The 144,179-nt window shown below is 41.0% G+C and overlaps 1 non-coding gene across 1 annotated transcript; it reads right to left on the reverse strand.

Annotated features, from left to right (window-relative positions):
* Positions 1 to 109,946: 109,946 nt before the first annotated feature.
* Positions 109,947 to 110,053, reverse strand: LOC148293802 (small nucleolar RNA R71). The gene has a single exon (XR_015836847.1). It is a non-coding gene; the product is annotated as a small nucleolar RNA R71 (small nucleolar RNA).
* Positions 110,054 to 144,179: the final 34,126 nt, after the last annotated feature.

Here is a 144,179-nt window from a genome sequence, read left to right on the forward strand (position 1 = left end):
AATGACTCCTCCCACCATATTATTATGTTGCCGATGTTTTGGGCTCGATCTGAAATCAATAGGTGTGAGAAATTGAACAATTCAAGTTCAACGGCAGTTCGTTCCAAATTGGAGTGTATTCTATATTTCTAGCGGTTGGATTTCACTCAAAACTCACCAAATGCCTCTTAACACCATATTATCCTGTTGCCCAAGTTTTGGGCTTGATCCAAAATCAATAGGTGTGGGAAATTGGACAATTCAAGTTCAACGGCAGTTCGTTCCTAATTGGAGTGGTTGGTGTATTCCATACTTCTAGCGATTGGATTTCACTCAAAACTCACCAAATGACTCCTCCCACCATATTATGATGTTGCATAAGTTTTGGGCTCAATCCGATATCAATAGGTGTGAGAAATTGGACAATTCAAGTTCAACGGCATTTCGTTCCTAATGGGAGTGGTTGGTGTATTCCATACTTCTAGCGATTGGATTTCACTCAAAACTCACCAAATGACTCCTGACACCATATTATTATGTTGCCCAAGTTTTGGGCTCGATCCGAAATCAATAGTTGTGAGAAATTGGACAATTCAAGTTCAATGGCAGTTCGTTCCTAATTGGGGTGGTTGGTGTATTCCAAACTTCTAGCGACTGGATTTCACCCAAAACTCACCAAATGACTCCTCCCACCATATTATCATGTTGCCCAAGTTTTGGGCTCGATTCGAAATCAATAGGTGACAGAAATTGGACAATTTAAGTTCAACGGCAGTTCGTTCCTAATTGGAGTGGTTGGTGTATTCCATACTTCTTGCAATTGGATTTCACTCAAAACTCACCAAATGACTTCTCCCACCAGATTATCATGTTGCCCAAGTTTTGGGCTTGATCCAAAATCGATAGGTGACAGAAATTGGACAATTCAAGTTCAACGGCAGTTCGTTCCTAATTGGAGTGGTTGGTGTATTCCATACTTCTAGCAATTGGATTGCACTCAAAACTCACCAAATGACTTCTCCCAAAAGATTATCATGTTGCCCAAGTTTTGGGCTTGATCAGAAATCAATAGGTGACAGAAATTGGACAATTCAAGTTCAACGGCAGATCGTTCCCAATTGGAGTGGTTGGTGTATTCCATACTTCTAGCGATTGGATTTCACCAAAAACTCACCAAATGACTCGTACCACCATATTATGATGTTGCCCAAGTTTGGGGCTCAATCCGAAATCAATAGGTGTGAGAAATTGGACAATTTAAGTTCAACGGCAGTTCGTTCCTAATTGGAGTGGTTGGTGTATTCCATACTTCTAGCGATTGGATTTCACTCAAAACTCACCAAATGACTCCTCCCACCATATTATGATGTTGCCCAAGTTTTGGGCTCGATCCGAAATCAATAGGTTTTCCAAATTGGACAATTCAAGTTCAACGGCAGTTCGTTCCTAACTGGAGTGGTTGGTGTATTCCATACTTCTACCGATTGGATTTCACTCAAAACTCACCAAATGCTTCCTCCCACCATATTTATATGTTGCCCAAGTTTTGGGCTCGATCTGAAATCAATAGGTGTGAGAAATTGGAAAATTCAAGTTCAATGGCAGTTCGTTCCTAATTGGAGTGGTTGGTGTATTCCATACTTCTAGCGATTGGATTTCACTCAAAACTCACCAAATGACTCCTCCCACCATATTTTGACGTTGTCCAAGTTTGGGGCTCTATCCGAAATCAATAGGTGTGAGAAATTGGACAATTCAAGTTCAACGGCAGTTCGTTCCTAATTGGAGTGGTTGGTGTATTCCATACTTCTAGCGATTGGATTTCACTCAAAACTCACCAAATGACTCCTCCCACCATATTATGATGTTGCCCAAGCTTTGGGCTCGATCCGAAATCAATAGGTTTTCCAAATTGGACAATTCATTTTAAACGGCAGTTCGTTCCTAACTGGAGTGGTTGGTGTATTCCATACTTCCAGCGATTGGATTTTACTCAAAACTCACCAAATGACTCCCCACACCATATTATGACGTTGCCCAGGTTTTGGGCTAATCCGAAATCAATAGGTGTGAGAAATTGGTCAATTCAATTTCAACGACAGTTCGTTCCAAATTGGAGTGGTTGGTGTATTCCATACATCTAGCGATTGGATTTCACTCAAAACTCCACAAATGACTCCTCCCACCATATTATGTTGTTGCCCAAGTTTTGGGCTCGATCCGAAATCAATTGGTGTGAGAAATTGGGCAATTCAAGTTCAACGGCAGTTCGTTCCTAATTGTAGTGGTGGGTGTATTCCATACTTCTAGCGATTGGATTTCACTCAAAACTCACCAAATGACTGCTCCCACCATATTATGATGTTGCCCAAGTTTTGGGCTCGATCCGAAATCAATAGGTGTTCCAAATTGGACAATTCAAGTTCAACGGCAGTTCGTTCCTAATTGGGGTGGTTGGTGTATTCCATACTTCTAGCGATTGGATTTCACTCAAAACTCACCAAATGACTCCTCCCACCATATTATGATGTTGCCCAAGTTTGGGGCTCGATCCGAAATCAATAGGTGTGAGAAATTGGTCAATTCAATTTCAACTCCAGTTCGTTCCTAATCGGAGTAGTTGTTGTATTCCATACTTCTAGGGATTGGATTTCACTCAAAACTCACCAAATGACTCCTCCCACCATATCACGATGTTGCCCAAGTTTTGGGCTCGATCCGAAATCAATAGGTGTGAGAAATTCGACAATAAAAGTTCAACGGCAGTTCGTTCCTAATTGGAGTGGTTGGTGTATTCCATACTTCTAGCGATTGGATTTCATTGAAAACTCACCAAATGACTCCTCCCACCATATTATGATGTTGCCCAAGTTTTGGGCTCGATCCGAAATCAATAGGTGTGAGAAATTGGTCAATTCAATTTCAACGAAAGTTCGTTCCTAATTGGAGTGGTTGGTGTATTCCATACTTCTAGCGATTGGATTTCACTCAAAACTCACCAAATGACTCCTCCCACCGTATTATGATGTTGCCCAAGTTTTGGGCTCGATCCGAAATCAATAGGTGTTCCAAATTGGACAATTCAAGTTCAACGGCAGTTCGTTCCTAACTGGAGTGGTTGGTGTGTTCCATAGTTCTAGCGATTGGATTTGACTCAAAACTCACAAAATGACTCCTCCCACCATATTATGATGTTGCCCAAGTTTGGGGCTCAATCCGAAATCAATAGGTGTGAGAAATTGGACAATTTAAGTTCAACGGCAGTTCGTTCCTAATTGGAGTGGTTGGTGTATTCCATACATCTAGCGATTGGATTTCTCTCTAAACTCCACAAATGACTCCTCCCACCATATTATGATGTTGCCCAAGTTTGGGGCTCGATCCGAAATCAATAGGTGTGAGAAATTGGACAATTCAAGTCGAACGGAAGTTCGTTCCTAATTGGAGTGGTTGGTGTATTCCATACTTCTAGCGATTGGATTTCACTGAAAACTCACCAAATGACTCCTCCCACCATATTATGATGTTGCCCAAGTTTTGGGCTCGATCCGAAATCAATAGGTGTTCCAAATTGGACAATTCAAGTTCAACGGCAGTTCGTTCCTAATTGGAGTGGTTGGTGTATTCCATACTTCTAGCGATTGGATTTCACTCAAATCTCACCAATTGACTCTTCCCACCATATTATGATATTGCCCAAGTTTTGGGCTCGATCCGAAATCAGTAGGTGTGAGAAATTGGACAATTCAAGTTCAACGGCAGTTCGTTCCTAATTGGAGTGGTTGGTGTATTCCATACTTCTAGAGATTGGATTTCACTCAAAACTCACCAAATGACTCCTCCCACCAGATTATGCTGTTGCACAAGTTTGGGGTTCGATCCGAAATCAATAGGTGTGAGAAATTGGACAATTCAACTTCAACGGCAGTTCGTTCCTAATGGGAGTGGTTGGTGTATTCCATACTTCTAGCGATTGGATTTCACTCAAAACTCACCAAATGACTCCTCCCACCATATTATGATTTTGCCAAAGTTTTGGGCTCGATCCGAAATCAATAGGTATGAGAAATTGGTCAATTCAATTTCAACGACAGTTCGTTCCTAATGGGAGTGGTTGGTGTATTCCATACTTCTAGCGATTGGATTTCACTCAAAACTCACCAAATGACTCCTCCCACCATATTATGATTTTGCCAAAGTTTTGGGCTCGATCCGAAATCAATAGGTATGAGAAATTGGTCAATTCAATTTCAACGACAGTTCTTTCCTAATTGGAGTGGTTGGTGTATTCCATACTTCAAGCGATTGGATTTCACTCAAAACTCACCAAATGACTCCTCCCACCATATTATGATGTTGCCCAAGTTTTGGGATCGATCCGAAATCAATAGGTGTGAGAAATTGGTGAATTCAATTTCAACGGCATGTCGTTCCTAATTGGAGTGGTTGGTGTATTCCATACTTCTAGCGATTGGATTTCACTCAAAACTCACCAAATGAATCCTCCCACCATATTAAGATGTTGCCCAAGTTTTGGGCTCGATCCGAAATCAGTAGGTTTGAGAAATTGGACAATTCAAGTTCAACGGCAGTTCGTTCCTAATTGGAGTGGTTGGTGTATTCCATACTTCTAGCGATTGGATTTCACTCAAAACTCACCAAATGACTCCTCCCACAATATTATGATGTTGCCCAGGTTTGGGGCCCGATCCGAAATAAATAGGTGTGAGAAATTGGTCAATTCAATTTCAACTACAGTTCGTTCCTAATCGGAGTAGTTGTTGTATTCCATACTTCTAGGGATTGGATTTCACTCAAAACTCACCAAATGACTATTCCCACCGTATCATGGTGTTGCCCAAGTTTTGGGCTCGATCCGAAATCAATTGGTGTGAGAAATTGGTCAATTCAATTTCAACGAAAGTTCGTTCCTAATTGGAGTGGTTGGTGTATTCCATACTTCTAGCGATTGGATTTCACTCAAAACTCACCAAATGACTCCTCCCACCATAATATGATGATGCCCAAGTTTTGGGCTCGATCCTAAATCAATAGGTGTTCCAAATTGGACAATTCAAGTTCAACGGCAGTTCGTTCCTAATTGGAGTGGTTGGTGTATTCCATACTTCTAGCGATTGGATTTCACTCAAAACTCACCAAATGACTCCTCCCACCATAATATGGTGATGCCCAAGTTTTGGGCTCGATCCTAAATCAATAGGTGTTCCAAATTGGACAATTCATGTTCAACGGCAGTTCGTTCCTAATTGGTTTGGTTGATGTATTCCATACTTCTAGCGATTGGATTTCACTCAAAACTCACCAAATGACTCCTCCCACCATATTATGATTTTGCCCAAGTTTTGGGCTCGATTCGAAATCAATAGGTGTGAGAAATTGGTCAATTCAATTTCAACGGCATTTCGTTCCTAATTGGAGTGGTTGGTGTATTCCATACTTCTAGCGATTGGATTTCACTCAAAACTCACCAAATGACTCCTCCCACAATATTATGATGTAGCCCAAGTTTGGGGCTCGATCCGAAATCAATAGGTGTTCCAAATTGGACAATTCAAGTTCAACGGCAGTTCGTTCCTAACTGGAGTGGTTGGTGTATTCCATACTTCTAGCGATTGGATTTCACCCAAAACTCACCAAATGACTCCTCCCACCATATTCTGATGTTGCCCAAGTTTGGGGCTCGATCCGAAATCAATAGGTGTTCCAAATTTGACAATTCTAGTTCAACGGCAGTTCGTTCCTAATTAGAGTGGTTGGTGTATTCCGTACTTCTAGCGATTGGATTTCACTCAAAACTCACCAAATGACTCCTCCCACCATATTATGATGTTGGCCAAGTTTTGGGCTCGACCCGAAATCAATAGGTGTTCCAAATTGGACAATTCTAGTTCAACGGCAGTTCGTTCCTAATTGGAGTGGTTGGTGTATTCCATACTTCTAGCGATTGGATTTCCCACAAAAGTCACCAAATGACTCCTCCCACTATATTATGATGTTGCCCAAGTTTTGGGCTCGATCCGAAATCAATAGGTGTGAGAAATTGGACAATTCAACTTCAACGGCAGTTCGTTCCTAATTGGTGTGGTTGGTGTATTCCATTCTTCTAGCGATTGGATTTCACTCAAAACTCACCAAATGATTCCTCCCACCATATTATGATGTTGCCCAAGTTTGGGGCTCGATCCGAAATCAATAGATGTGAGAAATTGGACAATTCAAGTTCAACGGCATTTCGTTCCTAATTGGAGTGGTTAGTGTATTCCATACTTCTAGCGATTGGATTTCACTCAAAAGTCACCAAAATGACTCCTCCCACCATAATATGATGATGCCCTAGTTTTGGGCTCGATCCGAAATCAACAGATGTGAGAAATTGGACAATAAAAGTTCAACGGCAGTTCGTTCCTAATTGGAGTGGTTGGTGTATTCCATACTTCTAGTGATTGGATTTCACTGAAAACTCACCAAATGACTCCTCCCACCATATTATGTTGTTGCCCAAGTTTTGGGCTCGATCCGAAATCAATAGGTGTGAGAAATTGGTCAATTCAATTTCAACGAAAGTTCATTCCTAATTGGAGTGGTTGGTGTATTCCATACTTCTAGCGATTGGATTTCACTCAAAACTCCACAAATGACTCCTCCCACCATTCTATGATGTTGCCCAAGTTTTGGGCTCGATCTGAAATCAATAGGTGTCAGAAATTGGGCAATTCAAGTTCACCGGCAGTTCGTTCCTAATTGTAGTGGTTGGTGTATTCCATACTTCTAGCGATTGGATTTCACTCAAAACTCACCAAATGACTCCTCCCACCATATTATGATGTTACCCAAGTTTTGGGCTCGATCCGAAATCAATAGGTGTTCCAAATTGTACAATTCAAGTTCAACGGCACTCCGTTCCTAATTGGAGTGGTTGGTCTATTCCACACTTCTAGCGATTGGATTTCACTCAAAACTCACCAAATGACTCCTTCCACCATATTATGATGTTGCCCAAGTTTGGGACTCGATCCGAAGTCAATAGGTGTGAGAAATTGGACAATTCAACTTCAACGACAGTTCGTTCCTAATTGGAGTGGTTGGTGTATTCCATACTTCTAGCGATTGGATTTCACTGAAAACTCACCAAATGACTCCTCCCACCATATTATGATATTTCCCAAGTTTTGGGCTCGATCCGAAATCAATAGGTGTGAGAAATTGGTCAATTCAATTTCAACGACAGTTCTTTCCTAATTAGAGTGGTTGGTGTATTCCATACTTCAAGCAATTGGATTTCACTGAAAACTCACCAAATGAATTCTCCCACCATATTATGATGTTGCCCAAGTTTCGGGCTCGATCCGAAATCAATAGGTGTTCCAAATTGGGCAATTCAAGTTCAACGGCAGTTCGTTCCTAATTGGAGTGGTTGGTGTATTCCATACTTCTAGCGATTGGATTTCACTCAAAACTCACCAAATGACTCCTCCCACCATAATATGATGATGCCCAAGTTTTGGGCTCGATCCTAAATCAATAGGTGTTCCAAATTGGACAATTCATGTTCAACGGCAGTTCGTTCCTAATTGGTTTGGTTGATGTATTCCATACTTCTAGGGATTGGATTTCACTCAAAACTCACCAAATGACTCCTGCCAACATATTACGATGTTTCCCAAGTTTTGGGCTCGATCCGAAATCAATAGGTGTGAGAAATTGGTCAATTCAATTTCGACGACAGTTCTTTCCTAATTGGAGTGGTTGGTGTATTCCATACTTCAAGCGATTGGATTTCACTCAAAACTCACCGAATGACTCCTCCCACCATATTATGATGTTGCACAAGTTTGGGGTTCGATCCGAAATCAATAGGTGTGAGAAATTGGACAATTCAAGTTCAACGGCTGTTCGTTCCTAATTGGAGTGGTTGGTGTATTCCATACTTCTATCGATTGGATTTCACTCAAAACTCACCAAATGACTATTCCCACCGTATCATGGTGTTGCCCAAGTTTTGGGCTCGATCCGAAATCAATAGGTGTGAGAAATTGGACAATAAAAGTTCAACGGCAGTTCGTTCCTAATTGGAGTGGTTGGTGTATTCCATACTTCTAGTGATTGGATTTCACTGAAAACTCACCAAATGACTCCTCCCACCATATTATGATGTTGCCCAAGTTTTGGGCTCGATCCGAAATCAATTGGTGTGAGAAATTGGTCAATTCAATTTCAACGAAAGTTCGTTCCTAATTGGAGTGGTTGGTGTATTCCATACTTCTAGCGATTGGATTTCACTCAAAACTCACCAAATGACTCCTCCCACCATAATATGATGATGCCCAAGTTTTGGGCTCGATCCTAAATCAATAGGTGTTCCAAATTGGACAATTCAAGTTCAACGGCAGTTCGTTCCTAATTGGAGTGGTTGGTGTATTCCATACTTCTAGCGATTGGATTTCACTCAAAACTCACCAAATGACTCCTCCCACCATAATATGATGATGCCCAAGTTTTGGGCTCGATCCTAAATCAATAGGTGTTCCAAATTGGACAATTCATGTTCAACGGCAGTTCGTTCCTAATTGGTTTGGTTGATGTATTCCATACTTCTAGCGATTGGATTTCACTCAAAACTCACCAAATGACTCCTCCCACCATATTATGATTTTGCCCAAGTTTTGGGCTCGATTCGAAATCAATAGGTGTGAGAAATTGGTCAATTCAATTTCAACGGCATTTCGTTCCTAATTGGAGTGGTTGGTGTATTCCATACTTCTAGCGATTGGATTTCACTCAAAACTCACCAAATGACTCCTCCCACAATATTATGATGTAGCCCAAGTTTGGGGCTCGATCCGAAATCAATAGGTGTTCCAAATTGGACAATTCAAGTTCAACGGCAGTTCGTTCCTAACTGGAGTGGTTGGTGTATTCCATACTTCTAGCGATTGGATTTCACTCAAAACTCACCAAATGACTCCTCCCACCATAATATGATGATGCCCAAGTTTTGGGCTCGATCCTAAATCAATAGGTGTTCCAAATTGGACAATTCAAGTTCAACGGCAGTTCGTTCCTAATTGGAGTGGTTGGTGTATTCCATACTTCTAAAGATTGGATTTCACTCAAAACTCACCAAATGACTCCTCCCACCATATTATGATGTTGCCCAAGTTTTGGGCTCGAGCCGAAATCAATAGGTGTTCCAAATTGGACAATTCAAGTTCAACGGCAGTTCGTTCCTAATTGGAGTGGTTGGTGTATTCCATACTTCTAGCGATTGGATTTCACTCAAAACTCACCAAATGACTCCTCCCACCATATTATGATGTTGCCCAAGTTTTGGGCTCGATCCGAAATCAATAGGTGTTCCAAATTGGACAATTCAAGTTCAACGGCAGTTCGTTCCTAATTGGAGTGGTTGTTGTATTCCATACTTCTAGCGATTGGATTTCACTCAAAACTCACCAAATGACTCCTCCCACCAAATTATGATGTTACCCAAGTTTTGGGCTCGATCCGAAATCAATAGGTGTGAGAAATTGGACAATTCAAGTTCAACGGCAGTTCGTTCCTAATTGGAGTGGTTGGTGTATTTTATACTTCTAGCGATTGGATTTCACTCAAAACTCACCAAATGACTCCTCCCACCATATTATGATTATGCCCAAGTTTTGGGCTCGATCCGAAATCAATAGGTGTTCCAAATTGGACAATTCAAGTTCAACGGCAGTTCGTTCCTAGTTGGAGTGGTTGGTGTATTCGATACTTGTAGCGATTGGATTTCACTCAAAACTAACCAAATGACTACTCCCACCATATTATGATGTTGCTCAAGTTTTGGGCTCGATCCAAAATCAATAGGTGTGAGAAATTGGACAATTCAAGTTCAACGGCAGTTCGTTCCAAATTGGAGTGGTTGGTGTATTCCACACTTCTAGCGATTGGATTTAACTCAAAACAAACCAAATGACTCCTCCCACCATATTATGTTGTTGCCCAAGTTTTGGTCTCGATCTGAAATCAATAGGTGTGGGAAATTGGACAATTCAAGTTCAACGGCAGTTCGTTCCTAATTGGAATGGTTGGTGTATTCCATACTTCTAGCGATTGGATTTCACTGAAAACTCACCAAATGACTCTTCCCACCATATTATTATGTTGCCCAAGTTTTGGGCTCGATCCGAAATCAATAGTTGTTCCAAATTGGACAATTCAAGTTCAACGGCAGTTCGTTCCTAATTGGAGTGGTTGGTGTATTCCATACTTCTAGTGATTGGATTTCACTCAAAACTCACCAAACGACTCCTCTCACCATATTATGATGTTGGCCAAGTTTTGGGCTCGATCCGAAATCAATAGGTGTTCCAAATTGGACAATTCTAGTTCAACGGCTGTTCGTTCCTAATTGGAGTGGTTGGTGTACTCCACACTTCTAGCGATTGGATTTCACTCAAAACTCACCAAATGACTCCTCCCACCATATTACGATGTTGCCCAAGTTTGGGGCTCGATCCGAAATCAATAGGTGTTCCAAATTGGACAATTCAAGTTCAACGGCAGTTCGTTCCTAATTGGAGTGGTTGGTGTATTCCATACTTCTAGCGATTGGATTTCACTCTAAACTCACCAAATGAGTCCTCCCCCCATATTATGGTGGTGCACAAGTTTTGGGGCTCGATCCGAAATCAATAGGTGTTCCAAATTGGACAATTCAAGTTCAACGGCAGTTCGTTCCTAATTGGAGTGGTTGGTGTATTGCATACTTCTAGCGATTGGATTTCACTCAAAACTAACCAAATGACTTCTCCCACCATATTATGATGTTGTCCAAGTTTTGGGCTCGATCCTAAATCAATAGGTGTGAGAAATTGGACAATTCAAGTTCAACGGCAGTTCGTTCCTAATTGGAGTGGTTGGTGTATTCCATACTTCTAGCGATTGGATTTCACTCAAAACTCACCAAATGACTCCTCCCACCATATTATGATGTTGCCCAAGATTTGGGCTCGATCCGAAATCAATAGGTGTTCCAAATTGGACAATTCAAGTTCAACGGCAGTTCGTTCCTAATTGGAGTGGTTGGTGTATTGCATACTTCTAGCGATTGGATTTCACTCAAAACTAACCAAATGACTTCTCCCACCATATTATGATGTTGTCCAAGTTTTGGGCTCGATCCTAAATCAATAGGTGTGAGAAATTGGACAATTCAAGTTCAACGGCTGTTCGTTCCTAATTGGAGTGGTTGGTGTATTCCATACTTCTAGCGATTGGATTTCACTTAAAACTCACCAAATGACTCCTCCCACCATATTACGATGTTGCCCAAGTTTGGGGCTCGATCCGAAATCAATAGGTGTTCCAAATTGGACAATTCAAGTTCAACGGCAGTTCGTTCCTAATTGGAGCGGTTGGTGTATTCCACACTTCTAGCGATTGGATTTCACTCAAAACACACCAAATGACTCCTCCCACCATATTATGATGTTGCCCAAGTTTTGGGCTCGATCCGAAATCAATTGGTGTTCCAAATTGGACAATTCAAGTTCAACGGCAGTTCGTTCCTAATTGGAGTGGTTGGTGTATTCCATACTTCTAGCGATTGGATTTCACTCAAAACTCACCAAATGACTCCTCCCACCATATTATGATGTTGCCCAAGTTTTGGGCTCGACCCGAAATCAATAGGTGTTCCAAATTGGACAATTCAAGTTCAACGGCAGTTCGTTCCTAATTGGAGTGGTTGGTGTATTCCATACTTCTAGCGATTGGATTTCACTCAAAACTCACCAAATGACTCCTCCCACCATATTATGATGGTGCACAAGTTTTGGGCTCGATCCGAAATCAATAGGTGTTCCAAATTGGACAATTCAAGTTCAACGGCAGTTCGTTCCCAATTGGAGTGGGTGGTGTATTCCATACTTCTAGCGATTGGATTTCACTCAAAACTCGCCAAATTACTCCTCCCACCATATTATGATGTTGCCCAAGTTTTGGGCTCGATCCGAAATCAATAGGTGTGAGAAATTAGTCAATTAAATTTCAACGGCATTTCGTTCCTAATTGGAGTGGTTGGTCTATTCCATACTTCTAGCAATTGGATTTCCCTCAAAACTCACCAAATGACTCCTCCCACCATATTATGATGTTGCCCAAGTTTTGGGCTCGATCCGAAATCCATAGGTGTGAGAAATTGGACAATTCAAGTTCAACGGCAGTTCGTTCCTAATTGGAGTGGTTGGTGTATTCCATACTTCTAGCGATTGGATTTCACTCAAAACTCACCAAATGACTCCGCCCACCATATTATGATGTTGCCCAAGTTTGGGGCTCGATCCGAAATCAATAGATTTGAGAAATTGGACAATTCAAGTTCAACGGCAGTTCGTTCCTAATTGGAGTGGTTGGTGTATTCCATACTTCTAGCGATTGGATTTCACTCAAAACTCACCAAATGACTCCTCCCACCATATTATGATGTTGCCCAAGTTTTGGGCTCGACCCGAAATCAATAGGTGTTCCAAATTGGACAATTCAAGTTCAACGGCAGTTCGTTCCTAATTGGAGTGGTTGGTGTATTCCATACTTCTAGCGATTGGATTTCACTCAAAATTCACCAAATGAGTCCTCCCACCATATTATGATGTTGCCCAAGTTTTAGGCTCGATCCGAAATCAATAGGTGTTCCAAATTGGACAATTCAAGTTCAACGGCAGTTCGTTCCTAATTGGAGTGGTTGGTGTATTCCATACTTCTAGCGATTGGATTTCACTTAAAACTCACCAAATGACTCCTCCCACCATATTATGCTGTTGCCCAAGTTTTGGGCTCGATCCGAAATCAATAGGTGTTCCAAATTGGACAATTCAAGTTCAACGACAGTTCGTTCCTAATTGGAGTGGTTGGTGTATTCCGTACTTCTAGCGATTGGATTTCACTCAAAACTCACCAAATGACTCCTCCCACCATATTATGATGGTGCACAAATTTTGGGCTCGATCCGAAATCAATAGGTGTTCCAAATTGGACAATTCAAGTTCAACGGCAGTTCATTCCTAATTGGAGTGGTTGGTGTATTCCATACTTCTAGCGATTGGATTTCACTCAAAACTCACCAAATGACTCCTCCCACCATATTATGATGTTGCCCAAGTTTTGGGCTCGATCCGAAATCAATAGGTGTGAGAAATTGGACAATTCAAGTTCAACGGCAGTTCGTTCCCAATTGGAGTGGTTGGTGTATTCCATACTTCTAGCGATTGGATTTCACTCAAAACTCACCAAATGACTCCGCCCACCATATTATGATGTTTCCTAAGTTTGGGGCTCGATCCGAAATCAATAGATTTGAGAAATTGGACAATTCAAGTTCAACGGCAGTTCGTTCCTAATTGGAGTGGTTGGTGTATTCCATACTTCTAGCGATTGGATTTCACTCAAAACTCACCAAATGACTCCTCCCACCATATTATGATGTTGCCCAAGTTTTGGGCTCGATCCGAAATGAGTAGGTGTGAGAAATTGATGAATTCAATTTCAACGGCATTTCGTTCCTAATTGGAGTGGTTGGTGTATTCCATACTTCTAGCGATTGGATTTCACTCAAAACTCACCAATTGACTCCTCCCACCATATTACGGTGTTGCCCAAGTTTTGGGCTCGATCCGAAATCAGTAGGTGTGAGAAATTGGACAATTCAAGTTCAACGGCAGTTCGTTCCTAATTGGAGTGGTTGGTGTGTTCCATACTTCTAGCGATTGGACTTCACTCAAAACTCACCAAATGACTCCTCCCACCATATTACGATGTTGCCCAAGTTTGGGGCTCGATCCGAAATCAATAGGTGTTCCAAATTGGACAATTCAAGTTCAACGGCAGTTCGTTCCTAATTGGAGTGGTTGGTGTATTCCATACTTCTAGCGATTGGATTTCACTCAAAACTCACCAAATGACTCCTCCCACCATATTATTATGTTGCCCAAGTTTTGGGCTCGATCCGAAATCAATACGTGTGAGAAATTGGTCAATTCAATTTCAACGGCATTTCGTTCCTAATTGGAGTGGTTGGTGTATTCCATACTTCTAGCGATTGGATTTCACTCAAAACTCACCAAATGACTCCTCCCACCATATTACGGTGTTGCCCAAGTTTTGGGCTCGATCCGAAATCAGTAGGTGTGAGAAATTGGACAATTCAAGTTCAACGGCAGTTCGTTCCTAATTGGAGTGGTTGGTGTGTTCCATACTTCTAGCGATTGGACTTCACTCAAAACTCACCAAATGACTACTCCCACCATATTACGATGTTGCCCAAGTTTGGGGCTCGATCCGAAATCAATAGGTGTTCCAAATTGGACAATTCAAGTTCAACGGCAGTTCGTTCCTAATTGGAGTGGTTGGTGTATTCCATACTTCTAGCGATTGGATTTCACTCAAAACTCACCAAATGACTCCTCCCACCCCCACCATATTATTATGTTGCCCAAGTTTTGGGCTCGATCCGAAATCAATACGTGTGAGAAATTGGTCAATTCAATTTCAACGGCATTTCGTTCCTAATTGGAGTGGTTGGTGTATTCCATACTTCTAGCGATTGGATTTCACTCAAAACTCACCAAATGACTCCTCCCACCATATTATGGTGTTGCCCAAGTTTTGGGCTCGATCCGAAATCAGTAGGTGTGAGAAATTGGACAATTCAAGTTCAACGGCAGTTCGTTCCTAATTGGAGTGGTTGGTGTATTCCATACTTCTAGCGATTGGATTTCACTCAAAACTCACCAAATGACTCCGCCCACCATATTATGATGTTGCCCAAGTTTGGGGCTCGATCCGAAATCAATAGGTGTGAGAAATTGGACAATTCAAGTTCAACGGCAGTTCGTTCCTAATTGGAGTGGTGGGTGTATTCCATACTTCTAGCGATTGGATTTCACTCAAAACTCACCAAATGACTCCGCCCACCATATTATGATGTTGCCCAAGTCTGGGGCTCGATCCGAAATCAATAGATTTGAGAAATTGAACAATTCAAGTTCAACGGCAGTTCGTTCCTCATTGGAGTGGTTGGTGTATTCCATACTTCTAGCGATTGGATTTCACTCAAAACTCACCAAATGACTCCTCCCACCATATTATGTTGTTGCCCAAGTTTTGGGCTCGATCCGAAATGAGTAGGTGTGAGAAATTGATGAATTCAATTTCAACGGCATTTCGTTCCTAATTGGAGTGGTTGGTGTATTCCATACTTCTAGCGATTGGATTTCACTCAAAACTCACCAAATGACTCCTCCCACCATATTATGGTGTTGCCCAAGTTTTGGGCTCGATCCGAAATCAGTAGGTGTGAGAAATTGGACAATTCAAGTTCAACGGCAGTTCGTTCCTAATTGGAGTGGTTGGTGTGTTCCATACTTCTAGCGATTGGACTTCACTCAAAACTCACCAAATGACTCCTCCCACCATATTACGATGTTGCCCAAGTTTGGGGCTCGATCCGAAATCAATAGGTGTTCCAAATTGGACAATTCAAGTTCAACGGCAGTTCGTTCCTAATTGGAGTGGTTGGTGTATTCCATACTTCTAGCGATTGGATTTCACTCAAAACTCACCAAATGACTCCTCCCACCATATTATTATGTTGCCCAAGTTTTGGGCTCGATCCGAAATCAATACGTGTGAGAAATTGGTCAATTCAATTTCAACGGCATTTCGTTCCTAATTGGAGTGGTTGGTGTATTCCATACTTCTAGCGATTGGATTTCACTCAAAACTCACCAAATGACTCCTCCCACCATATTATGGTGTTGCCCAAGTTTTGGGCTCGATCCGAAATCAGTAGGTGTGAGAAATTGGACAATTCAAGTTCAACGGCAGTTCGTTCCTAATTGGAGTGGTTGGTGTGTTCCATACTTCTAGCGATTGGACTTCACTCAAAACTCACCAAATGACTCCTCCCACCATATTACGATGTTGCCCAAGTTTGGGGCTCGATCCGAAATCAATAGGTGTTCCAAATTGGACAATTCAAGTTCAACGGCAGTTCGTTCCTAATTGGAGTGGTTGGTGTATTCCATACTTCTAGCGATTGGATTTCACTCAAAACTCACCAAATGACTCCTCCCACCATATTATTATGTTGCCCAAGTTTTGGGCTCGATCCCAAATCAATACGTGTGAGAAATTGGTCAATTCAATTTCAACGGCATTTCGTTCCTAATTGGAGTGGTTGGTGTATTCCATACTTCTAGCGATTGGATTTCACTCAAACCTCACCAAATGACTCCTCCCACCATATTATGGTGTTGCCCAAGTTTTGGGCTCGATCCGAAATCAGTAGGTGTGAGAAATTGGACAATTCAAGTTCAACGGCAGTTCGTTCCTAATTGGAGTGGTTGGTGTATTCCATACTTCTAGCGATTGGATTTCACTCAAAACTCACCAAATGACTCCGCCCACCATATTATGATGTTGCCCAAGTTTGGGGCTCGATCCGAAATCAATAGGTGTGAGAAATTGGACAATTCAAGTTCAACGGCAGTTCGTTCCTAATTGGAGTGGTGGGTGTATTCCATACTTCTAGCGATTGGATTTCACTCAAAACTCACCAAACGACTCCGCCCACCATATTATGATGTTGCCCAAGTCTGGGGCTCGATCCGAAATCAATAGATTTGAGAAATTGAACAATTCAAGTTCAACGGCAGTTCGTTCCTCATTGGAGTGGTTGGTGTATTCCATACTTCTAGCGATTGGATTTCACTCAAAACTCACCAAATGACTCCTCCCACCATATTATGTTGTTGCCCAAGTTTTGGGCTCGATCCGAAATGAGTAGGTGTGAGAAATTGATGAATTCAATTTCAACGGCATTTCGTTCCTAATTGGAGTGGTTGGTGTATTCCATACTTCTAGCGATTGGATTTCACTCAAAACTCACCAAATGACTCCTCCCACCATATTATGATGTTGCCCAAGTTTTGGGCTCGATCCGAAATCAATAGGTGTGAGAAATTGGACAATTCAAGTTCAACGGCAGTTCGTTCCTAATTGGAGAAGTTGGTGTATTCCAAACTTCTAGCGATTGGATTTCACTCAAAACGAACCAAATGACTCCTCCCACCATATTATGATGTTGCCCAAGTTTTGGGCTCGATCCGAAATCAATAGGTGTGAGAAATTGAACAATTCAAGTTCAACGGCAGTTCGTTCCTAATTGGAGTGGTTGGTGTATTCCAAACTTCTAGCGATTGGATTTCACTCAAAACGAACCAAATGACTCCTCCCACCATATTATGATGTTGCCCAAATTTTGGGCCCGATCCGAAATCAATAGGTGTGGGAAATTGCTCAATTCAAGTTCAGCGGCAGTTCGTTCCTAATTGGAGTGGTTGGTGTATTCCATACTTCTAGCGATTGGATTTCACTCAAAACTCACCAAATGACTCCGCCCACCATATTATGATGTTGCCCAAGTTTGGGGCTCGATCCGAAATCGATAGATTTGAGAAATTGGACAATTCAAGTTCAACGGCAGTTCGTTCCTAATTGGAGTGGTTGGTGTATTCCATACTTCTAGCGATTGGATTTCACTCAAAACTCACCAAATAACTCCTCCCACCATATTATGATGTTGCCCAAGTTTTGGGCTCGATCCGAAATGAGTAGGTGTGAGAAATTGATCAATTCAATTTCAACGGCATTTCGTTCCTAATTGGAGTGGTTGGTGTATTCAATACTTCTAGCGATTGGATATCACTCAAAACTCACCAAATGACTCCCCCCACCATATTATGATGTTGTCCAAGTTTTGGGCTCGATCCGAAATCAATAGGTGTTCCAAATTGGACAATTCAAGTTCAACGGCAATTCGTTCCTAATTGGAGTGGTTGGTGTATTCCATACTTCTAGCGATTGGATTTCACTCAAAACTCACCAAATGACTCCTCCCACCATATTGTGATGGTGCGCACAAGTTTTGGGCTCGATCCGAAATCAATAGGTGTTCCAAATTGGACAATTCAAGTTCAACGGCAGTTCGTTCCTAACTGGAGTGGTTGGTGTATTCCATACTTCTAGCGATTGGATTTCACTCAAAACTCACCAAATGACTCCTCCCACCATATTATGTTGTTGCCCAAGTTTTGGGCTCGATCCGAAATGAGTAGGTGTGAGAAATTGATGAATTCAATTTCAACGGCATTTCGTTCCTAATTGGAGTGGTTGGTGTATTCCATACTTCTAGCGATTGGATTTCACTCAAAACTCACCAAATGACTCCTCCCACCATATTATGATGTTGCCCAAGTTTTGGGCTCGATCCGAAATCAATAGGTGTGAGAAATTGGACAATTCAAGTTCAACGGCAGTTCGTTCCTAATTGGAGTGGTTGGTGTATTCCATACTTCTAGCGATTGGAATTCACTCAAAACTCACCAAATGACTCCTCCCACCATATTATGACGTTACCCAAGACTTGGGCTCGATCCGAAATCAATAGGTGTTCCAAATTGGACAATTCAAGTTGAACGGCAGTTCGTTCCTAATTGGAGTGGTTGGTGTATTCCATACTTCTAGCGATTGGATTTCACTCAAAACTAACCAAATGACTTCTCCCACCATATTATGATGTTGCCCAAGTTTTGGGCTCGATCCGAAATCAATAGGTGTGAGAAATTGGACAATTCAAGTTCAACGGCAGTTCGTTCCAAATTGGAGTGGTTGGTGTATTCCAAACTTCTAGCGATTGGATTTCACTCAAAACTCACCAGATGACTCCTCCCACCATATTATGATGTTGCCCAAGTTTTGGGCTCGATCCGAAATCAATAGGTGTTCCAAATTGGACAATTCATGTTCAACGGCAGTTCGTTCCTAATTGGAGTGGTTGGTGTATTCCATATTTCTAGCGATTGGATTTCACTCAAAACTCACCAAATGACTCCTCCCACCATATTATGATGTTGCCCAAGTTTTGGGCTCTATCCGAAATCAATAGGTGTGAGAAATTGGTCAATTCAATTTCAACGACATTTCGTTCCTAATTGGAGTGGTTGGTGTATTCCATACTTCTAGCGATTGGATTTCACTCAAAACTCTCCAAATGACTCCTCCCACCATATTATGATGTTGCCCAAGTTTTGGGCTCGATCCGAAATGAATAGGTGTGAGAAATTGGACAATTCAAGTTCAATGGCAGTTCGTTCCTAATTGGAGTGGTTGGTGTATTCCACACTTCTAGCGATTGGAATTCACTCAAAACTCACCAAATGACTCCTCCCACCATATTATGATGTTACCCAAGATTTGGGCTCGATCCGAAATCAATAGGTGTTCCAAATTGGACAATTCAAGTTCAACGGCAGTTCGTTCCTAATTGGAGTGGTTGGTGTATTCCATACTTCTAGCGATTGGATTTCACTCAAAACTAACCAAATGACTTCTCCCACCATATAATGATATTGCCCAAGTTTTGGGCTCGATCCGAAATCAATAGGTGTGAGAAATTGGACAATTCAAGTTCAACGGCAGTTCGTTCCTAATTGGAGTGGTTGGTGTATTACATACTTCTATCTATTGGATTTCACTCAAAACTCACCAAATGACTTCTCCCACCATATTATGATGTTGCCCAAGTTTTGGGCTCGATCCGAAATCAATAGGTGTTCCAAATTGGACAATTCAAGTACAACGGCAGTTCGTTCCTAACTGGAGTGATTGGTGTATTCCATACTTCTAGAGATTTGATTTCACTCAAAACTCACCAAATGACTCCTCCCACCATATTATGATGTTGCCCAAGTTTTGGGCACGATCCGAAATCAATAGGTGTGAGAAATTGGTCAATTCAGTTTCAACGACAGTTCTTTCCTAATTGGAGTGGTTGGTGTATTCCATACTTCTAGCGATTGGATTTAACTCAAAACTCACCAAATGACTCCTCCCGCCATATTATGATGTTGCCCAAGTTTTGGGCTCGATCCGAAATCAATAGGTGTTCCAAATTGGACAATTCAAGTTCAACGGCAGTTCGTTCCTAATTGCAGTGGTTGGTGTATTCCACACTTCAAGCGATTGGATTTCTCTCTAAACTCACCAAATGACTCCTCCCACCATATTATGATGTTGCCCAAGTTTGGGGCTCGATCCGAAATCAATAGGTGTGAGAAATTGGACAATTCAAGTTCAACGGCAGTTCGTTCCTAATTGGAGTGGTTGGTGTATTCCATACTTCTAGGGATTGGATTTCACTCAAAACTCACCAAATGACTCCTCCCACCATATTATGATGTTGCCCAAGTTTTGGGCTCGATCCGAAATCAATAGGTGTGAGAAATTGGACAATTCAAGTTCAACGGCAGTTCGTTCCTAATTGGAGTGGTTGGTGTATTCCATACTTCTAGCGGTTGGATTTCACTCAAAACTCACCAAATGACTCCTCCCACCATATGATGATGTTGCCCAAGTTTTGGGCTCGATCAGAAATCCATAGGTGTTCCAAACTGGACAATTCAAGTTCAACGGCAGTTCGTTCCTAATTGGAGTGGTTGGTGTATTCCACACTTCTAGCGATTGGATTTCACTCAAAACTCACCAAATGACTCCTCCCACCATATTATGATGTCGCCCAAGTTTTGGGCTCGATGCGAAATCAATAGGTGTGAGAAATTGGACAATTCAAGTTCAACGGCAGTTCGTTCCTAATTGGAGTGGTTGGTGTATTCCATACTTCTAGCGATTGGATTTCACTCAAAACTCACCAAATGACTCCTCCCACCATATTAGGATGTTGCCCAAGTTTTGGGCTCGATCCGAAATCGATAGGTGTGAGAAATTGGACAATTCAAGTTCAACGGCAGTTCATTCCTAATTGGAGTGGTTGGTGTATTCCATACTTCTAGAGATTGGATTTCACTCAAAACTCACCAAATGACTCCTCCCACCATATTATGATGTTGTCCAAGTTTTGGGCTCGATCCGAAATCAATAGCTGTGAGAAGTTGGACAATTCAAGTTCAACGGCAGTTCTTTCCTAATTGGAGTGGTTGGTGTATTCCATACTTCTAGCGATTGGATTTCACTCAAAACTCACCAAATGACTCCTCCCACCATATTATGATGTTTACCAAGTTTTGGGCTCGATCCGAAATCAATAGGTGTTCCAAATTGGAAAATTCAAGTTCAACGGCAGTTCGTTCCTAATTGGAGTGGTTGGTGTATTCCATACTTCTTGCGATTGGATTTCACTCAAAACTCACCAAATGACTCCTCGCACCATATTATCATGTTGCCCAAGTTTTGGGATCGATCCGAAATCAATAGGTGTTCCAAATTGGACAATTCAAGTTCAACGGCAGTTCGTTCCTAATTGGAGTGGTTGGTGTATTCCGTACTTCTAGCGATTGGATTTCACTCAAAACTCACCAAATGACTCCTCCCACCATATTATGATGTTGCCCAAGTTTTGGGCTCGATACGAAATCAATAGGTGTTCCAAATTGGACAATTCAAGTTCAACGGCAGTTCGTTCCTAATTGGAGTGGTTGGTGTATTCCATACTTCTAGGGATTGGATTTCACTCAAAACTCACCAATTGACTCCTCCCACCATATTATGATGTTGCCCAAGTTTTGGGCTCGATCCGAAATCAATAGGTCTTCCAAATTTGACAATTAGAGTTCAACGGCAGTTCATTCCTAATTGGAGCGGTTGTTGTATTCCATACTTCTAGCGATTGGATTTCACCCAAAAATCACCAAATGATTCCTCCCACCATATTATGATGTTGCCCAAGTTTTGGGCTCGATCCGAAATCAATAGGTGTTCCAAATTGGACAATTCAAGTTCAACGGCAGTTCGTTCCTAATTGCAGTGGTTGGTGTATTCCATACTTCAAGCGATTGGATTTCACTCAAAACTCACCAAATGACTCCTCCAACCATATTATGATGTTGCCCAAGTTTGGGGCTCGATCCGAAATCAATAGGTGTGAGAAATTGGACAATTCAAGTTCAACGGCAGTTCGTTCCTAATTGGAGTGGTTGGTGTATTCCATACTTCTAGCGATTGGATTTCACTCAAAACTCACCAAAGGACTCCTCCAACCATATCATGATGTTGCCTAAGTTTTGGGCTCGATTCGAAATCAATAGGTGAAAGAAATTGGACAATTCAAGTTCAACGGTAGTTCGTTCCTAATTGGAGTGGTTGGTGTATTCCATACTTCTAGCGATTGGATTTCACTCAAAACTCACCAAACGACTCCTCCCACCATATTATGATGTTGCCCAAGTTTGGGGCTCGATCCGATATCAATAGGTGTGAGAAATTGGACAATTCAAGTTCAACGGCAGATCGTTCCTAATTCGAGTGGTTGGTGTATTCCATACTTCTAGAGATTGGATTTCACTCAAAACTCACCAATTGACTCCTCCCACCATATTATGATGTTGCCCAAGTTTTGGGCTCGATCCGAAATCAATATGTGTGAGAAATTGGACAATTCAAGTTCAACGGCAGTTCGTTCCTAATTGGAGTGGTTGGTGTATTCCATACTTCAAGCGATTGGATTTCACTCAAAACTCCCCAATTGACTCCTCCCACCATATTATGTTGTTGCCCAAGTTTTGGGCTCGATCCGAAATCAATAGGTCTTCCAAATTTGACAATTAGAGTTCAACGGCAGTTCATTCCTAATTGGAGTGGTTGGTGTATTCCATACTTCTAGCGATTGGATTTCACCCAAAAATCACCAAATGATTCCTCCCACCATATTATTATGTTGCCCAAGTTTTGGGCTCGATTCGAAATCAATAGGTGTGAGAAATTGGACAATTCAAGTTCAACGGCAGTTCGTTCCTAATTGGAGTGGTTGGTGTATTCCATACTTCTAGCGATTGGATTTCCCTCAAAACTCACCAAATGACTCCTCCCACCATATTAGGATGTTGCCCAAGTTTTGGGCTCGATCCGAAATCAATAGGTCTTCCAAATTGGACAATTCAAGTTCAACGGCAGTTCGTTCCTAATTGGAGTGGTTGGTGTATTCCATACTTCTAGCGATTGGATTTCACTCAAAACTCACCAATTGACTCCTCCCACCATATTATGATGTTGCCCAAGTTTTGGGCTCGATCCGAAATCAATAGGTCTTCCAAATTTGACAATTAGAGTTCAACGGCAATTCATTCCTAATTGGAGCGGTTGTTGTATTCCATACTTCTAGCGATTGGATTTCACCCAAAAATCACCAAATGATTCCTCCCACCATATTATGATGTTGCCCAAGTTTTGGGCTCGATCCGAAATCAATAGGTGTTCCAAATTGGACAATTCAAGTTCAACAGCAGTTCGTTCCTAATTGCAGTGGTTGGTGTATTCCATACTTCAAGCGATTGGATTTCACTCAAAACTCACCAAATGACTCCTCCAACCATATTATGATGTTGCCCAAGTTTGGGGCTCGATCCGAAATCAATAGGTGTGAGAAATTGGACAATTCAAGTTCAACGGCAGTTCGTTCCTAATTGGAGTGGTTAGTGTATTCCATACTCCTAGTGATTGGATTTCACTCAAAACTCACCAAAGGACTCCTCCAACCATATCATGATGTTGCCTAAGTTTTGGGCTCGGTCCGAAATCAATAGGTGAAAGAAATTGGACAATTCAAGTTCAACGGTAGTTCGTTCCTAATTGGAGTGGTTGGTGTATTCCATACTTCTAGCGATTGGATTTCACTCAAAACTCACCAAACGACTCCTCTCACCATATTATGATGTTGCCCAAGTTTCGGGGCTCGATCCGAAATCAATTGGTGTTCCAAATTGGAAAATTCAAGTTCAACGGCAGTTCGTTCCTAATTGGAGTGGTTGGTGTATTCCATATTTCTTGCGATTGGATTTCACTCAAAACGCACCAAATGACTCCTCCCACCATATTATGATGTTGCCCAAGTTTTGGGCTCGATCCGAAATCAATTGGTGTTCGAAATTGGACAATTCAAGTTCAACGGCAGTTCGTTCGTAATTGGAGTGGTTGGTGTATTCCATACTTCTAGCGATTGGATTTCACTCAAAACTTCCCAAATGACTCCTCCCACCATATTATGATGTTACCCAAGTTTTGGGCTCGATTCGAAATCAATTGGTGTTCGAAATTGGACAATTCAAGTTCAACGGCAGTTCGTTCCTAATTGTAGTGGTTGGTGTATTCCATACTTCTAGCGATTGGATTTCACTCAAAACTCACCAAATGACTCCTCCCACCATATTATGATGTTGCCCAAGTTTTGGGCTCGATCCGAAATCAATAGGTGTGATAAAATGGACAATTCAAGTTCAACGGCAGATCGTTCCTAATTGGAGTGGTTGGTGTATTCCATACTTCTAGCGATTGGATTTCACTCAAAACTCCCCAAATGACTCCTCCCACCATATTATGATGTTACCCAAGTTTTGGGCTCAATTCGAAATCAATTGGTGTTCGAAATTGGACAATTCAAGTTCAACGGCAGTTCGTTCCTAATTGGAGTGGTTGGTGTATTCCATACTTCTAGCGATTGGATTTCACTCAAAACTCACCAAATGACTCCTCCCACCATATTATTATGTTGCCCAAGTTTTGGGCTCGATCCGAAATCAATAGGTGTTCCAAATTGGACGATTCAAGTTTAACGGCAGTTCGTTCCTAATTGGAGTGGTTGGTGTATTCCATACTTCTAGCGATTGGAGTTCACTCAAAACTAACCAAATGACTCCTCCCACCATATTATGATGTTGCCCAAGTTTGGGGCTCGATCCGAAATCAATAGGTGTGAGAAATTGGACAATTCAAGTTCGATGGCAGGCCGTTCCCAATTGGAGGGGTTGGTGCATTCCATACTTCTAGCGATTGGATTTCACTCAAAACTCACCGAATGACTCCTCCCACCATATTATGATGTTGCCCAAGTTTGGGGCTCGGTCCGAAATCAATATGTGTGAGAAATTGGACAATTCAAGTTCAACGGCTGTTCGTTCCAAATTGGAGTGGTTGGTGTATTCCATACTTCAAGCGATTGTACTTCACTCAAAACTCACCAGATGACTCTTCCCACCATATTATGCTGTTGCCCAAGTTTTGGGCTCGATCCAAAGTCAATAGGTGTGAGAAATTGGACAATTCAATTTCAACGGTAGTTCGTTCCTAATTGGAGTGGTTGGTGTATTCCATACTTCTAGCGATTGGATTTCACTCAAAACTCACCCAAGGACTCCTCCAACCATATCATGATGTTGCCCAAGTTTTGGGCTCGATCCGAAATCAATAGGTGAAAGAAATTGGGCTATTCAAGTTCAACGGCAGTTCGTTCCTAATTGGAGTGGTTGGTGTATTCCATACTTCTAGCGATTGGATTTCACTCAAAACTCACCAAACGACTCCTCCCACCATATTATGATGTTGCCCAAGTTTTGGGCTCGATCCGAAATCAATTGGTGTTCGAAATTGGACAATTCAAGTTCAACGGCAGTTCGTTCGTAATTGGAGTGGTTGGTGTATTCCATACTTCTAGCGATTGGATTTCACTCAAAACTCCCCAAATGACTCCTCCCACCATATTATGATGTTACCCAAGTTTTGGGCTCGATTCGAAATCAATTGGTGTTCGAAATTGGACAATTCAAGTTCAACGGCAGTTCGTTGCTAATTGGAGTGGTTGGTGTATTCCATACTTCTAGCGATTGGATTTCACTCAAAACTCACCAAATGACTCCTCCCACCATATTATGATGTTGCCCAAGTTTGGGGCTCGATCCGAAATCAATAGGTGTGAGAAATTGGACAATTCAAGTTCAACGGCAGTTCGTTCCTAATTGGAGTGGTTGGTGTCTTCCATACTTCTAGCGATTGGATTTCACTCAAAACTCACCAAATGACTCCTCCCACAATATTATGATGTTGCCCAAGTTTTGGGCTCGATCCGAAATGAATAGGTGTTCGAAATTGGACAATTCAAGTTCAACGGCAGTTCGTTCCTAATTGGAGTGGTTGGTGTATTCCATACTTCTAGCGAGTTGATTTCACTCAAAACTCAACAAATGACTCCTCCCACCATATTATGATGTTGCCCACGTTTGGGGCTCGATCCGAAATCAATATTTGTGAGAAATTGGACAATTCAAGTTCAACGGCAGTTCATTCCTAATTGGAGTGGTTGGTGTATTCCATACTTGTAGCGATTGGATTTCACTCAAAACTCACCAAATGACTCCTCCCACCAAATTATGATGTTGCCCAAGTTTGGGGCTCGATCCGAAATCAATAGGTGTTCCAAATTGGACAATTCAAGTCCAACGGCAGTTCGTTCCTAATTGGAGTGGTTGGTGTATTCCATACTTCTAGCGATTGGATTTCACTCAAAGCTCACCAAATGACTCCTCCCACCAAATTATGATGTTGCCCAAGTTTGGGGCTCGATCCGAAATCAATAGGTGTTTCAAATTGGACAATTCAAGCTCAACGGCAGTTCGTTCCTAATTGGAGTGGTTGGTGTATTCCATATTTCTAGCGATTGGATTTCACTCAAAACTCACCAAATTACTCCTCCCACCATATTATGATGTTGCCCAAGTTTTGGGCTCGATTCGAAATGAATAGGTGTGAGAAATTGGACAATTCAAGTTCAACGGCAGTTCGTTCCTTATTGGAGTGGTTGGTGTATTCCATACTTCTAGCGATTGGATTTCACTTAAAACTCGCCAAATGACTATTCCCACCATATTATGATGTTGCCCAAGTTTGGGGATCGATCCGAAATCAATAGGTGTTCCAAATTGGACAATTCAAGTTCAACGGCAGTTCGTTCCTAACTGGAGTGGTTGGTGTATTCCATCCTTTTAGCGATTGGATTTCACTCAAAACTAACCAAATGACTCCTCCCACCATATTATGATGTTGCCCAAGTTTGGGGCTCGATCCGAAATCAATAGGTGTGAGAAATTGGACAATTCAAGTTCAACGGCAGTTCGTTCCTAATTGGAGTGGTTGGTGTATTCCATACTTCTAGCGATTGGATTTCACTCAAAACTCAACAAATGACTCCTCCCACCAAATTATGATGTTGCCCAGGTTTTGGGCTCGATTCGGAATCAATAGGTGTTCCGAATAGGACAATTCAACTTCAACGGCAACTCGTTCCTAATTGGAGTGGTTGGAGTATTCCATACTTCAAGCGATTGGATTTCACTCAAAACTCACCAAATGACTCCTCCAACCATATGATGATGTTGCCCAAGTTGTGGGCTCGATCCGAAATCAATAGGTGTTCCAAATTGGACAATTCTAGTTCAACGGCAGTTCGTTCCTAATTGGAGTGGTTGGCGTATTCAATACTTCTAGCGATTGGATTTCACTCAAAACTCACCAAATCACTCCTCCCACCATATTATGATGTTGCCCAAGTTTTGGGCTCGATCCGAAATCAATAGGTGTTCCAAAATGGACAATTCAAGTTCAACGGCAGTTCCTTCCTAACTGGAGTGGTTGGTGTATTCCATACTTCTAGCGATTGGATTTCACTCAAAACTCACCAAATGACTCCACCCACCATATTATGATGTTGCCCAAGTTTTGGGCTCGATCCGAAATCAATAGGGGTTCCAAATTGGACAATTCAAGTTCAACGGCAGCTCGTTCCTAATTGGAGTGGTTGGTGTATTCCATAATTCTAGCGATTGGATTTCACTCAAAACTCACCAAATGACTCCTCCCACCATATTATGATGTTGCCCAAGTTTTGGGCTCGATCCGAAATCAATAGGTGTGAGAAATTGGACAATTCGAGTGCAACGGCAGTTCGTTCCTAATTGGAGTGGTTGGTGTATTCCATACTTCTAGCGATTGGATTTCACTCAAAACTCATCAAATGACTCTTCCCACCATATTATGATGTTGCCCAGGTTTGGGGCTCGATCCGAAATCAATAGGTGTGAGAAATTGGGCAATTCAAGTTCAACGGCAGTTCGTTCCTCATTGGAGTGGTTGGTGTATTCCATACTTCTAGCGATTGGATTTCACTCAAAACTCACGAAATGACTCCTCCCACCATATTATGATCTTGCCCAAGTTTTGGGCTCGATCCGAAATCTATAGGTGTTCCAAATTGGACAATTCAAGTTCAACGGCAGTTCGTTCCTAACTGGAGTGGTTGGTGTATTCCATACTTCTAGCGATTGCATTTCACTCAAAACTCACCAAATCACTCCTCCCACCATATTATGATGTTGCCCAAGTTTTGGGCTCGATCCGTAATCAATAGGTGTTCCAAAATGGACAATTCAAGTTCAACGGCAGTTCCATCCTAACTGGAGTGGTTGGTGTATTCCATACTTCTAGCGATTGGATTTCACTCAAAACTCACCAAATGACTCCTCCCACCATATTATGATATTGCCCATGTTTTTGGCTCGATCCGAAATCTATAGGTGTTCCAAATTGGACAATTCAAGTTCAACGGCAGTTCGTTCCTAATTGGAGTGATTGGTGTATTCCATACTTCTAGCGATTGGATTTCACTCAAAACTAACCAAATGACTCCGCCCACCATGTTATGATGTTGCCCAAGTTTTGGGCTCGATCCGAAATCAATAGGTGTTCCAAATTGGACAATTCAAGTTCAACGGCAGTTCGTTCCTTACTGGAATGGTTGGTGTATTCCATACTTCTGGCGATTGGATTTCACTCAAAACTCACCAAATGACTCCTCCCACCATATTATGATGTTGCCCAAGTTTGGGGCTCGATCCGAAATCAATAGGTGTGAGAAATTGGACAATTCAAGTTCAACGGCAGTTCGTTCCTAATTGGAGTGGTTGGTGTATTCCATACTTCTAGCGAATGGATTTCACTCAAAACTCACCAAATGACTCTTCCCACCATATTATGATGTTGCCCAAGTTTCGGGCTCGATCCGAAATCAATAGGTGTGAGAAATTGGACAATTCATGTTCAACGGCAGTTCGTTCCTAATTGGAGTGGTTGGTGTATTCCATACTTCTAGCGATTGGATTTCACTCAAAACTCACCAAATGACTCCTCCCACCATATGATGATGTTTCCCAAGTTTTGGGGTCGATCTGAAATCAATAGGTGTTCCAAATTGGACAATTCAAGTTCAATGGCAGTTCGTTCCTAATTGGAGTGGTTGGTGTATTCCATACTTCTAGCGATTGGATTTCACTCAAAAGTCACCAGATGACTCCTCCCACCATATTATGCTGTTGCCCAAGTTTTGGGCTCGATCCGAAGTCAATAGGTGTGAGAAATTGGACAATTCGAGTGCAACGGCAGTTCGTTCCTAATTGGAGTGGTTGGTGTATTCCATACTTCTAGCGATTGGATTTCACTCAAAACTCATCAAATGACTCTTCCCACCATATTATGATGTTGCCCAGGTTTGGGGCTCGATCCGAAGTCAATAGGTGTGAGAAATTGGACAATTCAATTTCAACGGTAGTTCGTTCCTAATTGGAGTGGTTGGTGTATTCCATACTTCTAGCGATTGGATTTCTCTCAAATCTCACCAAATGACTCCTCCCACCATATTATGATGTTGCCCAAGTTTTGGGCTCGATCTGAAATCAATTGGTGTTCCAAATTGGACAAATCAAGTTCAACGGCAGTTCGTTCCTAATTGGAGTGGGTGGTGTATTCCATACTTCTAGTGATTGGATTTCACTCAAAACTCACCAAACGACTTCTCCCACCATATTATGATGTTGCCCAAGTTTTGGGCTCGATCCGAAATCAATAGGTGTTCCAAATTGGACAATTCGAGTGCAACGACAGTTCGTTCCTAATTGGAGTGGTTGGTGTATTCCATACTTCTAGCGATTGGATTTCACTCAAAACTCACCAAATGAATCTTCCCACCAAATTATGATGTTGCCCAAGTTTGGGGCTCGATCCGAAATCAATAGGTGTTCCAAATGGGACAATTCAAGTTCGACGGCAGTTCGTTCCTAATTGGAGTGGTTGGTGTATTCCATACTTCTAGCGATTGGATTTCACTCAAAACTCACCAAATGACTCCTCCCATCATATTATGATGTTGCCCAAGTTTTGGGCTCAATTCGAAATCAATAGGGGTTCCAAATTCGACAATTCAAGTTCAACGGCAGCTCGTTCCTAATTGGAGTGGTTGGTGTATTCCATAATTCAAGCAATTGGATTTCACTAAAAAATCACCAAATGACTCCTCCCACCATATTATGATGTTGCCCAAGTTCTGGGCTCGATCCGAAATCAATAGGTGTTCCAAATGGGACAATTCAAGTTCGACGGCAGTTCGTTCCTAATTGGAGTGGTTGGTGTATTCCATACTTCTAGCGGTTGGATTTCTCTTAAAACTCACCAAATGACTCCACCCACCATATTATGATGTTGCCCAAGTTTTGGGCTCGATCCGAAATCAATACGTGTTCCAAATTGGACAATTCGAGTTCAATGGCAGTTTGTTCCTAATTGAAGTGGTTGGTGTATTCCAAACTTCTAGCGATTGGATTTCACTCAAAACTCACCAAATGACTCCTCCCACCATATTATGATGTTACCCAAGTTTGGGGCTCGATCCGAAATCAATCGATTTGAGAAATTGAACAATTCAAGTTCAACGGCAGTTCGTTCCTAATTGGAGTGGTTGGTGTATTTCGTACTTCTAGCGATTGGATTTCACTCAAAACTCACCAAATGACTCCTCCCACCATATTATGATGTTCCCCAAGTTTGGGGCTAGATCCGAAATCAATCGGTTTGAGAAATTGAACAATTCAAGTTCAACGGCAGTTCGTTCCTAATTGGAGTGGTTGGCGTATTCCATACTTCTAGCGATTGGATTTCACTCAAAACTCACCAAATGACTCCTCCCAACATATTATGATGTTCCCCAAGTTTGGGGCTCGATCCGAAATCAATCGGTTTGAGAAATTGAACAATTCAAGTTCAACGGCAGTTCGTTCCTAATTGGAGTGGTTGGCGTATTCCATACTTCTAGCGATTGGATTTCACTCAAAACTCACAAAATGGCTCTTCCCACCATATTATGTTGTTCCCCAACTTTTGGGCTCGATCCGAAATCAATAGGTGTGAGAAATTGGACAATTCAAGTTCAACGGCAGTTTGTTCCTAATTGGAGTGGTTGGCGTATTCCATACTTCTAGCGATTGGATTTCACTCAAAACTCACAAAATGGCTCTTCCCACCATATTATGTTGTTCCCCAACTTTTGGGCTCGATCCGAAATCAATACGTGTGAGAAACTGGACGATTCAAGTTCAACGGCAGTTCGTTCCTAATTGGAGTGGTTGGTGTATTCCTTACTTCTAGCGATTGGATTTCACTCAAAACTCACCAAATGACTCCTAACACCAGATTATGATGTTGCCCAAGTTTTGGGCTCGATCCGAAATCAATAGGTGTGAGAAATTGGACAATTCAAGTTCAACGGCAGTTCGTTCCTAATTGGAGTGGTTGGTGTATTCTGAACTTCTAAAGATTGGATTTCACTCAAAACTCACAAAATGGCTCCTCCCACCATAATATGAAGTTACCCAAGTTTTGGGCTCGATCCGAAATCAATAGGTGTGAGAAATTGGACAATTCAAGTTCAACGGCAGTTCGTTCCTAATTGGTTTGGTTGGTGTATTGCATACATCTAGCGATTGGATTTCCCTCAAAACTCACCAAATGACTACTCCCTCCATATTATCATGTTGCCCAAGTTTTGGGCTCGATCCGAAATCAATAGGTGTGAGAAATTGGACAATTCAAGTTCAACGGCAGTTCGTTCCTAATTGGAGTGGTCTCCATACATCTAGCGATTGGATTTCAGTCAAAACTCACCAACTGACTCCTAACACCAGATTATCTTGTTGCCCATGTTTTTGGACCGATCCGAAATCAATAGGTGTGAGAAATTGGACAATTCAAGTACAACGGCAGTTCGTACCTAATTGGAGTGGCTGGTGCATTCCATACTTCTAGCGATTGGATTTCAATCAAAACTCACCAAATGACTCCTCCCGCCATATTATGATGTTGCCCAAGTTTGGGGCTCGATCCGAAATCAATAGGTGTGACAAATTGGACAATTCAAGTTCAACGGCAGTTCGTTCCTAATTGGAGTGGTTGGTGTATTCCACACTTCTAGCAATTGGATTTCACTCAAAACTCACCAAATGATTCCTCCCACCATATTATGATGTTCCCCAAGTTTTGGGCTCGATCCGAAATCAATGGTGTGAGAAATTGGACAATTCAAGTTCAACGGCAGTTCGTTCCTAATTGGAGTGGTTGGTGTATTCCATACTTCTGGCGATTGGATTTTACTCAAAACTCACCAAATGACTCCTCCCACCATATTATGATGTTGCCCAAGTTTTGGGCTCGATCCGAAATCAATAGGTGTGAGAAATTGGACAATTCATGTTCAACGGCAGTTCGTTCCTAATTGGAGTGGTTGGTGTATTCTATACTTCTAGCGATTGGATTTCACTCAAAACTCACCAAATGACTCCTAACACCATATTATCATGTTGCCCAAGTTTTGGGCTCGATCTGTAATCAATAGGTGAAAGAAATTGGACAATTCAAGTTCAACGGCAGTTCGTTCCTAATTGGACTGGTTGGTGTACTCCATACTTCTAGCGATTGGATTTCAGTCAAAACTCACCAAATGACTCCCCCCACCATATTCTGATGTTGCGCAAGTTTGGGGCTCGATCCGAAATCAATAGGCGTGAGAAATTGGACAATTCAAGTTCAACGGCAGTTCGTTCTTAATTAGAGTGGTTGGTGTATTCCATACTTCTAGCGATCGGATTTCCCTCAAAACTCACCAAATGACTCCTGACACCATATTATGATGTTGCCCAAGTTTGGGCCTCGATCCGAAATCAAAAGGTGTGAGAAATTGGACAATTCAAGTTCAACGGCAGTTCGTTCCTAATTGGAGTGGTTGGTGTATTACATACCTCTAGCGATTGGATTTCTCTCAAAACTCACAAAATGACTCCTCCCACCATATTATGATGTTGCCCAAGTTTGGGGCTCGATCCGAAATCAATAGGAGTGAGAAATTGGACAATTCAAGTTCAACGGCAGTTCGTTCCTAATTGGAGTGGTTGCTGTATTCCATAGCTCTAGCGATTGGATTTCACTCAAAACTCACCAAATGACTCCTCCCACCATATTATGATGTTGCCCAAGTTTTGGGCTCGATCCGAAATCAATAGGTGTGAGAAATTGGACAATTCCAGTTCAACGGCAGTTCGTTCCTAATTGGAGTGGTTGGTGTATTCCAAACTTCTAGCGATTGGATTTCACTCAAAACACACCAAATGACTCCTCCCACCATATTATGATGTTGCCCAAGTTTGGGGCTCGATCCGAAATCAATAGGTGTTCCAAATTGGACAATTCAAGTTCAACGGCAGTTCGTTCCTGATTGGAGTTGTTGGTGTATTCCATACTTTTACCAATTGGATTTCACTCAAAACTCACCAAATGACTCCTCCCACCAGATTATCATGTTGCCCATGTTTTGGGCTCGATACGAAATCAATAGGTGACAGAAATTGGACAATTCAAGTTCAACGGCAGTTCGTTCCAAATTGGAGTGGTTGGTGTATTCCATACTTCTAGCGATTGGATTTCACTCAAAACTCACCAAATGACTCCTCCCACCATATTATGATGTTGCCCAAGTTTTGGGCTCGATCCGAAATCAATAGGTGAAAGAAATTGGACAATTCAAGTTCAACGGCAGTTCGTTCCTAATTGGAGTTGTTGGTGTATTCCATACTTCTAGCGATTGGATTTCCCTCAAAACTCACCAAATGACTCCTCCCACCATATTATCATGTTGCCCAAGTTTTGGGCTCAATCCGAAATCAATAGGTGTTAGAAATTGGACAATTCAAGTTCAACGGCAGTTCGTTTCAAATTGGAGTTGTTGGTGTATTCCACACTTCTAGCGATTGGATTTCACTCAAAACTCACCAAATGTCTCCTCCCACCATATTATGGTGTTGCCCAAGTTTTGGGCTCGATCCGAAATCAATAGGTGAAAGAAATTGGACAATTCAAGTTCAACGGCAGTTCATTCCTAATTGGAGTTGTTGGTGTGTTCCCTACTTCTAGCGATTGGATTTCCCTCAAAACTCACCAAATGACTCCTCCCACCATATTATGGTGTTGCGCAAGTTTTGGGATCGATCCGAAACCAATAGGTGAAAGAAATTGGACAATTCAAGTTCAACGGCAGTTTGTTCCTAATTGGTGTTGTAGGTGTATTCCATACTTCTAGCGATTGGATTTCACTCAAAACTCACCAAATGACTCCTAACACCATATTATGATGTTGCCCAAGTTTGGGGCTCGATCCGAAATCAATAGGTGTGAGAAATTGGACAATTCAAGTTCAACGGCAGTTCGTTCGTAATTGGAGTGGTTGGTGTATTCCATACTTCTAGCGACAGGATTTCACTCAAAACTCAACAAATGACTCCTCCCACCATATTACGATGTTGCCCAAGTTTTGGGCTCGATCCGAAATCAATAGGTGTCAGAAATTGGACAATTCATGTTCAACGGCAGTTCGTTCCTAATTGGAGTGGTTAGTGTATTCTATACTTCTAGCGATTGGATTTCACTCAAAACTCACCAAATGACTCCTGACACCATATTATCATGTTGCCCAAGTTTTGGGCTCGATCTGAAATCAATAAGTGAAAGAAATTGGACAATTCAAGTTCAACGGCAGTTCGTTCCTAATTGGAGTGGTTGGTGTACTCCATACTTCTAGCGATTGGATTTCACTCAAAACTCACCAAATGACTCCTCCCACCATATTATGATGTTCCACAAGTTTGGGGCTCTATCCGAAATCAATCGGTTTCAGAAATTGGACAATTCCAGTTCAACGGCAGTTCGTTCTTAATTGGAGTGGTTGGTGTATTCCATACTTCTAGCGATTGGATTTCACTCAAAACTCACCAAATGACTCCTGACACCATATTATGATGTTGCCCAAGTTTGGGGCTCGATCCGAAATCAATAGGTGTGAGAAATTGGACAATTCAAGTTCAACGGCAGTTCGTTCCTAATTGGAGTGGTTGGTGTATTACATACCTCTAGCGATTCGATTTCTCTCAAAACTCACAAAAGGACTCCTCCCACCATATTATGATGTTGCCCAAGTTTGGGGCTCGATACGAAATCAATAGGAGTGAGAAATTGGACAATTCAAGTTCAACGGCAGTCCGTTCCTAATTGGAGTGGTTGCTGTATTCCATACCTCTAGCGATTGGATTTCACTCAAAACTGACCAAATGACTCCTCCCAAAATATTATGATGTTGCCCAAGTTTTGGGCTCGATCCGAAATCAATAGGTGAAAGAAATTGGACAATTCAAGTTCAACGACAGTTCATTCCTAATTGGAGTTGTTGGTGTATTCCATACTTCTAGCGATTGGATTTCACTCAAAACTCACAAAATGACTCTTCCCACCATATTGTGTTGTTGCCCAACTTTTGGGCTCGATCCGAAATCAATAGGTGTGAGAAATTGGACAATTCAAGTTCAACGGCAGTTCGTTCCTAATTGGAGTGGTTGGTGTATTCCATACTTCTAGCGATTGGATTTCACTCAAAACTCACCAAATGACTCCTCCCAAAATATTATGATGTTGCCCAAGTTTTGGGCTCGATCCGAAATCAATAGGTGTAAGAAATTGGTCAATTCAATTTCAACGGCATGTCGTTCCTAATTGGAGTGGTTGGTGTATTCCATACTTCTAGCGATTGGATTTCACTCAAAACTCACCAAATGACTCCTCCCACCATATTATGATGTTGCCCAAGTTTTGGGCTCGATCCGAAATCAATAGGTGTGAGAAATTGGACAATTCAAGTTCAACGGCAGTTCGTTCCTAATTGGAGTGGTTGGTGTATTCCAAACTTCTAGCGATTGGATTTCACTCAAAACGAACCAAATGACTCCTCCCACCATATTATGATGTTGCCCAAGTTTTGGGCTCGATCCGAAATCAATAGGTGTTCCAAATTGGACAATTCAAGTTCAACGGCAGTTCGTTCCTAATTGGAGTGGTTGGTGAATTCCATACTTCTAGCGATTCGATTGCACTCAAAACGCACCAAATGACTCCTCCCACCATATTATGATGTTGCCCAAGTTTTGGGCTCGATCCGAAATCAATAGGTGTTCCAAATTGGACAATTCAAGTTCAACGGCAGTTCGTTCCTAATTGGAGTGGTTGGTGTATTCCATACTTCTAGCGATTGGATTTCACTCAAAACTCACCAAATGACTCCCACCATATTATGATGTTGCCCAAGTTTTGGGCTCGATCCGAAATCAATAGTTGTTCCAAATTGAACAATTCAAGTTCAACGGCAGTTCGTTCCTAATTGGAGTGGTTGGTGTATTCCATACTTCTTGCGATTGGATTTCCCTCAAAACTCACCAAATGACTCCGCCCACCATATTATGATGTTGCCCAAGTTTTGGGCTCAATCCGAAATCAATAGGTGTGAGAAATTGTACAATTCAAGTTCTACGGCAGTTCGTTCCTAATTGGAGTGGTTGGTGTATTCCACACTTCTAGCGATTGGATTTCACTCAAAACGAACCAAATGACTCCTCCCACCATATTATGATGTTGCCCAAGTTTTGGGCTCGATCCGAAATCAATAGGTGTTCCAAATTGAACAATTCAAGTTCAACGGCAGTTCGTTCCTAATTGGAGTGGTTGGTGTGTTCCATACTTCTAGCTATTGGATTTCACTCAAAACTCACCAAATGACTCCTCCCACCATATTATGATGTTGCCCAAGTTTTGGGCTCGATCCGAAATCAATAGGTGTGAGAAATTGGACAATTCAAGTTGAACGGCAGTTCGTTCCTAATTGGAGTGGTTGGTGTATTCCATACTTCTAGCGATTGGATTTCACTCAAAACGCACCAAATGACTCCTCCCACCGTATTATGATGTTGCCCAAGTTTTGGGCTCGATCCGAAATCAATAGGTGTGAGAAATTGGACAATTCAAGTTCAACGGCAGTTCGTTCCTAATTGGAGTGGTTGTTGTATTCCATACTTCTAGCGATTGGATTTCACTCAAAACTCGCCAAATGACTCCTCCCACCATATTATGATGTTGCCCAAGTTTTGGGCTCGATCCGAAATCAGTAGGTGTTCCAAATTGTACAATTCAAGTTCAACGGCAGTTCGTTCCTAATTGGAGTGGTTGGTGAATTCCATACTTCTAGCAATTCGATTGCACTCAAAACGCACCAAATGACTCCTCCCACCATATTATGATGTTGCCCAAGTTTTGGGCTCGATCCGAAATCAATAGGTGTGAGAAATTGGACAATTCAAGTTCAACGGCAGTTCGTTCCTAATTGGAATGGTTGGTGTATTCCATACTTCTAGCGATTGGATTTCACTCAAAACTCACCAAATGACTCCTCCCACCATATTATGATGTTGCCCAAGTTTTGGGATCGATCCGAAATCAATAGGTGTGAGAAATTGGTGAATTCCATTTCAACGGCATGTCGTTCCTAATTGGAGTGGTTGGTATATTCCATACTTCTAGCGATTGGATTTCACTCAAAACGAACCAAATGAATCCTCCCACCATATTATGATGTTGCCCAAGTTTTGGGCTCGATCCGAAATCAATAGGAGTTCCAAATTGGACAATTAAAGTTCAACAGCAGTTTGTTCCTAATTGGAGTGGTTGGTGTATTCCATACTTCTAGCGATTGGATTTCACTCAAAACGAACCAAATGACTCCTCCCACCATATTATGATGTTGCCCAAGTTTTGGACTCGATCCGAAATCAATAGGTGTTCCAAATGGGACAATTCAAGTTCAACGGCAGTTCGTTCCTAATTGGAGTGGTTGGTGTATTCCATACTTCTAGCGATTGGATTTAAATCAAAACTCACCAAATGACTCCTCCCACCATATTATGATGTTGCCCAAGTTTTGGGCTCGATCCGAAATCAATAGGTGTTCCAAATTGGACAATTCAAGTTCAACGGCAGTTCGTTCCTAATTGGAGTGGTTGGTGTATCCCATACTTCTAGCGTTTGGATTCCACTCAAAACTCATCAAATGACTCCTCCCACCATATTTTGATGTTGCCCAAGTTTTGGGGTCGATCCGAAATCAATAGGTGTGAGAAATTGGTCAATTCAATTTCAACGGCATGTCGTTCCTAATTGGAGTGGTTGGTGTATTCCATACTTCTAGCGATTGGATTTCACTCAAAACTCACCAAATGACTCCTCCCACCATATTATGATGTTTCCCAAGTTTTGGGCTCGATCCGAAATCAATAGGTGTTCCAAATTGGACAATTCAAGTTCAACGGCAGTTCGTTCCTAATTTTAGTGGTTGGTGTATTCCATACTTCTAGCGTTTGGATTTCACTCAAAACGAACCAAATGACTCCTCCCACCATATTTTGATGTTGCCCAAGTTTTGGGGTCGATCCGAAATCAATAGGTGTGAGAAATTGGTCAATTCAATTTCAACGGCATGTCGTTCCTAATTGGAGTGGTTGGTTTATTCCATACTTCTAGCGATTGGATTTCACTCAAAACTCACCAAATGACTCCTCCTACCATATTATGATGTTGCCCAAGTTTTGGGCTCGATCCGAAATCAATAGGTGTGAGAAATTGGCCAATTCAATTTCAACGGCATGTTGTTCCTAATTGGAGTGGTTGGTGTATTCCATACTTATAGCGATTGGATTTCACTCAAAACTCACCAAATGAATCCTCCCACCATATTATGATGTTGCCCAAGTTTTGGGCTCGATCCGAAATCAATAGGTGTTCCAAATTGGACAATTCAAGTTCAACGGCAGTTCGTTCCTAATTGGAGTGGTTGGTGTATTCCATACTTCTAGCGATTGGATTTCACTCAAAACGCACCAAATGACTCCTCCCACCGTATTATGATGTTGCCCAAGTTTTGGGCTTGATCCGAAATCAATAGGTGTGAGAAATTGGACAATTCAAGTTCAACGGCAGTTCGTTCCTAATTGGAGTGGTTGGTGTATTCCATACTTCCAGCGATTGGATTTCACTGAAAACTCACCAAATGACTCCTCCCACCATATTATGATGTTGCCCAAGTTTTGGGCTCGATCCGAAATCAGTAGGTGTTCCAAATTGTACAATTCAAGTTCAACGGCAGTTCGTTCCTAATTGGAGTGGTTGGTGAATTCCATACTTCTAGCGATTCGATTGCACTCAAAACGCACCAAATGACTCCTCCCACCATATTATGATGTTGCCCAAGTTTTGGGCTCGATCCGAAATCAATAGGTGTGAGAAATTGGACAATTCAAGTTCAATGGCAGTTCGTTCCTAATTGGAATGGTTGGTGTATTCCATACTTCTAGCGATTGGATTTCACTCAAAACTCACCAAATGAATCCTCCCACCATATTATGATGTTGCCCAAGTTTTGGGCTCGATTCGAAATCAATAGGTGTGAGAAATTTGACAATTCAAGTTCAACGGCGGTTCGTTCCTAATTGGAGTGGTTGGTGTATTCCATACTTCTAGCGATTGGATTTCACTCAAAACGAACCAAATGACTCCTCCCACCATATTATGATGTTGCCCAAGTTTTGGACTCGATCCGAAATCAATAGGTGTTCCAAATGGGACAATTCAAGTTCAACGGCAGTTCGTTCCTAATTGGAGTGGTTGGTGTATTCCATACTTCTAGCGATTGGATTTAAATCAAAACTCACCAAATGACTCCTCCCACCATATTATGATGTTGCCCAAGTTTTGGGCTCGATCCGAAATCAATAGGTGTTCCAAATTGGACAATTCAAGTTCAACGGCAGTTCGTTCCTAATTGGAGTGGTTGGTGTATCCCATACTTCTAGCGTTTGGATTCCACTCAAAACTCATCAAATGACTCCTCCCACCATATTTTGATGTTGCCCAAGTTTTGGGGTCGATCCGAAATCAATAGGTGTGAGAAATTGGTCAATTCAATTTCAACGGCATGTCGTTCCTAATTGGAGTGGTTGGTGTATTCCATACTTCTAGCGATTGGATTTCACTCAAAACTCACCAAATGACTCCTCCCACCATATTATGATGTTTCCCAAGTTTTGGGCTCGATCCGAAATCAATAGGTGTTCCAAATTGGACAATTCAAGTTCAACGGCAGTTCGTTCCTAATTTTAGTGGTTGGTGTATTCCATACTTCTAGCGTTTGGATTTCACTCAAAACGAACCAAATGACTCCTCCCACCATATTTTGATGTTGCCCAAGTTTTGGGGTCGATCCGAAATCAATAGGTGTGAGAAATTGGTCAATTCAATTTCAACGGCATGTCGTTCCTAATTGGAGTGGTTGGTGTATTCCATACTTCTAGCGATTGGATTTCACTCAAAACTCACCAAATGACTCCTCCCACCATATTATGATGTTGCCCAAGTTTTGGGCTCGATCCGAAATCAATAGGTGTTCCAAATTGGACAATTCAAGTTCAACGGCAGTTCGTTCCTAATTTTAGTGGTTGGTGTATTCCAAACTTCTAGCGTTTGGATTTCACTCAAAACGAACCAAATGACTCCTCCCACCATATTATGATGTTGCCCAAGTTTTGGGATCGATCCGAAATCAATAGGTGTGAGAAATTGGCCAATTCAATTTCAACGGCATGTCGTTCCTAATTGGAGTGGTTGGTATATTCCATACTTCTAGCGATTAGATTTCACTCAAAACTCACCAAATGAGTCCTCCCACCATATTATGATGTTGCCCAAGTTTTGGGCTCGATCCGAAATCAATAGGAGTTCCAAATTGGACAATTAAAGTTCAACAGCAGTTTGTTCCTAATTGGAGTGGTTGGTGTATTCCATACTTCTAGCGATTGGATTTCACTCAAAACGAACCAAATGACTCCTCCCACCATATTATGATGTTGCCCAAGTTTTGGACTCGATCCGAAATCAATAGGTGTTCCAAATGGGACAATTCAAGTTCAACGGCAGTTCGTTCCTAATTGGAGTGGTTGGTGTATTCCATACTTCTAGCGATTGGATTTAAATCAAAACTCACCAAATGACTCCTCCCACCATATTATGATGTTGCCCAAGTTTGGGGCTCGATCCGAAATCAATAGGTGTTCCAAATTGGACCATTCAAGTTCAACGGCAGTTCGTTCCTAATTGGAGTGGTTGGTGTATCCCATACTTCTAGCGTTTGGATTCCACTCAAAACTCATCAAATGACTCCTCCCACCATATTTTGATGTTGCCCAAGTTTTGGGGTCGATCCGAAATCAATAGGTGTGAGAAATTGGTCAATTCAATTTCAACGGCATGTCGTTCCTAATTGGAGTGGTTGGTGTATTCCATACTTCTAGCGATTGGATTTCACTCAAAACTCACCAAATGACTCCTCCCGCCATATTATGATGTTGCCCAAGTTTTGGGCTCGATCCGAAATCAATAGGTGTTCCAAATTGGACAATTCAAGTTCAACGGCAGTTCGTTCCTAATTGGAGTGGTTGGTGTATTCCACACTTCTAGCGATTGGATTTCACTCAAAACTCACCAAATGAATCCTCCCACCATATTATGATGTTGCCCAAGTTTTGGGCTCGATTCGAAATCAATAGGTGTGAGAAATTGGACAATTCAAGTTCAACGGCAGTTCGTTGCTAATTGGAGTGGTTGGTGTATTCCATACTTCTAGCGATTGGATTTCACTGAAAACTCACCAAATGACTCCTCCCAACAGATTATGATGTTGCCCAAGTTTTGGGCTCGATCCGAAATCAGTAGGTGTTCCAAATTGTACAATTCAAGTTCAACGGCAGTTCGTTCCTAATTGGAGTGGTTGGTGAATTCCATACTTCTAGCGATTCGATTGCACTCAAAACGCACCAAATGACTCCTCCCACCATATTATGATGTTGCCCAAGTTTTGGGCTCGATCCGAAATCAATAGGTGTGAGAAATTGGACAATTCAAGTTCAACGGCAGTTCGTTCCTAATTGGAATGGTTAGTGTATTCCATACTTCTAGCGATTGGATTTCACTCAAAACTCACTAAATGACTCCTCCCACCATATTATGATGTTGCCCAAGTTTTGGGATCGATCCGAAATCAATAGGTGTGAGAAATTGGTGAATTCAATTTCAACGGCATGTCGTTCCTAATTGGAGTGGTTGGTATATTCCATACTTCTAGCGATTGGATTTCACTCAAAACTCACCAAATGAATCCTCCCACCATATTATGATGTTGCCCAAGTTTTGGGCTCGATCCGAAATCAATAGGAGTTCCAAATTGGACAATTAAAGTTCAACAGCAGTTTGTTCCTAATTGGAGTGGTTGGTGTATTCCATACTTCTAGCGATTGGATTTCACTCAAAACGAATCAAATGACTCCTCCCACCATATTATGATGTTGCCCAAGTTTTGGACTCGATCCGAAATCAATAGGTGTTCCAAATGGGACAATTCAAGTTCAACGGCAGTTCGTTCCTAATTGGAGTGGTTGGTGTATTCCATACTTCTAGCGATTGGATTTAAATCAAAACTCACCAAATGACTCCTCCCACCATATTATGATGTTGCCCAAGTTTTGGGCTCGATCCGAAATCAATAGGTGTTCCAAATTGGACAATTCAAGTTCAACGGCAGTTCGTTCCTAATTGGAGTGGTTGGTGTATCCCATACTTCTAGCGTTTGGATTCCACTCAAAACTCATCAAATGACTCCTCCCACCATATTTTGATGTTGCCCAAGTTTTGGGGTCGATCCGAAATCAATAGGTGTGAGAAATTGGTCAATTCAATTTCAACGGCATGTCGTTCCTAATTGGAGTGGTTGGTGTATTCCATACTTCTAGCGATTGGATTTCACTCAAAACTCACCAAATGACTCCTCCCACCATATTATGATGTTGCCCAAGTTTTGGGCTCGATCCGAAATCAATAGGTGTTCCAAATTGGACAATTCAAGTTCAACGGCAGTTCGTTCCTAATTTTAGTGGTTGGTGTATTCCATACTTCTAGCGTTTGGATTTCACTCAAAACGAACCAAATGACTCCTCCCACCATTTTATGATGTTGCCCAAGTTTTGGGATCGATCCGAAATCAATAGGTGTGAGAAATTGGCCAATTCAATTTCAACGGCATGTCGTTCCTAATTGGAGTGGTTGGTGTATTCCGTACTTCTAGCGATTGGATTTCACTCAAAACTCACCAAATGAATCCTCCCACCATATTATGATGTTGCCCAAGTTTTGGGCTCGATTCGAAATCAATAGGTGTGAGAAATTTGACAATTCAAGTTCAACGGCGGTTCGTTCCTAATTGGAGTGGTTGGTGTATTCCATACTTCTAGCGATTGGATTTCACTCAAAACTCACCAAATGACTCCTCCCACCATATTATGATGTTGCCCAAGTTTTGGGCTCGATCCGAAATCAATAGGTGTGAGAAATTGGACAATTCAAGTTCAACGGCGGTTCGTTCCTAATTGGAGTGGTTGGTGTATTCCATAGTTCTAGCGATTGGATTTCACTCAAAACTCACCAAATGACTCCTCCCACCATATTATGATGTTGCCCAAGTTTTGGGCTCGATCCGAAATCAATAGGTGTGAGAAATTGGACAATTCAAGTTCAACGGCGGTTCGTTCCTAATTGGAGTGGTTGGTGTATTCCAAACTTCTAGCGATTGGATTTCACTCAAAACTCGCCAAATGACTCCTCCCACCATATTATGATGTTGCCCAAGTTTTGGGCTCGATCCGAAATAAATTGGAGTTCCAAATTGGACAATAAAAGTTCAACAGCAGTTTGTTCCTAATTGGAGTGGTTGGTGTATTCCATACTTCTAGCGATTGGATTTCACTCAAAACGAACCAAATGACTCCTCCCACCATATTATGATGTTGCCCAAGTTTTGGGCTCGATCCGAAATCAATAGGTGTGAGAAATTTGACAATTCAAGTTCAACGGCGGTTCGTTCCTAATTGGAGTGGTTGGTGTATTCCATACTTCTAGCGTTTGGATTTCACTCAAAACGAACCAAATGACTCCTCCCACCATATTATGATGTTGCCCAGGTTTTGGGATCGATCCGAAATCAATAGGTGTGAGAAATTGGCCAATTCAATTTCAACGGCATGTCGTTACTAATTGGAGTGGTTGGTGTATTCCATACTTCTAGCGATTGGATTTCACTCAAAACTCACCAAATGAATCCTCCCACCATATTATGATGTTGCCCAAGTTTTGGGCTCGATCCGAAATCAATAGGTGTGAGAAATTTGACAATTCAAGTTCAACGGCGGTTCGTTCCTAATTGGAGTGGTTGGTGTATTCCATACTTCTAGCGATTGGATTTCACTCAAAACACACCAAATGACTCCTCCCACCATATTATGATGTTGCCCAAGTTTTGGGCTCGATCCGAAATCAATAGGTGTGAGAAATTGAACAATTCAAGTTCAACGGCAGTTCGTTCCTAATTGGAGTGGTTGGTGTATTCCATACTTCTAGCGATTGGATTTCACTCAAAACTCACCAAATGAATCCTCCCACCATATTATGATGTTGCCCAAGTTTTGGGCTCGATCCGAAATCAATAGGTGTGAGAAATTTGACAATTCAAGTTCAACGGCGGTTCGTTCCTAATTGGAGTGGTTGGTGTATTCCATACTTCTGGCGATTGGATTTCACTCAAAACACACCAAATGACTCCTCCCACCATATTATGATGTTGCCCAAGTTTTGGGCTCGATCCGAAATCAATAGGTGTGAGAAATTGAACAATTCAAGTTCAACGGCAGTTCGTTCCTAATTGGAGTGGTTGGTGTGTCCCATACTTCTAGCGTTTGGATTTCACTCAAAACTCACCAAATGACTCCTCCCACCATATTTTGATGTTGCCCAAGTTTTGGGGTCGATCCGAAATCAATAGGTGTGAGAAATTGGTCAATTCAATTTCAACGGCATGTCGTTCCTAATTGGAGTGGTTGGTGTATTCCATACTTCTAGCAATTGGATTTCACTCAAAACTCACCAAATGACTCCTCCCACCATATTATGATGTTGCCCAAGTTTTGGACTCGATCCGAAATCAATAGGTGTTCCAAATTGGACAATTCAAGTTCAACGGCAGTTCGTTCCTAATTGGAGTGGTTGGTGTATCCCATACTTCTAGCTTTTGGATTCCACTCAAAACTCATCAAATGACTCCTCCCACCATATTTTGATGTTGCCCAAGTTTTGGGGTCGATCCGAAATCAATAGGTGTTCCAAATTGAACAATTCAAGTTCAACGGCAGTTCGTTCCTAATTGGAGTGGATGGAGTATTCCATACTTCTAGCGATTGAATTTCACTCAAAACTCACCAAATGACTCCTCCCACCATATTATGATGTTGCCCAAGTTTTGGGCTCGATCCGAAATCAATAGGGGTGAGAAATTGGACAATTCAAGTTCAACGGCAGTTCGTTCCTAATTGGAGTGGTTGGTGTATTCCATACTTCTAGCGATTGGATTTCACTCAAAACGCACCAAATGACTCCTCTCACCATATTATGATGTTGCCCAAGTTTTGGGATCGATCCGAAATCAATAGGTGTGAGAAATTGGTCAATTCAATTTCAACGGCATGTCGTTCCTAATTGGAGTGGTCGGGGTATTCCATACTTCTAGCGATTGGATTTCACTCAAAACTCACCAAATGACTCCTCCCACCATATTATGATGTTGCCCAAGTTTTGGGCTCGATCCGAAATCAATAGGTGTGAGAAATTGGACAATTCAAGTTCAACGGCAGTTTGTTCCTAATTGGAGTGGTTGGTGTATTCCATACTTCTAGCGATTGGATTTCACTCCAAAATTCCCCAAATGACTCCTCCCACCATATTATGATGTTGCCCAAGTTTTGGGCTCGATCCGAATTCAATAGGTGTTCCAAATTGGACAATTCAAGTTCAACGGCAGTTCGTTCCTAATTGGAGTGGTTGGTGTATTCCATACTTCTAGCAATTGGATTTCACTCAAAACGCACCAAATGACTCCTCCCACCATATTATGATGTTGCCCAAGTTTTGGGCTCGATTCGAAATCAATAGGTGTGAGAAATTGGACAATTCAAGTTCAACAGCAGTTCGTTCCTAATTGGAGTGGTTGGTGTATTCCATACTTCTAGCGATTGGATTTCACTCAAAACGCACCAAATGACTCCTCCCACCATATTATGATGTTGCCCAAGTTTTGGGCTCGATCCGAAATCAATAGGTGTGAGAAATTGGACAATTCAAGTTCAACGGCAGTTTGTTCCTAATTGGAGTGGTTGGTGTATTCCATACTTCTAGCGATTGGATTTCACTCCAAAATTCCCCAAATGACTCCTCCCACCATATTATGATGTTGCCCAAGTTTTGGGTTCGATCCGAAATCAATAGGGGTGAGAAATTGGACAATTCAAGTTAAACGGCAGTTCGTTCCTAATTGGAGTTGTTGGTGTATTCCATACTTCTAGCGATTGGATTTCACTCAAAACTCACCAAATGACTCCTCCCACCATATTATGTTGTTGCCCAAGTTTTGGGTTCGATCCGAAATCAATAGGTGTTCCAAATTGGACAATTCAAGTTCAACGGCAGTTCGTTCCTAATTGGAGTGGTTGGTGTATTCCATAATTCTAGCGATTGGATTTCATTCAAAACGCACCAAATGACTCCTCCCACCATATTATGATGTTGCCCAAGTTTTGGGCTCGATCCGAAATCAATAGGTGTGAGAAATTGGACAATTCAAGTTCAACGGCAGTTCGTTCCTAATTGGAGTGGTTGGTGTATTCCATACTTCTAGCGATTGGATTTCACTCAAAACTCACCAAATGAGTCCTCCCACCATATTATGATGTTGCCCAAGTTTTGGGCTCGATCCGAAATCAATAGGTGTGCGAAATTGGACAATTCAAGTTCAACGGCAGTTCATTCCTAATTGGAGTGGTTGGTGTATTCCATACTTCTAGCGATTGGATTTCACTCACAACTCACCCAATGACGCCTCCCACCATATTATGATGTTGCCCAAGTTTTGGGCTCGATCCGAAATCAATAGGTGTGCGAAATTGGACAATTCAAGTTCAAAGGCAGTTCGTTCCTAATTGGAGTGGTTGGTGTATTCCATACTTCTAGCGATTGGATTTCACTCAAAACTCACCAAATGACTCCTCCCACCACATTATGATGTTGCCCAAGTTTTGGGCTCGATCCGAAATCAATAGGTGTGAGAAATTGGACAATTCAAGTTCAACGGCAGTTCGTTCCTAATTGGAGTGGTTGGTGTATTCCATACTTCTAGCGATTGGATTTCACTCAAAACCCACCAAATGACTCCTCCCACCATATTATGATGTTGCCCAAGTTTTGGGTTCGATCCGAAATCAATAGGGGTGAGAAATTGGACAATTCAAGTTAAACGGCAGTTCGTTCCTAATTGGAGTGGTTGGTGTATTCCATACTTCTAGCGATTGGATTTCACAAAAAACGCACCAAATGACTCCTCCCACCATATTATGATGTTGCCCAAGTTTGGGGATCGATCCGAAATCAATAGGTGTGAGAAATTGGTCAATTCAATTTCACCGGAATGTCGTTCCTAATTGGAGTGGTTGGGGTATTCCATACTTCTAGCGTTTGGATTTCACTCACAACTCACCAAATGACGCCTCCCACCATATTATGATGTTGCCCAAGTTTTGGGCTCGATCCGAAATCAACAGGTGTGCGAATTTGGACAATTCAAGTTCAAAGGCAGTTCGTTCCTAATTGGAGTGGTTGGTGTATTCCATACTTCTAGCGATTGGATTTCACTCAAAACTCACCAAATGACTCCTCCCACCATATTATGTTGTTGCCCAAGTTTTGGGCTCGATCCGAAATCAATAGGTGTGCGAAATTGGACAATTCAAGTTCAAAGGCAGTTCGTTCCTAATTGGAGTTGTTGGTGTATTCCATACTTCTAGCGATTGGATTTCACTCACAACTCACCCAATGACGCCTCCCACCATATTATGATGTTGCCCAAGTTTTGGGCTCGATCCGAAATCAATAGGTGTGCGAAATTGGACAATTCAAGTTCAACGGCAGTTCATTCCTAATTGGAGTGGTTGGTGTATTCCATACTTCTAGCGATTGGATTTCACTCACAACTCTCCCAATGACGCCTCCCACCATATTATGATGTTGCCCAAGTTTTGGGCTCGATCCGAAATCAATAGGTGTGCGAAATTGGACAATTCAAGTTCAAAGGCAGTTCGTTCCTAATTGGAGTGGTTGGTGTATTCCATACTTCTAGCGATTGGATTTCACTCAAAACTCACCAAATGACTCCTCCCACCACATTATGATGTTGCCCAAGTTTTGGGCTCGATCCGAAATCAATAGGTGTGAGAAATTGGACAATTCAAGTTCAACGGCAGTTCGTTCCTAATTGGAGTGGTTGGTGTATTCCATACTTCTAGCGATTGGATTTCACTCAAAACCCACCAAATGACTCCTCCCACCATATTATGATGTTGCCCAAGTTTTGGGTTCGATCCGAAATCAATAGGGGTGAGAAATTGGACAATTCAAGTTAAACGGCAGTTCGTTCCTAATTGGAGTGGTTGGTGTATTCCATACTTCTAGCGATTGGATTTCACAAAAAACGCACCAAATGACTCCTCCCACCATATTATGATGTTGCCCAAGTTTGGGGATCGATCCGAAATCAATAGGTGTGAGAAATTGGTCAATTCAATTTCACCGGAATGTCGTTCCTAATTGGAGTGGTTGGGGTATTCCATACTTCTAGCGTTTGGATTTCACTCACAACTCACCAAATGACGCCTCCCACCATATTATGATGTTGCCCAAGTTTTGGGCTCGATCCGAAATCAATAGGTGTGCGAATTTGGACAATTCAAGTTCAAAGGCAGTTCGTTCCTAATTGGAGTGGTTGGTGTATTCCATACTTCTAGCGATTGGATTTCACTCAAAACTCACCAAATGACTCCTCCCACCATATTATGTTGTTGCCCAAGTTTTGGGCTCGATCCGAAATCAATAGGTGTGCGAAATTGGACAATTCAAGTTCAAAGGCAGTTCGTTCCTAATTGGAGTTGTTGGTGTATTCCATACTTCTAGCGATTGGATTTCACTCAAAACTCACCAAATGACTCCTCCCACCATATTATGTTGTTGCCCAAGTTTTGGGTTCGATCCGAAATCAATAGGTGTTCCAAATTGGACAATTCAAGTTCAACGGCAGTTCGTTCCTAATTGGAGTGGTTGGTGTATTCCATAATTCTAGCGATTGGATTTCATTCAAAACGCACCAAATGACTCCTCCCACCATATTATGATGTTGCCCAAGTTTTGGGCTCGATCCGAAATCAATAGGTGTGAGAAATTGGACAATTCAAGTTCAACGGCAGTTCGTTCCTAATTGGAGTGGTTGGTGTATTCCATACTTCTAGCGATTGGATTTCACTCAAAACTCACCAAATGACTCCTCCCACCATATTATGCTGTTGCCCAAGTTTTGGGCTCGATCCGAAATCAATAGGTGTTCCGAATTAGACAATTCAAGTTCAACGGCAGTTCGTTCCTAATTGGAGTGGTTTGTGTATTCCATACTTCTAGCGTTTGGATTTCACTCAAAACTCACCAAATGACTCCTCCCACCATATTATGATGTTGCCCAAGTTTTGGGCTCGATCCGAAATCAATAGGAGTGGGAAATTGGACAATTCAAGTTCAACGGCAGTTCGTTCCTAATTGGAGTGGTTGGTGTATTCCATACTTCTAGCGATTGGATTTCCCTCAAAACGCACCAAATGACTTCTCCCACCATATTATGATGTTGCCCAAGTTTTGGGCTCGATTCGAAATCAATAGGTGTGAGAAATTGGACAATTCAAGTTCAACAGCAGTTCGTTCCTAATTGGAGTGGTTGGTGTATTCCATACTTCTAGCGATTGGATTTCACTCAAAACGCACCAAATGACTCCTCCCACCATATTATGATGTTGCCCAAGTTTTGGGCTCGATCCGAAATCAATAGGTGTGAGAAATTGGACAATTCAAGTTCAACGGCAGTTTGTTCCTAATTGGAGTGGTTGGTGTATTCCATACTTCTAGCGATTGGATTTCACTCCAAAATTCCCCAAATGACTCCTCCCACCATATTATGATGTTGCCCAAGTTTTGGGCTCGATCCGAATTCAATAGGTGTTCCAAATTGGACAATTCAAGTTCAACGGCAGTTCGTTCCTAATTGGAGTGGTTGGTGTATTCCATACTTCTAGTGATTGGATTTCACTCAAAACGCACCAAATGACTCCTCCCACCATATTATGTTGTTGCCCAAGTTTTGGGATCGATCCGAAATCAATAGGTGTGAGAAATTGGTCAATTCAATTTCACCGGCATGTCGTTCCTAATTGGAGTGGTTGGGGTATTCCATACTTCTAGCGTTTGGATTTCACTCAAAACTCACCAAATGACTCCTCCCACCATATTATGTTGTTGCCCAAGTTTTGGGTTCGATCCGAAATCAATAGGTGTTCCAAATTGGACAATTCAAGTTCAACGGCAGTTCGTTCCTACTTGGAGTGGTTGGTGTATTCCATACTTCTAGCGATTGGATTTCACTCAAAACTCTCCAAATGACTCCTCCCACCATATTATGATGTTGCCCAAGTTTTGGGCTCGATCCGAAATCAATAGGTGTGAGAAATTGGTCAATTCAATTTCAACGGCATTTCGTTCCTAATTGGAGTGGTTGGTGTATTCCATACTTCTAGCGATTGGATTTCACTCAAAACTCACCAAATGACTCCTCCCACCATATTATGACGTTGCCCAAGTTTGGGGCTCGATCCGAAATCAATAGGAGTGCTAAATTGGACAATCCATGTTCAACGGCAGTTCGTTCGTAATTGGAGTGGTTGGTGTATTCCATACTTCTAGCGATTGGATTTCACTCAAAACGAACCAAATGACTCCTCTCACCATAATGTGATGTTGCCCAAGATTTGGGCTCGATCCGAAATCAATAGGTGTGAGAAATTGGACAATTCAAGTTCAACGGCAGTTTGTTCCTAATTGGAGTGGTTGGTGTATTCCATACTTCTAGCGATTGGATTTCACTCAAAACGAACCAAATGACTCCTCTCACCATAATGTGATGTTGCCCAAGTTTTGGGCTCGATCCGAAATCAATAGGAGTGGGAAATTGGACAATTCAAGTTCAACGGCAGTTCGTTCCTAATTGGAGTGGTTGGTGTATTCCATACTTCTAGCGATTGGATTTCCCTCAAAACGCACCAAATGACTCCTCCCACCATATTATGATGTTGCCCAAGTTTTGGGCTCGATTCGAAATCAATAGGTGTGAGAAATTGGACAATTCAAGTTCAACAGCAGTTCGTTCCTAATTGGAGTGGTTGGTGTATTCCATACTTCTAGCGATTGGATTTCACTCAAAACGCACCAAATGACTCCTCCCACCATATTATGATGTTGCCCAAGTTTTGGGCTCGATCCGAAATCAATAGGTGTGAGAAATTGGACAATTCAAGTTCAACGGCAGTTTGTTCCTAATTGGAGTGGTTGGTGTATTCCATACTTCTAGCGATTGGATTTCACTCCAAAATTCCCCAAATGACTCCTCCCACCATATTATGATGTTGCCCAAGTTTTGGGCTCGATCCGAATTCAATAGGTGTTCCAAATTGGACAATTCAAGTTCAACGGCAGTTCGTTCCTAATTGGAGTGGTTGGTGTATTCCATACTTCTAGTGATTGGATTTCACTCAAAACGCACCAAATGACTCCTCCCACCATATTATGTTGTTGCCCAAGTTTTGGGATCGATCCGAAATCAATAGGTGTGAGAAATTGGTCAATTCAATTTCACCGGCATGTCGTTCCTAATTGGAGTGGTTGGGGTATTCCATACTTCTAGCGTTTGGATTTCACTCAAAACTCACCAAATGACTCCTATCACCATATTATGATGTTGCCCAAGTTTTGGGATCGATCCGAAATCAATAGGTGTGAGAAATTGGTCAATTCAATTTCACCGGCATGTCGTTCCTAATTGGAGTGGTTGGGGTATTCCATACTTCTAGCGTTTGGATTTCACTCAAAACTCACCAAATGACTCCTCCCACCATATTATGTTGTTGCCCAAGTTTTGGGTTCGATCCGAAATCAATAGGTGTTCCAAATTGGACAATTCAAGTTCAACGGCAGTTCGTTCCTACTTGGAGTGGTTGGTGTATTCCATACTTCTAGCGATTGGATTTCACTCAAAACTCTCCAAATGACTCCTCCCACCATATTATGATGTTGCCCAAGTTTTGGGCTCGATCCGAAATCAATAGGTGTGAGAAATTGGTCAATTCAATTTCAACGGCATTTCGTTCCTAATTGGAGTGGTTGGTGTATTCCATACTTCTAGCGATTGGATTTCACTCAAAACTCACCAAATGACTCCTCCCACCATATTATGACGTTGCCCAAGTTTGGGGCTCGATCCGAAATCAATAGGAGTGCTAAATTGGACAATCCATGTTCAACGGCAGTTCGTTCGTAATTGGAGTGGTTGGTGTATTCCATACTTCTAGCGATTGGATTTCACTCAAAACGAACCAAATGACTCCTCTCACCATAATGTGATGTTGCCCAAGATTTGGGCTCGATCCGAAATCAATAGGTGTGAGAAATTGGACAATTCAAGTTCAACGGCAGTTTGTTCCTAATTGGAGTGGTTGGTGTATTCCATACTTCTAGCGATTGGATTTCACTCAAAACTAACCAAATGACTCCTCCCACCATATTATGATGTTGCCCAAGTTTTGGGATCGATCCGAAATCAATAGGTGTGAGAAATTGGCCAATTCAATTTCAACGGCATGTCGTTCCTACTTGGAGTGGTTGGTGTATTCCGTACTTCTAGCGATTGGATTTCACTCAAAACTCACCAAATGACTCCTCCCACCATATTATGTTGTTGCCCAACTTTTGGGCTCGATCCGAAATCAATAGGTGTTCCAAATTGGACAATTCAAGTTCAACGGCAGTTCGTTCCTACTTGGAGTGGTTAGTGTATTCCATACTTCTAGCGATTGGATTTCACTCAAAACTCACCAAATGACTCCTCCCACCATATTATGATGATGCCCAAGTTTTGGGCTCGATCCGAAATCAATAGGTGTGAGAAATTGGACAATTCAAGTTCAACGGCAGTTTGTTCCTAATTGGAGTGGTTGGTGTATTCCATACTTCTAGCGATTGGATTTCACTCAAAACTAACCAAAAGACTCCTCCCACCATATTATGATGTTGCCCAAGTTTTGGGCACGATCCGAAATCAATAGGTGTGAGAAATTGGACAATTCAAGTTCAACGGCAGTTCGTTCCTAATTGGAGTGGTTGGTGTATTCCACACTTCTAGCGATTGGATTTCCCTCAAAACTCACCAAATGACTCCTCCCACCGTAATATGATGTTTCCCAAGTTTGGGGCTGGATCCGAAATCAATAGTTGTTCGAAATTGGACAATTCAAGTTCAACGGTAGTTCGTTCCTAATTGGAGTGGTTGGTGTATTCCATACTTCTAGCGATTGGATTTCACTCAAAACTCACCAAATGACTCCTCCCACCATATTATGATGTTGCCCAAGTTTTGGGCTCGATCCGAAATCAATAGGTGTTCCAAATTGGACAATTCAAGTTCAACGGCAGTTCGTTCCTAATTGGAGTGGTTGGGGTATTCCATACTTCTAGCGATTGGATTTCACTCAAAACTCACCAAATGACTCCTCCCACCATATTATGATGTTACCCAAGTTTTGGGTTCTATCCGAAATCAATAGGTGTTCCAAATTGGACAATTCAAGTTCAACGGCAGTTCGTTCCTAATTGGAGTGGTTGGTGTATTCCACACTTCTAGCATTTGGATTTCACTCAAAACTCCCCAAATGACTCCTCCCACCATATTATGATGTTGCCCAAGTTTTGGGATCGATCCGAAATCAATAGGTGTGAGAAATTGGTCAATTCAATTTCAACGGCATTTCGTTCCTAATTGGAGTGGTTGGTGTATTCCATACTTCTAGCGATTGGATTTCACTCAAAACTCACCAAATGACTCCTCCCACCATATTATGATGTTGCCCAAGTTTTGGGCTCGATCCGAAATCAATAGGTGTTCCAAATTGGACAATTCAAGTTCAACGACAGTTCGTTCCTAATTGGAGTGGTTGGGGTATTCCATACTTCTAGCGATTGGATTTCACTCAAAACTCACCAAATGACTCCTCCCACCATATTATGATGTTGCCCAAGTTTTGGGCTCGATCCGAAATCAATAGGTGTGAGAAATTGGACAATTCAAGTTCAACGGCAGTTCGTTCCTAATTGGAGTGGTTGGTGTATTCCATACTTCTAGCGATTGGATTTCACTCAAAACTCACCAAATGACTCCTCCCACCGTATTATGATGTTTCCCAAGTTTGGGGGTGGATCCGAAATCAATAGGTGCCCGAAATTGGACAATTCAAGTTCAACGGCAGTTCGTTCCTAATTGGAGTGGTTGGTGTATTCCATACTTCTAGCGATTGGATTTCACTCAAAACTCACCAAATGACTCCTCCCACCATATTTTGATGTTGCCCAAGTTTTGGGATCGATCCGAAATCAATAGGTGTTCCAAATTGGACAATTCAAGTTCAACGGCAGTTCGTTCCTAATTGGAGTGGTTGGTGTATTCCATACTTCTAGCGATTGGATTTCACTCAAAACTCACCAAACGACTCCTCCCGCCATATTATGATGTTGCCCAAGTTTTGGGCTCGATCCGAATTCAATAGGTGTTCCAAATTGGACAATTCATGTTCAACGGCAGTTCGTTCCTAATTGGAATGGTTGGTGTATTCCATACTTCTAGCGATTGGATTTCACTCAAAACTCACCAAATGACTCCTCCCACCATATTATGTTGTTGCCCAAGTTTTGGGATCGATCCGAAATCAATAGGTGTGAGAAATTGGTCAATTCAATTTCACCGGCACGTCGTTCCTAATTGGAGTGGTTGGGGTATTCCATACTTCTAGCGTTTGGATTTCACTCAAAACTCACCAAATGACTCCTATCACCATATTATGATGTTGCCCAAGTTTTGGGATCGATCCGAAATCAATAGGTGTGAGAAATTGGTCAATTCAATTTCACCGGCATGTCGTTCCTAATTGGAGTGGTTGGGGTATTCCATACTTCTAGCGTTTGGATTTCACTCAAAACTCACCAAATGACTCCTCCCACCATATTATGATGTTGCCCAAGTTTTGGGATCGATCCGAAATCAATAGGTGTGAGAAATTGGTCAATTCAATTTCAACGGCATTTCGTTCCTAATTGGAGTGGTTGGTGTATTCCATACTTCTAGCGATTGGATTTCACTCAAAACTAACCAAAAGACTCCTCCCACCATATTATGATGTTGCCCAAGTTTTGGGCACGATCCGAAATCAATAGGTGTGCGAAATTGGACAATCCAAGTTCAACGGCAGTTCGTTCGTAATTGGAGTGGTTGGTCTATTCCATACTTCTAGCGATTGGATTTCACTCAAAACGAACCAAATGACTCCTCTCACCATATTATGATGCTGCCCAAGTTTTGGGCTCGATCCGAAATCAATAGGTGTTCGAAATTGGACAATTCACGTTCAACAGCAGTTCGTTCCTAATTGGAGTGGTTGGTGTATTCCATACTTCTAGCGATTGGATTTCACTCAAAACTCACCAAACGACTCCTCCCGCCATATTATGATGTTGCCCAAGTTTTGGGCTCGATCCGAAATCAATAGGTGTTCCAAATTGGACAATTCAAGTTCAACGGCAGTTCGTTCCTAATTGGAGTGGTTGGTGTATTCCATACTTCTAGCGATTGGATTTCACTCAAAACTCACCAAATGACTCCTCCCACCATATTTTGATGTTGCCCAAGTTTTGGGATCGATCCGAAATCAATAGGTGTGAAAAATTGGTCAATTCAATTTCAACGGCAGTTCGTTCCTAATTGGAGTGGTTGGTGTATTCCATACTTCTAGCGATTGGATTTCACTCAAAACTCACCAAATGACTCCTCCCACCATATTATGACGTTGCCCAAGTTTTGTGCTCGATCCGAAATCAATAGGTGTTCCAAATTGGACAATTCAAGTTCAACGCCAGTTCGTTCCTAATTGGAGTGGTTGTTGTATTCCATACTTCTAGCGATTGGATTTCACCCAAAACTAACCAAATGACTCCTCCCACCATATTGTGATGTTGCCCAAGTTTTGGGCTCGATCCGAAATCAATAGGTGTTCCAAATTGGACAATTCAAGTTCAACGACAGTTCGTTCCTAATTGGAGTGGTTGGTGTATTCCATACTTCTAGCGATTGGATTTCACTCAAAACGCACCAAATGACTCCTCCCACCACATTATGATGTTGCCCAAGTTTTGGGCTCGATCCGAAATCAATAGGTGTGCGAAATTGGACAATTCAAGTTCAACGGCAGTTCGTTCCTAATTGGAGTGGTTGGTGTGTTCCATACTTCTAGCGTTTGGATTTCACTCAAAACTCACCAAATGACTCCTCCCACCATATTATGATGTTGCCCAAGATTTGGGCTCGATCCGAAATCAATAGGTGTTCCAAATTGGACAATTCAAGTTCAACGGCAGTTCGTTCCTAATTGGAGTGGTTGGTGTATTCCATACTTCTAGCGATTGGATTTCACTCAAAACTCACCAAACGACTCCTCCCACCACATTATGATGTTGCCCAAGTTTTGGGCTCGATCCGAAATCAATAGGTGTTCCAAATTGGACAATTAAAGTTCAACGACAGTTCGTTCCTAATTGGAGTGGTTGGTGTATTCCAAACTTCTAGTGATTGGATTTCAGTCAAAACGCACCAAATGACTCCTCCCACCATATTATGATGTTGTCCAAGTTTTGGGCTCGATCCGAAATCAATAGGTGTTCGAAAATGGACAATTCAAGTTCAACGGCAGTTCGTTCCTAATTGGAGTGGTTGGTGTATTCCATACTTCTAGCGATTGGATTTCACTCAAAACGCACCAAATGACTCCTCCCACCATATTATGATGTTGCCCAAGTTTTGGGCTCGATCCGAAATCAATAGGTGTCAGAAATTGGACAATTCAAGTTCAACGGCAGTTCGTTCCTAATTGGAGTGGTTGGTGTATTCCATACTTCTAGCGATTGGATTTCACTCAAAACGCACCAAATGACTCCTCCCACCATATTATGATGTTGCCCAAGTTTTGGGCTCGATCCGAAATCAATAGGTGTGCGAAATTGGACAATTCAAGTTGAACGGCAGTTCGTTCCTAATTGGAGTGGTTGGTGTATTCCATACTTCTAGCGTTTGGATTTCACTCAAAACTCACCAAATGACTCCTACCACCATATTATGATGTTGCCCAAGATTTGGGCTCGATCCGAAATCAATAGGTGTTCCAAATTGGACAATTCAAGTTCGACGGCAGTTCGTTCCTAATTGGAGTGGTTGGTGTATTCCATACTTCTAGCGATTGGATTTCACTCAAAACTCACCAAACGACTCCTCCCACCATATTATGATGTTGCCCAAGTTTTGGGCTCGATCCGAAATCAATAGGTGTTCCAAATTGGACAATTCAAGTTCAACGGCAGTTCGTTCCTAATTGGAGTGGTTGGTGTATTCCATACTTCTAGCGTTTGGATTTCACTCAAAACTCACCAAATGACTCCTCCCACCATATTATGATGTTGCCCAAGTTTTGGGATCGATCCGAAATCAATAGGTGTGAGAAATTGGTCAATTCAATTTCAACGGCATTTCGTTCCTAATTGGTGTGGTTGGTGTATTCCATACTTCTAGCGATTGGATTTCACTCAAAACTCACCAAATGACTCCTCCCACCATATTATGATGTTGCCCAAGTTTTGGGCTCGATCCGAAATCAATAGGTGTGAGAAATTGGTCAATTCAATTTCAACGGCATTTCGTTCCTAATTGGAGTGGTTGGTGTATTCCATACTTCTAGCGATTGGATTTCACTCCAAACTCACCAAATGACTCCTCCCACCATATTATGATGTTGCCCAAGTTTTGGGCTCGATCCGAAATCAATAGGTGTGAGAAATTGGTCAATTCAATTTCAACGGCATTTCGTTCCTAATTGGAGTGGTTGGGGTATTCCATACTTCTAGCGATTGGATTTCAATCAAAACTCACCAAATGACTCCTTGATCGGTTCATAATTGTATATCATTTTGTACCCTTCTAGCTTATGATTTGGTTATGTTTTTGAGTTAAACTTGTGCTTTTAATCCTTTTTGTGTTTATCTTTCAGTTCATTGAGCTTTAGGTAATAATGATGGCTTTAGAGAGCATAATTCATGCAATTCAAGCATGTTAAGGCCTAATTTGGATGAATGGATGAAGAGCTTAAAGACAAACTCATTTTGGCTACAGCCCCCTGCCAGTCCAGTTCCGTAGGTCATATTGCAAGCTTTGTTTCAACAACCTACACAGCTCGGATGAGGCCGCATTCTTCATGAAAGTTGTTCCAATGGGTGTGTACTATAACATATCCAAAAGTCAGCCCCATTGGATAAATATGGAGTCTGTTACATAGCAAACACAGAGCCATGCTCAGGATGGATTTTATCAGCGCGCAAAATGAGTTAGCAATTTGTTTTGGCCTTAACTTCCTCCTCCGACCTTGGATTGGCCCAAATGATATATGGCTGGAAAGAAGACATTCTGAACTTCAAGTTTGAGTGCTTAAAGTCTTAATTTGCTTAAGGGAAGCCCAATTCGTAAGCCCTTGAAGTTGCTGGTCATGCTGACCTCAGCATGTGCTGGTTGGATGCTTGGTCATGGTGAGCTAGGTATGAGCTATCATTTCTGGTTGGAAGCTTGGTCATGGTGACATGAAGATGAGCTAGGGCTGCTGGTGGGATCTATTGGTGCATCAACCAATTCAAGATTTTCTAATACAAGTGCATCAACCATTTCAGATTTTATAATGGAAGTGTTGTATGCATTAGTGAAGTGCATCAACCATTTCAGATTTTATAAAACAAGTGTTGTATGCATTAGCCATACTTAATTCAGATTTTCAGCTTCCTTAGGCCTATATATAGTGAGGTTTCCCAAGCTTGTAAACACACCCCAAGGGGGGGGAGCTCTCAAACACTTCTCTAGAGCTCCCTTCCCTTCTCTCCCTCAAATTCTCTTAGTTTCCCTTTGTAGTTCTCAATTGTTGTAATAAGATCATTCTATTAAATTTTCTTTGTACTAAATATCAAACACTTTTCCTTTCTCTTCTTCTAATTCTCTAAAGCTTTCAAACACATGTTCTTCCAAAATCCTCAAAGTTCTCAAACATCTCTCTACTTCCCTTCTCTTCCAAAAGTCTCCATGTCTCAAACACTTCACAAACACATTTCTCTTCCTTCCCTAAGTTCTCAAATTCTCCAAGTTCACAAACATCCTCCAAGTTCTCAACCACTCTCTTCCAAATTCTCAAAGTTCCTAAACACTCTCTTCCAAAATCCACAAAGCTCTCAAAACACCTCTACACTTTCTTCTCCCTCCTCAAAGTTCTCAAACACTTCCCTTCTCTCCCTCAAATTCTCTTAGTTTTGCTTTCTAGTTCTCAATTCTAGCTTTCTTTAATGTTTTCTTAGTTGTAATTTATTTTTCTTGTAATGTACATTCTTTCTTAAGTATTCAAGTTTAATTAGTTTCCAAGTTTCAATTATGGTTTTTGTTCTTATTCATTATGCTTATAAGTTAATATGCTAGTTTGAATGATTGATCACCATTTAGGCTTGCATGTTAGCTATCTTGGTTTGAATTAAGAGTATACACCCTGCTTTAATTCGAATTGAACTATGAATAGGAAGAGTATGTATGGACATTCGACAACAGGGATTAGATACATGCTTGGTTGTTTAAAATGTTCTTCTATGCTTAATGGGTTCCTAATGCTTAATTTTAGGTTAGACAACAAATGATCAAATTAGGGAATTAGGAACACAAGGTTATGACCACACACCATGGCTTAATCATACTTTAGCTAGAATCAATCCATTAATCTAATTGAACTTGGGAACTTATTTGCTTGAGTTACTTATTTCTTTCTTCCTTGTTTTATGTTCTTTGTTTTTGTTTCTATTTTGTGTAGGGAAACTAAATTGGATCATTCAATCACCAATCCCTGTGGAATCGACCTCGCACTTACATACGCTAAACTACCAACGGTTCGTGCACTTGCGAGTATCACAAGTTGAGGATGCAGCTTAATCCATTTTGGTGGAGCTAAATCTACACAACAAGTTTTTGGCGCCGTTGCCGGGGATCGGTAACATTGTTTGATTCTATTTGGCTTTCCTACTTTATTATTTTTTTTATTTTTTCTTAACTGGACAATTTCTTGTTTTAAAGTTAATGACGTTAATGGACAAGTTGTGTTTGTAGTCCAACAGAAAAGGACAATTGCCTAACAAGCAAGAGAACTGGGTTTAAGTCCCAGCTTACACAACCCATTGGTGCTTGTTGCTTTGAAGCATGGAATTGGATGTGTGTTGATTTTCCTTTTCATTTTAGTTTTTATTTCCTAATCCTTTAATTTTGTTTCAAGTTTTCTGTGCTTGTTTTAGCAATTTATGATAGCTTAATAAAAATGGAGAGAGATGGCAACTTCAAAGAATGGGAAGTGTGGAGCAATGGGAGAAGTCGCGACCTCCAAGTGCATCACATTCGACCTAATAGCTTCAAGGGGGAGCATTTCAATCCTTTCTCTTCTTTGAATTCTGTTTATTGTCGTAGTTGTTTTTGCCTTTTGGTCCGCGCTGAGTTCTTTGTTTTTCTATGCTGAATCCAACCATATAAAGAACGTAAAATTTGGACTTACGGTTGGAAAGTTATAGCCTAAAAACTGAACAGAGGTCGAAGCTGAAAAACATAGAAACGAATCTGTCCAAATGGTGATAAACGGGTGATAGAAAGTGCTGTTTGTGATTTTTCTTTGGTTTCTTTGTTTGTTTCTTTTAGTACAATAATTTATATCGTTTGTTTGAGTTTGTTTAGAGTACTTAGTTCATTTTCGTTTATGGTTTGTTGTTTCATTTTATCTTAATTTGCTTTTGTTTCTTATCTTAAAAAAATTTAAAAAAAAGATTTTTCATATGAGCCGACTTATGGTAACCCCAGTGAGCACTTCCGTTAATACAGTGTCTAGGAGTTCTTTAGGCGACACCTTCGGTGTCTAAGAAGTTTGGGTTTTAAGCGGGACCATTGTGACCCCTCCAACCTTCCCGGATCCCCTGGCTGTGTTTTCTGAGGCCCTTAACTGGTCATCCGTGAGTTGCTTGTATATTGTGTTTTTAAATTAAGTTTTTTTTTTTTAATTTTCTTTGTTTTCTTTTCTGTTGAGTCTTTGTTTTTGTTTTGTTTCTGTTTTTGTTTTGTTATGTTAGTTTATTTATTTACGTGGTATGGTTAGTTAGTTTATTTCTGAGTGTTAAAACACTTTTTTTTATTTCAAACATTGCATTAAAACAAAAACAAAAACAAAAACAAAAATAAAAACAATAAAAATAAAAAAACAACATCATCATCTTCTTCATCATCTTCTTCATCTTCTTCATCTCCATCATCATCATGGCTTGCCTCTATTTTCTCGCACTTGTAGAATCTGCAGCAGCTCCACATGGTCCTCATTTTTTCTCTGCAGTGCTTCCACGTGCTGATTGGCACAATAGAGCCGCTTCTGCAAGTCCGCCACCATAGCCTTCAAGGAAGCTATTTCCTCGCTCATCGCGGCACACTCCCGTGTTCTCGCCAGCAATCGCATGCCCAAATTGGTAGCCGAGACCGCGTGGAGTACAGTTAAATTGTGGGACTCCTCCACCGCTGCCTTGTCAGACCTCTGTGCCACATGCAGATGATCTGTCGGTGTGAGCTTGTTACCAATCATGCCTCCCAGCAGCGCTGCTCTGTTCGGCATTGCCTCAGAAAAGTTCGGTATTATCTCAGCAAAGTTTGAGGCCGTACCGTGATGATATGTGGAGTTTGGAAAGACAGTGTTTGGAGGAGCCCTTGGCTGGGCATTCGGAGGTGCAAGTGAGAGCTCAAGGTTGAGATCATCAAGGTGAGTGCATGAGGATGCCATTTGTTTTGCTTCTGAATTTTTTGATGTTTTTCCTTGAGTTTGCAGGAAGAAATGCTGGGTATCATCCGCTTGCAGAAGTGTGGTTTAAATAGACATATGCTGATGAGAGAGAGCCAACACCATTTCGGATTTCCCGGGCATGCTCGACCTAATCGCTTCAAGGGGGAGCACCTTTACTTTACTTTACTTTTTTTCCTCCGTGTTTTCTGGTGTTTAATATTTTTGCCCGTTACTTTCATTTTCTAGAGCTTTGTGTTTTTGCTTTTCCCTTTCGGCTATCATCTTTAGTTTATTTTAGTTAGGGAAATGTGTTTTCTTTTCCGTTTGTCGTCTTTGTTTTATTTTAGTTGGGAAGTGTGTTTTCTTTTTCTTTTTCTTTTTCTTTCTGCAACCTTACTCTTTTATTTCCGAAACAAAATAACGAAAATACAAAAACAACAAAATAAAATAAAAACAACAATAATGCAGTAGGAAATCATTTCTTCTCGGTGCTTGGTGTCTCGACCATTGGAGCTTTGAGTTTGGCCCTCTGGCTGTCCTCTTCCGGGGCTTCACGCACAGCTTCTTGGGGCTCATCACTTGAGCTCCCAAAGATCGCAATCTTAGCTTGAGCGTAACTACTCTCACGATCTGCTTGCTTGCGTTTACCCGGTCGGTCTAGGTCTTCCAGCTGTTTTCGCATGTCGCGAGAGTACAACTCTACCATCTTTGATAGGTTTCTATTCTCGTCCCGCAATACTTCTAGCTGGTGTCGATTCACCTCCACTATCCTTGACCTCTCCCTTTTCAAGCTTTTTATAGCAGTCTGACACTCCTCAACCATACTTCGCTCCGCCGCCAACTGACCTTTCAGCACCTCTACCTCATGGGACTTCGCAAGTAGGCGATGACCCAAACTTGCGACTGTTGCCGTACTCTGCACGCTCAGTGCCAGGGCATCGCTCACGACCCGGTTGTCATCCCTTGTCCCCAGAACACGTATATCTTTAGGAGTCACCAGATTTCTGCCCACTCCAATGGCAACATCGTTGTCCAGGAGTATTGAGTCAGTTACTGTCACAGGCCCCCGTGCGGAAGCAAAGTAGGGCATCCATACTGGTGCTGCTGCTTGGCCTCGTGTCTGAGTCGGTGGAGCTAGGTTGAGATCCAACGAAAATGGGTAGTTAGAGGCCATTTGATTTCTCACTCTCTTTTCTTCTTTCTTTCTTTTCTCTTTTGTGTGTTTCTGAGTTTGTGTTTTTTTTTACCCTTTCTTTTTACCTTTTATAGACTTAGTCTGCTAAACCCTAGCCGCTGCGGTTCTGAGTTCTGTGCGGCCCTTACGGCTTATCTCTATATGTCGCCGCACCCGTTTCCCAACCCCCCTTAATTGCATTTTCACCTTTCACCACCTTCTAGTGAAAAAGTCGTCGCGCCTTCCTACGAGTCTAATAATTCTAGCTTGGGGGATGTGAAAGCGGCCTCTGCACGCCGACACGTCCCTCACCTATTTTCCCCGTGACTTCCCAGGAACCAAGGCATCAAGGACCACACTTTTTCTGTTTCGTAAATACCCGCCTTCGCACTCCCAATGCACGTTTCATTAAATTAAAATAAATAAATAAATAAAATAAATTAATAACATGTGGGCTTTGGATTTCATTGTGGGTCGGGTTTTCACCATTGTTTTGGTTTCAAAGTGAGTTAACTTTCTTTGGGGTTGGGCTTTCAAACGTTTGGGTTTTAGTTTGCGAAAGACTGTCTGTTTAGGGCTTACTGTTTTGAGTGTTTTACTGTTTCGTTATTTATTTATTTGTTTGTTTGTTTGTTTTGTAATTTTTATTTTTATTTATTTTATTTTATTTTATTTGTGTATTTTAATTCAAGTGTGTTTTGTGATTTATATTTACTTTAGTACCTTTCATTTCTTGTTATGACATTGTTTGTGGCTAATTTTTAAACATTGAGGACAATGCTCATTTCTAGGTTTGGGGGTATTGGAGTTTAGCAAGTAAACTTGGTTTTTCTTAAAATTAAAAAAAAAAAAAAAAAAAAATATTTCTTCTTTTGAATCTTGTTTTGTTTAGTCACTTTCCGAACACATTTGATGAGATTGTGATAAATGTTTGCATGACTTAAATGAAAATTGGATTTCATATAAATAAATAATAATAAATAAAAAAATTGGCATTGTTCTAGCATGATATGCTTGAAACCTTCTTTGCACTTGCCATTTGTTTCATAATTTTCCAATTAAAGGATTTGCATGACCCAAAGAATTGTATCAAGCATAAATTAGACTTATATAACCATATAATGTGAGCTTTTGAGCCTTGTGCTTCATTTCATGAGTGTTATACACATACTCTTATTTTCTTGTCATCAAAGTTGTTGTTTGATCTCATTATTCATTGATTTGGTTGAACACTTAAAAGTCATTCATTCTTATGCAATTTGATTTCATGACATTTAAAGAAATGATATTAAGGCCTTCTTTGGATCGTTTGTGCCTTTCAAGCTAACCTTATGCATGCTTAAGCATGATTTTCCATTGTTAACCATTTTGAGCCTACATGTAAACCTTTTCTTTCATTTTACCAATTATATTTCCTCGCCTTAGCCCGAAAAACAAGAATTTACCTTTCTAAGGAACTCATGAGCTCTAATTCGGATGTGTTTTTCATGCTAAGTTTGGGAAGGGATATTACATAAAGAAAAAAAAAAAATTCACTCAATTGGTGAAAGAAAAGAAAAGAAAAGAGAAAAATTGTGATTAAGTGGTGGTTGAATGAAATTTCATTTTTGGGTTTCATTTTTGGGCCTTCTAAATAAATTGGTGTTTGTTCAATTCAAGGAAAGGAGTATGAATAATTGTAAATGAAGGTATAAGGAGTTTTGATCATGTAAAAGAAAAATAAATTCTCATTGTGATGATTCGAAGTCTTGTAAACAATTGTTTTATGCTCTTATATTTTGAGTTCCTTGGACTTTGTTTTATCCATACCTTTCATTTCTTACTCACCTTACACCCTTGGCCCCATTACAACCTATGTTAAAGACCTAAATTGATCTTAAATGTCATGTGGTTGAATTGCATTCATTTTTCTACTTTTAAGTGTTTGGCATCCTTCTTGAGATCATATTAATGCAAGTTCTTCATCTTTCTATTTCGAGTTAAGTCTTTATGGTTTAACTCTAATCTCATGTTTATAACTGAGTGTTGCATTATAGCCCTCTTCCGAGTGATTCATTTGTGAGAGGACAACTTTGGTGAGATTTGAAGTTGAACTTGTGCTTTGTATGATTTTTGAAATTGTGTGAAAACTAAGATTGGGGAATTTGTTGCATTTGGCTATCACACTACCACACTTTGAGCATATTATGTTTTGAACTTTGCCGCTTTGTGAATAATGTTTAAAATTGAGCTTTTATTGTTAAAACTTTTGAGTCATGTGCATGAGTCATTTCTCTTCAGAAAATGTTCGGAAAGATTGTTTTGAGTTCTTTTTATTTTTTGTAATTTTTTTTGTTTTGTTTTGTTTTGTTTTGTTTTGTTTTGTTGTTTTGTTTTTGTTAATGTAATTATTATTTTTGTTTTTGTTTTTTATTTTGCTTAAGGACTAACAATCTTTTAAGTTTTCTAATTACCTTGTTTTACAGAGTCAGTAAAACGTTTGTGGGTATCGTATCTATTAAACCCTCAGGAGACACAACTCCTCCTACTAGGGATGCCTAGAGGTTTAAAGGCTTGTTGCATATGCTCAATGCAATCGAGTTACCTACGAAAGTGGTCTAGTTAACTTCTTATTTTGTTTTATTTTTCTTCTTTTTCCTTTTGTTTTGCTTGAGGACTAGCAAAATCTAGGTTTGGGGGTATTTGATCGGTTCATAATTGTATATCATTTTGTACCCTTCTAGCTTATGATTTGGTTATGTTTTTGAGTTAAACTTGTGCTTTTAATCCTTTTTGTGTTTATCTTTCAGTTCATTGAGCTTTAGGTAATAATGATGGCTTTAGAGAGCATAATTCATGCAATTCAAGCATGTTAAGGCCTAATTTGGATGAATGGATGAAGAGCTTAAAGACAAACTCATTTTGGCTACAGCCCCCTGCCAGTCCAGTTCCGTAGGTCATATTGCAAGCTTTGTTTCAACAACCTACACAGCTCGGATGAGGCCGCATTCTTCATGAAAGTTGTTCCAATGGGTGTGTACTATAACATATCCAAAAGTCAGCCCCATTGGATAAATATGGAGTCTGTTACATAGCAAACACAGAGCCATGCTCAGGATGGATTTTATCAGCGCGCAAAATGAGTTAGCAATTTGTTTTGGCCTTAACTTCCTCCTCCGACCTTGGATTGGCCCAAATGATATATGGCTGGAAAGAAGACATTCTGAACTTCAAGTTTGAGTGCTTAAAGTCTTAATTTGCTTAAGGGAAGCCCAATTCGTAAGCCCTTGAAGTTGCTGGTCATGCTGACCTCAGCATGTGCTGGTTGGATGCTTGGTCATGGTGAGCTAGGTATGAGCTATCATTTCTGGTTGGAAGCTTGGTCATGGTGACATGAAGATGAGCTAGGGCTGCTGGTGGGATCTATTGGTGCATCAACCAATTCAAGATTTTCTAATACAAGTGCATCAACCATTTCAGATTTTATAATGGAAGTGTTGTATGCATTAGTGAAGTGCATCAACCATTTCAGATTTTATAAAACAAGTGTTGTATGCATTAGCCATACTTAATTCAGATTTTCAGCTTCCTTAGGCCTATATATAGTGAGGTTTCCCAAGCTTGTAAACACACCCCAAGGGGGGGGAGCTCTCAAACACTTCTCTAGAGCTCCCTTCCCTTCTCTCCCTCAAATTCTCTTAGTTTCCCTTTGTAGTTCTCAATTGTTGTAATAAGATCATTCTATTAAATTTTCTTTGTACTAAATATCAAACACTTTTCCTTTCTCTTCTTCTAATTCTCTAAAGCTTTCAAACACATGTTCTTCCAAAATCCTCAAAGTTCTCAAACATCTCTCTACTTCCCTTCTCTTCCAAAAGTCTCCATGTCTCAAACACTTCACAAACACATTTCTCTTCCTTCCCTAAGTTCTCAAATTCTCCAAGTTCACAAACATCCTCCAAGTTCTCAACCACTCTCTTCCAAATTCTCAAAGTTCCTAAACACTCTCTTCCAAAATCCACAAAGCTCTCAAAACACCTCTACACTTTCTTCTCCCTCCTCAAAGTTCTCAAACACTTCCCTTCTCTCCCTCAAATTCTCTTAGTTTTGCTTTCTAGTTCTCAATTCTAGCTTTCTTTAATGTTTTCTTAGTTGTAATTTATTTTTCTTGTAATGTACATTCTTTCTTAAGTATTCAAGTTTAATTAGTTTCCAAGTTTCAATTATGGTTTTTGTTCTTATTCATTATGCTTATAAGTTAATATGCTAGTTTGAATGATTGATCACCATTTAGGCTTGCATGTTAGCTATCTTGGTTTGAATTAAGAGTATACACCCTGCTTTAATTCGAATTGAACTATGAATAGGAAGAGTATGTATGGACATTCGACAACAGGGATTAGATACATGCTTGGTTGTTTAAAATGTTCTTCTATGCTTAATGGGTTCCTAATGCTTAATTTTAGGTTAGACAACAAATGATCAAATTAGGGAATTAGGAACACAAGGTTATGACCACACACCATGGCTTAATCATACTTTAGCTAGAATCAATCCATTAATCTAATTGAACTTGGGAACTTATTTGCTTGAGTTACTTATTTCTTTCTTCCTTGTTTTATGTTCTTTGTTTTTGTTTCTATTTTGTGTAGGGAAACTAAATTGGATCATTCAATCACCAATCCCTGTGGAATCGACCTCGCACTTACATACGCTAAACTACCAACGGTTCGTGCACTTGCGAGTATCACAAGTTGAGGATGCAGCTTAATCCATTTTGGTGGAGCTAAATCTACACAACAAGTTTTTGGCGCCGTTGCCGGGGATCGGTAACATTGTTTGATTCTATTTGGCTTTCCTACTTTATTATTTTTTTTATTTTTTCTTAACTGGACAATTTCTTGTTTTAAAGTTAATGACGTTAATGGACAAGTTGTGTTTGTAGTCCAACAGAAAAGGACAATTGCCTAACAAGCAAGAGAACTGGGTTTAAGTCCCAGCTTACACAACCCATTGGTGCTTGTTGCTTTGAAGCATGGAATTGGATGTGTGTTGATTTTCCTTTTCATTTTAGTTTTTATTTCCTAATCCTTTAATTTTGTTTCAAGTTTTCTGTGCTTGTTTTAGCAATTTATGATAGCTTAATAAAAATGGAGAGAGATGGCAACTTCAAAGAATGGGAAGTGTGGAGCAATGGGAGAAGTCGCGACCTCCAAGTGCATCACATTCGACCTAATAGCTTCAAGGGGGAGCATTTCAATCCTTTCTCTTCTTTGAATTCTGTTTATTGTCGTAGTTGTTTTTGCCTTTTGGTCCGCGCTGAGTTCTTTGTTTTTCTATGCTGAATCCAACCATATAAAGAACGTAAAATTTGGACTTACGGTTGGAAAGTTATAGCCTAAAAACTGAACAGAGGTCGAAGCTGAAAAACATAGAAACGAATCTGTCCAAATGGTGATAAACGGGTGATAGAAAGTGCTGTTTGTGATTTTTCTTTGGTTTCTTTGTTTGTTTCTTTTAGTACAATAATTTATATCGTTTGTTTGAGTTTGTTTAGAGTACTTAGTTCATTTTCGTTTATGGTTTGTTGTTTCATTTTATCTTAATTTGCTTTTGTTTCTTATCTTAAAAAAATTTAAAAAAAAGATTTTTCATATGAGCCGACTTATGGTAACCCCAGTGAGCACTTCCGTTAATACAGTGTCTAGGAGTTCTTTAGGCGACACCTTCGGTGTCTAAGAAGTTTGGGTTTTAAGCGGGACCATTGTGACCCCTCCAACCTTCCCGGATCCCCTGGCTGTGTTTTCTGAGGCCCTTAACTGGTCATCCGTGAGTTGCTTGTATATTGTGTTTTTAAATTAAGTTTTTTTTTTTTAATTTTCTTTGTTTTCTTTTCTGTTGAGTCTTTGTTTTTGTTTTGTTTCTGTTTTTGTTTTGTTATGTTAGTTTATTTATTTACGTGGTATGGTTAGTTAGTTTATTTCTGAGTGTTAAAACACTTTTTTTTATTTCAAACATTGCATTAAAACAAAAACAAAAACAAAAACAAAAATAAAAACAATAAAAATAAAAAAACAACATCATCATCTTCTTCATCATCTTCTTCATCTTCTTCATCTCCATCATCATCATGGCTTGCCTCTATTTTCTCGCACTTGTAGAATCTGCAGCAGCTCCACATGGTCCTCATTTTTTCTCTGCAGTGCTTCCACGTGCTGATTGGCACAATAGAGCCGCTTCTGCAAGTCCGCCACCATAGCCTTCAAGGAAGCTATTTCCTCGCTCATCGCGGCACACTCCCGTGTTCTCGCCAGCAATCGCATGCCCAAATTGGTAGCCGAGACCGCGTGGAGTACAGTTAAATTGTGGGACTCCTCCACCGCTGCCTTGTCAGACCTCTGTGCCACATGCAGATGATCTGTCGGTGTGAGCTTGTTACCAATCATGCCTCCCAGCAGCGCTGCTCTGTTCGGCATTGCCTCAGAAAAGTTCGGTATTATCTCAGCAAAGTTTGAGGCCGTACCGTGATGATAGGTGTGAGAAATTGGACAATTTAAGTTCAACGGCAGTTCGTTCCCAATTGGAGTGGTTGGTGTGTTCTAAACTTCTAGCGGTTGGATTTCACTCAAAACTCACCAAATGACTCCTCCCACCAAATTATGATGTTGCCCAAGTTTTGGGCTCGATCCGAAATCAATAGGTGTTCCAAATTGGACAATTCCAGTTCAACGACAGTTCGTTCCTAATTGGAGTGGTTGGTGTATTCCAAACTTCTAGCGATTGGATTTCACTCAAAACGCACCAAATGACTCCTCCCACCATTTTATGATGTTGCCCAAGTTTTGGGCTCGATCCGAAATCAATAGGTATGAGAAATTGGACAATTCAAGTTCAACGGCAGTTCGTTCCTAATTGGAGTGGTTGGTGTATTCCATACTTCTAGCCATTGGATTTCAATCAAAACTCACCAAATGACTCCTCCCACCATATTATGATGTTGCCCATGTTTTGGGCTCGATCCGAAATCAATAGGTGTTCCAAATTGGACAATTCAAGTTCAACGGCAGTTCGTTCCTAATTGGAGTGGTTGGTGTATTCCATACTTCTAGCGATTGGATTTCACTCAAAACGCACCAAATGACTCCTCCCACCATATTATGATGTTGCCCAAGTTTTGGGCTCGATCCGAAATCAAGAGGTGTGACAAATTGGACAATTCAAGTTCAACGGCAGTTCGTTCCCAATTGGAGTGGTTGGTGTGTTCTAAACTTCTAGCGACTGGATTTCACTCAAAACTCACCAAATGACTCCTCCCACCATATTATGATGTTGCCCAAGTTTTGGGATCGATCCGAAATCAATAGGTGTGCGAAATTGGACAATTCAAGTTCAACGGCAGTTCGTTCCTAATTGGAGTGGTTGGTGTATTCCATACTTCTGGCGATTGGATTTCACTCAAAACTCACCAAATGACTCCTCCCACCATATTTTGATGTTGCCCATGTTTTGGGCTCGATCCGAAATCAATAGGTGTTACAAATTGGACAATTCAAGTTCAACGGCAGTTCGTTCCTAATTGGTGTGGTTGGTGTATTCCACACTTCTAGCGATTGGATTTCACTCAAAACACACCAAATGACTCCTCCCACCATATTATGATGTTGCCCAAGTTTTGGGCTCGATCCGAAATCAATAGGTGTGCGAAATTGGACAATTCAAGTTCAACGGCAGTTCGTTCCTAATTGGAGTGGTTGGTGTATTCCATACTTCTAGCGATTGGATTTCACTCAAAACTCACCAAATGACTCCTCCCACCATATTATGATGTTGCCCAAGTTTTGGGCTCGATCCGAAATCAATAGGTGTGCGAAATTGGACAATTCAAGTTCAACGGCAGTTCGTTCCTAATTGGAGTGGTTGGTGTATTCCATACTTCTGGCGATTGGATTTCACTCAAAACTCACCAAATGACTCCTCCCACCATATTATGATGTTGCCCATGTTTTGGGCTCGATCCGAAATCAATAGGTGTTACAAATTGGACAATTCAAGTTCAACGGCAGTTCGTTCCTAATTGGTGTGGTTGGTGTATTCCACACTTCTAGCGACTGGATTTCACTCAAAACACACCAAATGACTCCTCCCACCATATTATGATGTTGCCCAGGTTTGGGGCTCGATCCGAAATCAATAGGTGTGAGAAATTGGACAATTCAAGTTCAACGGCAGTTCGTTCCTAATTGGAGTGGTTGGTGTATTCCATACTTCTAGCGATTGGATTTCACTCAAAACTCACCAAATGACTCCTCCCACCATATTATGGTGTTGCCCAAGTTTTGGGCTCGATCCGAAATCAATAGGTGTGCGAAATTGGACAATTCAAGTTCAACGGCAGTTCGTTCCTAATTGGAGTGGTTGGTGTATTCCAAACTTCTAGCGATTGGATTTCACTCAAAACGCACCAAATGACTCCTCCCACCATATTATGATGTTGCCCAAGTTTTGGGCTCGATCCGAAATCAATAGGTGTGACAAATTGGACAATTCAAGTTCAACGGCAGTTCGTTCCCAATTGGAGTGGTTGGTGTGTTCTAAACTTCTAGCGATTGGATTTCACTCAAAACTCACCAAATGACACCTCCCACCATATTATGATGTTGCCCAAGTTTTGGGCTCGATCCGAAATCAATACGTGTTCCAAATTGGACAATTCAAGTTCAACGACAGTTCGTTCCTAATTGGAGTGGTTGGTGTATTCCAAACTTCTAGCGATTGGATTTCACTCAAAACGCACCAAATGACTCCTCCCACCATATTATGATGTTGCCCAAGTTTTGGGCTCGATCCGAAATCAATAGGTGTTCCAAATTGGACAATTCAAGTTCAACGACAGTTCGTTCCTAATTGGAGTGGTTGGTGTATTCCAAACTTCTAGCGATTGGATTTCACTCAAAACGCACCAAATGACTCCTCCCACCATATTATGATGTTGCCCAAGTTTTGGGCTCGATACGAAATCAATAGGTGTGAGAAATTGGACAATTCAAGTTCAACGACAGTTCGTTCCCAATTGGAGTGGTTGGTGTATTCCATACTTCTAGCGATTGGATTTCACTCAAAACTCACCAAATGACTCCTCCCACCATATTATGATGTTGCCCAAGTTTTTGGCTCGATCCGAAATCAATAGGTGTGAGAAATTGGTCTATTCAATTTCAACGGCATTTCGTTCCTAATTGGAGTGGTTGGTGTATTCCATACTTCTAGCGATTGGATTTCACTCCAAACGCACCAAATGACTCCTCCCACCATATTATGATGTTGCCCAAGTTTTGGGCTCGATCCGAAATCAATAGGAGTTCCAAATTGGACAATTCAAGTTCAACGGCAGTTCGTTCCTAATTGGAGTGGTTGGTGTATTCCATACTTCTAGCGATTGGATTTCACTCCAAACGCACCAAATGACTCCTCCCACCATATTATGATGTTGCCCAAGTTTTGGGCTCGATCCGAAATCAATAGGAGTTCCAAATTGGACAATTCAAGTTCAACGGCAGTTCGTTCCTAATTGGAGTGGTTGGTGTATTCCATACTTCTAGCGATTGGATTTCACCCAAAACTCCCCAAATGACTCCTCCCACCATATTATGATGTTGCCCAAGTTTTGGGCTCGATCCGAAATCAATAGGTGTTCCAAATTGGACAATTCAAGTTCAACGACAGTTCGTTCCTAATTGGAGTGGTTGGTGTATTCCAAACTTCTAGCGATTGGATTTCACTCAAAACACACCAAATGACTCCTCCCACCATATTATGATGTTGCCCAAGTTTTGGGCTCGATCCGAAATCAATAGGTGTTCCAAATTGGACAATTCAACTTCAACGACAGTTCGTTCCTAATTGGAGTGGTTGGTGTATTTCAAACTTCTAGCGATTGGATTTCACTCAAAACGCACCAAATGACTCCTCCCACCATATTATGATGTTGCCCAAGTTTTGGGCTCGATCCGAAATCAATAGGTGTTCCAAATTGGACAATTCATGTTCAACGACAGTTCGTTCCTAATTGGAGTGGTTGGTGTATTCCAAACTTCTAGCGATTGGATTTCACCCAAAACTCCCCAAATGACTCCTCCCACCATATTATGATGTTGCCCAAGTTTTGGGCTCGATCCGAAATCAATAGGTGTTCCAAATTGGACAATTCAAGTTCAACGACAGTTCGTTCCTAATTGGAGTGGTTGGTGTATTCCAAACTTCTAGCGATTGGATTTCACCATATTATGATGTTGCCCAAGTTTTGGGCTCGATCCGAAATCAATAGGTGTGAGAAATTGGACAATTCAAGTTCAACGGCAGTTCGTTCCTAATTGGAGTGGTTGGTGTATTCCATACTTCTAGCGATTGGATTTCACTCAAAACGCACCAAATGACTCCTCCCACCATATTATGATGTTGCCCAAGTTTTGGGCTCGATCCGAAATCAATAGGTGTTCCAAATTGGACAATTCAAGTTCAACGGCAGTTCGTTCCTAATTGGAGTGGTTGGTGTATTCCAAACTTCTAGCGATTGGATTTCACTCAAAACGCACCAAATGACTCCTCCCACCATATTATGATGTTGCCCAAGTTTTGGGCTCGATCCGAAATCAATAGGTGTGACAAATTGGACAATTCAAGTTCAACGGCAGTTCGTTCCCAATTGGAGTGGTTGGTGTGTTCTAAACTTCTAGCGATTGGATTTCACTCAAAACTCACCAAATGACACCTCCCACCATATTATGATGTTGCCCAAGTTTTGGGCTCGATCCGAAATCAATACGTGTTCCAAATTGGACAATTCAAGTTCAACGACAGTTCGTTCCTAATTGGAGTGGTTGGTGTATTCCAAACTTCTAGCGATTGGATTTCACTCAAAACGCACCAAATGACTCCTCCCACCATATTATGATGTTGCCCAAGTTTTGGGCTCGATCCGAAATCAATAGGTGTTCCAAATTGGACAATTCAAGTTCAACGACAGTTCGTTCCTAATTGGAGTGGTTGGTGTATTCCAAACTTCTAGCGATTGGATTTCACTCAAAACGCACCAAATGACTCCTCCCACCATATTATGATGTTGCCCAAGTTTTGGGCTCGATACGAAATCAATAGGTGTGAGAAATTGGACAATTCAAGTTCAACGACAGTTCGTTCCCAATTGGAGTGGTTGGTGTATTCCATACTTCTAGCGATTGGATTTCACTCAAAACTCACCAAATGACTCCTCCCACCATATTATGATGTTGCCCAAGTTTTTGGCTCGATCCGAAATCAATAGGTGTGAGAAATTGGTCTATTCAATTTCAACGGCATTTCGTTCCTAATTGGAGTGGTTGGTGTATTCCATACTTCTAGCGATTGGATTTCACTCCAAACGCACCAAATGACTCCTCCCACCATATTATGATGTTGCCCAAGTTTTGGGCTCGATCCGAAATCAATAGGAGTTCCAAATTGGACAATTCAAGTTCAACGGCAGTTCGTTCCTAATTGGAGTGGTTGGTGTATTCCATACTTCTAGCGATTGGATTTCACCCAAAACTCCCCAAATGACTCCTCCCACCATATTATGATGTTGCCCAAGTTTTGGGCTCGATCCGAAATCAATAGGTGTTCCAAATTGGACAATTCAAGTTCAACGACAGTTCGTTCCTAATTGGAGTGGTTGGTGTATTCCAAACTTCTAGCGATTGGATTTCACTCAAAACACACCAAATGACTCCTCCCACCATATTATGATGTTGCCCAAGTTTTGGGCTCGATCCGAAATCAATAGGTGTTCCAAATTGGACAATTCAACTTCAACGACAGTTCGTTCCTAATTGGAGTGGTTGGTGTATTTCAAACTTCTAGCGATTGGATTTCACTCAAAACGCACCAAATGACTCCTCCCACCATATTATGATGTTGCCCAAGTTTTGGGCTCGATCCGAAATCAATAGGTGTTCCAAATTGGACAATTCATGTTCAACGACAGTTCGTTCCTAATTGGAGTGGTTGGTGTATTCCAAACTTCTAGCGATTGGATTTCACTCAAAACGCACCAAATGACTCCTCCCACCATATTATGATGTTGCCCAAGTTTTGGGCTCGATCCGAAATCAATAGGTGTGAGAAATTGGACAATTCAAGTTCAACGGCAGTTCGTTCCTAATTGGAGTGGTTGGTGTATTCCTTACTTCTAGCGATTGGATTTCACTCACAACTCACCAAATGACTCCTCCCACCATAGTATGATGTTGCCCAAGTTTTGGGCTCGATCCGAAATCAATAGGTGTGAGAAATTGGTCAATTCAATTTCAACGGCATTTCTTTCCTAATTGGAGTGGTTGGTGTATTCCATACTTCTAGCGATTGGATTTCACTCCAAACTCACCAAATGACTCCTCCCACCAAATTATGATGTTGCCCAAGTTTTGGGCTCGATCCGAAATCAGTAGGTGTTCCAAATTGGACAATTCAAGTTCAACGGCAGTTCGTTCCCAATTGGAGTGGTTGGTGTATTCCAAACTTCTAGCGATTGGATTTCACTCAAAACGCACCAAATGACTCCTCCCACCGTATTATGATGTTGCCCAAGATTTGGGCTCGATCCGAAATCAATAGGTGTTCCAAATTGGACAATTCAAGTTCAACGGCAGTTCGTTCCTAATTGGATTGGTTGGTGTAATCCATACTTCTAGCGATTGGATTTCAGTCAAAACTAACCAAATGACTCCACCCACCATATTATGATGTTGCCCAAGTTTTGGGCTCGATCCGAAATCAATAGGTGTGAGAAATTGGACAATTCAAGTTCAACGGCAGTTCGTTCCTAATTGGAGTGGTTGGTGTATTCCATACTACTAGCGATTGGATTTAAATCAAAACTCACAAAATGACTCCTCCCACCATATTATGATGTTGCCCAAGTTTTGGGCTCGATCCGAAATCAATAGGTGTTCCAAATTGGACAATTCAAGTTCAACGGCAGTTCGTTCTTAATTGGAGTGGTTGGTGTATTCCATACTTCTAGCGTTTGGATTTCACTCAAAACTCACCAAATGACTCCTCCCACCATGTTATGATGTTGCCCAAGTTTTGGGATCGATCCGAAATCAATAGGTGTGAGAAATTGGACAATTCAAGTTCAACGGCAGTTCGTTCCTAATTGGAGTGGTTGGTGTATTCCATACTTCTAGCGATTGGATTTCAATCAACACTCACGAAATGACTCCTCCCTCCATATTAAGATGTTGCCCAAGTTTTGGGCTCGATCCGAAATCAATAGGTGTTCGAAATTGGACAATTCAAGTTCAACGACAGTTCGTTCCTAATTGGAGTGGTTGGTGTATTCCATACTTCTAGCGTTTGGATTTCACTCAAAACTCACCAAATGACTCCTCCCACCATGTTATGATGTTGCCCAAGTTTTGGGATCGATCCGAAATCAATTGGTGTGAGAAATTGGTCAATTCAATTTCGACGGCATTTCGTTCCTAATTGGAGTGGTTGGTGTATTCCATACTTCTAGCGATTGGATTTCACTCAAAACTCACCAAATGACTCCTCCCACCATATTATGATGTTGCCCAAGTTTGGGGCTCGATCCGAAATCAATAGGTGTGAGAAATTGGAGAATTCAAGTTCAACCGCAGTTCGTTCCTCATTGGAGTGGTTGGTGTATTCCATACTTCTATCGATTGGATTTCAATTAAAACTCACCAATTGACTCCTCCCACCATATTATGATGTTGCCCAAGTTTTGGGCTAGATCCGAAATCAATAGGTGTTCCAAAGTGGACAATTCAAGTTCAACGGCAGTTCGTTCCTAATTGCTGTGGTTGGTGTATTCCATACTTCAAGCGATTGGATTTCACTCAAAACTCACCAAATGACTCCTCCCACCATATTATGATGTTGCCCAAGTTTTGGGCCCGATTCGAAATCAATTGGTGTGAGAAATTGGACAATTCAAGTTCAACGGCAGTTCGTTCCTAATTGGAGTGGTTGGTGTATTCCATATTTCTAGAGATTGGATTTCACTCAAAACTCACCAAATGAGTCCTCCCACCATATGATGATGTTGCCCAAGTTTTGGGCTCGATCAGAAATCAATACGTGTGAGAAATTGGACAATTCAAGTTCAACGGCAGTTCGTTCCTAATTGGAGTGGTTGGTGTATTCCATACTACTAGCGATTGGATTTAAATCAAAACTCACAAAATGACTCCTCCCACCATATTATGATGTTGCCCAAGTTTTGGGCTCGATCCGAAATCAATAGGTGTTCCAAATTGGACAATTCAAGTTCAACGGCAGTTCGTTCTTAATTGGAGTGGTTGGTGTATTCCATACTTCTAGCGTTTGGATTTCACTCAAAACTCACCAAATGACTCCTCCCACCATGTTATGATGTTGCCCAAGTTTTGGGATCGATCCGAAATCAATAGGTGTGAGAAATTGGACAATTCAAGTTCAACGGCAGTTCGTTCCTAATTGGAGTGGTTGGTGTATTCCATACTTCTAGCGATTGGATTTCAATCAACACTCACGAAATGACTCCTCCCTCCATATTAAGATGTTGCCCAAGTTTTGGGCTCGATCCGAAATCAATAGGTGTTCGAAATTGGACAATTCAAGTTCAACGACAGTTCGTTCCTAATTGGAGTGGTTGGTGTATTCCATACTTCTAGCGTTTGGATTTCACTCAAAACTCACCAAATGACTCCTCCCACCATGTTATGATGTTGCCCAAGTTTTGGGATCGATCCGAAATCAATTGGTGTGAGAAATTGGTCAATTCAATTTCGACGGCATTTCGTTCCTAATTGGAGTGGTTGGTGTATTCCATACTTCTAGCGATTGGATTTCACTCAAAACTCACCAAATGACTCCTCCCACCATATTATGATGTTGCCCAAGTTTGGGGCTCGATCCGAAATCAATAGGTGTGAGAAATTGGAGAATTCAAGTTCAACCGCAGTTCGTTCCTAATTGGAGTGGTTGGTGTATTCCATACTTCTATCGATTGGATTTCACTCAAAACTCACCAATTGACTCCTCCCACCATATTATGATGTTGCCCAAGTTTTGGGCTCGATCCGAAATCAATAGGTGTTCCAAAGTGGACAATTCAAGTTCAACGGCAGTTCGTTCCTAATTGCTGTGGTTGGTGTATTCCATACTTCAAGCGATTGGATTTCACTCAAAACTCACCAAATGACTCCTCCCACCATATTATGATGTTGCCCAAGTTTTGGGCCCGATTCGAAATCAATAGGTGTGAGAAATTGGACAATTCAAGTTCAACGGCAGTTCGTTCCTAATTGGAGTGGTTGGTGTATTCCATATTTCTAGAGATTGGATTTCACTCAAAACTCACCAAATGAGTCCTCCCACCATATGATGATGTTGCCCAAGTTTTGGGCTCGATCAGAAATCAATAGGTGTTCCAAATTGGACAATTCAAGTTCAACGGCAGTTCGTTCTCAATTGGAGTGGTTGGTGTATTCCATACTTCTAGCGATTGGATTTCACTCAAAACTCACCAAATGTTTCCTCCCACCATATTATGATGTTGCCCAAGTTTTGGACTCGATCCGAAATCAATAGGTGTTCCAAATTTGACAATTCAAGTTCAACGACAGTTCGTTCCTAATTGGAGTGGTTGGTGTATTCCATACTTCTAGCGTTTGGATTTCACTCAAAACTCACCAAATGACTCCTCCCACCATGTTATGATGTTGCCCAAGTTTTGGGATCGATTCGAAATCAATTGGTGTGAGAAATTGGACAATTCAATTTCAACGGCATTTCGTTCCTAATTGGAGTGGTTGGTGTATTCCGTACTTCTAGCGATTGGATTTCAGTCAAAACTAACCAAATGACTCCACCCACCATATTATGATGTTGCCCAAGTTTTGGGCTCGATCCGAAATCAATAGGTGTGAGAAAATGGACAATTCAAGTTCAACGGCAGTTCGTTCCTAATTGGAGTGGTTGGTGTATTCCATACTTCTAGCGATTGGATTTCCCTCAAAACTCACCAAATGACTCCTCCCACCATATTATGATGTTGCCCAACTTTTCGGCACGATCCGAAATCAATAGTTGTTCGAAATTGGACAATTCAAGTTCAACGACAGTTCGTTCCTAATTTTAGTGGTTGGTGTATTCCATACTTCTAGCGTTTGGATTTCACTCAAAACTCACCAAATGACTCCTCCCACCATGTTATGATGTTGCCCAAGTTTTGGGATCGATCCGAAATCAATAGGTGTGAGAAATTGGACAATTCAAGTTCAACGGCAGTTCGTTCCTAATTGGAGTGGTTGGTGTATTCCATACTTCTAGCGATTGGATTTCAATCAACACTCACGAAATGACTGCTCCCTCCATATTAAGATGTTGCCCAAGTTTTGGGCTCGATCCGAAATCAATAGGTGTTCCAAATTGGACAATTCAAGTTCAACGACAGTTTGTTCCTAATTGGAGTGGTTGGTGTATTCCAAACTTCTAGCGATTGGATTTCACTCAAAACGCACCAAATGACTCCTCCCACCATATTATGATGTTGCCCAAGTTTTGGGCTCGATCCGAAATCAATAGGTGTTCCAAATTGGACAATTCAAGTTCAACGACAGTTTGTTCCTAATTGGAGTGGTTGGTGTATTCCAAACTTCTAGCGATTGGATTTCCCTCAAAACTCACGAAATGACTCCTCCCACCATATTATGATGTTGTCCAAGTTTTGGGCTCGATCCGAAATCAATAGGTGTTCGAAATTGGCCAATTCAAGTTCAACGACAGTTCGTTCCTAATTGGAGTGGTTGGTGTATTCCATACTTCTAGCGTTTGGATTTCACTCAAAACTCACCAAATGACTCCTCCCACCATGTTATGATGTTGCCCAAGTTTTGGGATCGATCCGAAATCAATTGGTGTGAGAAATTGGTCAATTCAATTTCAACGGCATTTCGTTCCTAATTGGAGTGGTTGGTGTATTCCATACTTCTAGCGATTGGATTTCACTCAAAACTCACCAAATGACTCCTCCCACCATATTATGATGTTGCCCAAGTTTGGGGCTCGATCCGAAATCAATAGGTGTGAGAAATTGGAGAATTCAAGTTCAACCGCAGTTCGTTCCTAATTGGAGTGGTTGGTGTATTCCATACATCTATCGATTGGATTTCACTCAAAACTCACCAATTGACTCCTCCCACCATATTATGATGTTGCCCAAGTTTTGGGCTCGATCCGAAATCAATAGGTGTTCCAAAGTGGACAATTCAAGTTCAACGGCAGTTCGTTCCTAATTGCAGTGGTTGGTGTATTCCATACTTCAAGCGATTGGATTTCACTCAAAACTCACCAAATGACTCCTCCCACCATATTATGATGTTGCCCAAGTTTTGGGCTCGATTCGAAATCAATAGGTGTGAGAAATTGGACAATTCAAGTTCAACGGCAGTTCGTTCCTAATTGGAGTGGTTGGTGTATTCCATATTTCTAGAGATTGGATTTCACTCAAAACTCACCAAATGAGTCCTCCCACCATATGATGATGTTGCCCAAGTTTTGGGCTCGATCAGAAATCAATACGTGTGGGAAATTGGACAATTCAATTTCAACGGCAGTTCGTTCCTAATTCGAGTGGTTGGTGTATTCCATACTTCTAGCGATTGGATTTCACTCAAAACTCACCAAATGACTCCTCCCACCATATTATGATATTGCACAAGTTTTGGGGTCGATCCGAAATCAATAGGTGTTCCAAATTGGACAATTCAAGTTCAACGGCAGTTCGTTCTCAATTGGAGTGGTTGGTGTATTCCATACTTCTAGCGATTGGATTTCACTCAAAACTCACCAAATGTTTCCTCCCACCATATTATGATGTTGCCCAAGTTTTGGACTCGATCCGAAATCAATAGGTGTTCCAAATTTGACAATTCAAGTTCAACGACAGTTCGTTCCTAATTGGAGTGGTTGGTGTATTCCATACTTCTAGCGTTTGGATTTCACTCAAAACTCACCAAATGACTCCTCCCACCATATGATGATGTTGCCTAAGTTTTGGGCTCGATCCGAAATCAATAGGTGTTCCAAATTGGACAATTCAAGTTCAACGGCAGTTCGTTCCTAATTGGAGTGGTTGGTGTATTCCATACTTCTAGCGATTGGATTTCACTCAAAACTAACCAAATGACTCCACCCACCATATTATGATGTTGCCCAAGTTTTGGGCTCGATCCGAAATCAATAGGTGTGAGAAATTGGACAATTCAAGTTCAACGGCAGTTCGTTCCCAATTGGAGTGGTTGGTGTATTCCATACTTCTAGCGATTGGATTTCACTCAAAACTCACCAAATGACTCCTCCCACCATATTATGATGTTGCCCAAGTTTGGGGCTCGATCCGAAATCAATAGGTGTGAGAAATTGGAGAATTCAAGTTCAACCGCAGTTCGTTCCTAATTGGAGTGGTTGGTGTATTCCATACTTCTATCGATTGGATTTCACTCAAAACTCACCAATTGACTCCTCCCACCATATTATGATGTTGCCCAAGTTTTGGGCTCGATCCGAAATCAATAGGTGTTCCAAAGTGGACAATTCAAGTTCAACGGCAGTTCGTTCCTAATTGCTGTGGTTGGTGTATTCCATACTTCAAGCGATTGGATTTCACTCAAAACTCACCAAATGACTCCTCCCACCATATTATGATGTTGCCCAAGTTTTGGGCCCGATTCGAAATCAATAGGTGTGAGAAATTGGACAATTCAAGTTCAACGGCAGTTCGTTCCTAATTGGAGTGGTTGGTGTATTCCATATTTCTAGAGATTGGATTTCACTCAAAACTCACCAAATGAGTCCTCCGACCATATGATGATGTTGCCCAAGTTTTGGGCTCGATCAGAAATCAATACGTGTGGGAAATTGGACAATTCAATTTCAACGGCAGTTCGTTCCTAATTCGAGTGGTTGGTGTATTCCATACTTCTAGCGATTGGATTTCACTCAAAACTCACCAAATGACTCCTCCCACCATATTATGATATTGCCCAAGTTTTGGGCTCGATCCGAAATCAATAGGTGTTCCAAATTGGACAATTCAAGTTCAACGGCAGTTCGTTCTCAATTGGAGTGGTTGGTGTATTCCATACTTCTAGCGATTGGATTTCACTCAAAACTCACCAAATGTTTCCTCCCACCATATTATGATGTTGCCCAAGTTTTGGACTCGATCCGAAATCAATAGGTGTTCCAAATTGGACAATTCAAGTTCAACGACAGTTCGTTCCTAATTGGAGTGGTTGGTGTATTCCATACTTCTAGCGTTTGGATTTCACTCAAAACTCACCAAATGACTCCTCCCACCATATGATGATGTTGCCTAAGTTTTGGGCTCGATCCGAAATCAATAGGTGTTCCAAATTGGACAATTCAAGTTCAACGGCAGTTCGTTCCTAATTGGAGTGGTTGGTGTATTCCATACTTCTAGCGATTGGATTTCACTCAAAACTCACCAAATGACACCTCCCACCATATTATGATGTTGCCCAAGTTTTGGGCTCGATCCGAAATCAATAGGTGTTCCAAATTGGACAATTCAAGTTCAACGGCAGTTCGTTCCAAATTGGAGTGGTTGGTGTATTCCATACTTCTGGCAATGGGATTTCACTCAAAACTCACCAAATGACTCCTCCCACCATATTATGATGTTGCCCAAGTTTTGGGCTCGATCCGAAATCAAAAGGTGTTCCAAATTGGACAATTCAAGTTCAACGGCAGTTCGTTCCTAATTGGAGTGGTTGGTGTATTCCATACTTCTAGTGATTGGATTTCACACAAAACTCCCCAAATGACTCTTCCCACCATATTATGTTGTTGCCCAAATTTTGGGATCGATCCGAAATCAATAGGTGTTCCATTTTGGCCAATTCAAGTTCAACGGCAGTTCGTTCCTAATTGGAGAGGTTGGTGTATTCCATACTTCTAGCGATTGGATTTCACTCAAAACGAACCAAATGACTCCTCCCACCATATTATGATGTTGCCCAAGTTTTGGGCTCGATCCAAAATCAATAGGTGTTCCAAATTGGACAATTCAAGTTCAACGACAGTTCGTTCCTAATTGGAGTAGTTGGTGTATTCCACACTTCTCGAGGTTGGTTGTTTAAATTGTTGTTCTATGCTTAATGGGTTCCTAATGTTTAGTTTTAGGTTAGACAACAAATGATCAAATTAGGGAAATAGGAACACAAGGTTATGACCAAACACCATGGCTTAATCATACTTTAGCTAGAATCAATCCGTTAATCTAAATTGAACTTGGGAACTTATTTGCTTGAGTTATTTCCTTTTTTTCTTGTTTTATTTATTTTCTTTTTTCATTTCTATTTTGTGTAGGGGAAACAAATTGGATCATTCAATCACCAATCCACGTGGGATCGACCTCGCACTTACATATGCTATACTACCAAACGGCTCGTGCACTTGCGAGTATCACAAGTTGAGGATGCAGCTGAATCCATTTTGCGGCAGTGAATCCGAAGCAACAAGTGGTTGGTGTATTCCATACTTCTAGCGATTGGATTTCACTCAAAACTCACCAAATGACTCCTCCCACCATATTATGATGTTGCCCAAGTTTTGGGCTCGATCCGAAATCAATAGGGGTTCAAAATTGGACAATTCAAGTTGAACGGAAGTTCGTTCCTAATTGGAGTGGTTGATGTATTCCATACTTCTAGTGATTGGATTTCACTCAAAACTAACCAAATGACTCCTCCCACCATATTATGATGTTGCACAAGTTTTCGGCTCGATCCGAAATCAATAGGTGTGAGAAATTGGACAATTCAAGTTCAACGGCAGTTCGTTCCTAATTGGAGTGGTTGGTGTATTCCATACTTCTAGCGAGTGGATTTCTCTCAAAACTCACCAAGTGACTCCTCCCACCATATTATGATGTTGCACAAGTTTGGGGTTCGATCCGAAATCAATAGGTGTGAGAAATTGGACAATTCAACTTCAACGGCAGTTCGTTCCTAATTGGAGTGGTTTGTGTATTCCATACTTCTAGCGATTGGATTTCACTCAAAACTCACCAAATGACTCTTCCCACCATATTATGATATTTGGTGTTCCAAATTGGACAATTCAAGTTCAACGGCAGTTCGTTCCTAATTGCAGTGGTTGGTGTATTCCATACTTCTAGCGATTGGACTTCACTCAAAACTCACCAAATGACTCCTCCCACCATATTATGATGTTGCCCAAGTTTTAGACTCGATCCGAAATCAGTAGGTCTTCCAAATTTGACAATTAGAGTTCAACGGCAGTTCGTTCCTAATTGGAGTGGTTGGTGTATTCCATACTTCTAGCGATTGGATTTCACTCCAAACTAACCAAATGACTCCTCCCACCATATTATGATGTTGCCCAAGTTTTGGGCTCGATCCGAAATCAATAGGTGTGAGTAATTGGACAATTCAAGTTCAACGGCAGTTCGTTCCTAAGTGGAGTGGTTGGTGTATTCCATACTTCTAGCGATTGGATTTCACTCAAAACTCACCAAATGACTCCTCCCACCATATTATGATGTTGCCCAAGTTTTGGGCTCGATCCGAAATCAATAGGTGTGAGAAATTGGACAATTCAAGTTCAACGGCAGTTCGTTCCTAATTGGAGTGGTTGGTGTATTCCATACTTCTAGCGATTGGATTTCACTCAAAACTCACGAAATGACTCCTCCCACCTTATTATGATCTTGCCCAAGTTTTGGGCTCGATCCAAAATCGATAGGTGTTCCAAATTGGACAATTCAAGTTCAACGGCAGTTCGTTCCTGATTGGAGTGGTTGGTGTATTCCACACTTCTAGCGATTGGATTTCACTCAAAACTCACCAAATGACTCCTCCCACCATATTATGATGTTGCCCAAGTATTGGGCTCGATCCGAAATCAATAGGGGTTCCAAATTGGACAATTCAAGTTCAACGGCAGCTCGTTCCTAATAGGAGTGGTTGGTGTATTCCATAATTCTAGCGATTGGATTTCACTCAAAACTCACCAAATGACTCCTCCCACCATATTATGATGTTGCCCAAGTTTTGGGCTCGATCCGAAATCAATACGTGTTCCAAATTGGACAATTCGAGTGCAACGGCAGTTCGTTCCTAATTGGAGAGGTTGGTGTATTCCATACTTCTAGCGATTGGATTTCACTCAAAACTCACCAAATGACTCTTCCCACCATATTATGATGTGCCCCAAGTTTGGGGCTCGATCCGAAATCAATAGGTGTGAGAAATTGGACAATTCAAGTTCAACGGCAGTTCATTCCTATTTGGAGTGGTTGGTGTATTGCATACTTCTAGCGATTGGATTTCACTCGAAACTAACCAAATGACTCCTCCCACCATATGATGATGATGCCCAAGTTTTGGGCTCGATCCGAAATCAATAGGTGTTCCAAATTGGACAATTCCAGTTCAACGGCTATTCCTTCCTAACGGGAGTGGTTGGTGTATTCCATACTTCTAGCGATTGGATTTCACTCGAAACTAACCAAATGACTCCTCCCACCATATTATGACGTTGCCCAGGTTTTGGGCTCGATCCGAATTCAATAGGTGTTCCAAATTGCACAATTCAAGTTCAACGGCGGTTCGTTCCTAATTGGAGTGGTTGGTGTATTCCGTACTTCTAGCGATTGGATTTCACTCGAAACTAACCAAATGACTCCTCCCACCAAATTGTGATCTTGCCCAAGTTTTGGGCTCGATCCGAAATCAATAGTTGTAAGAAATTGGACAATTCAAGTTCAAAGGAAGTTCGTTCCAAATTGGAGGGTTTGGGGTAATTCATAGTTCTAGCGATTGGATTTCACTCAAAACACACCAAATATCTCCTCCCACCATATTATGTTGTTGCCCGAGTTTTGGGCTCGATTAGAAATCAATAGGTGTACGAAATTGGACAATCCAAGTTCAACGGCAGTCGTTCCTAATTGGAGTGGTTGGTTTATTCCATACTTCTAGCGATTGGATTTCACTGAAAACACACCAAATGACTCCTCCCCCCATATTATGATGTTGCCCAAGTTTTGGGCTCGATCCGAAATCAATAGGTGTTCCAAATTGGACAATTCAAGTTCAACGGCAGTTCGTTCCTAATTGGAGTGGTTGGTGTATTCCGTACTTCTAGCGATTGGATTTCACTCGAAACTAACCAAATGACTCCTCCCACCATATTATGATCTTGCCCAAGTTTTGGGCTCAATCCGAAATCAATAGGTGTTCCAAATTGGACAATTCAAGTTCAACGGCAGTTCGTTCCTAACTGGAGTGGTTGGTGTATTCCATAATTCTAGCGATTGGATTTCACTCAAAACTCACCAAATGACTCCTCCCACCATATTATGATGTTGCCCAAGTTTTGGGCTCGATCCGAAATCAATAGGGGTTCCAAATTGGACGATTCAAGTTCAACGGCAGCTCGTTCCTAATAGGAGTGGTTGGTGTATTCCATAATTCTAGCGATTGGATTTCACTCAAAACTCACCAAATGACTCCTCCCACCATATTATGATGTTGCCCAAGTTTTGGGCTCGATCCGAAATCAATAGGGGTTCCAAATTGGACGATTCAAGTTCAACGGCAGCTCGTTCCTAATAGGAGTGGTTGGTGTATTCCATAATTCTAGCGATTGGATTTCACTCAAAACTCACCAAATGACTCTTCCCACCATATTATGATGTGCCCCAAGTTTGGGGCTCGATCCGAAATCAATAGGTGTGATAAATTGGACAATTCAAGTTCAACGGCAGTTCATTCCTATTTGGAGTGGTTGGTGTATTCCATACTTCTAGCGAATGGATTTCACTAGAAACTACCCAAATGACTCCTCCCACCATATGATGATGATGCCCAAGTTTTGGGCTCGATCCGAAATCAATAGGTGTTCCAAATTGGACAATTCAAGTTCAACGGCAGTTCCTTCCTAACTGGAGTGGTTGGTGTATTCCGTACTTCTAGCGATTGGATTTCACTCCAAACTCACCAAATGACTCCTCCCACCATATTATGATGTTGCCCGTGTTTTGGGCTCGATCCGAAATCAATAGGTGTGAGAAATTGGTCAATTCAATTTCAACGACAGTTCGTTCCTAATTGGAGTGGTTGGTGTATTCCATACTTCTAGCGATTGGATTTCACTCAAAACTAACCAAATGACTCCTCCCACCATATTATGATCTTGCCCAAGTTTTGGGCTCGATCCGAAATCAATAGTTGTAAGAAATTGGACAATTCAAGTTCAAAGGAAGTTCGTTCCAAATTGGAGGGTTTGGGGTAATTCATAGTTCTAGCGATTGGATTTCACTCAAAACACACCAAATATCTCCTCCCACCATATTATGTTGTTGCCCGAGTTTTGGGCTCGATTACAAATCAATAGGTGTAAGAAATTGGACAATCCAAGTTCAACGGCAGTCGTTCCTAACTGGAGTGGTTGGTTTATTCCATACTTCTAGGGATTGGATTTCACTCAAAACACACCAAATGACTCCTCCCCCCATATTATGATGTTGCCCAAGTTTTGGGCTCGATCCGAAATCAATAGGTGTTCCAAATTGGACAATTCAAGTTCAACGGCAGTTCGTTCCTAATTGGAGTGGTTGGTGTATTCCATACTTCTAGTGTTTGGATTTCACTCAAAACTCACCAAATGACTCCTCCCACCATATTATGATGTTGCCCAAGTTTTGGGCTCGATCCGAAATCAATAGGTGTGAGAAATTGGACAATTCAAGTTCAACGGCAGTTCGTTCCCAATTGGAGTGGTTGGTGTATTCCGTACTTCTAGCTGTTGGATTTCACTCGAAACTAACCAAATGACTCCTCCCACCATATTATGATGTTGCCCAAGTTTTGGGCTCGATCCGAAATCAATAGGTGTGAGAAATTGGACAATTCAAGTTCAACGACAATTCGTTCCTAATTGGAGTGGTTGTTGTATTCCGTACTTCTAGCGATTGGATTTCACTCAAAACTCACCAAATGACTCCTCCCACCATATTATGATATTGCCCAAGTTTTGGGCTCGATCCGAAATCAATAGGTGTTCAAAATTGGACGATTCAAGTTCAACGGCAGTTCGTTCCTAATTCGGGTGGTTGATGTATTCCACACTTCTAGCGATTGGATTTCACTCAAAACTCACCAAATGACTCCTCCCACCATATTATGATGTTGCCCAAGTTTTGGGCTCGATCCGAAATCAATAGGTGTGAGAAATTGGACAATTCAAGTTCAACGGCAGTTCGTTCCTAATTGGAGTGGTTGGTGTATTCCACACTTCTAGCGATTGGATTTCACTAAAAAATCACCAAATGACTCCTCCCACCGTATTATGATGTTGCCCAAGTTCTGGGCTCGATCCGAAATCAATAGGTGTTCCAAATTGGACAATTCAAGTTCAACGGCAGTTCGTTCCTAATTGGAGTGGTTGGTGTATTCCAAACTTCTAGCGATTGGATTTCTCTTAAAACTCACCAACTGACTCCACCCACCATATTATGATGTTGCCCAAGTTTTGGGCTCGATCCGAAATCAATAGGTGTTCCAAATTGGACAATTCGAGTTCAACGGCAGTTTGTTCCTAATTGGAGTGGTTGGTGTATTCCATACTTCTAGCGATTGGATTTCACTCAAAACTCACCAAATGACTCCACCCACCATATTATGATGTTACCCAAGTTTTGGGCTCGATCCGAAATCAATAGGCGTGAGAAATTGGACAATTCAAGTTCAACGGCAGTTCGTTCCTAATTGGAGTGGTTGGTGTATTCCTTACTTCTAGCGATTGGATTTCACACAAAACTCACCAAATGATTCCTCCCACGATATTATGATGTTCCCCAAGTTTGGGGCTCGATCCGAAATCAATCGGTTGGAGAAATTGGACAATTCAAGTTCAATGGCAGTTCGTTCCTAATTGGAGTGGTTGGTGTATTCCATACTTCTAGCGATTGGATTTCACTTAAAACTCACCAAATGACTCCTCCCAACATATTATGATGTTGCCCAAGTTCTGGGCTCGATACGAAATCAATAGGTGTTCCAAATTGGACAATTCAAGTTCAACGGCAGTTCGTTCCTAATTGGAGTGGTTGGTGTATTCCATACTTCTTGCGATTGGATTTCACTCAAAACTCACCAAATGACTCCTCCCACCATATTATGATTTTCCCCAAGTTTGGGGTTCGATCCGAAATCAATCGGTTTGAGAAATTGGACAATTCAAGTTCAACTGCAGTTCGTTCCTAATTGGAGTGTTTGGTGTACTCCATACTTCTAGCGATTGGATTTCACTCAAAACTCACCAAATGACTCCTCCCAACATATTATGATGTTGCCCAAGTTTTGGGCTCGATCCGAAATCAATAGGTGGGAGAAATTGGACAATTCAAGTTCAACGGCAGTTCGTTCCTAATTGGAGTGGTTGGTGTATTCCACACTTCTAGCGATTGGATTTCACTCAAAACTCACCAAATGACTCCTCCCACCATATTATGATGTTGCCCAAGTTTTGGGCTCGATCCGAAATCAATAGGTGTGAGAAATTGGACAATTCAAGTTCAACGGCAGTTCGTTCCTAATTGGAGTGGTTGGTGTATTCCGTACTTCTAGCGATTGCATTTCACTCAAAACTCACCAAATGACTCCTCCCACCATATTATGATGTTGCCCAAGTTTTGGGCTCGATCCGAAATCAATAGGTGTTCCAAATTGGACGATTCAAGTTCAACGGCAGTTCGTTCCTAATTGGAGTGGTTGGTGTATTCCACACTTCTAGCGATTGGATTTCACTCACAACTCACCAAATGACTCCTCCCACCATATTATGATGTTGCCCAAGTTCTGGGCTCGATCCGAAATCAATAGGTGTTCCAAATTGGACAATTCAAGTTCAACGGCAGTTCGTTCCTAATTGGAGTGGTTATTGTATTCCATACTTCTAGCGATTGGATTTCTCTTAAAACTCACCAAATGACTCCACCCACCATATTATGATGTTGCCCAAGTTTTGGGCTCGATCCGAAATCCACAGGTGTTCTAAATTGGACAATTGAAGTTCAACGGCAGTTCGTTCCTAATTGGAGTGGTTGGTGTATTCCATACTTCTAGCAATTGGATTTCACTCAAAACTCACCAAATGATTCCTCTAACCATATTATGATGTTGCCCATGTTTGGGTCTCGATCCGAAATCAATAGGTTTGAGAAATTGGACAATTCAAGTTCAACAGCAGTTCGTTCCTAATTGGAGTGGTTGGTGTATTCCATACTTCTAGCGATTGGATTTCACTCAAAACTCAACAAATGACTCCTCCCACCATATTATGATGTTGCCCATGTTTTGGGCTCGATCCGAAATCAATAGGTGTTCCAAATTGGACGATTCAAGTTCAACGGCAGTTCGTTCCTAATTGGAGTGGTTGTTGTATTCCACACTTCTAGCGATTGGATTTCACTCAAAACTCACCAAATAACTCCTCCCACCATCTTATGATGTTGCCCAAGTTTTGGGCTCGATCCGAAATCAATAGGTGTGAGAAATTGGACAATTCAAGTTCAACGGCAGTTCGTTCCTAATTGGAGTGGTTGGTGTATTCCATACTTCTAGCGATTGGATTTCACTAAAAACTCACCAAATGACTCCTCCCACCATATTATGATGTTGCCCAAGTTCTGGGCTCGATCCGAAATCAATAGGTGTTCCAAATTGGACAATTCAAGTTCAACGGCAGTTCGTTCCTAATTGGAGTGGTTGGTGTATTCCATACTTCTTGCGATTGGATTTCTCTTAAAACTCACCAAATGACTCCACCCACCATATTATGCTGTTGCCCAAGTTTTGGGCTCGATCCGAAATCAATAGGTGTTCCAAATTGGACAATTCAAGTTCAACGGCAGTTCGTTCCTAATTGGAGTGGTTGGTGTATTCCATACTTCTAGCGATTGGATTTCACTCAAAACTCACCAAATGATTCCTCCCACCATATTATGACGTTGCCCATGTTTAGGTCTCGATCCGAAATCAATAGGTTTGAGAAATTGGACAATTCAAGTTCAACAGCAGTTCGTTCCTAATTGGAGTGGTTGGTGTATTCCATACTTCTAGCGATTGGATTTCACTCAAAACTCACCAAATGACTCCTCCCACCATATTATGATGTTGCCCAAGTTTTGGGCTCGATCCGAAATCAATAGGTGTTCCAAATTGGATAATTCAAGTTCAACGGCAGTTCATTCCTAGTTGGAGTGGTTGGATTATTCCATACTTTTAGCGATTGGATTTCACTCAAAACTCACAAAATGACTCCTCCCACCATATTCTGATGTTGCCCAACTTTGGGCCTCGATCCGAAATCAATAGGTGTGAGAAATTGGACAATTCAAGTTCAACGGCAGTTCGTTCCTAAATGGAGTGGTTGGTGTATTCCGTACTTCAAGCGATTGGATTTCACTCAAAACTCACCAAATGACTCCTCCCACCATATTATGATGTTGCCCAAGTTTTGGGCTCGGTCCGAAATCAATAGGTGTTCCAAATTGGACAATTCAAGTTCAACGGCAGTTCGTTCCTAATTGGAGTGCTTGGTGTATTCCACACTTCTAGCGATTGCATTTCACTCAAAACTCACCAAATGACTCCTCCCACCATATTATGATGTTGCCCAAGTTTGGGGCTCGGTCTGAAATCAAAAGGTGTGAGAAATTGGACAATTCAAGTTCAACGGCAGTTCGTTCCTAATTGCAGTGCTTGGTGTATTCCACACTTCTAGCGAGTGGATTTCACTCAAAACTCACCAAATGACTCCTCCCACCATATTATGATGTTTCCCAAGTTTGGGGCTCGATCCGAAATCAATAGGTTTGGGAAATTGGACAATTCAAGTTGAACGGCAGTTCGTTCCTAATTGGAGTGGTTGGTGTATTCCATACTTCTAGCGATTGGATTTCACTCAAAACTCACCAAATGACTCCTCCCAGCATACTATGATGTGGCCCAAGTTTTGGGCTCGATCCGAAATCAATAGGTGTTCCAAATTGGATAATTCAAGTTCAATGGCAGTTCGTTCCTAATTGGAGTGGTTGGTGTATTCCATACTTCTAGCGATTGGATTTCACTCAAAACTCACCAAATGACTCCTCCCACCATATTATGATGTTGCCCAAGTTTGGGTCTCGATCCGAAATCAATAGGTTTGAGAAATTGGAAAATTCAAGTTCAACGGCAGTTCGTTCCTAATTGGAGTGGTTGGTGTATTCCGTGCCTCTAGCGATTGGATTTCACTCAAAACTCACCAAATGACTCCTCCCACCATATTATGATGTTGCCCAAGTTTTGGGCTCGATCCGAAATCAATAGGTGTTCCAAATTGGACAATTCAAGTTCAACGGCAGTTCGTTCCTAATTGGAGTGGTTGGTGTATTTCCTACTTCTAGCGATTGGATTTCACTCAAAACTCACCAAATGACTCCTCCCACCATATTATGTTGTTGGCCAAGCTTGGGGCTCGGTCCGAAATCAATAGGTGTGAGAAATTGGACAATTCAAGTTCAACGGCAGTTTGTTCCTAATTGGAGTGGTTGGTGTATTCCACACTTCTAGCGATTGGATTTCACTAAAAACTCACCAAATGACTCCTCCCACCATATTATGATGTTGCCCAAGTTTTGGGTTCGATCCGAAATCAATAGGTGTGAGAAATTGGACAATTCAAGTTCAACTGCAGTTCGTTCCTAATTGGAGTGGTTGGTGTATTCCATACTTCTAAAGATTGGATTTCACTCAAAACTAACCAAATGACTCCTCCCACCATATTATGATGTTGCCCAAGTTTGGGTCTCGATCCAAAATCAATAGGTTTGAGAAATTGGACAATTCAAGTTCAACGGCAGTTCGTTCCTAATTGGAGTGGTTGCTGTATTCCATACCTCTAGCGATTGGATTTCACTCCAAACTCACCAAACGACTCCTCCCACCATATTATGATGTTGCCCAAGTTTTGGGCTCGATCCGAAATCAATAGGTGTTCCAAATTGGACAATTCAAGTTCAACGGCAGTTCGTTCCTAATTGGAGTGGTTGGTGTATTCCATACTTCTAAAGGTTGGATTTCACTCAAAACTCACCAAATGACTCCTCCCAGCATATTATGATGTTGCCCAAGTTTGGGGCTCGATCCGAAATCAATAGGTTTTGGAAATTGGACAGTTCAGGTTCAACGGCAGTTCGTTCCTAATTGGAGTTGTTGGTGTATTCCATACTTCTAAAGATTGGATTTCACTCAAAACTAACCAAATGACTCCTCCCACCATATTATGATGTTGCCCAAGTTTTGGGCTCGATCCGAAATCAATAGGTGTTCCAAATTGGACAATTCAAGTTCAACGGCAGTTCGTTCCTAATTGGAGTGGTTGGTGTATTCCCTACTTCTAGCGATTGGATTTCACTCAAAACTCACCAAATGACTCCTCCCGCCATATTATGATGTTGCCCAAGTTTGGGGCTCGGTCCGAAATCAATAGGTGTGAGAAATTGGACAATTCAAGTTCAACGGCAGTTTGATCCTAATTGGAGTGGTTGGTGTATTCCATACTTCTAGCGATTGTATTTCACTAAAAACTCACCAAATGACTCCTCCCACCATATTATGATGTTGCCCAAGTTTTGGGCTCGATCCGAAATCAATAGGTGTGAGAAATTGGACAATTCAAGTTCAACGGCAGTTCGTTCCTAATTGGAGTGGTTGGTGTATTCCATACTTCTAAAGATTGGATTTCACTCAAAACTCACCAAATGACTCCTCCCAGCATATTATGATGTTGCCCAAGTTTTGGAAATTGGACAATTCAGGTTCAACGGCAGTTCGTTCCTAATTGGAGTGGTTGGTGTATTCCATACTTCTAAAGATTGGATTTCACTCAAAACTAACCAAATGACTCCTCCCACCATATTATGATGTTGCCCAAGTTTTGGGATCGATCCGAAATCAATAGGTGTGAGAAATTGGACAACTCAAGTTCAACGGCAGTTCGTTCCTAATTGGAGTGGTTGGTGTATTCCATACTTCTAGTGATTGGATTTCACTCCAAACTCACCAAATGACTCCTCCCACCATATTATGATGTTGCCCAAGTTTTGGGCTCGATCCGAAATCAAGAGGTGTGAGAAATTGGACAATTCAAGTTCAACGGCAGTTCGTTCCTAATTGGAGTGGTTGGTGTATTCCATACTTCTAAAGATTGGATTTCACTCAAAACTAACCAAATGACTCCTCCCACCATATTATGATGTTGCCCAAGTTTTGGGCTCGATCCGAAATCAATAGGTGTTCCAAATTGGACAATTCAAGTTCAACGGCAGTTCGTTCCCAATTGGAGTGGTTGGTGTATTCCATACTTCTAGCGATTGGATTTCACTCAAAACTCACCAAATGATTCCTTACACCATATTATGACGTTGCCCATGTTTAGGTCTCGATCCGAAATCAATAGGTTTGAGAAATTGGACAATTCAAGTTCAACAGCAGTTCGTTCCTAATTGGAGTGGTTGGTGTATTCCATACTTCTAGCGAATGGATTTCACTCAAAACTCACCAAATGACTCCTCCCACCATATTATGATGTTGCCCAAGTTTTGGGCTCGATCCGAAATCAATAGGTGTGAGAAATTGGACAATTCAAGTTCAACGGCAGTTCGTTCCTAATTGGAGTGGTTGGTGTATTCCATACTTCTAAAGATTGGATTTCACTCAAAACTCACCAAATGACTCCTCCCAGCATATTATGATGTTGCCCAAGTTTGGGGCTCGATCCGAAATCAATAGGTTTTGGAAATTGGACAATTCAGGTTCAACGGCAGTTCGTTCCTAATTGGAGTGGTTGGTGTATTCCATACTTCTAAAGATTGGATTTCACTCAAAACTTACCAAATGACTCCTCCCACCATATTATGATGTTGCCCAAGTTTTGGGCTTGATCCGAAATCAATAGGTGTTCCAAATTGGACAATTCAAGTTCAACGGCAGTTCGTTCCTAATTGGAGTGGTTGGTGTATTCCATACTTCTAGCGATTGGATTTCACTGAAAACTTACCAAATGACTCCTCCCACCATATTATGATGTTGCCCAAGTTTTGGGCTCGATCCGAAATCAATAGGTGTGAGAAATTGGTCAATTCAATTTCAACGACAGTTCGTTCCTAATCGGAGTAGTTGTTGTATTCCATACTTCTAGCGATTGGATTAAACTCAAAACTCACCAAATGACTCCTCCCACCATATTATGATGTTGCCCAAGTTTGCGGCTCGATCCGAAATCAATAGGTGTGAGAAATTGGACAATTCAAGTTCAACGACAGTTCGTTCCTAATTGGAGTGGTTGGTGTATTCCATACTTCTAGCGATTGGATTTCACTCAAAACTCACCAAATGACTCCTCCCACCATATTATGATGTTGCCCAAGTTTGGGGTTCGATCCGAAATCAATAGGTGTGAGAAATTGGACAATTCAAGTTCAACGGCAATTCGTTCCTAATTGGAGTGGTTGGTGTATTCCATACTTCTTGCAATTGGATTTCACTCAAAACTCACCAAACGACTCCTCCCACCATAATATGATGTTGCCCAAGTTTTGGGCTCGATCTGAAATCAGTAGGTGTTCCAAATTGGACAATTCAAGTTCAACGGCAGTTCGTTCCTAATTGGAGTCGTTGGTGTATTCCATACTTCTAGCGATTGGATTTCACTCAAAATTCACCAAATGACTCCCACCATATTATGATGTTGGCCAAGTTTTGGGCTCGATCCGAAATCAATAGGTGTGAGAAATTGGACAATTCAAGTTGAAAGGCAGTTCCTTCCTAATTGGAGTGGTTGCTGTATTCCATACTTCTAGCGATTCGATTTCACTCAAAACTCACCAAATGACTCCTCCCACCATATTATGAAGTTGCCATAGTTTTGGGCTCAACCCGAAATCAATTGGTGTGAGAAATTGGACAATTCAAGTTCAACGGCAGTTCGTTCCAAATTGGAGTGGTTGGTGTATTCCATACTTCTAGCGATTGGATTTCACTCAAAACTAACCAAATGACTCCTCCCACCATATTATGATGTTGCCCAAGTTTTGGGCTCGATCCGAAATCAATAGGTGTGAGAAATTGGACAATTCAAGTTCAACGGCAGTTCGTTCCTAATTGGAGTGGTTGGTGTATTCCACACTTCTAGCGATTGGATTTCACCCAAAACTCACCAAATGACTCCTCCCACCATATTATGATGTTGCCCAAGTTTGTGGCTCGATCCGAAATCAATAGGTGTGAGAAATTGGACAATTCAAGTTCAACGACAGTTCGTTCCTAATTGGAGTGGTTGGTGTATTCCATACTTCTAGCGATTGGATTTCACTCAAAACTCACCAAATGACTCCTCCCACCATATTATGATGTTGCCCTAGTTTGGGGCTCGATCCGAAATCAATAGGTGTGAGAAATTGGACAATTCAAGTTCAACGGCAGTTCGTTCCTAATTGGAGTGGTTGGTGTATTCCATACTTCTAGCGATTGGATTTCACTCAAAACTAACCAAATGACTCCTCCCACCATATTATGATGTTGCCCAAGTTTTGGGCTCGATCCGAAATCAATAGGTGTTCCAAATTGGACAATTCAAGTTCAATGGCAGTTCGTTCCTAATTGGAGTGGTTGGTGTATTCCATACTTCTAGCAATTGGATTTCACTCAAAACTCACCAAATGACTCCTCCCCCCATATTATGATGTTGCCCAAGTTTTGGGCTCGATCCGAAATCAATAGGTGTTCCAAATTGGACAATTCAAGTTCAACGGCAGTTCGTTGCTAATTGGAGTCGTTGGTGTATTCCATACTTCGAGCAATTGGATTTCACTCAAAATTCACCAAATGACTCCTCCCACCATATTATGATGTTGCCCAAGTTTTAGGCTCGATCCGAAATCAATAGGTGTGATAAATTGGACAATTCAAGTTCAAAGGCAGTTCCTTCCTAATTGGAGTGGTTGCTGTATTCCATACTTCTAGCGATTCGATTTCACTCAAAACTCACCAAATGACTCCTCCCACCATATTATGAAGTAGCCATAGTTTTGGGCTCAACCCGAAATCAATAGGTGTGAGAAATTGTACAATTCAAGTTCAACGGCAGTTCGTTCCTAATTGGAGTGGTTGGTGTATTCCATACTTCTAGCGATTGGATTTCACTCAAAATTCACCAAATGACTACTCCCACTGTATTATAATGTTGCCCAAGTTTTGGGCTCGATCCGAAATCAATAGGTGTGAGAAATTGGACAATTCAAGTTCAACGGTAGTTCGTTCCTAATTGGAGTGGTTGGTGTATTCCATACTTCTAGCGGTTGGATTTCACTCACAACTCACCAAATGACTCCTCCCACCATATTATAATGTTGCCCAAGTTTGGGGCTCGATCTGAAATCAATATGTGTGAGAAATTGGACAATTCAAGTTCAACGGCAGTTCGTTCCAAATTGGAGTGGATGGTTGTTAAGCTCATAATTTCATACATATACATGCCCAAATTTACTTACTTCTTTTGCTTAGTTTCCTAGATTTCTATGTTATTTGCCTCCCTTTGTGTGTTTTGTAGGCAAATAGAGCAAGAGAGCATAATTTGGATGAATGGATGAAGAGCTTAAAAGACAAACTCATTTTGGCTACAGCCCCCTGCCAGTCCAGTTCCGTAGGTCATATTGCAAGCTTTGTTTCAGCAACCTACACAGCTCGGATGAGGCAGCATTCTTCATGAAAGTTGTTCCAATGGGTGTGTACTATTACCTAGCAAACACAGAGCCATGCTCAGGATGGATTTTATCAGCGCGCAAAATGAGTTAGCAATTTGTTTTCGCCTTAACTTCCTCCTCCAACCTTGGATTGGCCCAAATGATATATGGCTGGAAAGAAGACATTCTGAACTTCAAGTTTGAGTGCTTAAAGTCTTAATTTGCTTAAGGGAAGCCCAATTCGTAAGCCCTTGAAGTTTCTGGTCATGCTGACCTCAGGATGAGCTATTGTTTCTGGTTGGAAGCTTGGTCATGGTGAGCTAGGCATGAGCTATTGAGCTGGTTGGAAGCTTGGTCATGGTGACATGAAGATGAGCTAGGGCTGCAGGTGGGATTTATTGGTGAAGTGCATCAACCATTTCAGATTTTATAAAACAAGTGTTGTATGCATTAGCCATATTGAATTCAGATTTTTCACTTCCTTAGGCCAATAAATGGGGAGGTTCTCTAAGCTTGTAAACACACCCCAAGGGGGGGAGCTCTCAAACACTTCTCTAGAGCTCCCTTCCCTTCTCTCCCTCAAATTCTCTAGAGAAGTGTTTGAGAGCTCCCCCCCTTGGGGTGTGTTTACAAGCTTAGAGAACCTCCCTATTTATAGGCCTAAGGAAGTGAAAAATCTGAATTCAATATGGCTAATGCAAGTTCAACGGCAGTTCGTTCCAAATTGGAGTGGATGGTGTATTCCATACTTCTAGCGATTGGATTTCACTCAAAACTCACCTAAGGACTCCTCCCGCCATATTATCATGTTGCCCAAGTTTGGGGCTCGATCCGAAATCAATAGGTGTTCCAAATTGGACAATTCAAGTTCAACGGCAGTTCGTTCCTAATTGGAGTGGTTGGTGTATGCCATACTTCTAGCGATTGGATTTCACTCAAAACTCACCAAATAACTCCTCCCACCATATTATAATGTTGCCCAAGTTTGGGGCTCGATCCGAAATCAATAGGTGTGAGAAATTGGACAATTCAAGTTCAACGGCAGTTCGTTCCTAATTGGAGTGGTTGGTGTATTCCATACTTCTAGCGATTGGATTTCAATCAAAACTCACCAAATTAATCCTCGCAATATATTATCATGTTGCCCAAGATTTGGGCTCGATCCGAAATCAATAGGTGTGAGAAATTGGACAATTCAAGTTCAACAGCAGTTCGTTCCTAATTGGAGTGGTTGGTGTATTCCATACATCTAGCGATTGGATTTCACTCAAAACTCACCAACTGACTCCTAACACCAGATTATCATGTTGCCCAAGTTTTGGTCTCGATCCGAAATCAATAGGTGTGAGAAATTGGACAATTCAAGTTCAACGGCAGTTCGTTCCTAATTGGAGTGGTTGGTGTATTCCATACTTCTAGTGATTGGATTTCACTCAAAACTCACCAAATTACTCCTCCCACCATATTACCATGTTGCCCAAGTTTTGGGCTCGATCCGAATTCAATTGGTGTGAGAAATTGGACAATTCAAGTTCAAAAGCGGTTCGTTCCTAATTGGAGTGGTTGGTGTATTCCATACATCTAGCGATTGGATTTCACTCAAAACTCACGAAATGACTCCTCCCACCATATTATCATGTTGCCCTAGTTTTGGGCTCAATCCGAAATCAATAGGTGTGAGAAATTGGACAATTCAAGTCCAACGGCAGTTCGTTCCTAATTGGAGTGCTTGGTGTATTCCATACATCTAGCGATTGGATTTCACTCAAAACTCACCAAATGACTCCTCCCACCATATCATGATGTTGCCCATGTTTGGGGCTCTATCCGAAATCAATAGGTGTGAGAAATTGGACAATTCAAGTTCAACGGCAGTTCGTTCCTAATTGGAGTGGTTGGTGTATTCTGTACTTCTAAAGAATGGATTTCACTCAAAACTCACCAAATGACTCCTCCCACCATATTATGAAGTTACCCAAGTTTTGGGCTCGATCCGAAATCAATAGGTGTGAGAAATTGGACAATTCAAGTTCAACGGCAGTTCGTTCCGAATTGGAGTGGTCTCCATACATCTAGCGATTGGATTTCACTCAAAACTCACCAACTGACTCCTAACACCACATTATCTTGTTGCCCAAGTTTTGGGATCGATCCGAAATCAATAGGTGTGGGAAATTGGACAATTCAAGTACAACGGCAGTTCTTACCTAATTGGAGTGGTTGGTACATTCCATACTTCTAGCGATTGGATTTCAATCAAAACTCACCAAATGACTCTTCCCACCATATTATGTTGTTGCCCAACTTTTGGGCTCGATCCGAAATCAATAGGTGTGAGAAATTGGACAGTTCAAGTTCAACGGAAGTTCGTTCCTAATTGGAGTGGTTGGTGTATTCCATACTTCTAGCGATTGGATTTCACTCAAAACTCAACAAATGACTCTTCCCGCCATATTATGTTGTTGCCCAAGTTTTGGGCTCGATGGGAAATCAATAGGTGTGAGAAATTGGACAATTCAAGTTCAACGGCAGTTCGTTCCTAATTGGAGTGGTTGGTGTATTCCATACTTCTAGCGATTGGATTTCACTCAAAAGTCACCAAATCACTCCTCCCACCATATTATCATGTTGTCCAGGATTTGGGCTCGATCCGAAATCAATAGGTGTGAGAAATTGGACAATCCAAGTTCAACGGCAGTTCGTTCCTAATTGGAGTGGTTGGTGTGTTCCATACTTCTAGCGATTGGATTTCACTCAAAACTCACCAAATGACTCCTCCCGCCATATTATGATGTTGCCCAAGTTTGGGGCTCGATCCGAAATCAATAGGTGTGAGAAACTGGACAATTCAAGTACAACGGCAGTTCGTTCCTAATTGGAGTGCTTGGTGTATTACATACTTCTAGCGATTGGATTTCACTCAAAACTCACCAAATGACTCCTAACACCAGATTATGATGTTGCCCAAGTTTTGGGCTCGATCCGAAATCAATAGGTGTGAGAAATTGGACAATTCAAGTTGAACGGCAGTTCGTTCCTAATTGGAGTGGTTGGTGTATTCCATACATCTAGCGATTGGATTTCACTCAAAACTCACCAAATGACTCCTCCCACCATATTATGATGTTGCCCATGTTTGGGGCTCTATCCGAAATGAATAGGTGTGAGAAATTGGACAATTCAAGTTCAACGGCAGTTCGTTCCTAATTGGAGTGGTTGGTGTATTCTGTACTTCTAAAGAATGGATTTCACTCAAAACTCACCAAATGACTCCTCCCACCATATTATGAAGTTACCCAAGTTTTGGGCTCGATCCGAAATCAATAGGTGTGAGAAATTGGACAATTCAAGTTCAACGGCAGTTCGTTCCGAATTGGAGTGGTCTCCATACATCTAGCGATTGGATTTCACTCAAAACTCACCAACTGACTCCTAACACCACATTATCTTGTTGCCCAAGTTTTGGGATCGATCCGAAATCAATAGGTGTGGGAAATTGGACAATTCAAGTACAACGGCAGTTCGTACCTAATTGGAGTGGTTGGTACATTCCATACTTCTAGCGATTGGATTTCAATCAAAACTCACCAAATGACTCTTCCCACCATATTATGTTGTTGCCCAACTTTTGGGCTCGATCCGAAATCAATAGGTGTGAGAAATTGGACAATTCAAGTTCAACGGAAGTTCGTTCCTAATTGGAGTGGTTGGTGTATTCCATACTTCTAGCGATTGGATTTCACTCAAAACTCAACAAATGACTCTTCCCGCCATATTATGTTGTTGCCCAAGTTTTGGGCTCGATGGGAAATCAATAGGTGTGAGAAATTGGACAATTCAAGTTCAACGGCAGTTCGTTCCTAATTGGAGTGGTTGGTGTATTCCATACTTCTAGCGATTGGATTTCACTTAAAAGTCACCAAATCACTCCTCCCACCATATTATCATGTTGTCCAGGATTTGGGCTCGATCCGAAATCAATAGGTGTGAGAAATTGGACAATTCAAGTTCAACGGCAGTTCGTTCCTAATTGGAGTGGTTGGTGTGTTCCATACTTCTAGCGATTGGATTTCACTCAAAACTCACCAAATGACTCCTCCCGCCATATTATGATGTTGCCCAAGTTTGGGGCTCGATCCGAAATCAATAGGTGTGAGAAACTGGACAATTCAAGTTCAACGGCAGTTCGTTCCTAATTGGAGTGGTTGGTGTATTCCATACTTCTAGCGATTGGATTTCACTCAAAACTCACCAAATGACTCCTAACTCCAGATTATGATGTTGCCCAAGTTTTGGGCTCGATCCGAAATCAATAGGTGTGAGAAATTGGACAATTCAAGTTGAACGGCAGTTCGTTCCTAATTGGAGTGGTTGGTGTATTCCATACTTCTAGCGATTGGATTTCACTCAAAACTCACCAAATGACTCTTCCCGCCATATTATGTTGTTGCACAAGTTTTGGGCTCGATGCGAAATCAATAGGTGTGAGAAATTGGACAATTCAAGTTCAACGGCAGTTCGTTCCTAATTGGCGTGGTTGGTGTATTCCATACTTCTAGCGATTGGATTTCAATCAAAACTCGCCAAATGACTCTTCCCACCATATTATGTTGTTGCCCAACTTTTGGGCTCGATCCGAAATCAATAGGTGTGAAAAATTGGACAATTCAAGTACAACGACAGTTCGTTCCTAATTGGAGTGCTTGGTGTATTCCATACTTCTAGCGAATGGATTTCACTCAAAACTCAACAAATGACTCCTAACACCAGATTATGATGTTGCCCAAGTTTTGGGCTCGATCCGAAATCAATAGGTGTGAGAAATTGGACAATTCAAGTTGAACGGCAGTTCGTTCCTAATTGGAGTGGTTGGTGTATTCCATACATCTAGCGATTGGATTTCACTCAAAACTCACCAAATGACTCCTCCCACCATATTATGATGTTGCCCATGTTTGGGGCTCTATCCGAAATCAATTGGTGTGAGAAATTGGACAATTCAAGTTCAACGGCAGTTCGTTCCTAATTGGAGTGGTTGGTGTATTCTGTACTTCTAAAGAATGGATTTCACTCAAAACTCACCAAATGACTCCTCCCACCATATTATGAAGTTACCCAAGTTTTGGGCTCGATCCGAAATCAATAGGTGTGAGAAATTGGACAATTCAAGTTCAACGGCAGTTCGTTCCGAATTGGAGTGGTCTCCATACATCTAGCGATTGGATTTCACTCAAAACTCACCAACTGACTCCTAACACCACATTATCTTGTTGCCCAAGTTTTGGGATCGATCCGAAATCAATAGGTGTGGGAAATTGGACAATTCAAGTACAACGGCAGTTCGTACCTAATTGGAGTGGTTGGTACATTCCATACTTCTAGCGATTGGATTTCAATCAAAACTCACCAAATGACTCTTCCCACCATATTATGTTGTTGCCCAACTTTTGGGCTCGATCCGAAATCAATAGGTGTGAGAAATTGGACAATTCAAGTTCAACGGCAGTTCGTTCCTAATTGGAGTGGTTGGTGTATTCTGAACTTCTAAAGATTGTATTTCACTCTAAACTCACCAAACGCCTCCTCCCACCATAATATGAAGTTACCCAAGTTTTGGGCTCGATCCGAAATCAATTGGTGTGAGAAATTGGACAATTCAAGTTCAACGGCAGTTCGTTCCTAATTGGAGTGGTTGGTGTATTCCATACATCTAGCGATTGGATTTCCCTCAAATCTCACCAAATGAGTCCTCCCACCATATTATGATGTTGCCCAAGTTTTGGGCTCGATCCGAAATCAATAGGTGTGAGAAATTGGACAATTCAAGTTCAACGGCAGTTCGTTCCTAATTGGAGTGGTTGGTGTATTCCATACTTCTAGCGATTGGATTTCACTCAAAACTCACCAAATGACTCCTAACACCAGATTATGATGTTGCCCAAGTTTTGGGCTCGATCCGAAATCAATAGGTGTGAGAAATTGGACAATTCAAGTTGAACGACAGTTCGTTCCTAATTGGAGTGGTTGGTGTATTCCATACTTCTAGCGATTAGATTTCACTCAAAACTCACCAAATGACTCTTCCCGCCATATTATGTTGTTGCACAAGTTTTGGGCTCGATGCGAAATCAATAGGTGTGAGAAATTGGACAATTCAAGTTCAACGGCAGTTCGTTCCTAATTGGCGTGGTTGGTGTATTCCATACTTCTAGCGATTGGATTTCAATCAAAACTCGCCAAATGACTCTTCCCACCATATTATGTTGTTGCCCAACTTGTGGGCTCGATCCGAAATCAATAGGTGTGAAAAATTGGACAATTCAAGTACAACGGCAGTTCGTTCCTAATTGGAGTGGTTGGTGTATTCCATACTTCTAGCGATTGGATTTCAATCAAAACTCACCAAATGACTCCTCCCGCCATATTATGATGTTGCCCAAGTTTGGGGCTCGATCCGAAATCAATAGGTGTTAGAAACTGGACAATTCAAGTTCAACGGCAGTTCGTTCCTAATTGGAGTGGTTGGTGTATTCCATATTTCTAGCAATTGGATTTCACTCAAAACTCACCAAATGACTCCTAACACCAGATTATGATATTGCCCAAGTTTTGGGCTCGATCCGAAATCAATAGGTGTGAGAAATTGGACAATTCAAGTTCAACGGCAGTTCGTTCCTAATTGGAGTGGTTGGTGTATTCTGAACTTCTAAAGATTGTATTTCACTCTAAACTCACCAAACGCCTCCTCCCACCATAATATGAAGTTACCCAAGTTTTGGGCTCGATCCGAAATCAATTGGTGTGAGAATTTGGACAATTCAAGTTCAACGGCAGTTCGTTCCTAATTGGAGTGGTTGGTGTATTCCATACATCTAGCGATTGGATTTCCCGCAAATCTCACCAAATGACTCCTCCCACCATATTATGATGTTGCCCAAGTTTGGTGCTCGATCCGAAATCATTAGCTGTGACAAATTGGACAATTCAAGTTTAACGGCAGTTCGTTCCTAATTGGAGTGGTTGGTGTATTCCATACTTCTAGAGATTGGATTTCACTCAAAACTCACCAAATCACTCCTCCCACCATATTATCATGTTGCCCAAGATTTGGGCTCGATCCGAAATCAATAGGTGTGAGAAATTGGACAATTCAAGTTCAACGGCAGTTCGTTCCTAATTGGAATGGTTGGTGTATTCCATACTTCTAGCGATTGGATTTCAATCAAAACTCACCAAATGACTCTTCCCACCATATTATGTTGTTGCCCAACTTTTGGGCTCGATCCGAAATCAATAGGTGTGAGAAATTGGACAATTCAAGTTCAACGGCAGTTCGTTCCTAATTGGAATGGTTGGTGTATTCCATACTTCTAGCGATTGGATTTCAATCAAAACTCACCAAATGACTCTTCCCACCATATTATGGTGTTGCCCAACTTTTGGGCTCGATCCGAAATCAATAGGTGTGAGAAATTGGACAATTCAAGTTCAACGACAGTTCGTTCCTAATTGGAGTGGTTCATGTATTTCCTACTTCTAGCAATTGGATTTCACTCAAAACTCACCAAATGACTCCTCAGACCATATTATGATGTTGCCCACGTTTGGGGCTCAATCCGAAATCAATAGGTGTGAGAAATTGGACAATTCAAGTTCAACGGCAGTTTATTCCTAATTGGAGTGGTTCGTGTATTCCATACTTCTAGCGATTGGATTTCACACAAAACTCACCAAATGACTCCTCCCACCGTATTATGATGTTGCCCAAGTTTGGGGCTTGATCAGAAATCAATAAGTGTTAGAAATTGGACAATTCAAGTTCAACGGCAGTTCGTTCATAATTGGAGTGGTTCGTGTATTCTGTACTTCAAGCAATTGGGTCACTCAAAACTCACCAAATGACTCCTCCCACCATATTATGATGTTGCCCAAGTTTTGGGCTCGATCCGAAATCAATAGGTGTGAGAAATTGGACAATTCATGTTCAACGGCAGTTCGATCCTAATTGGAGTGGTTGGTGTATTCCATACTTCTAGCAATTGGATTTCACTCAAAACTCACCAAATGACTCCTCCCACCATATTATGATGTTGCCCAAGTTTTGGGCTCGATCCGAAATCAATAGGTGTGAGAAATTGGACAATTCAACTTCAACGGCAGTTCGTTCCTAACTGGTGTGGTTGGTGTATTCCATACTTCTAGCGATTGGATTTCACTCAAAACTCACCAAATGATTCCTCCCACCATATTATCATGTTGCCCAACTTCTGGGCTCGATCCGAAATCAATGGTGTGAGAAATTGGACAATTCAAGTTCAGCGGCAGTTCGTTCCTAATTGGAGTGGTTGGTGTATTCCATACTTCTAGCGATTTGATTTCACTCAAAACTCACCAAATCACTCCTCCCACCATATTATGAAATTGCCCTAGTTTGGGGCTCGATCCGAAATCAATAGGTGTTAGAAATTGGACAATTCAAGTTCAACGGCAGTTCGTTCCTCATTGGAGTGGTTGATGTATTTCCTACTTCACTCCTCCCACCATATTATGATGTTGCCCATGATTGGGGCTTGATCCGAAATCAATAGGTGTGAGAAATTGGACAATTCAAGTTCAACGGCAGTTCGTTCCAAATTGGAGTGGTTCGTCTATTCCATACTTCTAGCGATTGGATTTCACTCAAAACTGACCAAATGACTCCTCCCACCATATTATGATGTTGGCCAAGTTTTGGGCTCGATCTGAAATCAATAGGTGTGAGAAATTGGACAATTCAAGTTCAACGGCAGTTCGTTCCAAATTTGAGTGGTTGATTGTTAAGCTCATAATTTCATACATATACATGCCCAATTTACTTACTTCTTTTGCTTAGTTCCTATAATTCTAAGTTATTTCCCTCCCTTTGTGTGTTTTGTAGGCCAATAGAGCAAAAGAGCATAATTCATGCAATTCAAGCATGTTAAGGCCTAATTTGGATGAATGGAAGAAGAGCTTAAAAGACAAACTCATTTTGGCTACAGCCCCCTGCCAGTCCAGTTCCGTAGGTCATATTGCAAGCTTTGTTTAAGCAACCTACACAGCTCGGATGAGGCAGAATTCGTCATGAAAGTTGTTCCAATGGGTGTGTACTATAACATATCCAAAATGCAGCCCCATTGGATAAATATGGAGTCTGTTACCTAGCAAACACAGAACCATGCTCAGGATGGATCTTATCAGCGCGGAAAATGAGTTAGCAATTTGTTTCGGCCTTAACTTCGTCCTCCGACCTTGGATTGGCCCAAATAATATATGGCTGGAAAGAAGACATTCTGAACTTCAATTTCGAGTGCTTAAAGTCCTAATTTGATTAAGAGAAGCCCAAGTTGTAAGCCCTTGAAGTTGCTGGTTATGCTGACCTCAGCATGTGCTGGTTGGATGCTTGGTCATGGTGAGCTAGGTATGAGCTATCATTTCTGGTTGGAAGCTTGGTCATGGTGACATGAAGATGAGCTAGGGCTGCTGGTGGGATCTATTGGTGAAGTGCATCAACCAATTCAGATTTTATAATGCAAGTGTTGTATGCATTAGTGAAGTGCATCAACCAATTCATCTTTTATAATGCAAGTGTTGTATGCATTAGCCATATTGAATTTAGATTTGTCACTCCCCTCTCCCTATAAATACCACATCCATTCCACATTCAAGACACAACAAATCCTGAGATTCACAACCCCCACAATTCACTCCAACCATCCTCAAACACTCTCAAAATCCCAAACACTCCAACAATCACCAAAACAACTCCAGCAAACCTCTCTTCCATTTCCCTACGAATTTCATCTTCCTTAGCCATCACCACTCACTCAAACTCATCCCAAATCACCTCCATATCCTTCATACATCTTTCTAGAAGTGGGGAAGCTCTTGGAGAAGCATTAGAAGTGGAGAAGCACTTGGAGAAGCCTTGGACACCACAAGAACTTCAGAAAAAGGGTTTTTCTACTCTTATTGTATTCATTATGTTTTCTCATTTCTGTTCAAGTCTCTTTTCCATTATGAGTAGCTAAATCCATAACTAGGGCTTCGATGTAACCTAACATGAATATTCTGGGTTTATAAGTTTGGAGTTTCAAGTTTGATTCATGATTCATGTTCTTATTCATTATGCTTATAAGTTAACATGCTTGTTTGAATGATTGATCACCATTAGAACTTGTTTGTTAACTATCTTGGTTTGAATTAAGAGTATACACCATGCTTTAATTCGAATTGAACTATGAATAGGAAGAGTATGTATGGACATTCGACAACAGGGATTAGATACATACTTGGTTGTTTAAAATGTTCTTCTATGCTTAATGGGTTCCTAATGCTTAATTTTAGGTTAGACAACAAATGATCAAATTAGGGAATTAGGAACACAAGGTTAGGACCAAACACCATGGCCTAATCATACTTTAGCTAGAATCAATCTTTGAATCTGAATTAGACTTGTTACTTGAATCTTTATAACCCAGAATTGAATTGTTATGGTGATTCGAATGCCCTAGTCTCAAAATCTGTTTTCCAACTCTTAAAACCACTCTTTGTTACATTTGTTTACTTGTTTTTGTTTGCAATTTCATTTTGCTTCTTTTGTTCAACAATCACAACCACTCTTGTTTTAAATTCTGTTTTAGACATAACCTCCTACTTTCTTGAATTTGGTAATCTAAGTACATAACTAGTTTTAACTTCTCAGTCTTCGTGGGTACGACCTCGTACTTGTCTTGCTATACTACTAATTGCCCCGTACAATTGCGAGTTAACATAATATTAACAACAAATTTTGGCGCCGTTGCCGGGGACTGAACGAAAGTTCTTCCCTGGTTATGTGCCCAAGGTTACCCTATTCTTTTTAGTGTTTCTAATTAATCTAATTTTCTGTTTCAGGTAGTTTATGTCTAAAAATCCATTACTTGAACAAGTGAGGTCTTCGTTCCAACGTTCTAGATCTTTGAACGCAGGACCATCATTGCAACCCAGACGAGTGACCTCTGAAATTCAGAATCGTCTAGAAAGGGAGTTGTCAACTGCAAAAGAGCAAGCTCTTGCTACATTTACAAGTCTTGCTCTCCACACTGAACTTCCCGGTTCTTCACTTTCAAATTCGGAAGCAAGTTCAGACCAAGAAGAAGAAGAAATGATGGCTGCCATTGAGTTTATGGGAGAACTTGATATCCCAACAATTCCAGCATCTCCTTCAAGCATTTTGCTGCCCACTGTAGCTCGAAATTATGAGCTTAAATCTTCTCATCTTAATATGCTGCCTTCCTTTTATGGTTTACCTAATGAAGATCCATTGACTCATATAAAGGATATTTTTAATGTTGTGAGTTCTTTTCCCTTGACAGGTGTGACAGAAGATCAACTTCGAATGAGAGTGTTTCCATACACTTTAAAGGATAAGGCGAAGTATTGGTTGAATTCTTTAAAGCCTGGTTCACTCACTACATGGTCTGCCATTCAAAAGAAGTTCCTGGAAAAATACTTCTCCACGCAAAAGACCGACATGCTTAGGGACAAGATCTTGTTATTTGCACAGCAAGATGATGAATCGTTTTGTGAAGCATGGGAGAAATTCAATGGGTTGCTCAACCAATGTCCTCATCATGGGATTCCATTGAAGCTTCAAATGCGTATGTTTTATAAAGGACTAACCCCTTCTAGTCATAATATAGTCACCAATTTTGCAGGTGGTTCTTTTAAAACCAAAACTCCAGAAGAAACGTACGAACTCTTTGAGGAGATAGCAATGGAGACCCAACATACGGATACAAGAGGTAAACGTGTTATTAGTGGTTCTAATGATGCTTCTAGTGTGCAGATTTCAAAACTGGAACAAAAGCTAGATGCTCTTCTTGCATTAAACTCAAGAAGCCCTCCGAAGGAAGTGTGTAGCATTTGTGAATCTCATGACCATGCTACCACAGCTTGTCCACTTGGGGCTGGATATCCAGAATTTGTGCAAGAGCAAGCTAAGTTGGTAAATTCCTACAACCAAGGTCCAAGAAATGATCCATACTCTCAAAGTTATAATCCAGGTTGGAGGAATCATCCAAACTTTTCATGGAGAAATACCCAGAATCAAGCAAATCCCCCTTCATTCCAAAGGCCACAACAATCATCATCATCATTGGAAGATATAGTGAAGCAGATGGCAATCAACCAATCCAATTTTCAGCAAACTACACAAGCTGCCATCTCCAAATTGGAAGTCCAATTAGGCCAAATAGCTGCTGAAATAACTCAAAGAGTGCCTGGGAAATGGCCAAGCCAAACTGAGATCAATCCAAAGAACCCAGAAGCCAAGGCCATTCATGTGCTCAGATCAGGTAAGATCATTGATAATAAAGATGATTCTAATCTTTCAAATGATGTTGTGATTGTAGAAAATGAAGAGGAGGAGACCATGGCCACGGAAGGAGAACAACTCAAAACTTCTCAATCTGCTCCTAAGGCCAAATCAGATTCTCAGAAATCCGATCAATTCCAATTGCATAAAAGGGATGACAAATTTGTGCCACCACATCTTCAAGAAGATAGATACGTGCCACCCGCTCCATATGTTCCACAGATTCCATTTCCAAGCCGTCTTAAGAAAGCAAAGCAAGATAAGGCTTTTAAAGAGATTTATGATATTTTGAGTAAAGTTAATATCAATTTGCCTTTGCTTGATCTTATTGAACAGATTCCTGCATATGGAAAATTCATCAAGGACTTGAAAACTCACAAGCTCAATTTCGCTCCAAATGAAGGAGTAAAGCTCGACCAGAATGTAAGTGCTGTATTGCAAAGGAAGCTTCCACCAAAACTAGATGATCCTGGCAGCTTTGACATTCCCATTAACATTGGAGGCAAGAAGGTTGGAAGAGCCATGTTGGACTTGGGAGCAAGCATCAATGTTTTGCCATATTCAGTTTATCAAGAGCTTGGCTTAGAAGGGATGAAGAAGACTTCAATGCGACTTGAACTAGCTGATCATTCTATAAAATATCCAAAAGGTATTGTAGAAGATATTCTAGTTCAAGTTAATACACTAATTCTCCCTGCTGATTTTGTAGTGATGGACATGGAAGACAATCCAAATGGAGATCGTGTTGATCCCATTCTCCTAGGCAGGCCATTCATGGCCACTGCAGACACAATCATCAAAGTGAAAGATAGCACTCTCTCCATGACTGTTTTGGGTGAAACTGTTGAATTTAAAATGCTTAATGCTCTATCTCAACCTTCTATCTCTCTTGATTCTTGCTTTTCAATTGATGTTGTGGATCATGAGGTTTCTTCCAAAATTTTGCAGAGAAAGTCTAATGATGCTCTAGAAGCTGTCTTAACACAAGAAGAGGAAGATCTTTGTGAACCGGAGTTCCAAGAAGTGGTGGCTGCCTTAGAAGTGTTTCCGCCATACCCACCATCCTTTAGGCCACCAATCGAGCCTCTTGGACCATCATCCACGAAATTGGAGCCATCCATTGTCATCCCACCAAAGCTAGAACTTAAACCTCTTCCCAATAATCTTAAATATACATATTTGGGTGCTAACGAAACTCTCCCTGTTATAATTGCTGCAGGTCTCTCCTCACATGAAGAAGAGAGCTTAATTAAAGTTCTAAAAGAGCATAAAACAGCCATTGGGTGGACCATAGCAGACATCAAAGGAATTAGTCCAAGCATGTGCATGCACCGGATTTTAATGGAAGAAGACAGCAAACCATCTCGTGATGCCCAAAGGAGGCTAAATCCCAACATGAAAGAGGTGGTTAGAGCTGAAGTTTTAAAGCTACTCGATGTAGGAATCATCTACCCAATTTCAGATTCTAAGTGGGTGAGCCCTGTGCAAGTTGTTCCAAAGAAGTCCGGAATCACCGTTGTGAAGAATGAGAAGAATGAGCTAGTTCCTACACGAACTGTCACTGGTTGGAGAGTTTGCATTGATTACAGGAAGTTGAACACATCCACTAGAAAAGATCATTTCCCCTTGCCTTTTATTGATCAAATGCTTGAACGTTTATCTGGCCATGCTTACTATTGTTTTCTTGATGGTTTTTCAGGTTATAATCAAATTCCCATTGCCCCGGAAGACCAAGAGAAAACCACATTCACATGCCCATTTGGTACGTTTGCTTATGGAAGGATGCCATTCGGTTTGTGCAATGCCCCAGCAACTTTCCAAAGATGCATGATGTCAATCTTTTCAGATATGGTGGAACGATTCATTGAGGTATTTATGGATGATTTTTCAGTTTTTGGTTCCTCTTTTGATAATTGTCTTCACCACTTGTCTCTAGTGCTTAAAAGATGCCAGGAAACAAATCTGATTTTGAATTGGGAGAAGTGTCACTTCATGGTGAGACAAGGCATTGTGCTAGGCCATGTGATTTCAAGCAAGGGAATCGAAGTGGATAAAGCCAAGATCGACCTCATCTCAAATCTTCCACCCCCTACCTCTGTTAAAGGAATTAGAAGCTTTCTAGGTCATGCTGGATTCTATAGAAGGTTCATCAAAAATTTCTCAAGCATTACAAGGCCATTGTGTAATCTCCTTGCTAAGGATGCTGTTTTTGAGTTTAATGAAGCTTGCATGGAAGCTTTTACTACCTTGAAGAGGGAGCTAACTTCAGCCCCTATTATCATAGCTCCGGATTGGTCTTTACCATTTGAAATAATGTGTGATGCCTCTGACTTTGCTATTGGTGCAGTTTTAGGTCAAAAGAAGAACAAGCTGCCCCATGTGATTCATTATGCTAGCCGGACCTTGAATGATGCTCAAATCAACTACTCCACAACAGAGAAGGAGTTGCTTGCTGTGGTTTTTGCTTTAGAAAAATTTCGTTCTTACCTTGTTGGTTCTAAAGTAATTGTTTATTCTGACCATGCAGCTCTTAGATACTTGCTCACTAAGAAGGATGCCAAACCACGCTTGATTAGATGGATTCTCTTGCTGCAAGAATTCGATTTGGAGATTCGAGATAAGAAGGGATGTGAGAATGTGGTAGCTGATCATTTGAGCAGAATTGTGGTTGAAGAAAAAGGAGCAGCTATGCTACCCTTGAATGAGACTTTCCCTGATGAACAACTATATACTGCCCAAGTCAAAGAGCCATGGTATGCTGATTTTGTTAATTATCTTACTTGTGGTGTTCTTAGAAATGATCTAACTTCTCAGGACAAGAAGAAGTTCTTTTCCATGGTGAAACATTATGTCTGGGATGAACCTTTCTTATTCAAGCATTGCCCGGATCAACTCATCAGAAGATGTGTTCCAGAAGAAGAGCAAGAAAGCATACTTAGGCATAGCCACGAATTGGCCTGTGGAGGTCACTTTGGAGCTAAGAAAACAGCACTTAAAATTCTGCAATCTGGTTTCTTTTGGCCCACTCTATTTAAAGATGCATTTAATTTTTGTGTTAAGTGTGATAGGTGCCAAAGGATGGGGAACATAAGTCGCAGGAATGAAATGCCATTGAATAACATACTTGTTGTGGAGCTCTTCGATGTGTGGGGTATTGATTTCATGGGACCATTCCCATCTTCCTTTGGTTATACTTACATACTTGTTGCTGTTGATTATGTGTCTAAATGGGTGGAAGCCATAGCCACCAAAACCAATGATTATAAGGTGGTGCTGAAGTTCTTGAAGGATAATATTTTCACAAGGTTTGGTACTCCAAGGGCTGTCATTAGTGATGGAGGCAGCCACTTCTGTAACAAGCCATTCGAAGCACTCATGAAGAAGTACAACATCACCCATCGAGTTTCTACACCATATCATCCGCAAACTTCTGGTCAAGTGGAAATAAGCAATAGAGAAATTAAGCACATCCTGGAGAAGGTGGTGAACAATACAAGGAAAGATTGGGCAGCCAAGCTCAATGATGCATTATGGGCTTATAGGACAGCATATAAGACTCCCATTGGAATGAGCCCTTATCGTCTTGTGTTTGGGAAAGCTTGTCACCTGCCAATGGAGCTTGAACACAATGCTTTTTGGGCCATCAAGAAGTTAAATTTTGATCTAGACAAGGCAGGCCATGCAAGAAAGTTTCAGCTGAATGAATTGGAAGAAATTAGACATGAGTCTTATGAGAATGCAAAGCTTTACAAAGAACGAACCAAGAGTTACCATGACAGAAACATTCAACGGAAAGAGTTCTCCAAAGGTATGTCAGTTCTTTTGTTTAACTCACGTTTGCGTCTCTTTCCAGGAAAATTGAAGTCTAGATGGCAAGGCCCATTCACCGTGGTCAATGTTTCTCCCTATGGAGCTGTGGAGATTCAAAACCCTAAAGATGGCTCGACTTTCAAAGTAAATGGACAACGTTTAAAGCCATTCTATGAGGGAGTTTCAGCTGGCATCCAAACTGGCCATGTGGTAGATCAACTTCCCTTCGTACCATCAACTTAGCTGATTGCACAATGTCTTGCCAAGACAGTAACTAAGGCGCTTCTTGGGAGGCAACCCATGTGTTCAAGAAGAAGGTGCTTGGTAGCAATCGACCTAATCGCATCAAGGGGGAGCATTTCAATCCTTTCTCTTTACTTGTTATTATTTTAAATTTCTGTTTTTTTTTTTATAAAAATTTAAAAAAAATAAAAAAATAAAAAAATTTAAAAAGATTTTTCATATGAGCTAACTTATGGTAACTCCAGTGAGCACTTCCGTCAATACAGTGTCTAGGAGTTCTTTAGGCGACACCTTCGGTGTCTAAGAAGTTTGGGTTTTAAGCGGGACCATTGTGACCCCTCCAACCTTCCCGGATCCCCTGGCTGTGTTTTCTGAGGCCCTTAATTGGTCATCCATGAGTTGCTTATATATTCATTTTTTTTATTTTTTATTTTTCCTAAACCTTCTTCTAAACTTTTCCCTTTATCATTTGTTTGTTCTCAATCATCTTTTGTATGCTTTCACATTGAGGACAATGTTCAATTCAGGTCTGGGGGGAAGGTTTTCAATTTCAATTTTCTTATCCATTTGTGTTTTCAATTTTCGTTCTCTTGTCACAATTTTTTTATTTTTTATTTTTATTTTTATTTTTTATTTTTATTTTTTTTAAAGAATGTCATACAATCAATGCTATGGAGCTGCTATTTGAGGTTTTCATATCAGAATTTTGCACTTCACAAAGCTTTTGCTCTTAGAATTCTGGTGGCTAAAGTACCACGCTCAAATTCTTGAAGGAAAATAGTGGAGACTACCCTAGTGAGCTATATCGAGCCTAATTGCTTTCTTGAGAGGGTTTAAAGTGTTCTATTTCTCATCCATACTTATTTTCTTCAATTCACTCTAATTGATCTCATTATTCCATTTTGATTGAATACTAAGGATGATTCTCTTTTGCAGATATCATGTGCTTGCTCTCATTCATGAATGAACTCATTGAAGTGATGCTAGGCTATGTGTGCATAACCATTCTATGTGCTTTCTTTTCACCCTACCTATATGTGTGTTCCATCAACCCTCTTGAAGCCAAACACTTAAAGCCTTTTCTTCTATCACCCTCATCATTTCCCTACCTTTGTATCTCAATTTGAGATACTTGACCTATTGTAGCCATACCCTATAGCTTAGAAATATACCAAGGTGTGCCAAGATAAAGTTTGAAGCAAGGAAGTTGCAGCCATGTACCTAAATAAAGATGATGTGAATCTGTGCAATGAAGTTAATGAAGATGCAGATCAAATCAACGAAGATGAAAGTGTTTCGATTTGATCTAAGTGTGAAAAATAAAGTCTATGCCAGGAGATACCATGAAGTTTGCTGCCATGCCAATCTAAATCAATGATGCCTTGCAGATTAATGAAGCATGCAACCTTGGTATGTTCTTAAGTTATTTGTTTTTCCTTCCAATTCTTCCATTTCCCCTAAACCTTAGCCTTTCATTACAACATTGTGAAAGACCTAGCTGATCTTTGAGGATGTATTCATGGGTGCTGGTAAGTATGTGTGTATCTCTATTCTTAGTATTTAATTCCTTTCATGAGATCTAACCAAATTTGTGCTTCTATTTCATACACTCACTTATGCTTTCTTGAGAGAATTAAAACATAGGTTCTGAGTGATTGAGTGTTATCTGTGAGAATTAGAGTCGAAGCATGTTCTCTATTCAAGGTTTGAGTGTGCTTGCTTTGAAACTGTGTGCCTTTGAGCTATAGCTTCCACTTGTACACACTGATTGATGACCTATCTTGGCAACTCTATGGTGTTGGAGGTATGACTAAAACTTTCTTTCATTTTCATTAGTTGATTTCAAAGTTGTTTTTCTAACCATTTTGTTTTGTAGAGTTAGAAAAACGTTTGTGGGTATCGTATCTGTTAAACCCTCAGGAGACACAACTCCTCCTACTAGGGATGCCTAGAGGTTTAAAGGCTTGTTGCATACGCTCAATGCAATCGAGTTACCTACGAAAGTGGTCTAGTTAACTTCTTGTTTTGTTTTTATCTTTGTTTCTCTTTTGTTTTGCTCGAGGACTAGCAAAATCTAAGTTTGGGGGTGTGTTAAGCTCATAATTTCATACATATACATGCCCAATTTACTTACTTCTTTTGCTTAGTTCCTATAATTCTAAGTTATTTCCCTCCCTTTGTGTGTTTTGTAGGCCAATAGAGCAAGAGAGCATAATTCATGCAATTCAAGCATGTTAAGGCCTAATTTGGATGAATGGAAGAAGAGCTTAAAAGACAAACTCATTTTGGCTACAGCCCCCTGCCAGTCCAGTTCCGTAGGTCATATTGCAAGCTTTGTTTCAGCAACCTACACAGCTCGGATGAGGCAGCATTCTTCATGAAAGTTGTTCCAATGGGTGTGTAATATAACATATCCAAAATTCGGCCCCATTGGATAAATATGGAGTCTGTTACCTAGCAAACACAGAGCCATGCTCAGGATGGATTTTATCAGCGCGCAAAATGAGTTAGCCATTTGTTTTGGCCTTAACTTCCTCCTCCGACCTTGGATTGGCCCAAATGACATATGGCTGGAAAGAAGACATTCTGAACTTCAATTTCGAGTGCTTAAAGTCCTAATTTGATTAAGAGAAGCCCAAGTTGTAATCCCTTGAAGTTGCTGGTTATGCTGACCTCAGCATGTGCTGGTTGGATGCTTGGTCATGGTGAGCTAGGTATGAGCTATCATTTCTGGTTGGAAGCTTGGTCATGGTGACATGAAGATGAGCTAGGGCTGCTGGTGGGATCTATTGGTGAAGTGCATCAACCAATTCAGATTTTATAATGCAAGTGCTGTATGCATTAGTGAAGTGCATCAACCAATTCATCTTTTATAATGCAAGTGTTGTATGCATTAGCCATAATGAATTCAGATTTGTCACTCCCCTCTCCCTATAAATACCACATCCATTCCACATTCAAGACACAACAAATCCTGAGATTCACAACCCCCACAATTCACTCCAACCATCCTCAAACACTCTCAAAATCCCAAACACTCCAACAATCACCAAAACAACTCCAGCAAACCTCTCTTCCATTTCCCTACGAATTTCATCTTCCTTAGCCATCACCACTCACTCAAACTCATCCCAAATCACCTCCATATCCTTCATACATCTTTCTAGAAGTGGGGAAGCTCTTGGAGAAGCATTAGAAGTGGAGAAGCACTTGGAGAAGCCTTGGACACCACAAGAACTTCAGAAAAAGGGTTTTTCTACTCTTATTGTATTCATTATGTTTTCTCATTTCTGTTCAAGTCTCTTTTCCATTATGAGTAGCTAAATCCATAACTAGGGCTTCGATGTAACCTAACATGAATATTCTGGGTTTATAAGTTTGGAGTTTCAAGTTTGATTCATGATTCATGTTCTTATTCATTATGCTTATAAGTTAACATGCTTGTTTGAATGATTGATCACCATTAGAACTTGTTTGTTAACTATCTTGGTTTGAATTAAGAGTATACACCATGCTTTAATTCGAATTGAACTATGAATAGGAAGAGTATGTATGGACATTCGACAACAGGGATTAGATACATACTTGGTTGTTTAAAATGTTCTTCTATGCTTAATGGGTTCCTAATGCTTAATTTTAGGTTAGACAACAAATGATCAAATTAGGGAATTAGGAACACAAGGTTAGGACCAAACACCATGGCCTAATCATACTTTAGCTAGAATCAATCTTTGAATCTGAATTAGACTTGTTACTTGAATCTTTATAACCCAGAATTGAATTGTTATGGTGATTCGAATGCCCTAGTCTCAAAAATCTGTTTTCCAACTCTTAAAACCACTCTTTGTTACATTTGTTTACTTGTTTTTGTTTGCAATTTCATTTTGCTTCTTTTGTTCAACAATCACAACCACTCTTGTTTTAAATTCTGTTTTAGACATAACCTCCTACTTTCTTGAATTTGGTAATCTAAGTACATAACTAGTTTTAACTTCTCAGTCTTCGTGGGTACGACCTCGTACTTGTCTTGCTATACTACTAATTGCCCCGTACAATTGCGAGTTAACATAATATTAACAACAATGCCCAAAGGAGGCTAAATCCCAACATGAAAGAGGTGGTTAGAGCTGAAGTTTTAAAGCTACTCGATGTAGGAATCATCTACCCAATTTCAGATTCTAAGTGGGTGAGCCCTGTGCAAGTTGTTCCAAAGAAGTCCGGAATCACCGTTGTGAAGAATGAGAAGAATGAGCTAGTTCCTACACGAACTGTCACTGGTTGGAGAGTTTGCATTGATTACAGGAAGTTGAACACATCCACTAGAAAAGATCATTTCCCCTTACCTTTTATTGATCAAATGCTTGAACGTTTATCTGGCCATGCTTACTATTGTTTTCTTGATGGTTTTTCAGGTTATAATCAAATTCCCATTGCTCCGGAAGACCAAGAGAAAACCACATTTACATGCCCATTTGGTACGTTTGCTTATAGAAGGATGCCATTCGGTTTATGCAATGCCCCAGCAACTTTCCAAAGATGCATGATGTCAATCTTTTCAGATATGGTGGAACGATTCATTGAGGTATTTATGGATGATTTTTCAGTTTTTGGTTCCTCTTTTGATAATTGTCTTCACCACTTGTCTCTAGTGCTTAAAAGATGCCAGGAAACAAATCTGATTTTGAATTGGGAGAAGTGTCACTTCATGGTGAGACAAGGCATTGTACTAGGCCATGTGATTTCAAGCAAGGGAATCGAAGTGGATAAAGCCAAGATCGACCTCATCTCAAATCTTCCACCCCCTACCTCTGTTAAAGGAATTAGAAGCTTTCTAGGTCATGCTGGATTCTATAGAAGGTTCATCAAAAATTTCTCAAGCATTACAAGGCCATTGTGTAATCTCCTTGCTAAGGATGCTGTTTTTGAGTTTAATGAAGCTTGCATGGAAGCTTTTTCTACCTTGAAGAGGGAGCTAACTTCAGCCCCTATTATCATAGCTCCGGATTGGTCTTTACCATTTGAAATAATGTGTGATGCCTCTGACTTTGCTATTGGTGCAGTTTTAGGTCAAAAGAAGAACAAGCTGCCCCATGTGATTCATTATGCTAGCCGGACCTTGAATGATGCTCAAATCAACTACTCCACAACAGAGAAGGAGTTGCTTGCTGTGGTTTTTGCTTTAGAAAAATTTCGTTCTTACCTTGTTGGTTCTAAAGTAATTGTTTATTCTGACCATGCAGCCCTTAGATACTTGCTCACTAAGAAGGATGCCAAACCACGCTTGATTAGATGGATTCTCTTGCTGCAAGAATTCGATTTGGAGATTCGAGATAAGAAGGGATGTGAGAATGTGGTAGCTGATCATTTGAGCAGAATTGTGGTTGAAGAAAAAGGAGGAGCTGTGCTACCCTTGAATGAGACTTTCCCTGATGAACAACTATATGCTGCCCAAGTCAAAGAGCCATGGTATGCTGATTTTGTTAATTATCTTGCTTGTGGTGTTCTTAGAAATGATCTAACTTCTCAGGATAAGAAGAAGTTCTTTTCCATGGTGAAACATTATGTATGGGATGAACCTTTCTTATTCAAGCATTGCCCGGATCAACTCATCAGAAGATGTGTTCCAGAAGAAGAGCAAGAAAGCATACTTAGGCATAGCCACGAATTGGCCTGTGGAGGTCACTTTGGAGCTAAGAAAACAGCACTTAAAATTCTGCAATCTGGTTTCTTTTGGCCCACTCTATTTAAAGATGCATTTAATTTTTGTGTTAAGTGTGATAGGTGCCAAAGGATGGGGAACATAAGTCGCAGGAATGAAATGCCATTGAATAACATACTTGTTGTGGAGCTTTTCGATGTGTGGGGTATTGATTTCATGGGACCATTCCCATCTTCCTTTGGTTATACTTACATACTTGTTGCTGTTGATTATGTGTCTAAATGGGTGGAAGCCATAGCCACCAAAACCAATGATTATAAGGTGGTGCTGAAGTTCTTGAAGGATAATATTTTCACAAGGTTTGGTACTCCAAGGGCTGTCATTAGTGATGGAGGCAGCCACTTCTGTAACAAGCCATTCGAAGCACTCATGAAGAAGTACAACATCACCCATCGAGTCTCTACACCATATCATCCGCAAACTTCTGGTCAAGTGGAAATAAGCAATAGAGAAATTAAGCACATCCTGGAGAAGGTGGTGAACAATACAAGGAAAGATTGGGCAGCCAAGCTCAATGATGCATTATGGGCTTATAGGACAGCATATAAGACTCCCATTGGAATGAGCCCTTATCGTCTTGTGTTTGGGAAAGCTTGTCGCCTGCCAATGGAGCTTGAACACAATGCTTTTTGGGCCATAAAGAAGTTAAATTTTGATCTAGACAAGGCAGGCCATGCAAGAAAGTTTCAGCTGAATGAATTGGAAGAAATTAGACATGAGTCTTATGAGAATGCAAAGCTTTACAAAGAACGAACCAAGAGTTACCATGACAGAAACATTCAACGGAAAGAGTTCTCCAAAGGTATGTCAGTTCTTTTGTTTAACTCACGTTTGCGTCTCTTTCCAGGAAAATTGAAGTCTAGATGGCAAGGCCCATTCACCGTGGTCAATGTTTCTCCCTATGGAGCTGTGGAGATTCAAAACCCTAAAGATGGCTCGACTTTCAAAGTAAATGGACAACGTTTAAAGCCATTCTATGAGGGAGTTTCAGCTGGCATCCAAACTGGCCATGTGGTAGATCAACTTCCCTTCGTACCATCAACTTAGCTGATTGCACAATGTCTTGCCAAGACAGTAACTAAGGCGCTTCTTGGGAGGCAACCCATGTGTTCAAGAAGAAGGTGCTTGGTAGCAATCGACCTAATCGCATCAAGGGGGAGCATTTCAATCCTTTCTCTTTACTTGTTATTATTTTAAAATTTTTTTTTTTTTTTTATTTATTATTTTTTTATAAAAATTTAAAAAAAAATAAAAAAATAAAAAAATATAAAAAGATTTTTCATATGAGCTAACTTATGGTAACTCCAGTGAGCACTTCCGTCAATACAGTGTCTAGGAGTTCTTTAGGCGACACCTTCGGTGTCTAAGAAGTTTGGGTTTTAAGCGGGACCATTGTGACCCCTCCAACCTTCCCGGATCCCCTGGCTGTGTTTTCTGAGGCCCTTAACTGGTCATCCATGAGTTGCTTATATATTCATTTTTTTTATTTTTTTATTTTTCCTAAACCTTCTTCTAAACTTTTCCCTTTATCATTTGTTTGTTCTCAATCATCTTTTGTATGCTTTCACATTGAGGACAATGTTCAATTCAGGTCTGGGGGGAAGGTTTTCAATTTCAATTTTCTTATCCATTTGTGTTTTCAATTTTCGTTCTCTTGTCACTATTTTTTATTATTTTTTTTATTTTTTATTTTTTATTTTTTATTTTTTTATTTTTATTTTTATTTTTTTATTTTTTTTAAAGAATGTCATACAATCAATGCTATGGAGCTGCTATTTGAGGTTTTCATATTAGAATTTTGCACTTCACAAAGCTTTTGCTCTTAGAATTCTGGTGGCTAAAGTACCACGCTCAAATTCTTGAAGGAAAATAGTGGAGACTACCCTAGTGAGCTATATCGAGCCTAATTGCTTTCTTGAGAGGGTTTAAAGTGTTCTATTTCTCATCCATACTTATTTTCTTCAATTCACTCTAATTGATCTCATTATTCCATTTTGATTGAATACTAAGGATGATTCTCTTTTGCAGATATCATGTGCTTGCTCTCATTCATGAATGAACTCATTGAAGTGATGCTAGGCTATGTGTGCATAACCATTCTATGTGCTTTCTTTTCACCCTACCTATATGTGTGTTCCATCAACCCTCTTGAAGCCAAACACTTAAAGCCTTTTCTTCTATCACCCTCATCATTTCCCTACCTTTGTATCTCAATCTGAGATACTTGACCTATTGTAGCCATACCCTATAGCTTAGAAATATACCAAGGTGTGCCAAGATAAAGTTTGAAGCAAGGAAGTTGCAGCCATGTACCTAAATAAAGATGATGTGAATCTGTGCAATGAAGTTAATGAAGATGCAGATCAAATCAACGAAGATGAAAGTGTTTCGATTTGATCTAAGTGTGAAAAATAAAGTCTATGCCAGGAGATACCATGAAGTTTGCTGCCATGCCAATCTAAATCAATGATGCCTTGCAGATTAATGAAGCATGCAACCTTGGTATGTTCTTAAGTTATTTGTTTTTCCTTCCAATTCTTCCATTTCCCCTAAACCTTAGCCTTTCATTACAACATTGTGAAAGACCTAGCTGATCTTTGAGGATGTATTCATGGGTGCTGGTAAGTATGTGTGTATCTCTATTCTTAGTATTTAATTCCTTTCATGAGATCTAACCAAATTTGTGCTTCTATTTCATACACTCACTTATGCTTTCTTGAGAGAATTAAAACATAGGTTCTGAGTGATTGAGTGTTATCTGTGAGAATTAGAGTCGAAGCATGTTCTCTATTCAAGGTTTGAGTGTGCTTGCTTTGAAACTGTGTGCCTTTGAGCTATAGCTTCCACTTGTACACACTGATTGATGACCTATCTTGGCAACTCTATGGTGTTGGAGGTATGACTAAAACTTTCTTTCATTTTCATTAGTTGATTTCAAAGTTGTTTTTCTAACCATTTTGTTTTGTAGAGTTAGAAAAACGTTTGTGGGTATCGTATCTGTTAAACCCTCAGGAGACACAACTCCTCCTACTAGGGATGCCTAGAGGTTTAAAGGCTTGTTGCATACGCTCAATGCAATCGAGTTACCTACGAAAGTGGTCTAGTTAACTTCTTGTTTTGTTTTTATCTTTGTTTCTCTTTTGTTTTGCTCGAGGACTAGCAAAATCTAAGTTTGGGGGTGTGTTAAGCTCATAATTTCATACATATACATGCCCAATTTACTTACTTCTTTTGCTTAGTTCCTATAATTCTAAGTTATTTCCCTCCCTTTGTGTGTTTTGTAGGCCAATAGAGCAAAAGAGCATAATTCATGCAATTCAAGCATGTTAAGGCCTAATTTGGATGAATGGAAGAAGAGCTTAAAAGACAAACTCATTTTGGCTACAGCCCCCTGCCAGTCCAGTTCCGTAGGTCATATTGCAAGCTTTGTTTAAGCAACCTACACAGCTCGGATGAGGCAGAATTCTTCATGAAAGTTGTTCCAATGGGTGTGTACTATAACATATCCAAAATGCAGCCCCATTGGATAAATATGGAGTCTGTTACCTAGCAAACACAGAACCATGCTCAGGATGGATCTTATCAGCGCGGAAAATGAGTTAGCAATTTGTTTCGGCCTTAACTTCGTCCTCCGACCTTGGATTGGCCCAAATAATATATGGCTGGAAATAAGACATTCTGAACTTCAATTTCGAGTGCTTAAAGTCCTAATTTGATTAAGATAAGCCCAAGTTGTAAGCCCTTGAAGTTGCTGGTTATGCTGACCTCAGCATGTGCTGGTTGGATGCTTGGTCATGGTGAGCTAGGTATGAGCTATCATTTCTGGTTGGAAGCTTGGTCATGGTGACATGAAGATGAGCTAGGGCTGCTGGTGGGATCTATTGGTGAAGTGCATCAACCAATTCAGATTTTATAATGCAAGTGTTGTATGCATTAGTGAAGTGCATCAACCAATTCATCTTTTATAATGCAAGTGTTGTATGCATTAGCCATATTGAATTTAGATTTGTCACTCCCCTCTCCCTATAAATACCACATCCATTCCACATTCAAGACACAACAAATCCTGAGATTCACAACCCCCACAATTCACTCCAACCATCCTCAAACACTCTCAAAATCCCAAACACTCCAACAATCACCAAAACAACTCCAGCAAACCTCTCTTCCATTTCCCTACGAATTTCATCTTCCTTAGCCATCACCACTCACTCAAACTCATCCCAAATCACCTCCATATCCTTCATACATCTTTCTAGAAGTGGGGAAGCTCTTGGAGAAGCATTAGAAGTGGAGAAGCACTTGGAGAAGCCTTGGACACCACAAGAACTTCAGAAAAAGGGTTTTTCTACTCTTATTGTATTCATTATGTTTTCTCATTTCTGTTCAAGTCTCTTTTCCATTATGAGTAGCTAAATCCATAACTAGGGCTTCGATGTAACCTAACATGAATATTCTGGGTTTATAAGTTTGGAGTTTCAAGTTTGATTCATGATTCATGTTCTTATTCATTATGCTTATAAGTTAACATGCTTGTTTGAATGATTGATCACCATTAGAACTTGTTTGTTAACTATCTTGGTTTGAATTAAGAGTATACACCATGCTTTAATTCGAATTGAACTATGAATAGGAAGAGTATGTATGGACATTCGACAACAGGGATTAGATACATACTTGGTTGTTTAAAATGTTCTTCTATGCTTAATGGGTTCCTAATGCTTAATTTTAGGTTAGACAACAAATGATCAAATTAGGGAATTAGGAACACAAGGTTAGGACCAAACACCATGGCCTAATCATACTTTAGCTAGAATCAATCTTTGAATCTGAATTAGACTTGTTACTTGAATCTTTATAACCCAGAATTGAATTGTTATGGTGATTCGAATGCCCTAGTCTCAAAATCTGTTTTCCAACTCTTAAAACCACTCTTTGTTACATTTGTTTACTTGTTTTTGTTTGCAATTTCATTTTGCTTCTTTTGTTCAACAATCACAACCACTCTTGTTTTAAATTCTGTTTTAGACATAACCTCCTACTTTCTTGAATTTGGTAATCTAAGTACATAACTAGTTTTAACTTCTCAGTCTTCGTGGGTACGACCTCGTACTTGTCTTGCTATACTACTAATTGCCCCGTACAATTGCGAGTTAACATAATATTAACAACATTGATGTATTCCATACTTCTAGCAATTGGATTTCACTCAAAACTCACCAAATGACTCCTAACACTATATTATGACGTTGCCCAAGTTTTGGCCTCGATCCGAAATCAATAGGTGAAAGAAACTGGACAATTCAAGTTCAACGGCAGTTCATTCCTAATTGGAGTGGTTGGTGTATTCCATACTTCTAGCGATTGGATTTCACTCAAAACTCACCAAATGACTCCTCCCACAATATTATGTTGTTGCCCACGTTTTGGGCTCGATCCGAAATCATTAGGTGTGAGAAATTGGACAATTCAAGTTCAACGGCAGTTCGTTCCTAATTGGAGTGGTTGGTGTATTCCATACTTCTAGCGATGGGATTTCACTCAAAACTCAAAAAATGACTCTTCCCGCCATATTATGTTTTGCCCAAGTTTTGGGCTCGATCCGAAATCAATAGGTGTGAGAAATTGGATAATTCAAGTGCAACGGCAGTTCGTTCCTAATTGGAGTGGTTGTTGTATTCTGTACTTCTAGCGATTGGATTTCACTCAAATCTCACCAAATGACTCCTCCCACCATATTATGTTTTGCCCAAGTTTTGGGCTCGATCCGAAATCAATAGGAGAAAGAAATTGGACAATTCAAGTTCAACGGCAGTTCGTTCCTAATTGGAGTTGTTGGTGTATTCCATACTTCTAGCGATTGGATTTCCCTCAAAACTCACCAAATGACTCCTCCCACCATATTATCTGGTTGCCCAAGTTTTGGGCTCGGTCCGAAATCAATAGGTGTGAGAAATTGGACAATTCAAGTTCAACGGCAGTTCATTCCAAATTGGAGTGTATTCTATACTTCTAGCGCTTGGATTTCACTCAAAACTCACCAAACGACTCCTACCACCATATTATCACGTTGCCCAAGTTTTGGGCTCGATCCGAAAACAATAGGTGTGAGAAATTGGACAATTCAAGTGCAACGGCAGTTCGTTCCTAATTGGAGTGGTTGGTGTATTCCATACTTCTGGCGATTGCATTTTACTCAAAACTCACCAAATGACTCCTAACACTATATTATGATGTTGCCCAAGTTTTGGGCTCGATCCGAAATCAATAGATGTGAGAAATTGGACAATTCAAGTTCAACGGCAGTTCGTTCCTAATTGGAGTGGTTGGTGTATTCCATACTTCTAGCGATTGGATTTCACTCAAAATCACCAAATGATTCCTCCCACCATATTGTGTTGTTGCCCAAGTTTTGGGCTCGATCCGAAATGAATAGGTGAAAGAAATTGGACAATTCAAGTTCAACGGCAGTTCGTTCCTAATTGGAGTGGTTGGCGTATTCCATACTTCTAGCGATTGGATTGCACTCAAAACTCACGAAATGACTCCTGCCACCATATTCTGATGTTGCCCAAGTTTGGGGATCGATCCGAAATTAATAGGTGTGAGAAATTGGACAATTCAAGTTCAACGGCAGTTCGTTCCTAATTGGAGTGGTTGGTGTATTCCATACTTCTAGCGATTGGATTTCACTCAAAACTCACCAAATGACTAATCCCACCATATTCTGATGTTGCCCAAGTTTTGGGCTCGATCCGAAATCAATAGGTGTGAGAAATTGGACAATTCAAGTTCAACGGCAGTTCGTTCCTAATTGGAGTGGTTGGTGTATTCCATACTTCTAGTGATTGGATTTTACTCAAAACTTACCAAATGACTCCTCCCACCATATTCTGATGTTGCCCAAGTTTGGGGCTCGATCCGAAATCAATAGTTGTGAGAAATTGGACAATTCAAGTTCAACGGCAGTTCGTTCCTAATTGGAGTGGTTGGTGTATTCCATACTTCTAAAGATTGGATTTCACTCAAGACTCACCAAATGACTCCTCCCACCATATTATCATGTTGCCCAAGTTTTGGGCTCGATCCGAAATCAATTGGTGTGAGAAATTGGACAATTGAAGTTCAACGGCAGTTCTTTCCTAATTGGAGTGGTTGGTGTATTCCATACTTCTAGCTAATTGATTTCACTCAAAACTCACCAATGACTCCTCCCACCATATTATGATGTTCCCAAGTTTTGGGCTCGATCCGAAATCAATAGGCGTGGGAAATTGGACAATTCAAGTTCAATGGCAGTTCGTTCCTAATTGGAGTGGTTTGTGTATTCCACACTTCTAGCGATTGGATTTCACTCAAAACTCACCAAATGACGCCTCCCACCATATTATGATGTTGCCCAAGTTTGGGGCTCGATCCGAAATCCATAGGTGTTCCAAATTGGTCAATTCAAGTTCAACGGCAGTTCGTTCCTCATTGGAGTGGTTGGTGTATTCCATACTTCTAGCGATTGGATTTCACTCAAAACTCACCAAATGACTCCTCCCACCATATTATAAAATTGACCAAGTTTTGGGCTCGATCCTGAATCAATAGGTGTGAAAAATTGGACAATTCAAGTTCAACGACAGTTCGTTCCTAATGAGAGTGGTTGGTGTATTCCATACTTCTAGCGATTGGATTTCACTCAAAACTCACCAAATGACTCCTCCCACCATATTATAATGTTACACAGGTCTGGGGTTCGATCCGAAATCAATAGGTGTGAGAAATTGGACAATTCAAGTTCAACGGCAGTTCGTTCCTAATTGGAGTGGTTGGTGTATTCCAAAGTTCTAGCGATTGGATTTCACCCAAAACTCACCAAATGACTCCTCCCACCATATTATCATGTTGCCCAAGTTTTGGGCTCGATCCGAAATCAATAGGTGTGAGAAATTGGACAATTCAAGTTCAACGGCAGTTCGTTCCTAATTGGAGTGGTTGGTGTATTCCGTACTTCTAACAATTGGATTTCACTCAAAACTCACCAAATGATTCCTCCCACCATATTATGATGTTGCCCAAGATTTGGGCTCGATCCGAAATCAATAGGTGTTCCAAATTGGACAATTCCAGTTCAACGGCAGTTTGTTCCTAATTGGAGTGGTTGGTGTATTCCATACTTCTAACAATTGGATTTCACTCAAAACTCACCAAATGATTCCTCCCACCATATTATGATGTTGCCCAGGATATGGGCTCGATCCGAAATCAATAGGTGTTCCAAATTGGACAATTCAAGTTTAACAGCAGTTCGTTCCAAATTGGAGTGGTTGGTGTATTCCATACTTCTAGTGATTGGATTTCACTCAAAACTAACCAAATGACTCCTCCCACCATATTATGATGTTGCCCAAGTTTTGGGCTCGATCCGAAATCAATAGGTGTGAGAAATTGGATAATTCAAGTTCAACGGCAGTTCGTTCCTAATTGGAGTGGTTGGTGTATTCCATACTTCTAGCGATTGGATTTCACTCAAAACTCACCAAATGACTCCTCCGACCATATTACGATGTTGCCCAAGTTTTGGGCTCGATCCGAAATCAATAGGTGTGAGAAATTGGACAATTCAAGTTCAACGACAGTTCGTTCCTAATTGGAGTGGTTGGTGTATTCCATACTTCTTGCGATTGGATTTCACTCAAAACTCACCAAATGACTCCTCCCACCATATTATCATGTTGCCCAAGTTTTGGGCTTGATCCGAAATCAATAGGTGTTCCAAATTGGACAATTCAAGTTCAACGGCAGTTCGTTCCTAATTGGAGTGGTTGGTGTATTCCATACTTCTAGCGATTGTATTTCACTCAAAACGCACCAAATGACTCCTCCCACCATATTATGATGTTGCCCAAGTTTTGGGCTCGATCCGAAATCAATAGGTGTGAGAAATTGGACAATTCAAGTTCAACGGCAGTTCGTTCCTAATTGGAGTGGTTGGTGTATTCCAAACTTCTAGCGATTGGATTTCACTCAAAACTCACCAAATGACTCGTCCCACCATATTATGATGTTGCCCAAGTTTTGGGCTCGATCCGAAATCAATAGGTGTTCCAAATTGGACAATTCAAGTTCAACGGCAGTTCGTTCCTAATTGGAGTGGTAGGTGTATTCCATACTTCTAGCGTTTGGATTTCTCTCAAAACTCACCAAATGACTCCTCCCACCATATTATGATGTTGCCCAAGTTTTGGGCTCGATCCGAAATTAATAGGTGTTCGAAATTGGACAATTCAAGTTCAACGGCAGTTCGTTCCTAATTGGAGTGGTTGGTGTATTCCATACTTCTAGCGATTGGATTTCACTCAAAACTCACCAAATGACTCCTCCCACCATATTATGATGTTGCCCAAGTTTTGGGCTCGATCCGAAATCAATAGGTGTGAGAAATTGGACAATTCAAGTTCAACGGCAGTTCGTTCCTAATTGGAGTGGTTGGTGTATTCCAAACTTCTAGCGATTGGATTTCACTCAAAACTCACCAAATGACTCGTCCCACAATATTATGATGTTGCCCAAGTTTTGGGCTCGATCCGAAATCAATAGGTCTTCCAAATTGGACAATTCGAGTTCAACGGCAGTTCGTTCCTAATTGGAGTGGTAGGTGTATTCCATACTTCTAGCGTTTGGATTTCACTCAAAACTCACCAAATGACTCCTCCCACCATATTATGATGTTGCCCAAGTTTTGGGCTCGATCCGAAATTAATAGGTGTGAGAAATTGGACAATTCAAGTTCAACGACAGTTCGTTCCTAATTGGCGTGGTTGGTGTATTCCATACTTCTAGCGATTGGATTTCACTCAAAACTCACCAAATGACTCCTCCCACCATATTATGATGTTGCCCAAGTTTTGGGCTCGATCCGAAATCAATAGGTGTGAGAAATTGGACAATTCAAGTTCAACGGCAGTTCGTTCCTAATTGGAGTGGCTGGTGTATTCCATACTTCTTGCGATTGGGTTTCACTCAAATCTCACCAAATGACTCCTCCCACCATATTATGATGTTGCCCAAGTTTTGGGCTCGATCCGAAATCAATAGGCGTTCCAAATTGGACAATTCAAGTTCAACGGCAGTTCGTTCCTAATTGGAATGGTTGGTGTATTCCATACTTCTAGCGATTGGATTTCACTCAAAACTCACCAAATGACTCCTCCCACCATATTATGATGTTGTCCAAGTTTTGGGCTCGATGCGAAATTAATAGGTGTGAGAAATTGGACAATTCAAGTTCAACGTCAGTTCGTTCCTAATTGGAGTGGTTGGTGTATTCCATACTTCTAGCGTTTGGATTTCTCTCAAAACTCACCAAATGACTCCTCCCACCATATTATGATGTTGCCCAAGTTTTGGGCTCGATCCGAAATCAATAGGTGTGAGAAATTGGACAATTCAAGTTCAACGGCAGTTCGTTCCTAATTGGTGTGGTTGGTGTATTCCATACTTCTTGCGATTGGATTTCACTCAAAACTCACCAAATGACTCCTCCCACCATATTATGATGTTGCCCAAGTTTTGGGCTCGATCCGAAGTCAATAGGTCTTCCAAATTGGACAATTCGAGTTCAACGGCAGTTCGTTCCTAATTGGAGTGGTAGGTGTATTCCATACTTCTAGCGTTTGGATTTCACTCAAAACTCACCAAATGACTCCTCCCACCATATTATGATGTTGCCCAAGTTTTGGGCTCGATCCGAAATTAATAGGTGTTCGAAATTGGACAATTCAAGTTCAACGGCAGTTCGTTCCTAATTGGAGTGGTTGGTGTATTCCATACTTCTAGCGATTGGATTTCACTCAAAACTCACCAAATGACTCCTCCCACCATATTATGATGTTGCCCAAGTTTTGGGCTCGATCCGAAATCAATAGGTGTGAGAAATTGGACAATTCAAGTTCAACGGCAGTTCGTTCCTAATTGGAGTGGTTGGTGTATTCCAAACTTCTAGCGATTGGATTTCACTCAAAACTCACCAAATGACTCGTCCCACAATATTATGATGTTGCCCAAGTTTTGGGCTCGATCCGAAATCAATAGGCGTTCCAAATTGGACAATTCAAGTTCAACGGCAGTTCGTTCCTAATTGGAATGGTTGGTGTATTCCATACTTCTAGCGATTGGATTTCACTCAAAACTCACCAAATGACTCCTCCCACCATATTATGATGTTGCCCAAGTTTTCGGCTCGATCCGAAATCAATAGGTGTTCCAAATTGGACAATTCAAGTTCAACGGCAGTTCGTTCCTAATTGGAGTGGTTGGTGTATTCCATAGTTCTAGAGTTTGGATTTCACTCAAAACTCACCAAATGACTCCTCCCACCATATTATGATGTTGCCCAAGTTTTGGGCTCGATCCGAAATAAATAGGTGTTCCAAATTGGACAATTCAAGTTCAACGGCAGTTCGTTCCTAATTGGAGTGGTTGGTGTATTCCATACTTCTTGCGATTGGGTTTCACGCAAATCTCACCAAATGACTCCTCCCACCATATTATGATGTTGCCCAAGTTTTGGGCTCGATCCGAAATCAATAGGCGTTCCAAATTGGACAATTCAAGTTCAACGGCAGTTCGTTCCTAATTGGAATGGTTGGTGTATTCCATACTTCTAGCGATTGGATTTCACTCAAAACTCACCAAATGACTCCTCCCACCATATTATGGTGTTGCCCAAGTTTTGGGCTCGATCCGAAATTAATAGGTGTGAGAAATTGGACAATTCAAGTTCAACGTCAGTTCGTTCCTAATTGGAGTGGTTGGTGTATTCCATACTTCTAGCGTTTGGATTTCTCTCAAAACTCACCAAATGACTCCTCCCACCATATTATGGTGTTGCCCAAGTTTTGGGCTCGATCCGAAATCAATAGGTGTTCCAAATTGGACAATTCAAGTTCAACGGCAGTTCGTTCCTAATTGGAGTGGTTGGTGTATTCTATACTTCTAGCGATTGGATTTCACTCAAAACTCACCAAATGACTCCTCCCACCATATTATGATGTTGCCCAAGTTTTGGGCTCGATCCGAAATCAATAGGTGTGAGAAATTGGACAATTGAAGTTGAACGGCAGTTCGTTCCTAATTGAAGTGGTTGGTGTATTCCATACTTCTAGCGATTGGATTTCACTAAAAACTCACCAAATGACTCGTCCCACCATATTATGATGTTGCCCAAGTTTTGGGCTTGATCCGAAATCAATAGGTGTTCAAAATAGGAGAATTCAAGTTGAACGGCAGTTCGTTCCTAATTGGAGTGGTTGGTGTATTCCATACTTCTAGCGATTGGATTTCACTCAAAACTCACCAAATGACTCCTCCCACCATATTATGATGTTGCCCAAGTTTTGGGATCGATCCGAAATGAATAGGTGTGAGAAATTGGTCAATTCAATTTCAACGGCATGTCGTTCCTAATTGGAGTGGTTGGTGTATTCCATACTTCTAGCGATTGGATTTCACTCAAAACTCACCAAATGACTCCTCCCACCATATTATGATGTTGCCCAAGTTTTGGGCTCGATCCGAAATCAATAGGTGTGAGAAATTGGACAATTCAAGTTCAACGGCAGTTAGTTCGTAATTGGAGTGGTTGGTGTATTCCATACTTCTAGCGATTCGATTTCACTCAAAATGCACCAAATGATCCCTCCCACCATATTATGATGTTGCCCAAGTTTTGGGCCCGATCCGAAATCCATAGGTGTGAGAAATTGGACAATTCAAGTTCAACGGCAGTTCGTTCCTAATTGGAGTGGTTGGTGTATTCCATACTTCTAGCGATTGGATTTCACTCAAAACTCACCAAATGACTCCTCCCACCATATTATGATGTTGCAAAAGTTTTGGGCTTGATCCGAAATCAATAGGTGTGAAAAATTGGTCAATTCAATTTCAACGGCATTTCGTTCCTAATTGGAGTGGTTGGTGTATTCCATACTTCTAGCGATTGGATTTCACTCATAACTCACCAAATGAATCCTCCCACCATATTATGATGTTGCCCAAGTTTTGGGCTCGATCCGAAATCAATAGTGTGTGAAATTGGACAATTCAAGTTCAACGGCAGTTCGTTCCTAATTGTAGTGGTTGGTGTATTCCATACTTCTAGCGATTGGATTTCACTCAAAACTAACCAAATGACTCCTCCCACCATATTATGATGTTGCCCATGATTTGGGCTCGATCCGAAATCTATAGGTGTTCCAAATTGGACAATTGAAGTTCAACGGCAGTTCGTTCCTAATTGGAGTGGTTGGTGTATTCCATACATCTAGCGATTGGATTTCACTCAAAACTCACCAAATGACTCCTCCCACCATATTATGATGTTGCCCAAGTTTTGGGTTCGATCCGAAATCAATAGGTGTTCCAAATTGGACAATTCAAGTTCAATGGCAGTTCATTCCTAATTGGAGTGGTTGGTGTATTCCATACTTCTAGCGATTGGATTTCACTCAAAACTCACCAAATGACTCCTCCCACCATATTATGATGTTGCCCAAGTTTTGGGCTCGATCCGAAATCAATAGGTGTTCCAAATTGGACAATTCAAGTTCAACGGCAGTTCGTTCCTAATTGGAGTGGTAGGTGTATTCCATACTTCTAGCGTTTGGATTTCTCTCAAAACTCACCAAATGACTCCTCCCACCATATTATGATGTTGCCCAAGTTTTGGGCTCGATCCGAAATTAATAGGTGTTCGAAATTGGACAATTCAAGTTCAACGGCAGTTCGTTCCTAATTGGAGTGGTTGGTGTATTCCATACTTCTAGCGATTGGATTTCACTCAAAACTCACCAAATGACTCCTCCCACCATATTATGATGTTGCCCAAGTTTTGGGCTCGATCCGAAATCAATAGGTGTGAGAAATTGGACAATTCAAGTTCAACGGCAGTTCGTTCCTAATTGGAGTGGTTGGTGTATTCCAAACTTCTAGCGATTGGATTTCACTCAAAACTCACCAAATGACTCGTCCCACAATATTATGATGTTGCCCAAGTTTTGGGCTCGATCCGAAATCAATAGGTCTTCCAAATTGGACAATTCGAGTTCAACGGCAGTTCGTTCCTAATTGGAGTGGTAGGTGTATTCCATACTTCTAGCGTTTGGATTTCACTCAAAACTCACCAAATGACTCCTCCCACCATATTATGATGTTGCCCAAGTTTTGGGCTCGATCCGAAATTAATAGGTGTGAGAAATTGGACAATTCAAGTTCAACGACAGTTCGTTCCTAATTGGCGTGGTTGGTGTATTCCATACTTCTAGCGATTGGATTTCACTCAAAACTCACCAAATGACTCCTCCCACCATATTATGATGTTGCCCAAGTTTTGGGCTCGATCCGAAATCAATAGGTGTGAGAAATTGGACAATTCAAGTTCAACGGCAGTTCGTTCCTAATTGGAGTGGCTGGTGTATTCCATACTTCTTGCGATTGGGTTTCACTCAAATCTCACCAAATGACTCCTCCCACCATATTATGATGTTGCCCAAGTTTTGGGCTCGATCCGAAATCAATAGGCGTTCCAAATTGGACAATTCAAGTTCAACGGCAGTTCGTTCCTAATTGGAATGGTTGGTGTATTCCATACTTCTAGCGATTGGATTTCACTCAAAACTCACCAAATGACTCCTCCCACCATATTATGATGTTGTCCAAGTTTTGGGCTCGATGCGAAATTAATAGGTGTGAGAAATTGGACAATTCAAGTTCAACGTCAGTTCGTTCCTAATTGGAGTGGTTGGTGTATTCCATACTTCTAGCGTTTGGATTTCTCTCAAAACTCACCAAATGACTCCTCCCACCATATTATGATGTTGCCCAAGTTTTGGGCTCGATCCGAAATCAATAGGTGTGAGAAATTGGACAATTCAAGTTCAACGGCAGTTCGTTCCTAATTGGTGTGGTTGGTGTATTCCATACTTCTTGCGATTGGATTTCACTCAAAACTCACCAAATGACTCCTCCCACCATATTATGATGTTGCCCAAGTTTTGGGCTCGATCCGAAGTCAATAGGTCTTCCAAATTGGACAATTCGAGTTCAACGGCAGTTCGTTCCTAATTGGAGTGGTAGGTGTATTCCATACTTCTAGCGTTTGGATTTCACTCAAAACTCACCAAATGACTCCTCCCACCATATTATGATGTTGCCCAAGTTTTGGGCTCGATCCGAAATTAATAGGTGTTCGAAATTGGACAATTCAAGTTCAACGGCAGTTCGTTCCTAATTGGAGTGGTTGGTGTATTCCATACTTCTAGCGATTGGATTTCACTCAAAACTCACCAAATGACTCCTCCCACCATATTATGATGTTGCCCAAGTTTTGGGCTCGATCCGAAATCAATAGGTGTGAGAAATTGGACAATTCAAGTTCAACGGCAGTTCGTTCCTAATTGGAGTGGTTGGTGTATTCCAAACTTCTAGCGATTGGATTTCACTCAAAACTCACCAAATGACTCGTCCCACAATATTATGATGTTGCCCAAGTTTTGGGCTCGATCCGAAATCAATAGGCGTTCCAAATTGGACAATTCAAGTTCAACGGCAGTTCGTTCCTAATTGGAATGGTTGGTGTATTCCATACTTCTAGCGATTGGATTTCACTCAAAACTCACCAAATGACTCCTCCCACCATATTATGATGTTGCCCAAGTTTTCGGCTCGATCCGAAATCAATAGGTGTTCCAAATTGGACAATTCAAGTTCAACGGCAGTTCGTTCCTAATTGGAGTGGTTGGTGTATTCCATAGTTCTAGAGTTTGGATTTCACTCAAAACTCACCAAATGACTCCTCCCACCATATTATGATGTTGCCCAAGTTTTGGGCTCGATCCGAAATAAATAGGTGTTCCAAATTGGACAATTCAAGTTCAACGGCAGTTCGTTCCTAATTGGAGTGGTTGGTGTATTCCATACTTCTTGCGATTGGGTTTCACGCAAATCTCACCAAATGACTCCTCCCACCATATTATGATGTTGCCCAAGTTTTGGGCTCGATCCGAAATCAATAGGCGTTCCAAATTGGACAATTCAAGTTCAACGGCAGTTCGTTCCTAATTGGAATGGTTGGTGTATTCCATACTTCTAGCGATTGGATTTCACTCAAAACTCACCAAATGACTCCTCCCACCATATTATGGTGTTGCCCAAGTTTTGGGCTCGATCCGAAATTAATAGGTGTGAGAAATTGGACAATTCAAGTTCAACGTCAGTTCGTTCCTAATTGGAGTGGTTGGTGTATTCCATACTTCTAGCGTTTGGATTTCTCTCAAAACTCACCAAATGACTCCTCCCACCATATTATGGTGTTGCCCAAGTTTTGGGCTCGATCCGAAATCAATAGGTGTTCCAAATTGGACAATTCAAGTTCAACGGCAGTTCGTTCCTAATTGGAGTGGTTGGTGTATTCTATACTTCTAGCGATTGGATTTCACTCAAAACTCACCAAATGACTCCTCCCACCATATTATGATGTTGCCCAAGTTTTGGGCTCGATCCGAAATCAATAGGTGTGAGAAATTGGACAATTGAAGTTGAACGGCAGTTCGTTCCTAATTGAAGTGGTTGGTGTATTCCATACTTCTAGCGATTGGATTTCACTAAAAACTCACCAAATGACTCGTCCCACCATATTATGATGTTGCCCAAGTTTTGGGCTTGATCCGAAATCAATAGGTGTTCAAAATAGGAGAATTCAAGTTGAACGGCAGTTCGTTCCTAATTGGAGTGGTTGGTGTATTCCATACTTCTAGCGATTGGATTTCACTCAAAACTCACCAAATGACTCCTCCCACCATATTATGATGTTGCCCAAGTTTTGGGATCGATCCGAAATGAATAGGTGTGAGAAATTGGTCCATTCAATTTCAACGGCATGTCGTTCCTAATTGGAGTGGTTGGTGTATTCCATACTTCTAGCGATTGGATTTCACTCAAAACTCACCAAATGACTCCTCCCACCATATTATGATGTTGCCCAAGTTTTGGGCTCGATCCGAAATCAATAGGTGTGAGAAATTGGACAATTCAAGTTCAACGGCAGTTAGTTCGTAATTGGAGTGGTTGGTGTATTCCATACTTCTAGCGATTCGATTTCACTCAAAATGCACCAAATGATCCCTCCCACCATATTATGATGTTGCCCAAGTTTTGGGCCCGATCCGAAATCCATAGGTGTGAGAAATTGGACAATTCAAGTTCAACGGCAGTTCGTTCCTAATTGGAGTGGTTGGTGTATTCCATACTTCTAGCGATTGGATTTCACTCAAAACTCACCAAATGACTCCTCCCACCATATTATGATGTTGCAAAAGTTTTGGGCTTGATCCGAAATCAATAGGTGTGAAAAATTGGTCAATTCAATTTCAACGGCATTTCGTTCCTAATTGGAGTGGTTGGTGTATTCCATACTTCTAGCGATTGGATTTCACTCATAACTCACCAAATGAATCCTCCCACCATATTATGATGTTGCCCAAGTTTTGGGCTCGATCCGAAATCAATAGTGTGTGAAATTGGACAATTCAAGTTCAACGGCAGTTCGTTCCTAATTGTAGTGGTTGGTGTATTCCATACTTCTAGCGATTGGATTTCACTCAAAACTAACCAAATGACTCCTCCCACCATATTATGATGTTGCCCATGATTTGGGCTCGATCCGAAATCTATAGGTGTTCCAAATTGGACAATTGAAGTTCAACGGCAGTTCGTTCCTAATTGGAGTGGTTGGTGTATTCCATACATCTAGCGATTGGATTTCACTCAAAACTCACCAAATGACTCCTCCCACCATATTATGATGTTGCCCAAGTTTTGGGTTCGATCCGAAATCAATAGGTGTTCCAAATTGGACAATTCAAGTTCAATGGCAGTTCATTCCTAATTGGAGTGGTTGGTGTATTCCATACTTCTAGCGATTGGATTTCACTCAAAACTCACCAAATGACTCCTCCCACCATATTATGATGTTGCCCAAGTTTTGGGTTCGATCCGAAATCAATAGGTGTTCCAAATTGGACAATTCAAGTTCAACGGCAGTTCGTTCCTAATTGGAGTGGTTGGTGTATTCCATACTTCTAGCCTTTGGATTTCACTCAAAACTCACCAAATGACTCCTCCCACCATAGTATGATGATGCCCAAGTTTTGGGCTCGATCCGAAATCAATAGGTGTGAGAAATTGGTCAATTCAATTTCAACGGCATTTCGTTCCTAAGTGGAGTGGTTGGTGTATTCCATAATTCTAGCGATTGGATTTCACTCAAAACTCACCAAATGACTCCTTACACCATATTATGATGTTGCCCAAGTTTTGGGCTCGATCCGAAATCAATAGGTGTGAGAAATTGGACAATTCAAGTTCCACGGCAGTTCGTTCCTAATTGGAGTGGTTGGTGTATTCCAAACTTCTAGAGATTGGATTTCACACAAAACGCACCAAATGACTCCTCCCACCATATTATGATGTTGCCCAAGATTTGGGCTCGATCCGAAATCAATAGGTGTTACAAATTGGTCAATTCAAGTTCAACGACAGTTCGTTCCTAATTGGAGTGGTTGGTGTATTCCATACTCCTAGCGATTGGATTTCACTCAAAACTCACCAAATGACTCCTCCCACCATATTATGATGTTGCCCAAGTTTTGGGCTCGATCCGAAATCAATAGTGTGCGAAATTGGACAATTCAAGTTCAACGGCAGTTCGTTCCTAATTGGAGTGGTTGGTGTATTCCATACTTCTAGCGATTGGATTTCACTCAAAACTCACCAAATGACTCCTCCCTCCATATTATGATGTTGCCCATGATTTGGGCTCGATCCGAAATCTATAGGTGTTCCAAATTGGACAATCGAAGTTCAACGGCAGTTCGTTCCTAATTGGAGTGGTTGGTGTATTCCATACTTCTAGCGATTGGATTTCACTCAAAACTCACCAAATGACCTCCCACCATATTATGATGTTGCCCAAGTTTTGGGCTCGATCCGAAATCAATAGGTGTTCCAAATTGGACAATTCAAGTTCAACGGCAGTTCATTCCTAATTGGAGTGGTTGGTGTATTCCATACTTCTAGCGATTGGATTTCACTCAAAACTCACCAAATGACTCCTCCCACCATATTATGATGTTGCCCAAGTTTTGGGTTCGATCGTAAATCAATAGGTGTTCCAAATTGGACAATTCAAGTTCAACGGCAGTTCGTTCCTAATTGGAGTGGTTGGTGTATTCCATACTTCTAGCGTTTGGATTTCACTCAAAACTCACCAAATGACTCCTCCCACCATATTATGATGTTGCCCAAGTTTTGGGCTCGATCCGAAATCAATAGGTGTGAGAAATTGGACAATTCAAGTTCAACGGCAGTTCGTTCCTAATTGGAGTGGTTGGTGTATTCCATACTTCTAGCGATTGGATTTGACTCAAAACTCACCAAATGACTCCTCCCACCATATTATCATGTTGCCCAAGTTTTGGGCTGGATCCGAAATCAGTAGGTGTTCCAAATTGGACAATTCAAGTTCAACGGCAGTTCGTTCCTAATTGGAGTGGTTGGTGTATTCCATACTTCTAGCGATTGGATTTCACTCAAAACTAACCAAATGACTCCTCCCACCATATTATGATGTTGCCCAAGTTTTGGGTTCGATCCGAAATCAATAGGTGTTCCAAATTGGACATTTCAAGTTCAACGGCAGTTCGTTCCTAATTGGAGTGGTTGGTGTATTCCATACTTCTAGCGTTTGGATTTCACTCAAAACTCACCAAATGACTCCTCCCACCATATTATGATGTTGCCCATGTTTTGGGCTCGATCCGAAATCAATTGGTGTGCGAAATTGGGCAATTCAAGTTCAACGGCAGTTCGTTCCTAATTGGAGTGGTTGGTGTATTCCATACTTCTAGCGTTTGGATTTCACTCAAAACTCACCAAATGACTCCTCCCACCATATTATGATGTTGCCCAAGTTTTGGGCTCGATCCGAAATCAATAGGTGTGAGAAATTGGACAATTCAAGTTCAACGGCAGTTCGTTCCTAATTGGAGTGGTTGGTGTATTCCATACTTCTAGCGATTGGATTTGACTCAAAACTCACCAAATGACTCCTCCCACCATATTATCATGTTGCCCAAGTTTTGGGCTGGATCCGAAATCAGTAGGTGTTCCAAATTGGACAATTCAAGTTCAACGGCAGTTCGTTCCTAATTGGAGTGGTTGGTGTATTCCATACTTCTAGCGATTGGATTTCACTCAAAACTAACCAAATGACTCCTCCCACCATATTATGATGTTGCCCAAGTTTTGGGTTCGATCCGAAATCAATAGGTGTTCCAAATTGGACATTTCAAGTTCAACGGCAGTTCGTTCCTAATTGGAGTGGTTGGTGTATTCCATACTTCTAGCGTTTGGATTTCACTCAAAACTCACCAAATGACTCCTCCCACCATATTATGATGTTGCCCATGTTTTGGGCTCGATCCGAAATCAATTGGTGTGCGAAATTGGGCAATTCAAGTTCAACGGCAGTTCGTTCCTAATTGGAATGGTTGGTGTATTCCATACTTCTAGCGATTGGATTTCACTCAAAACTCACCAAATGACTCCTCCCACCATATTATGATGTTGCCCAAGTTTTGGGCTCGATCCGAAATCAATAGGTGTGAGAAATTGGTCAATTCAATTTCAACGGCAGTTCGTTCCTAATTGGAGTGGTTGGTGTATTCCATACTTCTAGCGATTGGATTTCACTCAAAACTCACCAAATGACTCCTCCCACCATATTATGATGTTGCCCAAGTTTTGGGATCGATCCGAAATCAATAGGTGTGAGAAATTGGTCAATTCAATTTCAACGGCATGTCGTTCCTAATTGGAGTGGTTGGTGTATTCCATACTTCTAGCGATTGGATTTCACTCAAAACTGACCAAATGAATCCTCCCACCATATTATGATGTTGCCCAAGTTTTGGGCTCGATCCGAAATCAATAGGTGTGAGAAATTGGACAATTCAAGTTCAACGGCAGTTAGTTCGTAATTGGAGTGGTTGGTGTATTCCATACTTCTAGCGATTCGATTTCACTCAAAATGCACCAAATGATCCCTCCCACCATATTATGATGTTGCCCAAGTTTTGGGCCCGATCCGAAATCCATAGGTGTGAGAAATTGGACAATTCAAGTTCAACGGCAGTTCGTTCCTAATTGGAGTGGTTGGTGTATTCCATACTTCTAGCGATTGGATTTCACTCAAAACTCACCAAATGACTCCTCCCACCATATTATGATGTTGCAAAAGTTTTCGGCTTGATCCGAAATGAATAGGTGTGAGAAATTGGTCAATTCAATTTCAACGGCATTTCGTTCCTAATTGGAGTGGTTGGTGTATTCCATACTTCTAGCGATTGGATTTCACTCATAACTCACCAAATGAATCCTCCCACCATATTATGATGTTGCCCAAGTTTTGGGCTCGATCCGAAATCAATAGGTGTGCGAAATTGGACAATTCAAGTTCAACGGCAGTTCGTTCCTAATTGGAGTGGTTGGTGTATTCCATACTTCTAGCGATTGGATTTCACTCAAAACTCACCAAATGACTCCTCCCACCATATTACGATGTTGCCCATGATTTGGGCTCGATCCGAAATCTATAGGTGTTCCAAATTGGACAATTGAAGTTCAACGGCAGTTCGTTCCTAATTGGAGTGGTTGGTGTATTCCATACATCTAGCGGTTGGATTTCACTCAAAACTCACCAAATGACTCCTCCCACCATATTATGATGTTGCCCAAGTTTTGGGTTCGATCCGAAATCAATAGGTGTTCCAAATTGGACAATTCAAGTTCAATGGCAGTTCATTCCTAATTGGAGTGGTTGGTGTATTCCATACTTCTAGCGATTGGATTTCACTCAAAACTCACCAAATGACTCCTCCCACCATATTATGATGTTGCCCAAGTTTTGGTTTCGATCCGAAATCAATAGGTGTTCCAAATTGGACAATTCAAGTTCAATGGCATTTCGTTCCTAAGTGGAGTGGTTGGTGTATTCCATAATTCTAGCGAGTGGATTTCACTCAAAACTCACCAAATGACTCCTTACACCATATTATGATGTTGCCCAAGTTTTGGGCTCGATCCGAAATCAATAGGTGTGAGAAATTGGACAATTCAAGTTCAACGGCAGTTCGTTCCTAATTGGAGTGGTTGGTGTATTCCATACTTCTAGCGATTGGATTTCACTCATAACTCACCAAATGAATCCTCCCACCATATTATGATGTTGCCCAAGTTTTGGGCTCGATCCGAAATCAATAGGTGTGAGAAATTGGACAATTCATGTTCAACGGCAGTTCGTTCCTAATTGGAGTGGTTGGTGTATTCCACACTTCTAGTGATTGGATTTTACTCAAAACTCACCAAATGACTACTCCCACCATATTATGATGTTGCCCAAGTTTTGGGCTCGATCCGAAATTAATTGGTGTTCCAAATTGGACAATTCAAGTTCAACGGCAGTTCGTTCCTAATTGGAGTGGTTGGTGTATTCCATACTTCTAGCGTTTGGATTTCACTCAAAACTCACCAAATGACTCCTCCCACCATATTATGATGTTGCCCAAGTTTTGGGATCGATCCGAAATCAATAGGTGTGAGAAATTGGTCAATTCAATTTCAACGGCATTTCGTTCCAAATTGGAGTGGTTGGTGTATTCCGTACTTCTAGCGATTGGATTTCACTCAAAACTCACCAAATGACTCCTCCCACCATATTATGATGTTGCCCAAGTTTTGCGCTCAATCCGAAATCAATAGGTGTTCCAAATTGGACAATTCAAGTTCAACGGCAGTTCGTTCCTAATTGGAGTGGTTGGGGTATCCCATACTTCTAGCGATTGGATTTCTCTCAAAACTCTCCAAATGGCTCCTCCCACCATATTATGATGTTGCCCAAGTTTTGGCTTCGATCCGAAATCAATAGGTGTTCCAAATTGGACAATTCAAGTTCAACGGCAGTTCGTTCCTAATTGGAGTGGTTGGGGTATTCCATACTTCTAGCGATTGGATTTCACTCAAAACTCACCGAATGACTCCTCCCACCATATTATGATGTTGCCCAAGTTTTGGGCTCGATCCGAAATCAATAGGTGTGAGAAATTGGTCAATTCAATTTCAACGGCAGTTCGTTCCTAATTGGAGTGGTTGGGGTATCCCATACTTCTAGCGATTGGATTTCACTCAAAACTCACCGAATGACTCCTCCCACCATATTATGATGTTGCCCAAGTTTTGGGCTCGATCCGAAATCAATAGGTGTGAGAAATTGGTCAATTCAATTTCAACGGCATTTCGTTCCTAATTGGAGTGGTTGATGTATTCCATACTTCTAGCGATTGGATTTCACTCAAAACTCACCAAATGACTCCTCCCACCATATTATGATGTTGCCCAAGTTTTGGGCTCGATCCGAAATCAATAGGTGTTCGAAATTGGACAATTCAAGTTCAACGGCAGTTCGTTCCTAATTGGAGTGGTTGGTGTATTCCATACTTCTAGCGATTGGATTTCAC

This window comes from Prunus avium, chromosome 6 (assembly GCF_965620075.1).
Source record: "Prunus avium chromosome 6, drPruAviu1.hap1.1, whole genome shotgun sequence".
NCBI classification, from domain to species: Eukaryota; Viridiplantae; Streptophyta; class Magnoliopsida; order Rosales; family Rosaceae; genus Prunus; species Prunus avium.